The following is a 144,179-nucleotide window of genomic DNA, read 5'->3' as shown; positions in this document are numbered from 1 at the left end:
GTTTCAATTTCTAAAGGCCAATATTTATCTTGAGAATAATTACTATGCAGCCTCGGGCCTTGCTACTATTCTTTTGTTTTTCTTCTTAATTTTTCGGTGTTTCTCAGTTCTCTCAGTTCTTTTTTTTTTTTTTTTTTTTTTTTTTTTTTTTTTAATTTCTTTCTTTCGGTTGTTTCTGGGAACTAAAGTTATCAAATAACAATTAGAAGACATTATACTATCTGATAAAAAAAAAAAAAAAAAGAAGAAGAAGAAGAAGAAGAAGAAGACATTATAGTATGCAATCAAATAATTACAGTTGTCAAATAACTATAGCTTCTCATAAACAAATTTCATTATAGAAAAAATAATCACAAAACTAAATATAAAATAAATTACTTCCCAAAATTATCGCCAAATATATATATATATATATCCGGATCAATATAATTATGATATTATCAATGCTCAATAACTATAGAGAAATAATTTTTGCACATCATTTGTACATCATTTTTTTAAGGGTGCGTTTGGGATTGCGATTTCGTAGACAATAAGTGCGATTTTAAACCAAATCGCAGAACATAAATCGTTTGGGAACTGCGTTTTTAAAAATTGCGATTTGAAAACGCAGAAAATCTGCTTTTTCAAATCGCAGGTAAGATGATACTTTTTTGAAAACGCAGAATTTTAAAGGTTAATTTGAGATTTTAAATGCTAAACTGCGATTTTGCCAAACGCTTAACTGAGTTTTTAAAAATCTCTTTTTTCAAATCGCACATTTTAAAATCGTGATTTTAAATCGCACTTTTTGAAATCGCAAACCCAAACGGACTCTTAAATCAACCATTAGATTTGTAGGATTCACAAGAATTCATTTGTGGATCCTACAAATCCAATGGTTGATTTAAAAAAGTGATGTGCAAAAGATGTACAAGTGATGTGCATATAATATGTTTCATACCCATAATACCATAATCTTTAAATTACAATACATCACTTAATATTAGGAACTAAGCTTAGAAATCGGACCTTGAAAACGATTTTGCATTGTGTGACCGCTTAAGGAAGTAACAACTAAATTTTGAGTCGAAGGATAAACAAGAGGCCGAAATTAGATGATTTTTATTAAACTCCCAAAGTTGAAGGCAGTTGTTCAGTTAATGAACTTTTACTCATATACTTTTGGGAATTACTCCTATAAAACACAGTTAAAAATCAAAGGATTTTCAATAGGAAATAATTAAAATTTGGGTCAGAGAATTTTCGACCTGCGTGACTATTACACCAACCGATTAAATTTTGGCCTAAATACAATGAATTTTACCCTTTTAAGGGACATTCCAAAGAGCTGCTGCACTGCACCCCTACCTACTGTCTCTAATTTAATTTAATTTAATTTAATTTAATTTAATTTAATTTATTGGCCTCCCGATCTTCGTCTCTTCGTCTTTGTTGATCTTTTTTTGGAAGTACATTGTAAGATTGTGTAATAATATTTACATAACTTGTTTACAACAATCTATATAGTTCGTGATTTAAAAAAAGGTGTAATGATATTTGCATAATTTATGTACAACAATATATATGGTTGACGATTTAAAAAAATACTGAAATATTATTAAACATATTGATTGTTGTGCACCTAACACCCATCTAAAAAAAGTATTGAAATATCCCTAATCATATGAATTGTTGTGCCCAAGTTGAATTTCTCGTCCCCTCTGCCATGATGAGCGTACACCCAACATATTTTATATTTTATTTTTTTCAGAAGAAAAAAAGCAAAGAAAAGAAATGTCATGGGTGTATAATGAGTGTATAAAGATTGTAAATAACATAAGATACATTTATAACTTTTGTATAATTTTTATAGACGAAAAGTGTAACAATTTGGGCATTGTCTCAGAGAGAGATTCGGTGAAATAGACATGTCTGTGAAGATGCGGAGGGAAAGGGCAAAAAACGAATTTTTATTTTTTAACAGTTTTGGGAATGGAACCTGACCTAGATAACCAGTTCCAACAATGCACTTTTCTGATCGAGAAAGTGTAATTGCCTGACATTGCATATTAAAATTCATTAAAGCTCGATTCGCATCATTATGCTCAATAAAAGGAATGAGGGAAGCTCCAATAGAAAAATATTGGAAGGTAAAAACATCTAGTATTGGGCATACCTCATACAATAACTGTACTAGCTTTACTGTATCTTTTGTTTCATTTCTTCTGCAATAATTACAAACACTTTTTTGATTATGAATCTACTACCAGAAACTCAATGCACGTGTAATCTCTTATACAACACCAATATATATATATATATATATATATATATATATATATATATATATATATTTTTTTTTTTTAAAAAATAAATTATTAGATATATATGACTCAAATCTGGTAGTTAGTTTTTTTTTTTTTTTTAAAAAAAAAAATCGTACAAAAGTTTTACAAAGATTATATATATACCTATCGTATTAATAAATGACATGGAATAAAATTTCTTGTCCATCTCCCCCACCTTACTCTAGTCTTGCGACATCCCCGGTCATCAGTGTGGTGAGCAGTAACATAATTATTTCTTTTGCCCCAGAAGCCATTTTTGGGATTTGTTAATGAAAGAAGGATGAAGATAGTTGAAGGGCCAATACGGTAATTTAAAGATTGAAGTATGTAGATTGGCTCCGTTTGGTAACTCCCTCCTCTTCCTAGCTTCCCTTTTTCTTTTTCTTTTTCTTTTCTTTTTTTTTTTTTTTTTTTTTTACTTTTTATATAACATTAATCATTTTTTATTATTGTTCAAATAATTAAAAAAAAAAAAAAAACTCACTATCAAACAATTTTTTTTTTTTTTTTTTTTTTTTTTTTTTTTTTTTTTTCACTTTTCGATACAAAAAATTTCAAACTTCTTTTCAATTTATATAACATCAATATTTTTTAACGGGAGAAGTACTTGTTGATTTTCTAAAGTACGCAAGGGGTCACGGAATTGACACGTTAAAATTATGAGTTATACTTAGGGGTGGGCAAAAACCGTGCAAAACCGCACCACCCCGCATGAACCGCACCGCCCCGCCCCGCCCTTATTGGTTTTTAACTTGATATTTGCGGGCACGGTTTGGATTTTTGCCAAACCGTGCGGGGCGGGGCGGGGCGCGGGTTTAGGATTTTTTCAACACCGGATCCCCGCCCCGCCCCGCATCGCACCGCACCAACCTAAAACACCTAAAAATAGAAAACCCTAACTCCCATGTTCGGCGACCTTGGCTGTCCCTCACGAGTCATGCGACACACACCTCACTTCAAATGAAACGATTCACCATTTCTTCATCTTCGTTAGGACTACTAGCCTTGGATTCTTTGGATTTGAGCAGGACTGGAGGAGGATAGCGATTGAGATACATTGAGACAGTGGCTGGGATATGTAAGACGGCGGCTGAAATTAGGGTTGCAATGAAGACGACGCAGAAAAAGGAAAAGAAAGAGACGAATTGTTAAATGAAGGCCTAAAGGGTAAAATAGTAAATGGGGGAAGGCTGGAAGAAGCTAGAAGCCACGTGGAGGATGAAGACGAAATTTTTTTTCAAAGTGTCTTACAGCTGTTAGTCACTCTCCAAACGGTGCGTTTTGTTTGATAAATCACTCATACGGTGCGTTTAGCCTAAAAACGTAAAATCGCAACACTTTGCCCCTAATCTAGAATCTTCTTCTTCTTCTTCCATCTCTAATCTCTCTATAGAGTACAAACTCCTCTCTGTCTTTCTCGCATTCATTCACTCCTCCACTTCTTCTTTGTCTTTTTTCGGTTCTTCTAGCCTTCTAGGGCTTGCGGAACAGTGAGTCGGCGACCATGGAGAGCTCAGAGGTTGATAGGTGTGGGCTGCCGCGTGGCTGTCGTCTGCGTTGAAGATCGAATTGGACCAGCTCCAGTCCAAGATCGAAACCCTTGTTTTCAAACCTTAGTATTAGTGGCTTCTTTTTCAGTTTTTATTTTTGATTTCTACATGTGTATTGTGTTTGCTGTTTGGTTGCTGAGAATCTGAGATGCTCAGAGGATTTCACACGAAAACCCGCCCCACCCCGCTCAACCCGCACCCCCCGCCCCGCATCACCCCGCCCCGCATAACCCCGCACCACACAGATTTTCCAATTTTTGTGCGGTTTGCGGGTGGAAAATCCTCAACCCGCAGGGGTGCGGGGCGGGGGGAAAAATGGCGGAAATCCGCCCCGCCCCGCCCCATGCACACCCCTAGTTATACTACTCTTTATATTTATTTTACACCAATTGATGTGAGTTATTTTAAGTAGGGATGTATATGCGGATACAGTTATTTGCAATATTCGCACCCACATTGGCAAAATGCAAATAGAACTTTTAAATATTCACATTAGCACCATTTTTTGAACTATCGGCATCCGCATGGTTACTTCAGTTATTAAGTGTGGTTATTATCCTTTATCCGCAAATGGGTAATGAACCTATTTTAAAAGCTTTTAAAAATAATTTTGATCAATTTTTAGTTTTTTGGGCTTGTTTTGAAAATATAATGCAACATCGAAAGTATATAGAACCGAAAAAAATGGGATGATGGATACGACCCCAAAATATTCATAATAATCAATGCTCATAAGAAACATTCTTATCTTTTTTGTATCCATGATTCAATGAACATGACAATAAAGCCAGTAAACATAAACATTAAAAAAAAAAAAAAAATTACAAATCCAACATAAAAAAAAAAAAAAAAAACCAAATAAATAATTCATAACATAAAAAATATAAATTGTCTAAATATAACACATTTATAAGTGGATATTGATGTCGTTGTGTTACGTTGAATATATACTTAGCTATAATATATATAAACTATAAAAAATATATGTTATATATAAAGGGTATGCGGGTGCGATTAGTGGTTAACCGCATCTGCATACCATAAAACCGTATCCAAATCTGTACATGCGGATAGTGGTTTTTGCTAACCACATCTACATCTGCATATACAAATAGTGGATAGCGGATAGATGCACTCACATGTACATCCCTAGTTTTAAGTGACTTTTCATGATTATATCAGTCGCTTAAAAAACACAAAAGTGTTAGCCACTTAAAACACACCACATTAGGGTTAACTTAAGGCTTGATGTATTAAGTGGAATAGAATCCTCTTAATGGTAATTGATTGACTTTTCTAGGTGGGAGTTCTAGAGACCGCTTATGAGAGATGATTTACTGCATTTTTTTTTTTTTTTTGCTTAATTGTTGTGTATAATAATTGGGCTTTTTTTTAAAAAAATAAAATAAAAATCTCTATACTATCATAGTAGTATCACCACTGTATATTGCCATTTGGGGGCCTTCTATATATTATTCTATAGTCGGTTGATGACGCGCGTTGGTATATATGTAATGTAGTGATCATAATTGAAGGTGTGGATCAACTTAACATGCCATCTTCTTCTATAAAAACCTCTTCAACTTCCTTGATTGTTACAAAGAGATCAAATCATCTAATAAATTAAATTGAGATGGCAAGCGAAGAAGCTGCAGCAGCTAAAATGGTGGGAGATAAGTACAGGTCTTTCATATATGATGAGGGAGAGAAGAGTACTGAGTGGAGGCATGGCGGCCCTCCTTCATATGATGTCGTCAACAAGCTATTTGAAGAAGGCAGGACTAAGGTACGTGGATGATGGCCTTCAATATATCTTCTTTCTCATTTTTCTCCCTCCATTAATTTACTTGTTACTTGCTTTGCAGGAATGGCCAAAAGGGTCACTGGAAGAAATAGTTCAGAATGCTATCAAGTCATGGGAGATGGAGGTTTCACACAAGATCCGCTTGAAGGACTGCAAGACCTTAAACCCTGACAAGTTCAAGCTCTTCGTTAATGGTAATTGATTAAAACATCCACCACGACCTCTTCTAATCCTTTATCTATTTCATCAAGTTTTAATATTAAATATAACCAAAAAGATAAAAGATGTATAAATTTTCCATAGATGAGGAAACAACGTACTCTATTGTCCACATTTGAATCATGTGATGCAAACTTCTTATGCAAGTTCAATCATATCATTTTGTCGATCTTCATGAGTTATATATATTAGAACAATTTTTAGATGGTCGGACGGGTGATGAATATCTTGCAAAATAGAGAAAGTAGTCATTGGAATCTATCGGTCTTTTAGGGAATCGAAGATACTCTTATGATTAAATTAGTCTAATGCAGTGGCGGAGCCAGATAATTGTGATAAGAAGGGGCCAAATTAAAAATATGATAAACATAATTTAAAGTAATTACCTTTAGAGTAATTTTTTTTTTTTAAAAAAAAAAAAAGTTAATAAAAGTTCATACTTTTGGTATTTGTAACTTTGTTGGATTTGGATTATACACCTAGAAAGAAGAAATTTTGCTAGAGATTTAGATACTTTATACCAGTGGCGAAGGCGAACCTAGGCCAGCGTAGAAATTTTTCCCATTAACTTAAGTCTTGATTCTTGAACTTCTTTATCCTATAAGAACTAAGAAGAATGAGTATAAAGCTTTCCATCTCTAATCTCTATGCATATTCTATTTTACTGTGCACTTATTTTTTTTATTTTTTATTTTTTGATAATGTACTGTGCACTTATTGGTTCTACAAAGTCTATTTCAAACTTTTTATTTTGAGAAATGTTACCTTATACACCACAATTCCACTGCCATCCCACTTGGTCCTAAGTGGCATTTTAATTTTTTCTTTTTTCCTTTGAATTCCAAACGTGTTGGAATTTCCCCTCCCAACGCATTAAGCCTCTTTCCTTCTTCATGTTGTCCTCTTTTCTTCATCTTTTTCTAAAGAAAAAAGAAACCAAAAAAGCTGATTCGGACTGCAACAATAAAGAGCTCTTTTCCTTCTAAAATGTTTTCTTCTTCATTCTCTGCAATCCACAGAGGTGGGTTTTCTCTCTTTTCATTTCTTTTTTTTTTCTTCTTCTACACTGGTTTCCTTTAGATCTGAATTTTGGTTTTTAGGATTTTACTATTTTTTTTAGATTCTCTCTCATTCTCGGAAATTTTAAAGGCCTTCCTTTTGATATGATTTTTTCATGGCCTTCGTCTTCTTCTTTTCAACCTCATTGTCTTCTTTTGGCCTGTCTATGTCAAAATTTCCTCTTCGTCTCCGAGTGAATTGGTTAGCGAAAAATGAGAATTGGTTGTTCTGCAGCAAGAAAAATGGTCGGCAAAAGTTAAAGGGAGAACCGGTTGTTCTCCCTCTCTCTCTCTCGGAGAGAGAGGGAGAGGCAAAACGCGTTGGGAGGGAAAATATTTCCCCTCCCAATGCGTTTGGAATTTAAAAGATAGAAAAAAACAAAAAAACAAAAAAAATTACGATGCTACGTAGGACCGAGTGGTATGGCAATGAGATTGTAGGGAACAGAATCCTCCCCTTCGTATGGACATAGTTATCTTTTTCACATTTTTATGAAATGTAAAAAGATAATTATATCATTAATTTATAACTAAATGGATGCTCTCCATCTCATTTGAAACCGAGAGGATCCAAATTTGAGATTGTAGTGTATATAAGGTAGCATTTCTCTTTTATTTTTCCTTTTATTTTTTCATGCATTTCCTGGCTTTCACCACATGATTGGCACGATTTTTTTTTTTTTTTTTTTTTTTTTTTTTTTCTCCGTCTTCTTGTAAAGCCTCTAATCTACCCCTGACCCTAGTAGTAACTTGAGCCTAGAAGTATGGAGTACTGAAGTTTTATTTTTCTATGTCTGTAAGCAAAGTCAGACTTTTTATCTTACAAGAAGAGAAAAAAAGGAAAAGGTGGTCGGCCATTAGAAAAGACATGAATTCTTACTCAAAATTTCAATTTTTTTTCAACAAAAAAGTGAAACGATTTTAAGAAGTCAGCATTTTCTATGGAGCTATTTTAAAAAGTGGTAGGTGCCATTAGCCATAGTAAGGATGAATGATTAAGAAATAATTTTTCTTCTTTTACTCCAACCGGGGTGTGCTGGCACCCGTCACTAGTTTTATGCCTGAAAGAGAGAAGGTTCAGAGAAAGAGATATTACTTGCCTATTACAACGAAGCTCGGATACTTGAGCCCTATGCTGAGTGGACTGGAGTCCAGCAAGGCTTGCTGGCCCAACAAGTTTTATATATATATATATATATATATATATATATATATATATATATATATATATATATATATATATATATTGATGAATAAGTAGAACAATATTATTAACAAAGAACCAAATGTACAAACTCAGTTCACCAACTATATATTAAAGCTCATTACAAGCAAAACTAACTCAAAAACAAACAACTGAGGACTCCAAAAACCAGCAAAACAGAACATGAACTAAATTAGGATGTTAACATCCAACATTCCAATTCAGACAAGGCCTGATATTTTTCAAGTTCTTCTTAAACCTTCCTTTTCCAGAGAGCTGGCATTGAACCTCCTGGAATATCAACTTCAAAATCTGTTCCTCAGTTCTAGGATGGCTGCCAAATCTGATTTCATTTCTAGCCCTCCAGATTCCATAAACGGCAAAGCTTAAAACTAGTCTGCAAACAACCTCAAACATGGATTTAGTAGTCCATTTGCCGCGTCATTCCTCAATCAGATCTATCCAATTAGTAGGAAAATCCAGGATATTACACCACTGCATACAAGTCTTCCATATCCGTGAGCTAAAACCACACAAGAAGAACAAATGATCTCGGCTTTCAGTGCCATTTCTGTAGAAAACACAGTTTATATCGCCCTTGAAACCCCAAGTCAGCATACGATCTCCAGTAGTGAGTCGATTCTGAATAGCTAACCAAAGAATGAAAGCATGCTTCAGAATAGCATGAGGATGCCAAACTAAAGGCCACCAGTTAACAGTAGCCTTCTTCTTCCGGCTATAATCCCAAGTATCTGCACTAACAAAAGTGACGGATTGAGCAATAGTCCAAATAGGCTTGTCCACTTCACCAATTTGCACTTCAGGGAGTCTACTTCGTATATCTACAAGAACCTCAGATCGAGCTGGCCTCCAACACCAAACTCTATTTTTTAGGACAGAGTTTAGCTTGGCTTCCAAGTTGCTTAGGGAGTCATAAACGATTCTAAAACCAAAATTCTCAGCCAAGGCACTTAGGCACCAAAAAAATGCCAATTATCCATCCACAAATGAATTTGTCCTCCATCTCCGACTTCAAACCGAAGGAAAAATTCCTAGCAAGACCATGAAGCTTCAGAATTTTTTTCCAACACCAGGAACTATTCTTAGGGATGTTTACACTCCAGAAACTTTTCTCCAACAAGTTATATATGCCACATCTTTCACGTGTAATATATATATATATATATATATTCACTAGATTGTATGCTTACGTGTGTGTGTGTGTTTTCTTAGCTAAATTCCTAGGGTTTAAATTAAAGTTTTTATGATGCACCTTTCTTGGTCTGCATGTGGGCATGCCGGCCACCGGCATTGACATTAAAGTAAAAGTTATTAATGTATGACATATTGTGGTACGTACTGCAGGAAGAGAGGGGTTATCCGGGGAAGAAACTATTAGGCTTGGGACCTACAATTCCTTACTGAAGAGTTGTATGCCGAAGGAGTTCCAGTACTACAAAGCAGAAGAAGAGACATTTGAATCGTCTCATGAAATTTTTGGATCGGCTTTTCCTCGAGGGTTTGCATGGGAAGTGCTTCGTGTTTATACTGGACCTCCTGAAATTGTTTTCAAGTTCAGGCACTGGGGTTTCTTTGAGGGACCCTTTAATGGACATGCTCCCACCGGAGAGATGGCTCAATTTTTTGGATTTGCCACTCTCAAGGTACGTAATATATATATATATATATATATATATATATATATATATATATATATATATATATATATATATATATATATATATATATTATTCACACACACATTTATAAATATATATATTCCAATAACCCTAACTGCTTTTTCGAATTTTATTATATAAGTTTTCTATTTGATCAATTTTCTAAGACGTTTCTTTTCTCTCAAATAATAGCAAAAATAGAATGAAGATACTATTAATATACCCTTCTTTTAATTTTTTTTTTAAAAGAAGTGGCCGTCGTGGCCCCGAGACTACCTCAGCTCACGGCCACCCCCTATTAGGGCATGAGTCACCCTTCTAATTTTTTTCCTTTTTAATATATGAAATTCTTTTCTTTCTTTCTTTCTTTTTTATTTAATGAAAATGGTATAATAGTTTTTCACATTAATTTTGTTATTTACTTGAGCAAAAAATTGTTAGAGGTATATTAGATTTAAAATCTTAATAAACTCAAATATCAAATTGGCTCAATACAAAGCGACAAAGTTTTTCTACAAACTAGGCTAAATAAAACAAAAAAATCATGTGCTTTTTACGATATGCATTCCTTGGTAGGTTGATGAATCTCTTAGGGTAGAAGAGGTGGAGATCTACTTCGATCCAGCGGAGCTATTTGGAGGCCTTCTAAAGGGGCCACCCATCTCGGAGTCCCACCCTTCTAATGTAGCTTTTAAGGCTAATTAATAATGGTGAATGTAAGTGTCTAACACCGAACCACATGTAATTTCTTATGTTCTTTTCTCTTTATTGCTTCCGCTTTTGTTCTTGTGTTTTATATTTATACACAAATTTCAAAATAGTATCAAAGTCAAAGGTCCTAAGTTCACCTAAATTTCAATTAAATATTCCACGTGTTGAGCCTCACCTATTAAAATAGAATTTGAGCCCACACGTGAGGGAAAATGTTAAAGTATTGATTAAATGATTAAATTTATCTATTCCTATCAGTTTAAGCTTTTGAAATAAGCAATGATTTAACATAAATACTCACTAATCTCCTCAATTCTCTTCTTTTTGGGGGTTTTGTACTCAAACAAGCTTATATTTTCACTACAAAAAAAAAGGTATTTAGAGCCCTTTTTTTAGAGCCGTTTTAAGCCCTTAAAACGGCTCTAAACAATTTGCACCTTTTTTTTTGAAACGTTTTGAGAACGGGTCAACACATCAAGTATTAAAGACCCAAATTGAGCAATTTTTACCTAAAACGGCTCTAAATTGAGCCGCTTTTATAAAAACGGCTCTAACAGGTTAAAGCCGTTTTTATAAAAGATGCTAAAAACGGTTAGAACCGCTTTTTAAAGCGGCTCAAAACGGTTAGAGCCACTTTTTAAAAGCGGCTCAAAACGGTTAGAGCCACTTTTTAAAAGAGGCTCAAAATAGTTAAAACCGCTTAAGAAAAACGGTTCAAAAATTAGAGCCGTTTTAAGGACCCTAAAACGGCTTTAAATAATTTTTTTTTTTTTTTTAAATATGAGCCGTTTTAGGGACGTTTTAGGGTCCCTAAAACGACTCTAAATTTAAAAAAAAAAAAAAAAAAAGGGGGGGGGGGGGGGGGGGGGGGGCTTGCAAAGCAACGTTTGGTTACCTAGAAAACTAAAATCCACCATTTATTCTTTTCTTTTTCCCATTTTCCGAACAACCAAACAGATTATAACCATTTCTCAAACACAATTCACGGCCTAAAGAAAACAAAAAGAAATAATTCTTTTTTCTTTTTTCTTTTTTTAATGAATGAATATGGTCTGCTGCAGCCATGGCTAAATGAATCACAATCAAGAGAAAAAAAAATATTCTATCACATTACTGCAACAACAAAGCAGTAGACAACACAAAACACCAAAACCTTTACAACAGAAACACCTAATACCGCAACAACAAAGCAACAAAAACAAAAAACTAAACAGAACAGCAAATACCTCATTGATGCTTTCAACAGGCTTCCATCAAATTCAATCACACAATTACCTAGATAGATCCAGCACGATCAGCAGGAGATCCAAGAGTTACCTAGTCAAAAAATGGGAAAATCATAAAAAAATGAGCAACATGCATTTTTTTCAAAATCAAAATTTCAAAACTCAAGAGACCCAGTACTTCCAATATAATCTTATAATATTATCTGGTACTTCCAATTAGTTAGTGGATTTTTTTTTTTTTTTTAAACAAATGATGATCTAAAGGTTGATTGGCAGTGTCATATCAGCAAAGTGTGATAAAAGTGTGGTATATGACATTTCTCTATTTGAAAAAGTAATGCTTATTGTCTGTGGGGTAGTTGTCTCAGATTCAACAGCCCAAATAACTCTCTTTTTTAATAATTTTTTTTATCAACAATTATTGAGCTAAGGTCAAACTCTTTTAATATCAAATAATTATTAATTATGACATTATTGCTCGATTTCTCTCTCCGATCCGTTTCAAATTCAACCAAAAAAAGAAAGAAAGAAGGAAGCTTAAGCATGCTTCCTACTGATCCAAATGCATCTATCCATCACACTTTTATATTTGCTCTTTTCCGGGTCAATGTTGATGATCCTCAATCTTCTTCAAACCCTCCATATCTGTTGTCTCCAACCTGTGTTACAAGAGAAATATTACCAAATTCATGTGGTTCAAATATTACGCACAGCTTGTGCTCAAAAAGAAAAATATATCGCTGGCACCATGCAACTAAACCATTACAATGGTGAACAAAAACTTCCAAATCCCTTGACAGGTTAGATTCTAAGAAACTGAATAATAAAACGTAGAATAAAAATGTTACATATTTATTGCTTCTGTTTATAGTGTGAAAAAGACAAGCAGACCTCCCACCTATGTTGCATACTGGAAAAGTACACTAATTATAATAAGCATAAAAAGAAATCAGGGTGGAGCTATGTTCGGAAACGATATATACAATAATAATGCACTAAAAATGCACTAAAAATGCACTACAAGTGCACAACTCTAAAAACACATTGAGGTGGGGCTCACACATGTGAATCCTCCAAATGTGCCTTGGAGTTGTACACTTGTTGTAATTCTAGCATTTCCCACTCTGTTCTGTTGCTCTTACAACGCAACGCAAACAGGACATTGCCGAACGTGACGCATTATTTCCGGAATGAAAAAGCCTCTTGTACAACAATATTGCACAACTTGTACACAACACAACGGCACCAAAAAATCATAGAACCTCCTGTGTTTCGCCAAAAGCGCCGGGCTGTTTCAGTCATTCCACCAAACATTTCACTGACTTTAAGAGTAATGCTTCATTAGTTAAAGATTGGGGGAACAAGATCCCCTCCATTTCAAATGGGGAGGATTCTCTCCATTTGCTTATAAAGGAGGGGTATATTTGTCTTTTCACATTTTTATAGAATGTAAAAAGACAACAATGTCTCTACTTTATACCTAAATGAAGAGAAATGGAGATGATCCAAATTCTAAAGATTGATGGAGCATGTCACGTAAATGGAATATGCTGAAAGTATCTTAAGAAAATATATACATATGTATATATATATATATATACCTTTAATGACACCCATATGTTTTATGGTCAGGATTCTTACACAAATCCTGATCTAGAGCCACTATATGGGAAAGGTAGCCCAGCAATTAATGGATGAAAAGGAAACAGGCAACAAGAGTATTAAAGAGTCAAGCCATGCTTGCCTGCCCATACAATCAAACAGATAATTATGAGAAATCTTGACTCGGTCTATTTATCCGATCAAGTGTTTCTATTGAAAATCTTTACAAATACTTACTTTTTAATCGAGCAGATAATTATGAGACACTTTCGATGAAATGTACTTGTTCTAATAAATGCTTGGGCAAATAGGCTATATCAAATGCCTCTTGCAATTGCAGAAGATCCCTCTAATTCAGATGGATTCTATCGAAAACCTTTCACAATTGCAAAAGATCCATGCAATTCAAGGAAAAATATTGTAAAAATCCCCAACCCATATGTCATTTAAGAGAGTTAGACAATAATTGAAGCACAGATGAAGTCAGTCGGGGCTCAACTTATTTTCATACAGCCAGCTTGTTTAGACTTATGATCTAAACAGCTTATTGTCTGTAGGGTGGATGTCAAATTCAACAGCCTTAATAACTCTTTTTTGTAATTTTTTCTCTTTATTGCCTCCACTTTTATTCTCGTATTTTAGATTTATATACAAATCTCAACATGGTATCAGAGCGAAAGGTTCTAAGTTCAAACTTTGTCTCAGTCATTTACCCCCATTTCAAATAAATATTCCACGTGTTAAACCTCACCTAGTAAAAAGGAGTTTGAACCCACACATAATTAGTTGTGTTAAAGTATTGATTAAATGATTAAATTTACCTCTTCCTATCAACTTAAACTTTTGAGATAAGCGGTGATTTAACATATATAAATACTCAATAATCTCGTCAATTCTCTTCTTTTCAGGGTTTTGTACTCGGACAAGCTTATGTTTTGTACCTGATATCTATATATATATAATCATAATATCATTATTCTTCTTCTTCTATTTACCAAAGGGGAAAGAAAAACAACAGGCAAAGGCAGGGGTTAAAAACTTGCGTCCATTCTTCCACTACAAAAATCACTTCAAATTGCCACGTACAGTTTGACACGTGTACAGTGTCGTACACGTGTCAAACAGTTTGACACGTTCATTTTGACACGCGTGAGACGCGTGTCAGATGTGCAAGTCATTAACTGCACATTTTGACACGTGTATTGAAATACACGTGTCAGATTTGACACGTGTATTGAAATACACGTGTCAGATTTGACACGTGTATGAAAATACATGTGTCAAACCGTTTTGACACGTGTATTGAGGTACACGTGTCAAACGGTTTGACACGTGTATTCAAATACTCATGTAATCTGACACGTGTATCTAATACTCGTGTCAAAACGGTTTGACACGTGTATCTCAATACACGTGTCAAACCGATTTTTTTTCAATTTAATTTTGTTATTGTTTTTTAAAATTTATTTGGGTTAATAAATTTTTTTTTTTTTTTTTCAAGTTTTATTATTTCCGACCACAAATAACGCAATATTTATTTTACCCAAAAACAGCACAAAATCATATTACACAAACCAATAGTTAATAACATATTCGTTAACTACGCAAATATTTACAAACAAAAAATAATTACACAAAATATCTACAAATCTGAAGGGCGTCCTTGCGAATCACGAGGTACTGTCCCAAGCGTGTTCTCGCCAACCGGCGATTGCTGTGCAAGGAATGGTGTAGCGGGCGAAGTTGTAGCGACAGTGGAGTGCTGGCTCAGCTGTCGTCCAACAGGCGACAACGTACCAACCGTTGTCGAATTACCTGCAAATAATATAGACAATTAAAGTATATAATATTACTTGCAAAATTAAAGGGGTAATGAAAACAAATTGAAATTAATTTTGTCCTATACACAATATAATCATACCTGCAGATGCACTACTAACAGACGACTTACTACCTACGTGTGAAGGTGAAGACTGAATACCAAAACATGGTGCTGATACTTCCATGGAGGACATGAAGACCTCAAACTGTCGCATGCGCTGCTCCATGGCGTCAAACTGTTGCACGCGCTGCTCCATGGCGTCGAACTGTTGCACGCACTGCTCCAACCGGTCATTCCTCACTCGCTCAGCCTGTAGCTCCGCTTGGATCTCTTCCATCTTCCGAGCGTGTTCGGCCCAATCCTGAGACGTGCCTTGAGATGGTCCCCCCTGTGACCGAGGCCTATATGAGAAACATGTCCCCCGAACAGGTGTAACGTTCGGCCCAACCTGCCGAACCCTCCCTACATACTCAGGCCTCCCAACTGCCTGTTCGTAAGCGTCATTCGGTGCCCAACGCACCGTGTCTGCGGAGACGCTTTGCGTGGCGGCTGGATCACTGGATAAACTCTGCGTCATCCTCTCCTGTACGTCATCAACATGAAAAACTCATATATTGAATAATGACATATCACACATAATTTAAAAATATTAGTAAATTAAATCAGTAGCATACGCATAGGACCCGTGTATGTTCGTTCACGTAAGTGCCGTCCTTCCTTGTGTGGGTCTTCACGAACGACGCAGCGCGAGTGGGGGGCGTGCCAGATGTACATATCTGTCGTCATGCTGTTGACATATATAACAAACAGATAGCGATAAAAATAGTATAAAGAAAAAAGAAAAACAATTAGCAACAAATATTAAAAATATAAACATATATTTTTTCATACCTCCTCGTGATTAAATCTGGCATAACTTTTAGATCTCGTACAATGGGGAAGGTCATTCTACTCCCGCAACCTCTTCATCCGTTCAGAGGTTGCCTACGCATTGAACATGAAAATAAAAATGTAAGCATTGACACACTTAATTAAAACTAAAATTAAATGAACTGTTATTAAAAAACCACAACATTTTTTTTCCCTACATACCCTTTTATGCTCAGTGCACCAATCGCTCAGCAGGAACTCTACATCTGCTGCGTCATACTGTGCAAAAAAATTGTCTGGCATTCTCGCACGGATACTCTCGGGCGTGTCACCGTCTCCAATACATAGTTTGGTTTTGAACCTCGACTTCCACGAGCGGTGCTTACGGCCAATATCATTCCACGCCTCCTGTTGTGCCTTGCGCTCGTCTACTGATACAGGTAGATAGAACTCCTCCTGCACATTCAATCAAAGCATTATAGGTTTAAAAACTTCAAGAAAAACATTAATCTCAAGTTTAATTCAAATAAATAATTAAATTATATTCATAAACATACCATCAGCGCGTCCCACATTGCCTGCTTAATCTGCTTATTTACCCTCGCTCATTCGTCACGCATGTGTATGTAGGACCCACTCCTGATCAGCTTGCCCTCAGCCCACCGAAAATGATTGCAGGCTCGTCCTACATGTTGTATAGCAGCATTGTACTGCAATACAACCTTCTTCCCCCTCGGGAGCACCCAGTTTCTCTCTGGGTCCTTAATCACCTCATAATATATGGTTCCGTCTGGGTTGTACCATGATGAAAAAAATATTCAACATTTAATTGGTTAACACTACAAAACATATATATATATATATATATATATATATAAACAAATTGTAATCAAATAGTTATTTTTTTTCCAAACAAAAAATAAAATTTTTGGTAACATAATATGAGTTTTAAGTATGTTTAAATATGTACTTACCCATCAACCGAATATGACCAATCTCTATGTGCTGGGTCGCTGGGTCGCCTGCAACCTCCTCGCCAACCCCTCCGGCTGGTGGAGGCTGCTGATCATCATCTGAATCCATATCCTGGGGGCTACCGGGGGCCAACTGATCGGTACCCAACATCGCAACGTCCTCCTCATGGGTACTCTGGCTCCCCCCAGATCTGGCATCTGACTCTCACCGGAAAGTGGCACCTGGCTCTCACCATATAAAGGCATCTGGCTCTCTACATGCCCCGGGCCCTGACTCGCCCCCGATGCTGGCATCTGTCTCGCCCCCAAAATCTGGCCCTGCATCGCCGCCTGTGCTGGTATCTGTCTCAACCACACAGCCGGCATCTGCATCTCCCCGGTCTGTGACAGTGGAAATCTACCATCCTGCGTCTCACTATCAGGGTTACACGTCAACGATACACTATATGTATACGGAAAGTACGGCGCATAACCCTGTGGCCCCATCCCCTCTCGCACCCACCATCGATAGGCGTTACCTGGTTGGGTGAACCCTATCTGAGATAATGTCGGTAGCTCTGACAATGGAGAGCTGCAAGGTCCAGCTGTGCTGGTCTGCCCGTGATCTGACGTGGGCACGGCCACCGTACTCGGCAACAATGGTCTATAAGCCCCGTCTGGGTGGTGTGGCCACGCCGCAGTATATAATGCCGTCGAATCAGTGGGCGTGGTCATGGGGGGCACGGGTGAGCTAGGTGCCCAATATGCATAAGGAGGGGGTCTCTGGTCCATCAATACCTGCGAACAAATGTAGACAAATTAATTAGAATTTGTATTTTATATATTTTTAATGAATATGCAAATTATACATAGAAATTTATGCAAATAATAAAAATTTGTATTGAGTTCAAGCGAATTGTACAAACAATATATACTCACAACAAATATATCAATAATTGTATCATGGGAGCTTCAATCGGATCAATGTCGGGCCTGTCGTACTCGAATTCATCATTCGTATCGGGTAGGTCATCAGTGGCTAGTACAAGCAGCACGCACTCATGGTAGGTTGTACCATCCTCATTACTCCCTTCCCCCTGGCCAACATCGTACACGTTGCGCGGTTTGGTCTTAACCGTACAAACCCAATTTGGGTTCCTTCCATCTTCGACGTAGAATACTTGATCTACCTGAGATGTAAGCACGTACGGCTCGTCCTGAACCAATTCTCCCCTGTGGACGAGGTGATTGAAGTTGACAAACACTAGGCCATACTTGTCTATTGTGAATCCTCTGTCCATCGTTGGGTCTGCCCAATTGCACTTAAATAGGACATACGTAGTCCCGTCATAGTACTCGACCTCAACCATATCGGTTAACTGCCCGTAGTACATTTCGCCTTCAACGGTTGGAACACATACGCCGCTGTTCTGAGTCCTCCTTTCCACATCATGGGCAAGCGTGCGAAACAATTTCCCATTTACCACGTACCTGTTGTACTTGACCGCTGTCTCATTTAGCCCTCTACAACGCATAACCAAGTTGTGGCCCAATTCCTCCCTACGTTGATCGTACAGGCCATCTACCTATGTTATAATTTCAAATATTAAACATCACATTAGTTAATTATATTAAACCCGCATAAATTTTTCCAATTTCAAAATTACCACTATTTCCTTACATATGCACGGTACCATTCGCAGAACTGCTCATGATGTTGTGCTTCAATAAAAGCCTCCGTAATGCGACCCCTAGTGCATGATCGCCTAAGTGCGTCTTTGTGCATCCTACATTCAGCGTATACAATTATGTAATAATTGTTATTAATACTTTTATTCGAATTCTGTTAAATATATAAACACTACTTACGTCCGCAAATTGTGAAACTCTTCAGAGTTGAAGATAATATAACGATGAATCTGGTGCATCATCAACCGGTTCAAGGTAACACGCGTGCCCGCCCCCTTGGATCTATCAGGATTTCTCTAAGGTCTGTTGTGGAATGTTGGTGCATTTTTCAAATACCTTGAACAGAACGTTACCAGCTCGGTCGCTATGTACCCCTCCGCAATGCACCCCTTAGGAGCCGCTTTATTGCGCACATTAGACTTGAAATTTCCAAGACTCCTGGTGTACACACATACACGACATTTGAATTGCCGTCAATTAGGGTTACCATTAAATCAAAATATATATATATATATATATATATATATATATATACATATTACGCCGAATTTTACATCTCTGCCGGGTACATTCACCTATACTGCACGGGCCCGCCGAGTCTACACTCGCGCACAAGATGCACGACCAAGTGGACCATGCTGGTAAAAAACCTTGGAGGAAAAATCAGTTCTAGCTTGCAAAAAACCCTGGAGGAAAAATCAGTTCTAGCTTGCACAAAGTGATACAGACGTCACCCTGCAGTCGGTCCATATCTTCTTGTGATAGCTTGGTTGAGCATATACCTCTAAAAAATGCTGAAATCTCCACAAGAGGTCTAACAACTTTATCTGGCAATGACTTACGTAATGCAATTGGGAGAAGCTGTTGCATCAGTATGTGGCTATCATGGCTCTTCAACCCGAAAATTGTACGGTCCTTGAGCCGAACACATCGTGAAATGTTCGAGGCGTATCCGTCCGGGACCCTCACATTTCGATGAACCTTCAAGAAATTTTTTTTGTCCTCTCTAGACATGGTGTGACAAGCAGCGGGAAATACGTCTTACCATTTTTGGCCGTGAACGGATGCAACTTAAGTCTCAACCCCATTTCCTGCAAGTCCAGCCGAGCTGCCAAGTTGTCCTTCGTTTTCCCTTTGATATCCAAAATAGTGCCAAGTATATTGTCCATGACATTTTTCTCTATGTGCATAACATCAAGATTGTGCCGAAGGAAATTGTCTTTCCAATACGGCAATCTGAAAAAGATACTTTTCTTCTTCCATATAACATCCAAACTCCCTACACCCTTCTTCCGCTTCTTCCGTTTCTTCTTACCCGCGATCTCATCCCCAAACGCAACTCCGTCCAACTGTTGGAGGACCTCGTCTCCGCATGGCACAATCGGCACGCTGTCAAATTCTTCAGTACCGTCAAATGTTCTCATGTTCAGCCGCCACAGATGTTCAGTTGGCAAGTATCTCCTGTGCCCCATAAAGCAAAATTTACATCCGTTCTTTAAGCATTTAGAACGTGTCGATTGCATACAGAAAGGGCATGCCTTTGCACCCCTGTTAGGCCAACCAGATAAATCTACATACGCTGACAAGTCGTTTATTGTCCACATCAACTGGGATCGCATAATAAAATTTTCCTTCTTTGAAGCATCGAATGTTCGTACCCCTACATTTCACAGTTCCAGCAACTCATCAATCAATGGATGAAGGTAAACATCAATATCCATACTTGGTGAGCTCGATCCAGGGATAACCAGTGACAAGATGAACGACGTCTGTTTCATGCACATCCAAGGTGGCAAATTGTACGGCACAAGCATTACGGGCCATGTGTTGTGGGATGTGCTCATGTTCCCAAATGGATTAAATCCATCTGCTGTCAAACCAAGCCGGACGTTCCTACTCTCTGCCATAAAATCTGGATGTAAAATGTCAAACGATCTCCATGCCTCACCGTCAGCCGGGTGCCTCAATACTCCATCTCTAGTGCGGCCTTCTGCATGCCATCTCCTATGGGGCGCAGTATGCTCAGACATGAATAACCTCTGTAACCGTGGGATGAGTGGAAACCACCTCAAGATCTTCACCGGGCGTTTTTTTCTCGCTGATATGACCTCACCATCCTCATCTATATGTGTATCAGCCATCCACTTAGATTTTCCACATACGGTACATGAATCTAATTCTTTATTATCTTTCTAGAATAACATATAGTCATTACGGCACGCCGGAATCTTCTCATACCCCAGACCCATGACACTTAGAAACTTTTTCGCCTCACACGTATTATCTGGCAATGTCTCATCGCAAGGAGGCAACAGCTGATTAATAAAATCGAGAATGTCTGAAAAAATCTTGTTACTAATACCTCCAACGCACTTCAAATTGTATATGTGTACAGTAGCACTCAATTTACTATGCTTGGTACCAGGGTGAAGGGGCTTCTCGGCGGTCTTTAACAACTCTTGGTACTTCAATGCGTCCCCGCAGGAGGTACCTTCGACAACTTGTTGCGGATCCGTACTGCCGGCTTCAGCAACATCGTGCACGCCGAAGGCGTCACGCAACATGGCATGCATGTCATCATCCTGTTCCACGGCCACACCCTCCTATTCTGTGACTTCACCATGTTCAGTGCTACAGGCAGTGGTATCTGTGCCACTGTGATAACTCGAACACTAACCACGAATAGCGGACCCAGTCGTAGTCTCACCGTGCATATACCACAAATTGTATCCCAGATTCATCCCCTACCTCCAGTCAGGTGGGCAAGAACGTAATCTGGAGTGTGACGCTGGTTATTTCGACAATACTTGCATGGGCAGTAAATTTTGCCATCGACGGCTGTACAGTTACTAACGGCAAATGCCACAAACGCCCTACACCCGTCGTTATACCGTGTCGTACCCCTAGGTGCTGACATCTAAGACTTGTCCATATTTCTCTGTATAGGGTTAAGAGACCGAGACAAATCATACGTCTTACAGTATAAACTTGTAAACAAATTGTGCATGTCACGCAAGATGGCGTGTACGAATTTTTTTTTCTTTTAAAGGGTTTAGGGTTTTAGTTTTTTTTTTAGAAAGTGTAGGAATTTTTTTATTTTTTTTTTAAAGGGTTTAGGGTTAGGGTTTAGGGTTTAGGGTTTGTTAGAGTTTAGGGTTTAGGGTTTTATTTTATTTTTTTTATAAGGGTTTAGGGTTTAGGGTTTGTTAGGGTTTAGGGTTAGGGTTGAGGGTTTGTCAGGGTTTAGGGTTTAGGGTTAGGGTTTTTTTTTTAGAAAGTGTAGGATTTTTTTGGTTTCTTAAGGGTTTAGGGTTAGGGTTTTAGTTGTTTTTTTTTTTTTTTAAAGGGTTTAGGGTTTAGGGTTTGTCAGGGTTTAGGGTTTAGGGTTAGGGTTTGTTAGGGTTTAGGGTTAAGATTTTATTTAAGAAAGTGTAGGACTTTTTTTTTTTTGGTAAAGTGTTTAGGGTTAGGGTTTAAGGTTTTAGTTTTTTTTTAGAAAGTGTAGGATTTTTTTATAAGGGTTTAGGATTAGGGTTTAGGGTTTAGGGTTTTGGTTTTTTTTTTTTTTTTTTTTTTTAGGGTTTAGGGTTTGTTAGGGTTTAGGGTTTTTTAAAAAAAAAGTGTAGGATTTTTTTTTTTTAAGGGTTTAGGGTTTGTTAGGGTTTAGGGTTTAGGGTTTAGGATTAGGGTATTTTTTTTAGAAAGTGTAGGATTTTTTTTTTTTTTTTTTAAGGATCTAGGATTAAGGTTTAGGGTTTAGGGTTTTAGTTTTTTAGGGTTTAGGGTTTAAGGTTAGGGTTTTTGTTTTTAGTGTTAGGGTTTTTTTTTTTAGAAAGTGTAGGATATTTTTTTTTTTTAGGGTTTAGGGTTTAGGGTTTAGGATTTGTTAGGGTTTAGGGTTTAAGGTTTAGGGTTAGGTTTTTTTTTTTAGGGTTTAGGGTAAGGGTTTTTTTTTAGAAAGTGTAGGATTCAGAGTTTATTTAAGGGTTTATTATTGTGTTGGTTTTATGGTTATGATTTTAGGATATAAAGTTTAGGGTTGGAGTTTAGGTATTTCTTTAAAAGTAGACGTTAAATTTTAATTTTTTCCTTTTTTATTCAAACCCATTTTATTTTTTTTTTGATTTATTATTTTCAAAAGTGTCATCGTTGGTTTATAACACTAAACTAATATCGGACATTGTTTGATTTTGTTTCACTAACAAAAAAACTCTGTAATCCATAATAACACATTCAAATATATATATATAAAACCTCTCAAATAAAAAATTAGGACAAAAAAAATTAAAAACAATAAAAACACAACATGGTAAAAAAGTACATGGCTTCCAAAAAAATAAAAATACATATAACCCTAAATGACACAAAAATACAAACGCCTACACAAAAAAAATTATCAAATGTGTACTAACACAAAAATACATGCAGCATTGTTAAAAACAAAAACACAAAATATAGCAAAACTGAAATACCTAGTCCCTAAAAACCAAAAAAAACAAAAAAAACAAAAAACAAAAAACAAAATTATAAGCATACAAATTACACTAATTCAGCTACATTGCAATAAAAAAATAGAACACAGTCCAAAAATTATTACAATTATCAATCAAGAACAAATAAAAATTATTACAATAAAAATTATTACAATATATATATATATAGTTAGTACAAATTTACATGTGGAAGAAAAAATGAAATACAACAAATAAGGGGCAAAATACTCACTGCCAAGCTGCCGGTTTGTGGATTTAGGGTTCCTTATATATATACCTGCATATTCGGACCAATTTGTGAAGAAAAAATAAGTTAGCAAATGTATATATATATGTTATCAACCGGCCACTGAACAAATCGAGAGAGATAAACACTGACCGGAGCAAATCAAGCTGACGGCCGTGCCAAGCTGCCGGAGAGACGTCCCAGTAGAGAGAGAAAGAGAGAGAGAGAGAGAGAGAGAGAGAGAGAGAGAGAGAGAGAGAGAGAGAGAGAGAGAGAGAGAGAGAGAGATCCGGTGTATATACACGTGAGAGAGAGGGAGGGTCGGTTGAGAGAGAGACAGTCGGTGAGAGAGAGAGGTCACAACACCGGAGACAAGGCCGAGAGGCACCGGAACGGGCTGTCGCCGGCCGGCTGAGCGAGAGAGAGAGAGAGAGAGAGAGGAAGCTACCCATTTCTTTTATATAAATATATATTTAATTTAAATAATCTATTTTCTTTGAAAATTATTATATTTTTAAAAAAAAAATCTGTCTCCGTTTGGCCAGGTGGCGCGCGGGAGAACTCCCGCGCAGTACCTGGCCAAACAATTGGACACGTGTACGTAGTACACGTGCCCAATTGGAGACGTGTATGGAAATACACGTCTCCAAATGTTATTTTTTTAATATTATAATTATATATATATATAACATATTATATATATTTTATATAAACCCATGCAACCTTAAGTGTATGTACTGCATGTACACATTGCTAAACCCTAAGCCCTAAAACTAAAACATAAACTATAAATTAAAACTAAATATAAACCCTAAATTTAAACCATAACACTAAGTATAAGTATATATACTATACTACTCCTAACCCTATGTGTATATACTATATATAGCCATAAACCCTAATCTTAAGTGTATGTATATATATATAGCTAAAAACCCTAACCCTAAATGTATATACTATATATATCTATAAACCCTAATCCCCTATACTATATATAGCTATAAACTCTAACTCTACGTGTATATATTATATATTATGTATAGCCATAAACCATAACTCAACGTGTATATACTATATATAGTTATAAACCATAACTCTATGTGTATATATTATATACTATGTATAGCCATAAACCCTAACTCTACGTATATATACTATATATAGCTATAAACCCTAACTTAAACTCATGTTGCAATTTTTTTTTTTGGGTCTACAAATATATAGCAGAAATTTGGTTTAATTATGCATATAGTACAATATGTCAATTTAGTTAGGGTTTATGTACTTATGAGTATACCATATATATATATATATATATATATATATATATATATATATATATATATATATATATATTAACTCATCATATAAACCCTAATCATAAGTGTATGTATTTTATATAGCAAAAAACTATAACCCTAAGTGTATGTACTATATATAACAAAAAACCCTAACTCTAAGTGTATGTACTATATATAGCAAAAAACCCTAACCCTAACCCTAACCCTAACCCTAAGTGTATATGGCTATATATATATCGTTACAATCTAATTATAATCAATCTACGATTTAATGTTATATTTAAAAGTGTACAATAATGACACGTGAAAATATATTGACATCATTATTTATAAAATGTAAAATGAATTAAATTATAACCCATAGCCCTAAGTGTATACATTATATATACCTATAAACCCTAAAACCCCTAACCATAAGTGTGTATACTATATGTAGCGATAAACCCTAATCATAAGTATGTATGTTATATATAGCTATAAACTCTAACCCTAAGTATATATATTATATATCTATATAGCTATAAATCATAACCCTAAGTGTATATACTATATATAGCCATAAACCCTAACCCTAAGTGTATGTACTATATATAGCCATAAACTCTAAATGTATGTATTATATAAGGGACTAAACTATAAGTATTTAATTCATTATGTAGCGCGGAACCCTTAAAATAATTGCATATACTATATATAGCCATAAATAGCAAGGTTACTGTATATAGTTTCTAAACCGTTTACATGCATGCATAACTATATATATAGTATTAATTATAGGTTTTTTAACTTTGTTATGTTTTAAATTTTTTTTTTGTTTCTAAACGTAGATGGGGTACAAAACTAAACCCTAATTTGAACTATTTGGTTTAATTATATATATAGCACCAAATTTGTTTAATTATGCATATAGTACAATATGTAAATTAGGTTAGGGTTTACGTACTTATTAGTATACTATATATATATAAATAAGGAACCTAAAAAGCATAAATTTCAAGTATATAATTTACATATACCATATAGCATATAGCTTTCAAACCTAATTTTATGTGTATAAGCTATGTACACCGTATTTTCACATATTTGTATGGTTAATAAGATAAGGAGTTTTTTTTTTCTTTTTCAAAAAATTAACACAACACAATTTTATTTTTTTTAATATATATTTGGGAAAAAATAACAGTTTGACACGTGTAATAATAAACGTGTCCAATTGGACACGCGTATTAAATACACGCGTCCAATTGGACACGTGTATTTAATACTCGTGTCCAATTGGACATGTGTATTATTACACGTGTCCAATTGGACGCGTGTAATAATACACGTGTCCAATTGGACGCGTGTAATAATACACGTGTCCAATTGGACACGCGTATTAAATACACGCGTCCAATTGTGAAGATGGTACAATTAGACACGTGTCTCATAAGACACGTGTCAAATTGGACGCGTGTCTACAGTAACTGGTACTGTAGACACGCGTCCAATTGTGAGTATTTTTGTAGTGGAACCAGAGTTCCATGATCCAAACAGAGACTAAATAATAATTGGTAAGAACCAGAGTTCCTGTAAGATTAATGGAAATAAACTAAGCAGTCAATTAGTCAAATCGTGCCAAAGGCTAGCTGCAAATTAGCTTTCTTAACAATGATATGTTACAGATCCAAATGGAATTACTTCCCAAAATTTATCTCACAATCAGAAAAAATAAATAAATAACACAAACGAATCAATATCATTTATGATATTATCACTACTCAATAACCATAATCTCTCGATTACAATACTTCGCTTAATATTATGAATTAAGCTTAAAAAACGGACCTAGAAACGATTTTGCATTGTATGACTGCTTAATTAGCGAAGTAACGATTAAGAATCCGTTTGGGTTTGCGATTTAAAATAATGATTTTAAAATGTACGATTTGAAGAAAAAATATGATTTTTAAAAACCCAGTTAAGTGTTTAGCAAAATTCCAGTTTAATCTTTAAAATCGCAAATTAGCCTTTAAAATTCTGCGTTTTCAGAAAAGCACCATCTAATTACCTGCGATTTGAAAAACAAGATTTTCTACTTTTTCAAATTGCAATTTTTAAAAATACAGTTTCCAAACGATTTATATTCTGCGATTTGGTTTAAAATCGCAATTTTTAAAAATGCAGTTCCCAAACGATTTATATTCTGCGATTTGGTTTAAAATCGCATTTATTGTCTACGAAATCGCAATCCCAAATGCACCCTAAAGTTTGGGTTAGAGGGTTTAGATGATTTTTATTGGACTTCCAAAGCTCAAGGCAATTGTTCAGTTAATGAACTTCCACTCATATACCTTTGGGAATGACTCTTATAGAACACAGTTAAAAGTCAGGATTTTTAATGGGTAGGATTAAAGTTTGGGTGAGAGGATTTTCGACCTTTTGAGTGACTGCACCAAACGATTTGCAAATAAGAGGTCCTGGTGCTTCTGTATTGCAAATAAAAGATTTCAAAATTGAGAGTTTCATGTGTGCCTTATCGAGTCAACTGGCCAAGTCTTGTAAGGACATGCTTTTAATGGGGGACTGCTGAGGGACCACACTAATAAATTTTGGACTTAACATGCCGCCACCTTCTTCTATAAAAAACCTCTTCAACTTCCTTGATTGTTACAAAGAGATCGATCAAATCTGCTAATAAAATTGAGATGGCAAGCGTAGAAGATGCAGCAGCTAAAATGGTGGGAGATAAGTACAGGTCTTTCTTATATGATGAGGGAGAGAAGAGTACTGAGTGGAGGCATGGCGGCCCTCTGATGCAGAATGAAACAAGAATAAATTTATCATTCTAGTTTATTTAAATTATTAGTTTTATTTGAATTTAATTATGGGCTTAGCCCAAAGTTTTAAATTATTTGTTGTTTAATAATGGGCTTGACTTTTGGCCCAAAGTGAGTTACATTAAGGTTAAAGTTAGGGTTTAATCTATGGGGTTATTTAAGCATATTGTTCTGTTGAAATAGACAGATTATGATATTATGAAAAACAACTTTGTTTCTTTGAGGTGTGATTCCTCTGTTCTTTTGGTGGTGAGACGTTGCCAAGGCCAATGAGACGCTGGTTTGTTCTTTCATCTTCGATAATTTGGTGAGACTCTGAATTATCGTAGTTTTATTTGAATTTTCTATTTGTTTTAATTCCTGCTGCATCAAAGTGGACGAGACAAGAATAAATATGTCATTTAGTTTAATTAAATTATTAGTTTTTGTTTGTAATTCAATAATGGGATTGACCCACAGTTAGTCATTTAAGTTTAAGTTATTTGTCATTTTTAAAAGTGGGCTTGGCCTTTGGCCCAAAGTCGGTCACATTAGGGTTAGAGTTAGAGTGTTTATTTAAGCATAATATTCTCTTGTAATAAGACAGATTATGATATTATGAAAAACAGTTTTGTTTCTTTGAGGTGTGACTCCTCTCTTCTTTTTTGGTGGTGAGACGCTGCCAAGGCCAGTGAGACGCTGGTTTGTTCTATCATCTTCGTTAATTTAGTGAGACTCTAAATTAACATAGATTTATTTTTATTTTATGTTCTTTTGTTATTCCTGCTGCGTCAATTTGACGCAGCAAGAATTAAAACAAATAGAAAATTCAAATAAAACTACGATATCTACGATATAAAACTAATATATGAATTGCATGTGGTACAGGAAGAGAGGGGCTGCTCGGGGAAGAAACTCTTAGGATTGGGAACTACAATGCCTTGCTGAAGAGCTCTCTGCCAAAGGAGTTCCAGTACTACAAAGCAGAAGAAGAGACCTTTGAATCATCTCACGAAGCTTTTCGATCGGCTTTCCCTCGTGGGTTTGCATGGGAAGTGCTTGGCGTTTATACTGGACCTCCTGAAACTGTTTTCAAGTTCAGGCACTGGGGTTTCTTTGAGGGACCCTTTAATGGACATGCTCCCACTGGAGAGATGGCTCAATTTTTTGGATTGGCCACTCTCAAGGTAATATATATTCACATGCATCACATGCATATATTGGCCAAACGAAAAATAAGGAAAAAGATATTCATAAACCCTCGGTGCTTTTTCGAATTTTATGTTTTACATTTAAGCTTTCAATTTGGTCAATTTAATATTTGAGTTTACAAAAATTTTAAATCTAAGACCTTTACTCATTTTTTTTTTCTCTCAAATAATAACAAAATATATAGCATGAAAAAAGACAATTATACACTTCTTTTAAAAATTAAAAAAGATGTGGCCATCGTGGGGCTGAGACTACCCCAGCTCATGACTTTTAAAAATAAAAAAAATTAATGCTCCGTTTGTTTCGACGTAAAATAGTTTCCGTCGTAAAATATTTTCGACGAAATCAATTTCAAAAGAAATTGTTTTCTCGAAAATATTTTTCGGCGTTTGGTTCGCACGAAAAAATTACGAAAAATGAAAATGCATCTGTCGCCGGAATCCGGCGACGATCGGTCGCCGTCGCTGGAATCCGGCGACCATGTTTGGCCGGATCCTGCTAAAATTGCCGGATTCCGGCAGGATACCTCCGGGCCCCGTCAGTTCCGGCCGGATCTCGGCAGGACCAGTGGCCAGATCCGGTAGGATCAGTAGCCGGATCCTGTCATATCCGGTCATATCCGGCCGGATTCCGGCCATTTTGGCCAGATCCGGCCGGATCAGTGTCCGGATCCGGTCATATCCGGTCATATCCGGCCGGATCCCGGCCATTTTGGCCAGATCCGGCCGGATCAATGTCCGGATCCGGTCAGATCAGGCCGGATCAGTGTCCGGATCCGGTCAAATCAGGTCGGATCCGGTCAAATCAGGCCGGATTCCTGCCGGTTTCTGTCCATGGCCGGATTCCGGCCAAATTCCGCCGGCATTCGGCGCATTTGCCGGATGTCGCCGGATTCCGGCGGCCGGCGATATTCCGGCATCTCGCAGGATTCCGATGCCGGCATTATTCCAGTGACTTGATGATACTAGATTCCGGTGCTGCCTATTTTTGAACGACCGACTATTGTCGAATTCGACCAGTCAAATATCAAACGTGCGTGTAAAGACGAAAAATATAATTTTGGAAAACGATTTACGGTTTTTAAAACCGTAAATCGTTTTCCAAAAATTAAAGAAGGTTTTACGGTCAAACTGAAAATGGTTTTCGTTGACCGTTATTTTCGCCCCTACCAAACACCGTAAAATACCGAAATCATTTTGTGAAAATCATTTTACGCCGAAACAAACGGAATAGGAAAATACAAAATAGCAACTCCAATTTAAATATAGTCGCTTTGTCCGTTTCATTGCACTTCCATTACTTTTCCAAGCAATTTTTTTTTTTTTTTAAGTGAAAAAGGGGGTTTTAAATATATCATTTGCCCCTTGATCCGTGGAGCACCACAAGATATGAAACGATTTGGTAGAGCAAAAGTTAGTGTCTATTAGAAAAGCTTTTTTTTTTTGTTAATCAACTCCAACTACCAAGTTAACATTTTTCTCTATGATTCTACGGTTTCTACCTGCAAATAAGTCAACTATTTTATAAAAACAAGAAAATCGAATATTGTAAAAACACGCCTACTTTCTTAATGAATTAAGTTATATCATAATAACTTTGTGGCTTGCAAGTCTTAAACTAAAATCATGCTGCTCCATATGTACCCCCCTTGGTAGGTTGATGAGTCTCTGAGGGCAGAAGAGGTGGAGGTCTACTACGATCCAGCGGAGCTATTTGGAGGCCTTCTAAAGGGACCACCAATCTCAGGCGCTACTCATGGCTGCCCACTCTCCAAACAATAATTAGTTTAAAAGGATATTGTTCCTTTTACCCAAGTAATTACTCCATAATCTCCCTAATTCTCTTCTTTTTCAGGGTTTTGTACTCGGACAAGCTTATCTTTTATGCTTTCCATATGTATGTATTTATGAATGATTGAATGTAGTGATAATATCATTATGCTTCTATTTACCAAAGGAGGGGCAGGTGTTAAAAACTTGCGTCCATTCTTCCATGATCCAAACAGAGGCTAAATAATATTCAGTAAGAACCAGAGTTACTGTCAGATTAATGGAGACAAACTAAGCAATCAATTAGTCAAATCGTGCCCAAGGCTAGCAGCTGCAAAGAAGCTTTCTTCAACAATGATATGTTACGGGCCTCGATTGATAAATAAACCAAGATGACGGTCGGAATACACGCTGCCTAATCTTTGATACAAATATATCACATTGAAAATTGCAATAGTAATAGTAATAATAATAATAATAAAACCTATTTCGGGCATTATGGTATTAATTACACATTCATTCCACCAAAAGTAGAAAGAATAATATTAGCATCAAAGAAAAACCTCACTTTGTTGAAATTCAATTCTGGGGTCTACACCACGGCGGCATTCTTCTTCAAGAGCTTTAATTAACATGTCAGTGCAGAACTGATCATCGGGTTTCAGCCATAGAGCCTGAATTGGTAGCAAGAACAGAGGGAACAAATTCAAACCAAACAAAAAGTTAATAATAGGCAGACTTTCTGATTCAATCTTTCTTTCATGAAAAGATTATTGTGATATCAAGTAAGTCACCATTTTAGTGAATTTTCTAAAACATTTTGACAGAATTTTAAGGTAGTTATAACCATGATCATCATCCTTGTAGCCATCTTAAATAATTGTATCAGATGACTTCTCATTTTTCTGGCAATGACAAAATCCAATTCTTTATTTCCATTTGTAAGGTGGCTGTCAACTTTTCTTATGAGCCCAGTGAAAACCATAAGCATCAAAATAAACACAATGTAAATCAAAACAATGCTAACAAATTTCAAGGGATGCCCAAGTGCACCCTTAGTAAGTAGTCTGGATAAAAGGAGTTTGATATGCCTTAAATGAAAGTGCACTAAACTAAATCATTCATTACGCACCTTGTGATAGTATGCGATTGCTGCAGTAAAGTTGTCCTGCACATGTGAAAAAGGGAGAGAAACAGAAACATCAACATGAGAATTGCCATTATAATTTTCAGGGTTGTGAAGGCAAACACATACTTGAAATATTTCCAAGCAAGAAATTTATAATCAATTTCACTAGAAAACAAAACAAAACAATGTCAGGCTTTGTCTGACTCGAAAAAAGAAAAAACTTGCTTTATAGTAGCACTCTAAAAAGCAAGAGTTAATTTTGAATAAATGCTAGTCAATACACGATAAGGGAAGGGGAAGGGGGGAGGGAAGGCAGATCGAAAGTGCGAAGACGCACGGCTCCCACTACCACGTGTAAGTGTCGCGATGGCCAAAAAAGCAAGCAATTGCATGAGAGGACGCACCTTATTTTGCACCATCAAAAATGGTCAAACCGGCGACCGGAAAGGCAATCGAGGCGTACATACCATGCAACTCTAAAATAAAACCTCCCCCCAAGACCGGTCAAATAATTAGCTGGCACTTTATGAAAGGCACGCTCTGCCCGGACCCCACCCCACGGGTTTCCTGTCGCATCCACTTCTTTTTTTAAAAATAAAATATATATTCTTGTTCTCTAGTTTCCGAAATTATTTTTCAATTTCACGAGGAAAAAAAAAAAAAAATCCGATTTTGAAGAGCTCATACCTCAGTTAACCCTTTTTTAAGCACTAATTTGAATTGATTTATTTATTTTTATTTTTATTTTTATTTTAAAAAAAAAGAGACGAATAAACACTTAATAGTGTGAATCTCGAGTTTAATTTTTGAAAACATATCACTCAAACAAGGTTAGTATTTTAAGTGCAAATTTTCCTGATTATATATTTAGTATTTTAATTTTTTCCTTGAATCTCAGAGAAAATTTGTTTTTTAAAATTATATTTGAATGGTTTAAAAAAATTTGAGACAAAATTTTAAAAAAAAAATGAATTGAATTTTAATTAAAAAAATCAAAATATATATATTTTTTTAAAAAAAAAAAAAACAAGTGTTACCCAAATATTTAATTTCTTTAAAATTGTGCACTTTAGACTACGCCATTTTGAAAGTCATGTCAAATGACATTTTTTTTTCTTTCAAATTAATGATATTCAATATTGTAAAATGTTATGAAGTTGCACGTGTAACGCCCCAACATTTTTATCTACTTTGTTTTTACTCACCGCTAGATTTCATGCGTGCACAATAGCTGTCAATTCATCAGATTGCCGTGAGTGCTGGGTTTGGCTCTTTTGACTCGTTATGCATTTGAGCCCAAATCCAAAACACATACTTGAAATATTTCCAATTCAGACAAAGCCTGACATTTTTCAAGTTCTTAAACCTTCCTTTTCCAGAGAGTTGGCATTGAACCTCCTGGAATATCAACTTCAAAATCTGTTCCTCAGTTCTAGGATGGCTGCCAAATTTGATTTCATTTCTAGCCCTCCAGATTCCATAAACGGCAAAGCTTAAAACTAGTCTGCAAACAACTTCAAACATGGATTTAGTAGTCCATTTGCCGCGTCATTCCTCAATCAGATTTATCCAATTAGTAGGAAAATCCAGGATATTACACCGCTGCATACAAGTCTTCCATATCCGTGAACTAAAACCACACGAGAAGAACAAATGATCTCGGCTTTCAGTGCCATTTCTGTAGAAAACACAGTTTATAACGCCCTTGAAACCCCAAGTCAACATACGATCTCCAATAGTGAGTCGATTCTGAATAGCTAACCAAAGAATTAAAGCATGTTTCAGAATAGCATGAGGATGCCAAACTAAAGGCCACCAATTAACAGTAGCCTTCTTCTTCTGGCTATAATCCCAAGTATCTACACTAACAAAAGTGCCGGATTGAGCAATAGTCCAAATAGGCTTGTCCAGTTCACCAATTTGCACTTCAGGGAGTCTACTTTGTATATCTACAAGAACCTCAGATCGAGCTGGCCTCCAACACCAAACTCTATTTTTTAGGACAGAGTTTAGCTTGGCTTCCAAGTTGCTTAGGGAGTCATAAACGATTCTAAAACCAAAATTCTCAGCCAAGGCACTTAGGCACCAAAAAAATGCCAATTATCCATCCACAAATGAATTTGTCCTCCATCTCCGACTTCAAACCGAAGGAAAAATTCTTAGCAAGACCATGAAGCTTCAGAATTTTTTTCCAACACCGGGAACTATTCTGAGGGATGTTTACACTCCAGAAACTTTTCTCCAACAAGTTATATATATATGCCACATCTTTCACTTGTAATATATATATTCGATCACTAGACTTGTATGCTTACGTGTGTGTGTTTTCTTAGCTAAATTCCTAGGGTTTAAATTAAAGTTTTTATGATGAACCTTTCTTGGTCTGCATGTGGGCATGCCGGCCACCGGCATTGACATTAAAGTAAAAGTTATTAATGTATGAAATATTGTGGTACGTACTGCAGGAAGAGAGGGGTTATACGGGGAAGAAACTATTAGGCTTGGGACCTACAATGCCTTACTGAAGAGTTGTATGCCGAAGGAGTTCCAGTACTACAAAGCAGAAGAAGAGACATTTGAATCGTCTCATGAAATTTTTGGATCGGCTTTTCCTCGAGGGTTTGCATGGGAAGTGCTTCGTGTTTATACTGGACCTCCTGAAATTGTTTTCAAGTTCAGGCACTGGGGTTTCTTTGAGGGACCCTTTAATGGACATGCTCCCACCGGAGAGATGGCTCAATTTTTTGGATTTGCCACTCTCAAGGTACGTAATATATATATATTATTCACACACACACACATTTATATATATATATATATATATATATATATATATATATATATATATATATATATATATATATATATTCCAATAACCCTAACTGCTTTTTCGAATTTTATTATATAAGTTTTCTATTTGATCAATTTTCTAAGACGTTTATTTTCTCTCAAATAATAGCAAAAATAGAATGAAGATACTATTAATATACCCTTCTTTTAATTTTTTTTTTTAAAAAAAAAAATTAAAAGAAGTGGCCGTCGTGGCCCCGAGACTACCTCAGCTCACGGCCACCCCCTATTAGGGCATGAGTCACCCTTCTAATTTTTTTCCTTTTTAATATATGAAATTCTTTTCTTTCTTTCTTTCTTTTTTATTTAATGAAAATGGTATAATAGTTTTTCACATTAATTTTGTTATTTATTTGAGCAAAAAATTGTTAGAGGTATATTAGATTTAAAATCTTAATAAACTCAAATTAATATCAAATTGGCTCGATACAAAGCGACAAAGTTTTTCTACAAATTAACTAGGCTAAATAAAACAAAAAAAATCATGTGCTTTTTACGATATGCATTCCTTGGTAGGTTGATGAATCTCTTAGGGTAGAAGAGGTGGAGATCTATTTCGATCCAGCGGAGTTATTTGGAGGCCTTCTAAAGGGACCACCCATCTCGGAGTCCCACCATGACGGCGGAGCTACTCATGGCTGCCCACTCTCCAAACAATTAGTGTAAAAAGGACGTTGTTCCTTTTATCCAACTAATTGTTACTCTAAACCTATAAATAAAGACATTTGTATTGTGGATAAATAAGTTAATGACCATAATGTAGCTTTTAAGGCTAATTAATAATGGTGAATGTAAGTGTCTAACACCGAACCACATGTAATTTCTTATGTTCTTTTCTCTTTATTGCTTCTGCTTTTGTTCTCGTGTTTTATATTTATACACAAATTTCAAAATAGTATCAAAGTCAAAGGTTCTAAGTTCACCTAAATTTCAATTAAATATTCCACGTGTTGAGTCTCACCTATTAAAATGGAATTTGAGCCCACACGCGAGGGAAAGTGTTAAAGTATTGATTAAATGATTAAATTTACCTATTCCTATCAGTTTAAGCTTTTGAAATAAGCAGTGATTTAACATAAATACTCACTAATCTCCTCAATTCTCTTCTTTTTGGGGGTTTTGTACTCAAACAAGCTTATATTTTCACTTAAAAAAAAAAAAAAAAAAAAAAAAAGGTATTTAGAGCCCTTTTTTTAGAGCCGTTTTAAGCCCTTAAAACGGCTCTAAACAATTTGCACCCTTTTTTTTGAAACGTTTTGAGAACAGATCAACACATCAAGTATAAAAGACCCATATTGAGCAATTTTTACCTAAAACGGCTTTAAATTGAGCCGCTTTTATAAAAACGGCTCTAACCGGTTAAAGTTGTTTTTATAAAAGATGCTAAAAACGGTTAGAACCGCTTTTTAAAGCGGCTCAAAACGGTTAGAGCCACTTTTTAAAAGCAGCTCAAAATAGTTAAAGTCGCTTAAGAAAAAAGGTTCAAAAATTAGAGCCGTTTTAAGGACCCTAAAACAGCTTTAAATAATTTTTTTAAAAAAAAAAAAAGAGCCGTTTTAGGGTCCCAAAAACGACTCTAAATTAAAAAAATTAAAAAAAGGGGGGGGGGGGGGGGGGGGGGGGGGGGCTTGCATAGCAACGTTTGGTTATCTAGAAAACTAAAATCCACCATTTATTCTTTTATTTTTCCCATTTTCCGAACAACCAAACAGATTATAACCATTTTTCAAACACAATTCACGGCCTAAAGAAAACAAAAAGAAATAATTTTTTTTTTTTTTTTTAATGAATGAATAGGTCTGCTGCAACCATGGCTAAATGAATCACAATCAAGAGAAAAAAAAAAATATTCTATCACATTACTGCAACAACAAAGCAGTAGACAACACAAAACACCAAAACCTTTACAACAAAAACACCTAATTCCGCAACAACAAAGCAATAAAAACAAAAAACTAAACAGAACAGCAAATACCTCATTGATGCTTTCAACAAGCTTCCATCAAATTCAATCACATAATTACCTAGATAGATCCAGCACGATCAGCAGGAAATCCAAGAGTTACCTAGTCAAAAAATGGGAAAACCATAAAAAATGAGTAACATGCATTTTTTTCAAAATCAAAATTTCAGAACTCAAGAGACCCTCTTGAGACCCACAGCTGGGTCTCAAGGGACCCAGTACGTGGGTCGCAAGAGACCCACGGCTGGGTCTCAAGAGACCCAGTACTTCCAATATAATCTTATAATATTATCTAGTACTTCCAATTAGTGTGAATCTTTATTTTTTAAACAAATGATGATTCAAAGGTTGATTGTCAGTATCATATCAGCAAAGTAGAATAAAAGTGTGGTATATAACATTTCTCTATTTGAAAGAGTAATGCTTATTGTCTATGGGGTGGTTGTCTCATATTCAACAGCTCAAATAACTCTTTTTTTTAATAATTTTTTTTATCTACAATTATTTTGCTAAGGTCAAACTCTTTTAATATCAAATAATTATTAATTATGACATTATTGCTCGATTTCTCTCTCCGATCCGTCTCAAATTCAACCAAAAAAAAAAAAAAAAAAAGAAGGAAGCTTAAGCATGCTTCCTACTGATCCAAATGCATCTATCCATCACATTTTTATATTTGCTCTTTTCCGGGTCAATGTTGATGATCCTCAATCTTCTTCAAACCCTCCATATCTGTTGTCTCCAACCTGCGTTACAAGAGAAATATTACCAAATTCATGTGGTTCAAATATTACGCACAGCTTGTGCTCAAAAAGAAAAATATATCGCTGGCACCATGCAACTAAACCATTACAATGGTGAACAAAAACTTCCAAATCCCTTGACAGGTTAGATTCTAAGAAACTGAATAATAAAACGTAGAATAAAAATGTGACATATTTATTGCTTCTGTTTATAGTGTGAAAAAGACAAGCAGACCTCCCACCTATGTTGCATACCGGAAAAGTAAACTAATTATAATAAGCATAAAAAGAAATCAGGGTGGAGCTCTGTTCGGAAACGATATATGCACTACAAATGCACTACAAGTGCACAACTCCAAAAACACATTGAGGTGGGGCTCACACATGTGAATCCCCCAAATGTGCCTTGGAGTTGTACACTTGTAGTGCACTTGTTGTAATTCTAGCATTTTCCACTCTGTTTTGTTGTTCTTACAACGCAACGCAAACAGGACATTGCCGAACGTGACGCATTATTTCCGGAAGGAAAAAGCCTCTTGCACAACAATATTGCATAACTTGTACACAACATAAGATATATGGGGGCGGAACTCATGTGAGTGAAACTCACCACATACAGGTGACACGTGAGCACATTCCACGTGTCTTGTTAGCATAGGAGCACGGCACCAAAAAACCATAGAACCTCCTGTGTTTCACCAAAAGCGCCAGGCTGTTTCAGTCATTCCACCAAACATTTCACTGACTTTAAGAGTAATGCTTCATTAGTTAAAGATTGGGGGAACAAGATCCTCTTCATTCAGGGCCGGCTCGATACATTTTGGGGCCTTAGGCGAAAAGTTTAAATGAGACATTTTTAAAAATAAAAAATAAATATTAATTAATTTAAAAAATAAAATGGTAAAACTTGATTTGTCAAAGGAAAGGCAAATTAGTGTTAGAATGTTTCCTAAAACCGAATAAAAAAAATTAATGCAATTGATTAATTGAGTTTTGGTGATTAATTTTTTTTAATCACTAATCAGATATGGAATGATTTTAAAGACTTGAATGATAAGCTATTGGGAAATAATGAAAATTGTGAAGAGAGAAATTCAAATTCAAATAAGACTTGAATAGGGAAATTGAGATAAAAAATAAAAACTTATAAAGAATAGGATTTAAAATGGAAACTTAGAGACTTTTCATCTTCTTAGCATTTAATTTTTAATTTTTCATTTTATTTTGATTCTTGAACGTTGGACTTAACACCTTCAATTTTTTGAACATTGAACATAAAGCCTTCAATTTTTAATGTGAGTAATTAAGACCTTCAATTTAGAAGCTTTCATATCTCATTAATTCTATTTTGAACGTCAACGTTCAAAGAAATTAAAGGCCTTTAATGCAGAGACTTTTCATATCTCATAAGTCATAAGTCGTTGGTAATTAGATGAGAAGCTTTCATATCTCATTAATTCTATTTTGAACGTCAACGTTCAAAGAAATTGAAGGCCTTTAATGCAGAGACTTTTCATATCTCATAAGTCACAATTCGTTGGTAATTAGACGAGAAGCTTTCATATCTCATTAATTCTATTTTGAACGTCAACATTCAAAGAAATTGAAGGCCTTTAATGCAGAGACTTTTCATATCTCATAAGTCACAAGTCGTTGGTAATTAAACGAGAAGCTTTTATATCTCATTAATTCTATTTTGAACGTCAACGTTCAAAGAAATTGAAAGCCTTTAATGCAGAGACTTTCTATATCTCATAAGTCACAAGTCGTTGGTAATTAGACGAGAAGCTTTCATATCTCATTAATTTTATTTTGAACGTCAACTTCTAAGAAATTGAAGGCCTTTAATGCAGAGACTTTCCATATCTCATAAGTCACAAGTCGTTGGTAATTAGACGAGAAGCTTTCATATCTCATTAATTCTATTTTGAACGTCAACGTTCAAAGAAATTGAAGGCCTCTAATGCAGAGACTTTCATATCTCATAAGTCACAAGTCGTTGGTAATTAGACGTACAAAAAATTAAAGGCCTTTAATTTAGACTTTTCATATCTCACAAATCGTTGGTAATTAATTAAGGCCTGAATTTTTTATTTTTTTTTTAACCTGCAGTTTTTTGACTGGAGAAGGCCCCTAGGCAGCATATTTTAAGGCATTGACTGAGGGCATTACCGAAAACAATGCTTTGATGATTCGTCTTCTTGTAAGCACTTTTTTTCTTAAAATAAATCTTCATTAATTGGGGCCTTATTAAATTGGGCCCTGCATTATATTATTGCCTTTTTTAATTTTATTTTTACCAAGATTTGTGGCCTTATTTAAGTGTATTGATCATATTTAAGGCCTCAATTTTTATTTTTTTTAAAAAAATAAATCTCTATTAATATTTTTAAATTAGGGGCCTTATTAAATTGGGGGCCTTAGGCGGTCGCCTAATCTGCCTAAGGCTCCAGCCGGCCCTGTCTTCATTTCAAATGGGGAGGATTCTCTCCATTTACTTATAAATGAGGGGTATAGTTGTCTTTTCACATTTTCATAGAATGTAAAAAGACAACGATATCTCTACTTTATACCTAAATGAAGAGAAATTGAGAGGATCCAAATTCTAAAGATTGATGGAGCATGTCACGTAAATGGAATATGCTGAAAGTATCTTAAGAAAATATATATATATATATATATATATATATATATATATATATATATATATATATATATATATATATATATACCTTTAATGACACCCATATGTTTTATGGTCAGGATTCTTACACATGCAAATCCTGATCTAGAGCCACTATATGGGAAAGGTAGCCCAGCAATTAATGGATGAAAAGGAAACAGGCAACAAGAGTATTAAAGAGCCAAGCCATGCTTGCCTGCCCATACGATCAAACAGATAATTATGAAAAATCTTGACTCGGTCTATTTATCCGATCAAGTGTTTCTATTGAAAATCTTTACAATTACTTTGTAATCGAGCAGATAATTGTGAGACACTTCCGATGAAATGTACTTGTTCTAATAAATGCTTGGGCAAATAGGCTATATCAAATGCCTCTTGCAATTGCAGAAGATCCGGATTCTATCGAAAGCCTTTCACAATTGCAAAAGATCCATGCAATCCAAGGAAAAATATTGTAGAAATCCCCAACCCATATGTCATTTAAGAGAGTTAGACAATAATTGAAGCACAGATGAAGTCAGTCGGGGCTCAACTTATTTTCATACAGCCAACTTGTTTAGACTTATGATCTAAACAGCTTATTGTACGTCTGTGGGGTGGATGTCAAATTCAACAGCCTAAATAACTCTTTTTTGTAATTTTTTTCTCTTTATTGCCTCCGCTTTTATTCTCGTACTTTAGATTTATACACAAATCTCAACATGGTATCAGAGCGAAAGGTTCTAAGTTCAAACTTTGTTTCAGTCATTTACCCTCATTTCAAATAAATATTCCACGTGTTGAACCTCACCTAGTAAAAAAGAATTTGAACCCACACATAATTGGTTGTGTTAAAGTATTGATTAAATAATTAAATTTACCTCTTCCTATCAACTTAAACTTTTGAGATAAACGGTGATTTAACATATATAAATAGTCAATAATCTCCTCAATTCTCTTCTTTTTCAGGGTTTTGTACTCGGACAAGCTTATGTTTTGTACCTGATATCTATATATATATAATCATAATATCATTATTCTTCTTCTTCTATTTACCAAAGGGGAAAGAAAAACAACAGGCAAAGGCAGGGGTTAAAAACTTGCGTCCATTCTTCCATGATCCAAACAGAGGCTAAATAATAATCAGTAAGAACCAGAGTTCCTGTAAGATTAATGGAAATAAACTAAGCAGTCAATTAGTCAAATCGTGCCAAAGGCTAGCTGCAAATTAGCTTTCTTAACAATGATATGTTACAGATCCAAATGGAATTACTTCCCAAAATTTATCTCACAATCAGAAAAAAAAAATAAATAAATAAATAACACAAACGGATCAATATCATTTATGATATTATCACTACTCAATAACCATAATCTCTCAATTACAATACTTCGCTTAATATTATGAATTAAGCTTAAAAAACGGACTTAGAAACGATTTTGCATTGTATGATTGCTTAATTAGCGAAGTAACGATTAAGGATCCGTTTGGGTTTGCGATTTAAAATAATGATTTTAAAATGTGCGATTTGAAAAAAAAAAAAAAAAAAAAAAAAAAAAAAAAAAAAATTAAAAAACGCAGTTAAGTGTTTAGCAAAATTCTAGTTTAGTCTTTAAAATCGCAAATTAACCTTTAAAATTTTGCGTTTTTAGAAAAGCACCATCTAATTACTTGCGATTTGAAAAACCAAATTTTCTGCGTTTTCAAATCGCAATTTTTAAAAATACATTTCCCAAACGATTTATATTCTGCGGTCTACGAAATCGCAATCCCAAACTCACCCTAAAGTTTGGGTAAGAGGGTTTAGATGATTTTTATTGAACTTCCAAAGCTCAAGGCAATTGTTCAGTTAATGAACTTCCACTCATATACCTTTGGGAATGACTCTTATAGAACACAGTTAAAAGTCAGGATTTTTAATGGGTAGGATTAAAGTTTGGGTGAGTGGATTTTCGACCTTTTGAGTGACTGCACCAAACGATTTGCAAATAAGAGGTCCTGGTGCTTCTGTATTGCAAATAAAAGATTTCAAAATTGAGAGTTTCTTGTGTGCCTTATCGAGTCAACTGGCCAAGCTAGTCTTATAAGGACATGCTTTTAATGGGGGACTGCGGAGGGACCACACTAATAAATTTTGGACTTAACATGCCGCCACCTTCTTCTATAAAAAAACCTCTTCAACTTCCTTGATTGTTACAAAGAGATCGATCAAATCTGCTAATAAAATTGAGATGGCAAGCGTAGAAGCTGCAGCAGCTAAAATGGTGGGAGATAAGTACAGGTCTTTCTTATATGATGAGGGAGAGAAGAGTACTGAGTGGAGGCATGGCGGCCCTCCTTCATATGATGATATCAACAAGCTATTTGAAGAAGGCAGGACTAAGGTGGATGATGGCCTTCAATCTTAATTCCTTCTCATTTTTCTCCCTCCATTAATTAATTAATAGCTTATATTTAATTACTTGTTACTTGCTTTGCAGGAATGGCCAAAAGGGTCACTGGAAGAAACAGTACAGAATGCTATCAAGTCATGGGAGATGGAGCTCTCACACAAGACCCGCTTGAAGGACTTCAAGACCATAAACCCTGACAAGTTCAAGCTCTTCGTTAATGGTAATTAATTAAAACATCCACCACGACCTCTTCTAATCCTTTATCTATTTCATCAAGTTTTAATATTAAAAAGATGTATAAATTTTCCATATATAGATGAGGAAACAACGCACCCTCCATGTGGTGCAAACTTCTTGTGCAAGCTAGTTCGACCATATCATCTTGTGACAAAAGTATGCATGCATAAGTTATGTTAGAAGTTAGAATAGTTTTCGGATGGTTGGACCGGCGAAGAACTTCTTGTAAAATAGAAAAGGCTCGTGCTGGGTGTTACTTCCCTCTTGGAGCCAACCACATGGGCGAAACCCACGATTCAACGCCCCCGATTCTGAGTGGCCATGAGTGAGGGGCTGGGAATTAGTCTGGGAATGTTCATGGACCTTTACACACGAAAAGCTACCACTGTGTGTGAGCCAATTGATCTGTGGTATCATCCAATCCGCAAAAATGAGTACACTGGGATACCCTGATAATAAAAAAAAAAAAAAAAAGGTAGTCACTAGAGTCTGTCGATCACTTAATGGACTAAGGACAATCTGATGATTAAATTAGTCTTATATATGAAAGAGAGAAACCGAATGAAGAGTTTTAGAGAGAGAGAGATTACACGTCTTGCTTTTTGGGGAGAGTGTCCCTTTTATAACGAGACTTAGATACTTGGGCCCTATATATGCTGAGTGGACCGGGTATTTAGGTTGTAGGCCCAGCAAGGCTGCCAGGCCCAACAAGTTATATATATGCCATATCTTTCACATGTTATCTCAATTCGGATTTCTATGGTTTTAAGTTAATCATGCACCTTTCTTTTCTGCATGTGTGCATGCCACCGGCCGTGACTGACATTAAAGTCGTAATATATGAATTGCATGTGGTACAGGAAGAGAGGGGTTGCTCGGGGAAGAAACTCTTAGGATTGGGAGCTACAATGCCTTGCTGAAGAGCTCTCTGCCAAAGGAGTTCCAGTACTACAAAGCAGAAGAAGAGACCTTTGAATCGTCTCACGAAGCTTTCCGATCGGCTTTCCCTCGTGGGTTTGCATGGGAAGTGCTTGGCGTTTATACTGGACCTCCTGAAATTGTTTTCAAGTTCAGGCACTGGGGTTTCTTTGAGGGACCCTTTAATGGACATGCTCCCACTGGAGAGATGGCTCAATTTTTTGGATTGGCCACTCTCAAGGTAATATATATTCACATGCATCACATGCATATATTGGCCAAACGAAAAATAAGGAAAAAGATATTCATAAACCCTCGGTGCTTTTTCGAATTTTATGTTTTACATTTAAGCTTTCAATTTGGTCAATTTAATATTTGAGTTTACAAAAATTTTAAATCTAAGACCTTTACTCATTTTTTTTTCTCTCAAATAATAACAAAATATATAGCATGAAAAAAGACAATTATACACTTCTTTTAAAAATTAAAAAAGATGTGGCCATCGTGGGGCTGAGACTACCCCAGCTCATGACTTTTAAAAATAAAAAAAATTAATGTTCCGTTTGTTTCGACGTAAAATAGTTTCCGTCGTAAAATATTTTCGACGAAATCAATTTCAAAAGAAATTGTTTTCTCGAAAATATTTTTCGGCGTTTGGTTCGCACGAAAAAATTACGAAAAATGAAAATGCATCTGTCGCCGGAATCCGGCGAGCATGTTTGGCCGGATCCTGCTAAAATTGCCGGATTCCAGCAGGATACCTCCGGGCCCCGTCAGTTCCGGCCGGATCTCGGCAGGACCAGTGGCCAGATCCGGTAGGATCAGTAGCCGGATCCTGTCATATCCGGTCATATCCGACCGGATTCCGGCCATTTTGGCCAGATCCGGCCGGATCAGTGTCCGGATCCGGTCAGATCAAGCCGGATTCCGGCCGGTTTCTGTCCATGGCCGGATTCCGGCCAAATTCCGCCGGCATTCGGCGCAGTTGCCGGATGTCACCGGATTCCGGCGGCCGGCGGTATTCCGGCATCCGGCAGGATTCCGATGCCGGCATTATTCCAGTGACTTGATGATACTGGATTCTAGTGCTGCCTATTTTTGAACGACCGACTATTGTCGGATTCGACCAGTCAAATATCAAACGTGCGTGTAAAGACGAAAAATATAATTTTGGAAAACGATTTACGGTTTTTAAAACCGTAAATCGTTTTCCAAAAATTAAAGAAGGTTTTACGGTCAAACTGAAAATGGTTTTCGTTGACCGTTATTTTCGCCCCTACCAAACACCGTAAAATACCGAAATCATTTTGTGAAAATCATTTTACGCCGAAACAAATGGAATAGGAAAATACAAAATAGCAACTCCAATTTAAATATAGTCGCTTTGTCCGTTTCATTGCACTTCCATTACTTTTCCAAGCAATTTTTTTTTTTTTTTAAGTGAAAAAGGGGGTTTTAAATATATCATTTGCCCCTTGATCCGTGGAGCACCACAAGATATGAAACGATTTGGTAGAGCAAAAGTTAGTGTCTATTAGAAAAGCTTTTTTTTTTTGTTAATCAACTCCAACTACCAAGTTAACATTTTTCTCTATGATTCTACGGTTTCTACCTGCAAATAAGTCAACTATTTTATAAAAACAAGAAAATCGAATATTGTAAAAACACGCCTACTTTCTTAATGAATTAAGTTATATCATAATAACTTTGTGGCTTGCAAGTCTTAAACTAAAATCATGCTGCTCCATATGTACCCCCCTTGGTAGGTTGATGAGTCTCTGAGGGCAGAAGAGGTGGAGGTCTACTACGATCCAGCGGAGCTATTTGGAGGCCTTCTAAAGGGACCACCAATCTCAGGCGCTACTCATGGCTGCCCACTCTCCAAACAATAATTAGTTTAAAAGGATATTGTTCCTTTTACCCAAGTAATTACTCCATAATCTCCCTAATTCTCTTCTTTTTCAGGGTTTTGTACTCGGACAAGCTTATCTTTTATGCTTTCCATATGTATGTATTTATGAATGATTGAATGTAGTGATAATATCATTATGCTTCTATTTACCAAAGGAGGGGCAGGTGTTAAAAACTTGCGTCCATTCTTCCATGATCCAAACAGAGGCTAAATAATATTCAGTAAGAACCAGAGTTACTGTCAGATTAATGGAGACAAACTAAGCAATCAATTAGTCAAATCGTGCCCAAGGCTAGCAGCTGCAAAGAAGCTTTCTTCAACAATGATATGTTACGGGCCTCGATTGATAAATAAACCAAGATGACGGTCGGAATACACGCTGCCTAATCTTTGATACAAATATATCACATTGAAAATTGCAATAGTAATAGTAATAATAATAATAATAAAACCTATTTCGGGCATTATGGTATTAATTACACATTCATTCCACCAAAAGTAGAAAGAATAATATTAGCATCAAAGAAAAACCTCACTTTGTTGAAATTCAATTCTGGGGTCTACACCACGGCGGCATTCTTCTTCAAGAGCTTTAATTAACATGTCAGTGCAGAACTGATCATCGGGTTTCAGCCATAGAGCCTGAATTGGTAGCAAGAACAGAGGGAACAAATTCAAACCAAACAAAAAGTTAATAATAGGCAGACTTTCTGATTCAATCTTTCTTTCATGAAAAGATTATTGTGATATCAAGTAAGTCACCATTTTAGTGAATTTTCTAAAACATTTTGACAGAATTTTAAGGTAGTTATAACCATGATCATCATCCTTGTAGCCATCTTAAATAATTGTATCAGATGACTTCTCATTTTTCTGGCAATGACAAAATCCAATTCTTTATTTCCATTTGTAAGGTGGCTGTCAACTTTTCTTATGAGCCCAGTGAAAACCATAAGCATCAAAATAAACACAATGTAAATCAAAACAATGCTAACAAATTTCAAGGGATGCCCAAGTGCACCCTTAGTAAGTAGTGTGGATAAAAGGAGTTTGATATGCCTTAAATGAAAGTGCACTAAACTAAATCATTCATTACGCACCTTGTGATAGTATGCGATTGCTGCAGTAAAGTTGTCCTGCACATGTGAAAAAGGGAGAGAAACAGAAACATCAACATGAGAATTGCCATTATAATTTTCAGGGTTGAGAAGGCACACATACTTGAAATATTTCCAAGCAAGAAAACGTGAATTTAATCATTGCATATTAAATTCTAAGTTATCAACATCTCCCATGAATGCCTGGCATGTAAATTATTGTCTAGATATTCATACCCATTTCCAAGACAAAAGGAAACAACAACAACAAAAGTAGATAAAGATAAGGTCAAAAGAGTACCAGAGAAATTATGTCTTTTACCAGATAAAAATATTTCAAAAATTCAAGTTTCTGTAGGTACTGCTTACTTATTAAGTTGCAAGAATCATTATAGCATACACAAGTTTACAAGAAATAGGGAACACAATGTCTGCAAACCATTCTTTTGAAAATCAGCTTGTTCAACAGAATGCATCACAGGAGTCAATCGTTCAGCTTTTATTTTCTTTTGAAAGATCAGTCTCAAAATCACAGTTTAACTGACTTTATAACAAATTAGCTCCTTGGCAAGGGCTAGTGTATGTTGATAGAAATTCCATCATGGAAAACTAAAATATAAGGTTTAGAGTATTCAATATACGAGAAAAGCATTTCCATCATAACTGTTTTATATACTTCTCCCATGTACAAGAATTGCTTGTCAACAAATTTGCTCATATCTAGGTCGAGGATAAATACTAATTTATCAGGTTGCTTGTGTTGAAACAGTAACACAAGCAACCTGATAAATTAGTATTTATCGCAAAAATTTAAAAGAATGCTGAATTTAATCACTTAACTATTATTAACACTCACTTACGTATTGGGCCTAGACACTCCCTCAATAAGTGTGGCCCAACACGTAAAATATTTAACTCTAATGTGAAGTCAAGATTCAAGTTCAAAAAACTTGCTTTGATACCACAATAAATTAACATTTTTCCCAAAAGCCTAAGTTGATGAAAAATGGTAAATTTTAATCACTTAACCATTATTTAACACAGCCAAGCAAGAGTTATTAAGTACATTCAAGCTTAGTTTACACTGAAAAAATGGAAATCCTAGTTCAAAATATGAAACAAGTTTGCACCAAGAGAATCAGTTAAGGGATCAATAGTTTTCCTTCAATAAAGGCCCATCTAGGATCTCTTTGAATTATTAAAATCCCTTCAAGGCAGGGTCACTTCGTATATCCACTCATGTCAAGTAAACTTCGGATTCGTGTAAAACGCCATCTCCACACAGATCAGGTAATACTCCGACTTCGCCGGCGGGCTGGCCCCAAAAAATTGTTTGCACCAAAGGGGATTCAAATCTTAGACCTCATAGGACTACCACAAAGACCAATGCCCTTACCACTTGAGCCAGCCCCTTTCGGGGGTTTTTTTTTTTTTTTTTGGCCATAACAATCAATTTTGCTTTCCTATCAAGTACCATATTTTGAAGATCATGATCAACCATATAATGTAATCCAACGTAAGAGTACTCGAAGCTCTAAAAATTTGTTCAAAATTGTTTTACCTACATGCTCAAAATCATTGCAACTCAACGTAGAAACTCAAAAATACATAACACGTACGCAAGCATGTGGGCACGCACACCAACACAATAATCTCATAGCAGTTTAACAAGTAGTTGCTCCCCTAAACTGTGCACAAACACAGGCTCCACAACTACTGATCAATCTACTAAGCACTTACTTCTAGAGGTAAGCATTAAAAGACATTCTAAAAAGGCAAGAAGTCGGGTATTTGTTCTCATTAAAGTTATGATGATAATTAAGAAAAAATAAAAGAGCATAGGAAAATTTTTGATACCTGCAAATGATAAGTGTATGCAAGACCTGCATAAGTGCTCGCACTTCTTGTTGTTAATGTGAGTGCTTTTTCATAATGTGAAATTGCTTCACAGTACATCCTGAGACATAGTACGTATCTATGATTAGTGCGAGCAAAATAATATTGGCCCCTATTTCTATAACTCACATCACAAAAAGAAGACTTTTTGCCCCCTTAATGAGGCATGAAACCTAAGATCAGTGGGAGGACAAGGATGCAGCATAGAGGATGTGAACTTCACCAGGATACATAAAATTAGGTTTGTATTCGAACTAAGTCGAGTATTGAATGTTCAAACTCATTTAATTTTACTTCAAACATGAGTTGAGCTCGAGCTTATCACTGAGATAAATATTCTATTCAAGATTGGCTCATTTATTTTTCGAAAGAATTCAAAATTGTTTACAAGCTGCTCAATTAACTTATTTATTTTTTATATAAAGTAAATATCATGATTGTCTATATTTTTGTAAATCCATACACTAATCATTAGTTAATTAATTATTGTTAAAATTTTATCATTTGAGTTAATTAAATAAATTAACTTGAATCCTAAATAATCCAATCTCAATTTTTTATATGTATGTTTTATAATAGGTACATAAATTTATTATGCACATATAAACAAGTGCACAAACACACATATCTATACATACTCACAAACATACTCTTGTACATACAAATCTCTAAAACAAAACTCATAGCAGCAATAATTCAAGTTATATCTATCATATTAGGAAGAGAATTCCCTTTTACTTGAGAAGTTCTTATTACAAAATTAAAATGATACTAAAAAGTTTTGTAAAAATAAAGTTATAAGAGTTTATCCAAGTCGAGCGGAATTTATACGAGTATATCTCATTTAATATTCAAACATATTATTGTGTTCATGAGTTTATCTCATTTATTATTCAAACCAAGACCAAATCGAGTTTAACACAAACGAGTTCACGAGCGGCGGGGCCCATCTTACAACCCTACATAAAATTCAATGTAACAAAAACACAAAAGCTATTGCCACTAGAGAAAATACCATGATTTGCCAGGAAACCCCCTCTACTAGTTAAAATCCTCTGTAAGTAAAAATTTTCCAGTGATCTCCAAGTTATTTACACTACAAAACCTATTTACAGACCAGTTGGATTGCTTGACACTTTAAGAGGCAGACCTTTTCCAGCCTAAACCTAGACTCCCATATCAACATACCAACCAGAAAAAGAAAAAAAAAATAAAGAAAATAAAAGACAACCTTGTTCAAAGACAACCCAGCTGCTGTGCAACGACATTACTGCTAACCACCTGACCACTGCCACCTTGGAAACAGAACACTATAACAGGACTATCACCATCTAAGACCCTGCCTCAAATTGCCATTGCTGGCTTTGCAACTAGTGCATCAGCAACTCTCACTGCAGCCACCCCTCTAACTCACCAAGCAAAATAACAATTTACAAAACCACATGAGCACCTGCCACCACAATGACCACTCTTATGTGCAAAACCAACAACACATCAAGCATCTTCATCTCATGCCCCATTCAAAATGAACAACATGAGCTAGCATAAGCACTAAACAGCACAAAATATTAAATTTTGTTTTTAAATGGAAATTTAAAAAGAGATAATCCTTTTTTATTATATAATGTAACTAAGGATCATGAATACTTTAAGCATATTTTAGTTCCTTCCATAAGTTCAAGGTAATATATTGCTGACACTGTTCAAAACGCTATCCTAAGTTACATCAGCAATATGTGCAATGCAAAAAAGATACACCTTTGTTAACATAATAAATGTTTTTGATATGAAATGACATGATTACTAATGAAAAGGTAAAAATATAACAATATTCCTAAAATATCCTTTACTTTATATTAGAAGTGACAGCCGTCAACAAGAATATTGTCTACTTATTTTTTCGGAAAAAGGTGAGTATAAAATACAAGAAAATGAAGTACAAACCTCCATTTATAGAAAATGAATATATATTTTGGGATGTCCCAAAAGAGAAAATAAACATGAATATTAGGACAGAGGGAGTAGTTAACTTACAGTTCTAGATATAATTACAATGCCACTCATTGCTCAAAAAGCAAAAGGAACTCGACATTTCAATCCAATAGGAAAAAAGTTCCTCTATAGAAGTAAGCCTACAAGTGCTCACTACTTTTCTCTTGCTGTCCAAAAATCTGGGTCTATAACAAGTAGCAGTAGCAACAAAAAAAAAGTGAAAGAGAAATAAAATGCTTTTGTTTCTTATTCACAAAAACTTCACTAAACATGCCAATAAAAAATATTTGACCCAAAAAAACTAAAATTACATAAGCATTTCAAATGGTCCCCAATATTTTCATTTTAAAACCCAAGTAAATTTTTCAAAGTTAGCCTCAGGTTCCAAAAAGATGATAAATAAAAGAAAACTTCAGGAAGTAAAAAAGCCCTAAGAATCCATTTCAATGACATACTTTAACTTTCGGTATGCATGGGCAAGATTAACCACGGTCGGCTCCCATAATTCACTTAAAGGGGATGGAATGTGAGCCAAAGTCTCCTCGAACCACCACACAGCTTTATTATACCTGATCAAAATACAAAACTATGGTCGTCAAAATCAGCCAAAAATGTATGAATAACAAGATGTACAGGTTAAGAGGGGGATATATGATCCATTCTCCAGAAGCATTCATCTGTTAAGCTCAAATTTGCTGGATCAGGCTTAATCAATGAATATTCAGAAGTTGCTTCAAAGATAAAAGTACTAGAATATTTAAGATTAGTACTGGAGCTAATAAAGCATCAATTTATTGATAGTTTTGACGCTTGAACAGATTGGAAGAACTTTTTATATATTTTTTATTTCAGGATTAAGAGGTGACCTACATTGTGGTTTTGGTTTGCATCAGTGCCAATCGCCTTCTAAAGTAGGAACTAGGTTACATGTACTAAGTGGAAGACTGTTTCATTATCATGGCGTCTTTATTTGATGTCCTTGTGTGGTGTTATTTAGAGGAGTTTAAATTGTGCATCTGTATGGTGCTTGACCTTATCTATTAATAGCAAAGACTCTCATGTTCAGGCTTCATATTCTGGTAGTCCTCTTTGGTGTAGTTCTCGTAGATCTATTCTTCTTCCAATATATTTCCTTCAATTTCTCAATGAAAGAACACGAGAGTGAAGTGCCCCGTGTACAGGAAGATATCCTCAAACTAAGAAGATGAGAGTTATTATTAAGGATACTACCTAGGAAATCAACTTCTATTCAAACTCTAGTGTTAAGCTAGATAAGATTCAGTTATATTAGAATTCAAATTCTATGATAAATAGATAAGAGATAAGATAGCTAAGAATTCTAATCCTATTATATAGGAATGAGATACAGTCATGTATTGTAATTCAAACTCTCTTGTATCCTCCTATATACATCAATGAAAACTCAATAGATGAGTACGGTTTCAAGAGCTAAAATATTCTTGTTCTATCATGGTATCAGAGCCCTCTCACCGACCAACGTCGTGATCCATGGCCGATTCTGACGCTGAGTCCTCTGCTTCGGCAACCTCCAATGCTTCCCAGCCTCCCCCGCCACCTCCGCCACCTACCCAACCCACAGTTGTCTTCACCGTCCCAAATATGAACCACAACCTTAGCATTAAACTCTCCAAAGGCAATTTCAATGCCTGGAAAACTCAAATTCTCGCCTATATCAAGGGCCAAGATGCCTATGGCTTTCTTGATGGCTCCTCGTTACCTCCTGCACAAACTATTCCCAATCCCAACTCCACTGCCGGTGCTCCTGCCACCATAGTCAACCCTGACTTCCTTGCCTGGACTCAGCGTGATCAGATGATCCTGAGCATCCTAATTTCTACACTGTCCGAGCCATACGTCGTCCATGCTGTTGGATGCGTCTCGTCTGCTGCTCTCTGGAACACGCTTCTCACCATGTTTGCTTCTCAAGCTCGTGCGCGTGTCATGCAGATTTATTTTCAACTCGCCACTGTCAAGAAGGGCTCCAACTCAATCACTGAGTACTTTCAGACTATCAAGACATTAAGCGACACTCTAGCCGCTGCCGGTCAGCCTCTCAATGATTTTGAGAGCGTCTCTTTTCTTCTCAAGGGTCTCGGGTCAGAATATGATCCCTTTGTGACGTCTGTCACAACCCGAGTCGATCCCCTGTCCATTGATGAACTCTACGGTCATCTTCTCGCCCATGAAATGCGACTGGATCAGCAACTTCCAGCTGTTGATAATCTTTCCCCTGCTGCAAACTTCTCCACCCGTGGTTCCTCTTCTCGGGGACGTGGTTTTCGCGGACGTGGTAGTCGTCCTTACAACAGAGGCCGTGGGTCTTCCTCCAGTAACCGCGGACGCGGTTCCTACTTCTCTCAGGATGCGGCTTCTTCCTCCCGGCCTTCCTGTCAGATCTGTGGCAAACCTGGTCACTCTGCTATTCGCTGCTACCATCGACAGGATATGTCCTACTCTGAACAGTCTCAGCCCCCACAACAGCAACTCTCTCCACAGGCCTACTATACATCTCCGGCTCTACCAGCTGAGGAATCTTGGTACCCGGACACTGGGGCTACTCATCATATGACAAATACGCTGCAGAACCTCAATATCTCTCATGAGGACTATCATGGACAGGATCAAATCCGTGTGGGTGATGGATCAGGTTTGCCTATCTCTCATATTGGTTCAGCTTCTTTATCTCTTTCTCGTCGTACTTTTGTTCTAAATCAACTCCTTCGGGTTCCCTCCATCTGTAAAAATCTTCTTTCGGTTAGACAATTTGCACTTGATAATTCTGTCTTTTTTGAATTTCATTCATCTTTCTTTGTCATTAAGGACTCTCAAACCGGGATCATCCTCCATCAAGGGCGCACTAAAGATGGTCTCTATCACCTTCTTCCCTCATCGAGTTCTCCACCAATAAATCAAGCACTTGTTGGTGCTCGTACATCATCTACTTCTTGGCACAAGCGCTTAGGTCACCCAGCATTTCGAACAGTCCACCGTGTTCTTTCTCAGTTTCAGCTTCCGGTTCATTCCAATAAGGCAGTCACACCTTGCAAGATCTGCCCACAAGCTAAGGGTCATCAATTGCCGTTTTCTTCTTCTACTTCCAGCATTTGTAAACCTTTAGAATTAGTTTATTCAGATGTATGGGGACCTTCCCCAACTCTTTCAATTAATGGAAATCGCTTTTATGTGTCCTTTATTGATGCTTATAGTCGTTACACTTGGGTTTATCCAATTCAAGCTAAATCTGATGTTATGCCAACCTTTCTTCAATTTCAAGCCATGGCTGAACGTTTACTCAATTCCAAAATAATAAGCGTTCAATCTGACTGGGGTGGTGAATATCGCACACTTCACTCTTATTTTCAAACTCATGGCATAACTCATCGTATCTCTTGTCCTCATACACACCAACAACAAGGATGTGTCGAAAGAAAACATAGGCACCTCATTGACACTACTCTAGCTCTCTTGGCTGAAAGTCATCTCCCTCAAAAATTTTGGGATGAGGCTTGTCTCACTTCCTGTTACCTTATCAATCGCTTGCCAACACCTTTGTTACACAATAAATCACCTTTTGAGACACTGTTTAAACAAATTCCAGATTATAAGTTTCTTAAGGTGTTCGGCTGTGCTTGCTTTCCCAACTTAAGACCCTATAATTCTCATAAGTTTTCCCCCCGATCCAAAGAATGTCTCTTTCTTGGGTACAGTCCGCATCACAAAGGCTATAAATGCCTCCACCTTGAGTCTGGTCGGGTATACATCTCCCGCGATGTCATCTTCCATGAAGATCAATTTCCTTTTGCTGCTGTCCCTACTGTTTCTCCTTCCCCTTCTCCAGTTCTGGCACCGGTTCTACCTCCTTTACTTCCAACACCTCCTATCACATCTCAGCTACATATTCCAGCAGTTGTCTCCTCTTCTAATTCTCCCTCCAGTTCTCCTTCTCCTACCTCTGCTGAGATTAGTCAACCTAATTCCATCTCCCACACAGCTAGTCCTCCTGTTCGGGTACATCCCATGCGTACAAGGTCAATGAATAACATTTTTCAGCAGAGGCAACTTACAGATGTCACCATCCGATACCCTGTTCCACAGGGTTTAGTGGCAGAAACACATTCAGCCCTTGTTGAACCCACTTGCTTCTCCAATGCAGTCAAAGTTCCGGAATGGAGACAGGCTATGCAGGTTGAATTTAATGCCCTTCTTCAAAACCAGACCTGGTCTCTTGTTGCTAAGCAGCCTTCTCAGAATCTTGTAGGCTGTAAGTGGGTATTCAAGCTTAAGCGGAAAGCTGATGGGTCTATTGAACGTCATAAAGCACGTCTAGTTGCTAAGGGGTTTCATCAACAGGCCGGTGTTGATTTTGGAGAGACCTATAGTCCTGTTGTCAAGCCTACAACCATTCGGACAGTTATTTCTATTGCCTTTTCAGCAGGCTGGTCCATCAAGCAGATTGATATTCAGAATGCATTCTTGCATGGTTTTCTATCCGAGGATGTATACATGGTACAACCACCTGGTTTTATTCATCCCAGCTTTCCTAATCATGTGTGCAAGCTTCAAAAGGCGATTTATGGCTTAAAACAAGCTCCCCGAGCTTGGTTTTCTCGTCTCAGCAATAAGTTACTTCAGATTGGTTTTGTGGGTTCTAAGGCTGACACCTCTCTATTCATTTATCGCACCAAGACAGTAACTATTTTTCTTTTAATTTATGTCGATGACATAATCATTACAGCCTCAGATCCAGGTGCAATTACAGAACTTTTGAAGCTTCTAAGTGTTGATTTTGCAGTAAAAGAATTGGGTGATCTTCACTATTTTTTAGGTGTTGAAGTCAATAGAGTGGAAGCGGGTCTTCTTCTCTCACAGAAACGATATATTTTGGATCTCTTGAAGAAAACAAATATGCATGAAGCCAAGCCTATATCTTCTCCTATGGCGTCTTCTTCAACTCTCTCTGCTTTCACTGGTGATCCAATGGAAGATCCAACCCTATACCGGAGTACTGTAGGGTCATTACAGTATCTCTCTCTCACAAGACCAGATTTAGGGTTTGCAGTAAATAGAGTGTGCCAGTTTATGCACCGCCCACTTCAACCTCATTGGCAAGCTGTGAAACGAATTCTTCGGTACTTGAAACACACAATTTCTCATGGACTTCTTATTAGCCGTACTTCTTCTCTTCAGTTGCAAGCATACTCGGATGCTGACTGGGCTGGATGTCCCGATGATCGCCGCTCCACGGGTGCATATTGTGTGTTTCTTGGTTCTAACTTGGTGTCTTGGAGCTCCCGCAAACAACCTACAGTCTCTAGGTCCTCAACAGAAGCAGAGTATAAAGCCGTTGCAAACACTACTGCCGAACTCCTATGGATTCGTGCTTTACTTCAAGAACTTGGAATCAGTTTACGTTCTCCACCTACTCTATGGTGTGATAATATTGGGGCTACATACATGTCGGTTAATCCGGTTTTTCATGCTCGTACAAAGCATGTGGAGATCGATTTTCACTTTGTTCGTGATCGGGTAGCTGATAAATCCTTGGAAATCCGGTTCATTCCTAGTTCGGATCAACTTGCGGATGTACTTACTAAACCTCTAGTCTCCCAACGTTTTCAACACCTATGTCACAAGCTCAACGTGCGATCTTCCCCGTTGATCTTGCGGGAGGGTATTAAGGATACTACCTAGGAAATCAACTTCTATTCAAACTCTAGTGTTAAGCTAGATAAGATTCAGTTATATTAGAATTCAAATTCTATGATAAATAGATAAGAGATAAGATAGCTAAGAATTCTAATCCTATTATATAGGAATGAGATACAGTCATGTATTGTAATTCAAACTCTCTTGTATCCTCCTATTTACATCAATGAAAACTCAATAGATGAGTACGGTTTCAAGAGCTAAAATATTCTTGTTCTATCAGTTATGATAAGCAATCACAAGCAAAATACAATTTGAATGTGCATAAATAGTCACAAGAAATTTTTGATAAGCAATTTTATTTTCATTAATTAAGCGCAAAGAAGCGTAACCCTACTACACAAGAAGTATACAAGAAAACCCCTAATCTAAAGAAAAATAAGAACAAAAAATAAAAAAATCTGCCAAACTAGAAACAAGCAAACTATGATGGGCAGATATCCAAGTATATAAAGTGATGATCACAATCTTCCGTAACTCTGTCACCGAAATTTCTAAATCTTCAAAGCTCCGAGCATTCCTCTCACCAAAGACATCGCATTAAACACAAGAGTCAGCCTCCAAACTTCCATAACTATACCACGTCCAATATCCTCCTCAACAAACCAACAAATCAATCATCTATCTAGGCATAACCCACTCTACACCATACAGATTAAGAATGGAACTCCATAATTCTCTTGTTACTTCACAATGAATCAGTAAATAATCAATAGGCTCCCCACTCTTCTTACACATGTAACACCACTCAACCACCACAAAATTCCTCTTTCTCGAATTATCGAGCGTCAATATTTTCCCTAATGCTGTTATTCACACAAAAAACGCCACCCACGAAGGAACTTTGACTCTCCATATACTCTTCCATGGAAAAGAGGATCCATTCTAGCTAGTTAACACTTAATAAAACGACTTCACTTCAAACTTGCTCCTTTTGGAAGGACTCCATCCTATTCTATCCTCCTCTCCTTGTCTTAGTTGGAAAGAATACAACCTCTCAAAGAAAGATACTACCACCTCCTCCCAATCCTGAAATGATCTAGTAAAAATTACATTCCATTGAATAATCCTTTCTCGAATTTCACAAGATTCTACAATCCACTTCTCACGTAACCAAATTTCACCAAAGCTAAAACTTAAATGGCAAGATTATACATCATGTCTTTTAAATTTAATGAAGAGTAGAAATTTCACAAGTACAAATTGTTTCATTCAGGTGACCAAGTTTAGTTACCAGTCCAACTTCCAAAATTTTCAAATTTACCATCTTCTCTATTAAACATGAGGAATATAGACTTTAATGAAAATATACACTTCACAAGAATATTATGCAACGAAATCGAGGACATATTCATGAGGGGCAAACATCCTTACTCTTTCATATTATAAGCGACAACACCAAGTTCGTTATATACAAGAGGATCTGAGGGGCATATCGTCTTGGCTTGCGCAAGAAACTGAAGAGAAATAGATCTATCAATAATAAAACAATAAACATGAAGAGATGTGGATAGAGAAACCACCAATGCTGCTTAAAAAAAATAAGAAAAGCAATAGAGTGAGATGGTCAAAATACTAGATCCAAGGAACTAATATGGCTAGTTTATGTTCCTGAACAATCCACTGATGTCTTTGCTTTATAACCAGATTGTAGGTTTCAGTATTCCGGATTGATTTAATCAAGAAGGATATAAATCTTTTCACTTCCAAGCAAGTTAAAAACACATCAACTTCACACACTTCTAATCCTACAAATGCAATTTTTTCTGATGAATAAATAAATGAAGTAACAAATCCTACACATGCAATAGACCCAAAAGACGGTTATCATTCAGGATTATGAGACTGAAAGTATTCTCAAATATAAGGGAGAATGGCGCCATGGATTTTTTTTTTTTTTTTTTTATAAGTATATTTCAAAAAGCGCAGAAGGGCGCAACCCATAGTACACAGGATGTATACATGATACCCCTAATTCAAAGAGAAAACAGAGCACATATCTAGAAAATCAAAATAAGAACACTCGGACATAGATTGTATCTTCACTCTCCACATAAACAAGGTTTGTATCACCAACTTTTTCAGGTTAATCAAACCAGTCTCACAATCTTCAAAGATAACTCCCCACACCACACATCATGCCAAAATAAGACTTTTGAACCATCCCCTCATAACTCACATGGCGCCGTGGATGTTAACCAGAAATGTACTTAGAGGAGGTTTATTCAGGACATTCCAGTTGTTAGGAATATGAAACTTGGGTATTTTTGCAATTGGATATCTATTTTTTTGATAAGTAATAAAACTTTTATTAAAACAAAGCATAAGGCCCTCTAAGTACACATGGACCACCAAACCAACCCAAAAAAATAAAAAAGAAACCCACAAATCCACTAGACCCTAAAACCTCAAGACCCACAAAAGGCACACAACACTACGTCATTTGAGCCTTGCCATTCCAACACCTAGAGGGTGCGCTTGTATCGCCGTAGTTAATGAAGCTTTTCAAGTTCAACAGCTCCCTCCTACCTTTGATCTTTTGGCGCGCTATCATTTTTTCCCGATGAAACTCCTCTTCAATGGCATCCAGGATTGCCAATGACGGATCCTCGCCATGAACATCATCCATCGCCCAATCCAAGGGCATGTTAGGATGTAAAATACCCAAAGGGAAAGGGGATTCTCCATCCTCCCCATTCCAAATCTTTTTACCATGATCCCACACTACGATCTCACCATCCAGCAATTGGAAATCCTAATGATCAAGATTGTCTAAATTCTATCATAGAAATCAGTTGTTTATGGGATCTGTTAACTCATATCCTTGTTGGATATTTTTTTTTTTTTTTTGATAAGTAAGAAGAACTTTATTAAAGAAAGCGTAAGGCGCCCCTAAGTACACATGAAGTATACACAGGAACAACCAAAGCTAACCCAAAAAAAAACCCGCAACACCAAGGCCCTAGAACACAAAAGAACCAAAACAAGCTAAAAAAGAACCCAACTAAGAACAGAACTACCCACTACCCTTCAAGGCACAACAAACCTACAACATGTGTGCCTTGCCTTTCCTACGCCTAGAGGGATAGTTCGCATCACCATAGTTAATGGAACTATGCAAATTTAGAAGCTCCCTTTTCCCTTGTTGGATATTAGAATCTAGAAGTAGTCAACCAAGAAAAAATTATTTTAAAGCATTTGCAATTTTCTTGCAAATTTCAGTTTTCTAAAATTGTCTATGTTTTCGTTCAAATCAGCTGGGAGTTTTATCTCAGGTTGCAAACCAGTCAAAAGGATTTTTTTAATATATATATATATATATATAAACTTCTGTATTATATAAAGAGACACTACCGTATAATGAATTTTGCAGAGATAGGGATGTTAAGATGGATTTCTGGCAAACTAGGAAAGTTAATATAAGATGGGGCTGTCACTAATTGAAGATAAAATGAATGGGGATCGTTTATGATGGTCTTGGCATGTGCAACACAGGCCTATAAATGCAGCAGTCCAAAAAAGTGATATGTTGGAACAAAATGGCCAAAAGGCAGGCCAAAAAATGACTTGGATAGAAATTTTAAGAAAAGACTTGATTGCTAGATCGGTAACTAAGGACATGGCCCTAGATAGGACCAGGCTATGTGAAAGGATCAACATAACCAATCCAACCTAGTTAGTATTAAGGCTTAGTTGAGGTGAGTTATATGTTTGAAAAGAGATAAATAAAATATTATAAATAACAATCTATCTTCTTTTGGTTACTTTCATTTTTATAAAGGTTCTTAAACTATTTGCAAAAGTCTTCTAGTAACTCTTTTCCAGAGGTGTCGTCTAAATATAGCTTTAAAAACTATATTGTTATATTCAAGAAAGTAAATATTGCTTTTTATTTGTGTTTTAATATAAGCAGTTGAATCCTACAAGCAGACAACCAGAAGGCAAAGGATCTCTAATTCAAGAAAAATCCTTTCTTGTATATTCTTCTAAAAGGGTCATTGTTTAGTGTAATGATAAATGTTTTGGGCTGTAAATCGTAACTCCATAAGGTCGATACTTCAGAATGGCCACTTCATTCAAAAAGTAATCAAAGTAAAGGCCACTTCATACAAAAGTATTCATGCAGCAGTCCCCAGTTTGGTGGGATGAACATTTGGTAATGGACCTCTTAACCTTATGCATACGAAGTCCTTCAAGACCACATCAATGGAGTGAAATATTTGTCTTCTTTGCCGTATGGGTTTCATATCTTTCTTTTTCTAGAATATGAAGTTTTTAATACAAGAATTGGAACATGTATAATAGAAACCACCTGTGTACTTAGGGGCGCCTTATGCTTTTTTTAAATATATTTTTATTACTTATAAAAAAAACATTTATAATAGAAACTTGGTTCAAGTGAACACAGGAAGTCTGATTAAAAAAAAAATCTCAAGTCATATAGTTCACACCAAATTTTGTATCATCAACACCCAATAACCTTTACTATTTCATAAACCATGACTGCTTTTCTATCAAAATCAATAAACAAAAAATCACAAACAAATGATTCAATTTTAGCTTCTGAAATCTAAGCATGATATAGTTAACATCACACTTTTATTTTATTAGGATAGATTTTATATAACTCTACAGATCTTACTATGGGTATCTGACGTTGCAATAAATAATTCAATGGCTCTTGGAGAACTCAATACTGTGTGACACATTCGACTCTATATTGGTACTTTGTAAAGAAGTTTACCAAAATCATTTTGGAAAAGAAGTATAATTAGCCGGATGCTCTGAATTGGCTGAGGTTCAGGAGGATACTCGGGGTCTTGAAGGAGCTGGAAGTAGGAAGGAATTGAGTATTGCTGAAGAGGGGGCAGGAGCGTTGACTGTAGCAGAGGAGGTGGGAGGAGCTGCTGATTTGGGTACACTGCCTCCTCTTTATTCATATTCTCCAACATCAAGGGGTTTTTCGGGGTATTCTGACTGGGTCATTCAGTGTGCAAATGAAATTTATCCCATTGTGGGAATTTCATTTGAAGGTCATAAGCTACAATTGTTGGCACTCTTAACATTTCTTGAGGGGGAACGACGTTCAGAAGCGCTGGGTGAGCGTTATAGTATTGCGGAGAAAGGCAAGAAGGAGGTCAAGAATCTGAAGAGTGCAGTCAATTACGATGCTAGAGGCGCTTCTTCCAGCCGCAGGAATAGGAAGGCAAGGGGGGACCCAGTTGTGTTATGAAGCCAAGAATCTGTTAAGGATACAACCCTAGTCGCCGAACCCTCTACAGAAACCCTAGCCGCTACTACAGCTCACAAACAAACCCTAGAGCCGTTAGGAAGATTTCCTAAATTAGACAACCAATTATCTCCTCCATATCTCTCATTAACTCCACCTTAGCCAACGGCTATATTGCCTATGAGGACATGATACTTATTCCTTATTTAAACCCTTGTAATTATAGAATAGAATAACTACTGTATAATATGCCATATATACATGGCAGCCTGTAACTCTATATATACTGCATCAATATCAATAAACATCATTCAGCGCCTAAAGCTTTTACCCTAATTCAGTATTTAGTTTACATGGTATCAGAGCTGTAGTAGCGGCTAGGGTTTCTGTAGAGGGTTCGGCGACTAGGGTTGTATCCTTAACACCCCCCCGCAAACTGATGGGAGGAACGACCGAATATCTCAATCAAGCCAAGTCGTGGGCTGATGAACTTTCCGCTGTCGGTAAACCCGTCGACGATGATGATCTTATTTCCTACATTATTAACGGTATCAACCCTACTTTTAACCCTTTTGTTACTGCCTTCTCCCTACGTTTCTCCCATCCTCCATTCTCCCCTCGACACAATCCTCCCTTTTCTCCCAGATATCAACCCCCTCCTCCTCCACCTCGTCCTACTACTGAGAATCCTATTCCCGTATCCTCTTCCTCTCCACGCCAATACTCCCCCTGCCAGATATGTGGAAGAACAAGCCACCGTGCGTTGGACTGCTACCATCGCATGGATTATGCATACCAAGGGCGCCATCCCCCAATGCAGCTCGCTGCCATGACAGCACAAGCCAATGAAGAATTTGTCACTCAAGACTGGCTAGCCGACTCTGGAGCCAACACGCACGTCACTGCAAAATCCTCCAATCTCACCAATGCTCAGCCCTTTGATGGATCCGACACTGTTGGTGTAGGAAATGGCGCAGGTTTGCATATTCAAAACATTGGTTCTTCCTTAGTTAATTCCCCTACATCTACTTCTCACAATTTTCTCCTTAAAAATATCTTACACTGCCCTACTGCTTCAGCCAACTTACTATCTATTAATAAATTTTGCAAAGATAATAAATGCTGGTTTGCTCTTACTGATGTTGACTTTACTGTGAAGGACAACTTGACAGGAACAATTCTACTCCACGGTCCCAGTGAAAATGGGCTCTACCCCATTCCTTTGAATCATCACTCCTCCAATAAATGCAGTGGGTTCACTGCCTTCCTTGGTGTCAAAACCAATGACATGGTTTGGCACCAACGGTTGGGCCATCCCTCTACTTCAGTTTTTCAGTATCTCCTTCGTCATCATCATCTTCCTCTCCTTGGTCCAGTCAGTACCCCCTCAGTGTGCGAGTCCTGCCAACTTGGCAAGTCCAAGCAGTTACCTTATTCAGCAGCCACCAGGGGGTCTACTCAGCCTTTAGAAGTCATTCACTCGGATGTTTGGACCTCCCCAGTTCCTTCTTTGAGTGGATGCAAGTTTTACGTCATTTTTGTTGATGAATTCAGTCGTTTTTCATGGTTGTACCCCTTACTTAATAAAAGTGATGTTCTTACTTGTTTTATCAAATTCAAATTGCTTGTTGAAAATTTATTTGACACCAAAATTAAATATTTTCAATCCGATAATGGTGGAGAATACACCTCCACTGCCTTCAAACAATTTCTAAGTAACAATGGCATTTTTCATCACCTCACATGCCCCCACACATCTCAACAGAATGGCGTTGCTGAGAGAAAGCACCGCCACATCGTCGAAACTGGTTTAACTCTCCTTGCCCAGTCCGGTCTCCCTGCCAAGTACTGGGTCGATTCTTTCCTCACTTCAGTCTTCCTTATTAACAGACTACCCACCACAGTCCTTCAAAACCAGTCTCCCTTCTCCACTCTTTTCAAGAAGGAACCCGATTACACACTTCTCCGAAGCTTTGGATGCCTATGTTATCCACTCCTTCGCCCGTATGCCTCCCACAAACTTACTTATCGAAGCAAACCTTGCATCTTCCTTGGCTATGGAGCCAACCAACGCGGCTACCGTTGCCTTGAACCCCAATCCCAAAAAGTATACCTCTCCCGCAATGTTGTGTTCGATGAATCAAAATTCCCCTCTAAGAGTTCAACTCTCCCATCCGGTTCCTGCACAATCACTACACCTCCAGCAACTCCGATCCTCTTTCAACCTGCCCAACTATCCACCCACCTGCCCTCAACTCCTTCCTCACAACCACCCATTTCCCCCTCCACTCATTCCCCAACTCTTGACTCCACTCCATCATCCCCCATCTCTCCCCCTATCCCTCCTTCCCTACCCGCCCCTCCCAACCCTCTCTCCCCTATTCAACCCGGCCCTGTCTCCATTCCCTCTCCTAACCCTGCTCCCCTTCTCGTTCCAAGTAACCGCCCAGTCACTCGTTCCCTTACTGGCTCCTCCAAACCCAGATCATTCCCTGGCTTCACCTCCTTCCTCAGCAGACACCCCTTCGTTACACTCACATCTGTCATTCTTCCACCCGCACCATCTTCATATAAGCAGGCAGCCTCTAAACCCGAATGGGTTACTGCTATGACTACTGAATTTCAAGCTCTCTTACACAATGACACTTGGTCCTTATGTCCTCGTCCTTTGCACCAAAATGTTGTTCGCAACAAATGGGTGTTTAAAATTAAACAGAATCCGGACGGCACTGTCGAACGCTACAAAGCTCGCCTCGTCGCCAAAGGCTTTGACCAACTTTGCGGTATTGATTATCATGACACCTTCAGTCCCGTCATTAAACCCGCCACCATTCGTCTACTCTTAGTCTTAGCCATTACCTTCAACTGGACCCTCAAACAGCTCGATGTCTCCAACGCCTTCCTCCATGGATTACTTGATGAAGATGTGTACATGGAGCAACCACAAGGTTTTGTGGACCCTGCCTTCCCCCATCATGTGTGCAAATTGCGCAAGGCTTTATATGGCCTTAAACAGGCTCCTCGGGCCTGGTTTACCCGTCTCTCTCAAACTTTACTCGATCTTGGTTTCTCTAGCTCACAAGTCGATCCTTCCCTATTTTTATATCACTCTAACAGTTCTCACATTTTCCTTTTAGTGTATGTGGATGATATTATTATTACAGGTAACAATCCGGTCACCATTCAGTCCATCATCACCAAGCTCAAAGCTGCCTTTGCTATCAAAGATCTCGGCTCCCTCTCCTACTTCCTTGGAATCCAGACTACCCGCGACTCCTCTGGGTTACACCTACGGCAATCCAAATACATCCAGGACGTTCTCATCCGTGCCAGCATGCTTGACTCCAAGCCTTATCGCACCCCCTGCACATCCGGCTCCAAAATGTCCAAGTTTGATGGAGACGCCCTTCCCAATCCTTCTGAATATCGCCAAATCGTTGGAGCTCTCCAATATGCCACCCTCACTCGTCCAGACATCGCCTACTCTGTCAACCAACTGTGCCAGCATATGCACAGCCCCACATCCACTCACTGGACTGCAGCTAAAAGGGTGCTTCGGTATCTCAAAGGCACCATTGATTTCGGCCTTCACTACACCCCAGGCCCCCTCCACCTAACCGGATTTTGTGACTCTGACTGGGCTGGTAACCCTGACGACCGCCGCTCCACCACTGGCTTTGGCATCTTCCTCGGCTCCAACCTCATCTCATGGTCCGCCAAAAAGCAACACATCGTCTCCCGATCCAGCACAGAGGCCGAATACCGTGCAATGGCCCTTGCCACCTCAGACCTTTACTGGCTCCGTATGCTATTCCGAGAACTGCAGGTTTCACTTCCGTCTCCACCAACTCTTTGGTGTGACAATTCCGGAGCACTATCCTTAGCCTCCAATCCGGTTTCCCACGCCCGCACCAAACATATTGAAGTTGACATCCATTTCATACGGGAAAAAGTAACCAACCGAGACATCCAACTTCGATACATCCCCACACTCGATCAAGTAGCTGACATCTTCACCAAAGGCCTCAATGCTGATCGGTTCTGCTGCTTGCGTACCAAACTTCCGGTCGTTCCTCCCATCAGTTTGCGGGGGGGTGTTAAGGATACAACCCTAGTCGCCGAACCCTCTACAGAAACCCTAGCCGCTACTACAGCTCACAAACAAACCCTAGAGCCGTTAGGAAGATTTCCTAAATTAGACAACCAATTATCTCCTCCATATCTCTCATTAACTCCACCTTAGCCAACGGCTATATTGCCTATGAGGACATGATACTTATTCCTTATTTAAACCCTTGTAATTATAGAATAGAATAACTACTGTATAATATGCCATATATACATGGCAGCCTGTAACTCTATATATACTGCATCAATATCAATAAACATCATTCAGCGCCTAAAGCTTTTACCCTAATTCAGTATTTAGTTTACAGAATCCTTTCTTGGAATGTGAGGGGGCTGAACAAGAGGAGAAAACGACTAAGGATTAGTAACTTGCTCAGAGATTGGAAGGCGGATGTTATCTGTTTTCAAGAAACTAAGCTTAAAAGTCTCTCTCGTAGTGTTTTGCGCAGCTTATGGAGATGCAACCATTTTGACTGGTGTTCTTTAGACTCCAGTGGGGCCTCTGGGGGCATTCTCATTATGTGGGACACAAGGGTGGTGGAGATGGTCGAGAAGTGTGTGGGGGAGTTCACTCTCGCAGTCTCCTTCAAGAACGTTGCGGATAATTTTGTCTGGGCCTTTGCAGGGGTTTATGGCTCGAATTCTGGGTTCGATCGAAGACGTCTTTGGGATGAGTTGGCTGGTTTGTGTAGTTGGTGGAGTCTGCCGTGGTGTATAGGGGGAGACTTCAATGTTACACGCTTTCCGAGTGAAAGATCTGGTGATGTTCGTCTTTGCTCAGCTATGATTGAGTTTTCGGATTTTATTGCTGACCAAAGCCTCTTAGATCTCCCCCTAGCTGGAGGCTCCTCTACTTGGTCGATTGCTCAAGATCCTCCCATGTGGTCAAGGATTGACCGCTTTCTAGTGTCACATGATTGGGAAGCCCGGTTTCCTTTGGTTTCGCAAAAGAGGCTTTCTCGCCCTATTTCGGACCATTTTCCGATACTCCTGGATTGCGGCGATGTTTCTAGAGGGAGAAGGCCTTTTAAGTTTGAAAACATGTGGCTCAAGGAAGAAGGGTTCATGGGTTTGGTAAAACAGTGGTGGGATTCTTACTCGTTCCAAGGTTCATCTAGCTTTGTTCTAGTGTGTAAGCTGAAGGCTTTGAAGCAGGATTTGAAGAAATGGAACGATGAGGTGTTTGGCAACATAGAGCAAAACAAGAGGAAGCTGACTGAAGGTATTCAAGCTTTCGATGTTATTGAAGAAAGAAGGGCCTTAGGGGAAGAGGAGATCTTAAGAAAGGCTGAGACTGTCAAAGAGTTAGAGAAGTGTTCTCTTTTGGAGGAGGTGAGTTGGAGGCAGAAATCTAGGATGCTGTGGTTAAAGGAAGGGGATAAGTGCACTAAATTCTTCCATTCTATAGCCAATTCCAATAGAAGGTACAATTCTTTGAACTCCTTGGTGATAGGGGACTCTCTATCCTCTGATCAGTCAAAAATTGGCGTGCACATCGTCAAGTTCTACAAGAAGCTGTTTACGGAGCAGTGCAGGTGGAGGCCTTCGGTTGAGGGTATCTCCTTTGATTCTATTCTAGAGTCTAAGGCAAGTTGGATGGAGAGAGCTTTTGAGGAGGAGGAGGTCAGGAATGTAGTTTCAGCAATGGATGGAGATAAGGCGCCAGGTCCTGATGGCTTTTCTATGGCCTTCTTCAAAGAGTATTGAGATGTTTTGAGGGGGGACATTATGGAGGTGTTTCGGGAGTTTTTATCGGGGGTTCTTTCGAAAAAAGTCTCAATGCTTCGTTCATTTCTCTTATCCCGAAGATTCCAGGTGCTAACGATTTAAAAGACTTTCGGCCTATTAGTCTTGTGGGTAGAGTTTACAAGATCATTGCCAAAGTTCTAGCAAATAGACTTAAGACGGTTTTGGAAAAGGTTATTTCTAAATCTCAAAGCGCCTTTGTCAAGGGGAGACAAATTTTGGACCCAATACTTATTGCTAATGAATGTCTGTATAGTAGATTAAGATCTGGGGAGCCTGAAGTCATGTGCAAAATGGATCTGGAAAAAGCTTATGATCATGTTAATTGGAATTTTCTCTTGTTTGTGTTGAGAAGATGTGGATTTGGGGAAAAATGGTGCTCTTGGATAAAACATTGTATATCCTCTGTGAGATTCTCAGTGATGGTTAATGGCTCTCCTAATGGATTCTTCAGCAGTTCTCGTGGGTTGAGACAAGGGGATCCTCTCTCACTCTTGTTGTTTGTTTTTGTGATGGAGGCATTGAGCCGAATGATTTCAGTTGCGGTAGGAGGGGGCTTACTCGAAGGGTTTAGTGTTGGTAATGTTTCCTTCTCACACTTGTTATTTGCAGATGATACTTTGATTTTCTGCAATGCTCGCCATGCTCAGTTGCGTTATCTTAGAAGCCTCTTTCTTCTGTTTGAAGCTGCTTCGAGCTTGAAGGTTAATTTGGCCAAGTCAGCTTTAATTCCTGTGGGCGACGTAGTTCAAGCGGAAGGTCTTGCCGATATTTTAGGGTGTGGGGTTGCCAATCTACCGGTCTAGGCCTTCCGTTGGGGGCTTCCTACAAATCTATTCATATCTGGGATGGTGTTATTGAGAAGGTTGAACGTCGGTTGGCCAGCTGGAAAAGGTTATACCTTTCCAAGGGAGGTAGAGTTACCCTCATCAAGAGTACTCTTGCCAACTTGCCCACGTATTTTTTGTCTCTTTTTCCTATCCCGGCAAGTGTAGGTGCTCGAATTGAGAAGCTACAACGAGATTTCCTTTGGGGAGGAATTGGTGATGAGTTCAAGTATCATTTGGTGAAATGGTCTAAAGTGTGCACTCCAGTTTCAGAAGGCGGGTTGGGTATTAGAAATCTGGTGGTGTTTAACAAGGCTCTATTAGGCAAATGGTTGTGGCGTTATGGGATTGAGAGGGAAGCTTGGTGGAGAATAGCGGTGGATTCCAAGTTTGGAAGTTTATGGGGAGGTTGGTGCTCCCTAGAGCCTACAAGTACTTTTGGGGTGGGGTTGTGGAAGAACATCAGGAAAGGGTGGAAGAAATTTGTAGGATTCTCTAGATTTGAGGTGGGAGGTGGGGCTAGAACAAAATTTTGGCATGATTTGTGGTGTGGGAACTCAACTCTTAAGGAAGCTTTTCCTGTTTTATTTGGAATTGCTCGTGCGAAGGATGCTTCAGTTGCAGATAATGTGGAGCCTGTGGGTGGCTTCAATCAGTGGAACGTGTGCTTTTTTAGAGAAGCGCATGATTGGGAAGTGGATACCTTTGCTACTTTTTTCCAGGTATTGCACTCGGTCAATTTTAATAGAGGTAGTGAAGACAAATTGTGGTGGATCTCCTCCAAAAAATGTTTGTTCAAGGTCGGGTCTTTCTTTAGCTCTCTGGCTTGCGATGTGAGAAGTCACTTTCCTTGGAAGAGTGTATGGCGGACTCAGGCTCCTCCGCGGGCGGCTTTTTTCGCGTGGTCTGCGGCTCTAGGCAAGATCCTAACGGTGGATAATCTCAGGAAAAGGCATGTCATTGTGATGGATAGATGTTGCATGTGCAAGAGAAGCGGGGAATCAGTGGATCATCTTCTCCTTCACTGCGATGTTGCATACGCTATGTGGAGTGCTATTTTTTCTCATTTTGGTCTGTCTTGGGTTATGCCTCTGAGAGTCCTTGACTTGTTTGCGTGTTGGTGGACGACTGGTAGGCCGAGGAGTGCTGTTATTTGAAAGATGGTGCCGACATGCATTCTTTGGTGTGTTTGGAAGGAAAGAAATGATAGGTGTTTTGAGGATTTGGAGAGGTCCTCGGAGGATATTTTAGCTTCATTTTTTCATACGTTGTATCTTTGGACGGTGGCTTTTGTGTCACCGTTGTCGTTTACCTTTGATGAATTTCTTGTTCGTTTTTTACTTTCTAGCTAGGTGCGTTCTCTTGTATACTGCCGGTGTATTTAGGGGCGCCTTACGCTTTTAATAAGACCAACTTATTACTTATCAAAAAAAAATCTGCGAGACAAGTTCACAAAATAGTCTTTGGGTGCTACAAGATGGAAAGACTTCACATTTCTTGCAAGAATCAAAACCACAAACAAATGTCAATTTGCCAATAACATAAAGTTAAGTAACCTGTGCGGCAAGCTTGTAGCTGTGAGTTCGCAGATACTCCATCCCAATGTACAAAGATGCTAAATGGCACCTGCAAGATGCGAATATCAAGAGTTAACCCATAAAGGAACAATTTACAACTAAAAGATGCAGACTACTACTTAAGTAAAATGAACTAGACACTTATCTGTAACCATGACATTCTGTTACACAGTTTTGTCTAAGACAGAGAAATCAACTTTACCCAGGGATCAAAATGCCAGGATTCTTGAGCTACAGAGAATGGTCCATAGGAACAAAAATTATAGGAGATTTAATGTCCAATTCCATTGGAAAGCATTTTGGAAATCTAAAGGTGAAAATGGAAGCCATCTTTCAAATAACGGATACTATGAAGCTATAGTTACATTTATATATGGAAAAGTTCATATAATTAAACAATTACAGACTAATGGCAAAAATTACAGAAATTCCTTCTGATTGAAATTTCTGAATGGTTCATTTTACTGCTTTTGAACTCTCAGAACCTAAATTCCTGATTCAGTGACCAGCTTAATATATTCTGCTAAGAGTATGCAGCCAGAAGAGGCAGTCCAGAAGTCATTTATCAAAATGATCAAGTAGGTCAAAACAAAATGTTTATATAAGCAAGAGTCCAAGATATTCTGTCAGTATTTATGCACTAAATGACTATCAGTTTTGTGATATTTTCTAGGCGCTTAGAATTAGGAATCTGAATTCCAGAGTGGTAAGAAATTCTATGTCTTTTGGTTAGGGAGACTGCAAATAACGTCTGTTTTCAAATACTTCTTGTAAAGGAGTAAAGAAGGGCCATTTACTGGGATACTTTGGAGTGCAATTCTCTTTTCTCCGTTCTCTTAGTTTATCTCAAGCTTTTGGTTGATAAATACTTTCAGGTCTGTTGCTTTACTGAGATATTTAAATATAGTTAGATATTGAAAAAAAAATCCTAATGATATTCCTCATAACTTAGTATACTTAATGGAAACAACTTGCCATAATTTCATAATTGCTACTTCAAAACCCAGTTTATTATATTGTTGTAAATTACAATTTTATCAGGCTAATACCTTAATGTAACTCAATACAAATTATAGTTATCGAAAAAGAAGCTGCGGGCCTATGAATTTTAACCTAAGAAAGTATTGGATACAACTCTCTGAATTCTTTAACATAGAAAAAAGAGGTACATGTTATTAATCCTTCACCATAGAAAATTAATCATTCACTCTCTTTGCTTGCTGAGCTTGCAGATAAAGGACACATCAAACTTCTTTTAATATCATAACTTCAACCCAAAAAAATGACCTGGTTGACAAATTCTGGAAGTGGCTATGTAAGGCTACCTATGCACATGCACAGTAACCTTCTTCAATTAACCAAGAATAAGAGAGATGTTCGGAACAGAGTAAGTTTTTAATAATTATAGTCAAATATAACTAAACAAAATAACCAATTGAGTTTAAAAAAAAAAAAAAAAAAAAGGTTATAAGTATATTAAACACAAAATCAAGAAAGGTCAACTAGAATTTCTAATACAAAGATATTTTCTTCATTAATTATGTTTCACTTAAAAGAAGAGCAATCGAACAATAGAATACCCTGGAAATAAACGAGCAGCAGTGCGATATGCCGACATTGCTTGATCACCCTCCTCTTTAGCAGCATGTGCATTTCCATAGCCTATCCAAGCAGGCGGAAATGTTCCATCTAGAGTCGCAGCCTTGCTGTAGAGTAGAACAAAGCAGATATGAAATGAGTTTTGATTATACAACCATGAAAACTTTTTTTTTTTTTTTGATAAGTTACAATCATATAAACTTATAAAATTAATTAACAGACATGGCGGATAAGATAGGTTTAAATAATGACTTAGAAATGCATAATTGGCTTACAATTGTATTATCAGAAACCAAACAAGCAATAAAAATGTTATACATTTTATTTGCAACAAGTAGATCAGGAAACAAAGCATTTGACCCTTTTTTTTTTCTTTTGATAAGTATTAAAACTTTTATTAGGAAAACATGAAAGGGCACAGCCCAAGTTTGCAAGATGTATACAATAGAGACACCAAATAATCAAAGATCTAATGCTACAATTATCGGGAAAAAAAAAAAAAAAAAAGAGAATGGCTAGGAATCCCCAAAGCACTTTTTTCTTCTCTAATAATTTCAAATGAGGGCTGGTTGATGTTAAATTATGCTACATGTTAGAGAATATACTCTCCATATATTAGGGATTTGATTTGAGCAATTTATTGTAATTATAATCAATCAAATCTGATCGATTTGTTTGTAATCAGATTTGATGGTAATCAAATCACATTGATTAATTACCATACTTATCTACCCAAACCCTACTATAAATAGGAGTCTATTGTATTGTGAAAAGATCAAGCAATAAGAGCATAATATAGCCCTTTGGGCTTTATCTTGTAGACATAAGTCATAGACCGAACCACGTAAACTTATCTTGTCTCTATTTTATTATTTTCGCTATTTATCTTTAGCTTTCCATTCTATTATGTTTTCTTTCATGGTATCAGAGCTATAGGCTAACGCCAGTGTTCGATTCAATGGTCCTATGAAATTTTTCGTTTTCTTGTATTTCATTTTTTTCTTGATAGTGAATATTTTGCAGATCTCCGCACCATTGATCTTGCATAGTATCTGATACACACAAGCACAAAAAAAAAAAAAAAAAAAAAAAAAAAAAAAAAAAACCCAAAAATCCCACTTCCCCGCAGATGTCTCCTCTTTTGTATTGTTGTTCTTTTTTTTTTTGGTTTGTTTCTTTTTTGTCAAACAAGTGGTGTGCGTGACCTGTGTCTTCTTTGGAAACAAGACAAACCAAAATTTCAAGATGGTTTTCTCATGACCTATGTCCACAAAATAAAGCCCAAAGGGCTACATTATGCTCTTATTGCTTGATCTTTTCACTATACAATAGACTCCTATTTATAGGAGGGTTGGGGTATATAAGTATGGTAATCAATCAATGTGATTTGATTACCATCAAATCTAATTACAAACAAATCAATCAGATTTGATTGATTATAATTACAATAAATTGCTCAAATCAAATCCCTAATATATGGAGAGTATATTCTCTAACACTACAATGTCCTTTGTTCCCTACGGTAACGCTCATTTCTTTTGCGTGAGGATTTGGTGGAATAAGGCTCTCTTAAGAGTGGTTTTCTTTGCTTGATCAGCTGCCTTAGGGAAGATTTCAACCATGGAAAATCTTAGAAAGTGATTGTGGTTGATTGGTATTGTATGTATAAGAGTGGAGAATCAATGGACCACCTTTTACTACATTGTGAAATGGCTAATGCCCCATGGAATGCCATCTTCAGCCTTGTAGGGTTGTCGTGGGTTATACCTCGTCAAGTGGTAGATCTTTTTACTTGTTGGAACGGGTTTTTCTTGTAGAAGTTGGAACGGTATGATATGAAATATGGTTCCATCTTGCCTTATGCGGTGTCTTTAGAGCAAGATAAATGATCAGAGCTTTGAAGACTGTGAAGGACCGGTCTTAAGGATTTTTTCTTTAAGACTTTCTATCACTAGACAACTATTGTTGACTAAAATATTTCTAGCTTTCATATTTTTCTTGATCTTTTTTCTTCTACTAGCTAAGTGTTTCTCTTGTATACTTCCTATGTACTTGAGTTGCGCCTTTTGCGCTTTTTAATAAGTTGCGTTTACTTATAGAAAAAAATAATTTCAAATGTCTCATACATTTGCATAGATGACTGCCTGCAAGGCCATAAGTCTAATAAAAGACCAGGCAACATATCGTGTTTGGGCAGGACCAAACACCAACTTTTGGCAGTCTAAAGAATCTGAACTATAAAAAAATATCCACTAAATGCATTGGACATGCCCAAGCAATCAAGCCCATTACAAAGAAAATAAATCCATATATATTTGGAGAAAAATAACATACATGAATATCTTTAAAGGACCACTACTGTTGCAATTGAAGAATGGTCACAGCCTATTTGCTCGGGTGGAGAGGATAACGATATACAAACTATAATGTAATAAACTAAGAATACCACACTACTAAAGTAAGACAATTTTAATTGTGCCTCCGTTAATAACATTTGAGGTTTACCTGAAATAACGGCGTGATTGATCATACTTCTTGATACAATAGTAGTAGCAACCAACAGCAAACCATGATAAAGCCCTAAAAAGATAAAAGTTCTGATAAGTAATCAACTTAAGGCACTAAAAGCATCCAATTCCAAGGAAAACCTAAAACCTATTTTCCACAAGATTTTAAGCTTTTTCTTTGTGGTTGTGGTGGGATGGGGAGAATATATAGCAAAAGATATTCTTCAGTTCTTCATTATACATTCTCATTCTTCCTGCACAAACTAAACCTTGATGATAAATGAAACATTTCATGCTGAGTCACGGTTGATGGCTATGTCAAAATAATATCAACCAAAAGCATATGGAATTTCAACCCAAAAGAATAATCTCTAAACATACCAAGACAACTAAAATAATATAAAAACGAAATCCGCTCTTACTTTAGAGGATAGTCCTTCACTAAATTGCATGCCATAACATAGAGCTCATTTGATTGTCCAAGCTCCATAGCAGCTGCTAAATGCACCAAGGTACTTTTCAGATGGAAAGGGTCTTTCTCAAGCAGTCTGTAACACAAATGCTAAAGCTCAGGTCAAATAAAGAGATCTTAGGAATACATTGTAGCTGTAAATCCAAATCAGTTGCCAACTTACGCAGAAGTTAGTTCAAAACATTTTTGATACTCCCCACATTGATGGTAGTATTCAGCTTTGCATGCCAAAAGATCAGTGTTGTTTTTTAGAGTACGTTTGATGGACGAATCAGAAGGGTCACTAATACAACTTTCTTTTTCAAGTTCTCTGAATTTGGCTTCAACAACACTTTCTTTGTCATACTGGTTAAGACAAAATAGAACTGATGATTACACACAAGTACACAGCAACAGAAAATCCTCAATCAATGAAATTATAGGAAATCAAAAAGTGCACTAGTTAGAGATCTTTGACATGTTTTACATTATGACCAGTAAGTACTACACTTGCATCTTTGTTTACCTTCTTTATTAAACATGAATAGAATGATAGGAGCCATCCATCTTCAGGACCAAATTGCAATGATGTGAGTAAACTTGTTTCTGAAATTCAGCAGCAACTAGAAAAGTTAAAGAAATGGACCATCTCAACCAAATTAGATAGTTGTTTGAAAGAATGCAGATGCAACTACTACCGTGGATGATGAATCACATGCCAGAACAAATGACACTAAAATAAATCTTACCAATTATATCAAAAACTAATTAGACAAAGATGAACTAGAAAATGGAAATCTGGTTAATCTTCAACAGCCTGCATAATTAACACAAAGAAAAATATAGTTTGAAGACCTCTTACCTTCCACACACGTCAGCATGTGATTTTCAATAAGACGCTCAAAAGCCTGAGATAGATATGACCATGAGAAATTTACAAAAAAAAAAATACCATTAAATTGATTTAAACAGCTAAGGTAAAAGCGACCAAAATAAGTCTTAAAAAACATATCTTCAGAAAAGCAAGTGACAAAAAGATACGGAGCTATTAAAATCTCTAATTAGGCAAAAACAGGTTATCGAGTTGCTAATTGCTCTACACCATCTGCAGCAGACTTACCTAAGTCAACAGAGAAGCTATTTGCACTTGACAAATAATCACATACACAAGAAAAGGAAAAAGTAAAAAGATTAAAATGTACCTCATAACATAAAGGATCAGCTTTGACAGCAGCTATGTACCTTAATAGATCACAAATGGAGTAAATTAAACCAACATCTTCATGGAGCTCTTCAACCAACATCTTAATTCTTTTCAACCAAAATCATGCATAAAATTGTTCACTCTCGGAAGGGTACTTAATAACAATTCTAAAGCTACTAGAAGCAAACACCAATAAAGTGTCATTTTATGTTTACAAGAAAAAAAAAAAAAGCTTACAACTATCTCATGGTTGAGTCAAATGGCAGGAGAAACTAACCACTGTCGAGCCTGGGCACGGTTGTCCGATGCTTCGTATGCCTTACCTCTTAGAAAGCATATTGCTGAAGATATCTGTCAAAAGAATAGCAAACCTCATTATATGCTCAAAAATCTATAGAAAAAATAATACTGTTAAGCGTTCAGGGGAGTGGAGAAAAAGCCACCAGACACCACCAGATATCTGTCTACACTTAAATCACATAATTTTATTTTTTTTTTCTTTCTTTTTTGCATAAAAAAATTTCTAACCAAAATTATGCATTAGTTTCAACTCAAAAAAAAAAAAAAAAAAAAAAAGAAAAAAAAAAAAGAGCCTTTAATCCAAACTACTCCGAGACGGACACTCTTGTTGCCCCAGTCTACAAGAAAATCTAACCATAAGCATATCAAAACAGTTTTAAAGATCAAAGAAAACAAAGAGCTGCATTTCACAGTGTAATTGCTTCTTGATCAAGCACATTAGTGTCTAAAGTACAGAAATTTCACAATGACATAAATCTACTTAGTTAACAACCTACACTGTAGCCATGATTAGGCATAACATCGTCAAGCAAAAAACAAAAGGAAGAAGTGTTTACATTGATTTCACGATCTTCCCCATCCTTATCGAGATACATGGCATTGCAGTCCTTTGTGTCGAACACGTTTCCGTGTTCATCCACTTTCGCCTCTCCGAGCATCACTAGGCATTGGTCCCAATCCTTGAGCTCCTCCTAATCACCACAACACACATATAAACTAAAACGACAACCAAGCAGGACATGCGACAGTTAAAAGCAAATAGGATCGTACGAGGCATTTGGCGGCGAGGTAGCGGAAGCGGAGGTCGCGGAGGACGATCTGGGAGGCGTTGAGGAGGTGGAAGGCGCGGCGGAAGTGGCGGCCGAGGAATAGGGCCTGGGCCTGCATGTAGATGTCGGCCGGGTCGTTGGTGAAGGCGGCCACTTTGTCGGCGAAGAAGATGGCCGACGAGTACAAGTGCTTGCTCACGCAGTCCCTCACCACTCCGCGGAGCTTCTCAATTTCTTCCTCCATCATGTTTCGAGTGCAAGTGAGTGAGAGAGAAACGTTTCGATAAGTAGTGGAGGATTGTGCTGTGTTGGGAGGAAGGGGAGAGATGATTGATTTAGGGGTTTTATACAAAAGAGTGAAAATGAGCGGGAGGTTCAGGTTTGTGATGGGCGTTTGGATCTTTTTTAAGTCCTTCAAAGTTCAACCCATTTTTTTCCTCTCTCTCATTTCAATTTTCGGGATCCTAATTTAAGAAATTAAATCACTTTTTATTTTCCTATTTAATTGTACTTCATAATAACTCTTTTGCCATTTCTTTATACCATTTAAATATTATTTAAATTAAATAGAAAGAAAAAAAAATGAAAGAAAAATCATTTAAATATTATTTCAAATAAATGCTAAAGCAATAAGAGATATATGATAAAAAAAATTTATATTAAAATAATGTTAAGAAAATCACTTTTGATTTCCTAAATATAGGATATAAACTTTGAGGAGTGATTGGTACACAACAGTTGTGCAGCTGTTGTGCATCACTCTAAAAATATGGAATGGGTTCACGTGGGACCTATGTGGTGGAACCTACCACATGAAATCCACCCCATATTTCTAAAACCTTGCACAACAGTTGCACAACTGTTGTGCAAAAGTCATTTTCCATAGAGAATAACTTCAATTCGGTCTAGGCAGAAACTAGGTCTTTTCTGCCTGCCAATGAAAAGTGGACACATAAGCTAGGAACAAGAAAATGAAATAGATACAAAACACCCTATTTCTTTGCAGTCAAATGAACAGATCGAGGGAGAGAGGCGGGCGTCTTCACGCCGGAAACCCAGCCCCGACCACCGACCCCAACAGCTTACGATGTAGTCTCTGTACTGGTTCTTTAATTCTTTTGTTATGGAACAGAATTTTGAACTTTGATTTGCATTTTGAGTGGGGATGTGATTATGAACGCTTTTCGTTTTGGGAACTTGTTGCGTTTCTAGGGTTTTGGTGGGAGTTTGTGGTTAATTAGTGGTTGATTTGTTTGATTTTGTGGTTGAAGCAGAAAGTGAAGTGTGTTTTTGGTTAATTTTGGTCTTCTGGTTCGATTAATTGTTAAATTTTGTTGTTGTTGCTGACGGGAAGGAGTGTTTATGCCCATTAATTGTCGCCGCCGGGAAGGGCTGGCCAAGCAAGTCAATCGCCTCGCCCAGATGCTCCTCTCCACGGTTCGACTCGATCTTCGACTCCGACGGCACCGACCTCTCCCTACCCCCCATCGACAGCAACGACCCCATCCTCACCATCGCCTGGTCCTACATCGCCACTGTCCAGATGGGCCAGCCCAAGGACCAAAAACCACCAGAGGGGTGAGAGGGGAGAATGGCCGGCGAGAGGGAGAGATCTCGGGAGAGGACGAGGCTCAGGCTGGACCTCTGTGGCTGGAGGACCGGACGGCCGGTGACGGGGAAGAGGCGGTGCGGCTGACGGCGAGTCTGACGGGTTGGGGAGCAGAAACTTCAGTTTTTTTTTTTTTTCATAAATTTGGTGTGATCGGGTGTTTTCAGCTTATAGTGTTTTGATGTGTTATGGTGTATTAAATTGACGTGACATGTTATTATTGGAGGGCAAAAACTAGCTCCTTTATGCCCAGACCTGATAGAAGTTGCACTCTTTTTCATAAACTTTTGGTTCTCTTGGTGTTTCCTTAATTAGGAAACAACTAGGGAATGGAGAATCTGATTCGAAAAAAAATTTAAGAGTTTTCCTTTACATGTAGAGAAGAGAACAGAATTTAAAAAAGCTGCTACTAGAACTCTAATAAAAGTAATCAGACCTATTAACAAACAATCATAAAAACAATTTTCACCGTGTCCCATCCTAATTCTTTTTCAAACCAAAAACAAATCGCTCCAAAAATACATTAACAAACATTCAAAGCTTCCTCTAAGAAAATGTAAAAGTTTTGGGGGGTCTTAAATGTTCTCTTCCTAGTTTCCGTTGGCGGAAGCCAAGAAAAAACAAAAAAAAATAAAAAATAAAAACCCACTTCCGGCACTTACATGTACCACAAAATAGTAGTAAAAAGAAGTAAACAAAGCAACCGCATTTGCAAATTCCTCTAAAAAAATAAAAGCTCTTTCTCATAGATTAAAAGAAAATGTAGAACAGGAAAGCCAAGCTATTTATGCGCCTATTCTGCTTCTACATCTCATGTATCATGGTGTTTAACAAATTGAGTTCAATATCCCGAGAGAATTCCTTTTACTGGTTGTTACTACTTTGTATACCAGTACAACAAGAACGAATCCAGCCGATAAAGTTCTGTTTTTCCTCATTTCTAACTTAGCAGCAACCAAGTTTCGTCAAACCAGACTTGTCATCTTTGATATTTATTTTCTCTCCTTTGGTTGGAACGGATGCAGCATCTCCATTTTCTCCTCCTTCCATTTGCTTCTTGCTTACAGCGTGGTAGATTTGAGTCAGTACTTCAGCAAAAGCATTTTCCACATTTACTGCCTCCAATGCTGAAGTTTCCATGAAGTAAAGGGACTCCTTTTCAGCATAGGACTTCCCTTCTTCGGTTGGGACAGCTACTAGGTGGCGAAGATCAGATTTGTTCCCAACAAGCATCACGACGATGTTTGAATCTGTGTGCCCTCTTAATTCTTTCAGCCATCTGTCAGCATTCTCAAATGTTGCATGACGAGTGATGTCATACACAAGGAGCGCACCGACCGCTCCACGATAGTACGCACTGGTGATGGCACGGTACCTAAAAAGCCAACAAGTAAATGAAAATATAACATCTAGTCTATGGGAGCAATAATCAGAGTTTGGCCGGCTCAACAAAATTGTTGTTGACAACATCAACAGTTGCTAGTTAAATCTGATAAAAAAGAATATCTTTGAAGTCTTTTAGCAACAAGGCATGATTGTTCACTAAATGGTTGCATGGAGAACACAGAAAGGAGATTACTATTGAGATAGAGTCAACAAAAACATACGAAGAATAAGACTGAAGATTGTACTTAGAGAAAATATGAATAGAAACAATCACAGAAAAGTGCACATCTACGGATTACTTTAAGCAAGTATAACCAGCAAGTTGCATCATCTCCTCAAACTCTTTCAGTTTTATCTTTTACAACAGCTTACTTTAAAATGCTGTTATTGAATCACAATAGTTAAGATGCTATCTTTCTTTAATTAATATTTGCCCGATCTAGCTACAAAAGAAACATTGTTTCGTGTTATGCAGCTCTCTCTTTTATTCTTTTTGGCATTTACTTGAGGTAAAATCTTAAGGCCCAAGGAGCTTTCACACTGTTACGGGTTTTTATTTTCTATTTTTCCCCTGGGTTGACCAAGGGTAAAAAGAGACATATTCGTGTATGTTGACATTGGAAAAGTATTAGAACAGGTTGCAAAAGTTTTGCAGGTTGTCCTTAGTTTCATGGTTTGGATACAGTAAAACGGTGCATTTTTGGCATATGATGTATGGTGTGGGGATCATACTTTGAAAGAGTTATTACTAAATTTTTATTTACTTGTAGAGGACAAAAATGCTTACATGAAATCTTATTTGAGACCCAGGAATGATGGGGGAACTTTTTTTGATAAGTAGGAATGATGGGGGAACTAGCTCATGAATCTTTGGTTTATACAAGCTTTCCAATATTGGGAGTTTGGAGTGATTCTATGTTTTATTCTAATACTCCAATAAGCAAAAGTCATGTTTGTTTGGTTGGTTGAGGAGGACATTTAACCATGGTTGGATATCTGATGTTTGTTCTTTTAATGAGTCTTAAGAGGTTCCAATGCAGTGCAGTTTCCTTGGAGGGGAATTTGGTGTAGCAGGGGTCTCAAGAAAGTTGCCTTTTTGTTTTTTGGTATGTGTGTGTGTACAATAGCCTTAGGAAAGACTCTAACAGTAAACAATCTCATTAAAGGAAATATTGTTCACTGTATAGTGGTGAGCAAGTGTTAATCATTTGTTGATTCATTGTATAGTGGTGAGCAAGCTGCAGTCTGTTATCTTCTCAGTTTTTGGAATCTAATTGGTGATGACTAAGAAGGTGATTAATCCTCTTTGGATAGAAAGGTTGGTTTGGGAAGTATAGAACTTTTCTCATTTTTGATAGGCCCCCCCTTGCTTAATGTTGACAGTCTAGAAGAAAATAAATAATCGTATGTTTAGTGTGTGCAGTTATCTATTGTTGAGTTGAAATCAATGCTTTTGATATTGTTGTTCAAGTGGTCTGGTGCACTTGGATCACTTCTATGATTCCTTTTGTAGGTTTCATTGATTCTTTTTATTTTAGAAGAGCTTTGTGTACATAAGTTTTCTCCCTTTCTTTCTTACTTTCTTTTCTTTTTTTTCTTTTTTTTCCTTTTTATAAAATGATTATTACATCATAAAGGAAAAAACAACGAAAAATAAGAAAAAAAAGAGGAGCGCAGGCCTTAAACATCAATCTAGTGCTATGTAGGGTATAAAAGCGTACACAACAATAACAAAACCAGGTTTAAGACTACAATTCCAAAACTGTATATCAGGTAATGAGGAAGCATTAAAAGGAACGATTCATAAAGGTAAAGTCTGCAGAAGAGCATAAAAATCAAGAAAGCCTTATCCCAAGTTCCCAACTATTTCAGTCAGCAATACAGCCTCCATCACCACCACTCAGCAGGAAATTTTTAAGTTGGTCTTACTTCAATCATTCTGAAGTGATTTTCAGAACTTTGACCATTTTATAACAAGTATCCTCCATCATCGCTAATCTAGTTTCTACATTTAGTTATGCAATGACAACATGCTTAAGCATATTTTTTGACAACTTCTATAAACCCTAAGAATTTCCTTCTTTCCAAATCTAATTGGACATCAATGTGAACAAAGTCTGCAGGGGAGTGCAGACCCTTTACTCTCTTCACCTTGCAAGAACAATTCAACCATGTTGATTTTGCCAACATGATAGTTCCCCTTTATTCAACCATGTTGATTTTTCATTAATTTAAAACTGCCTTAGTCCCAAACCATTCCATTCAACCATTATAGAATAGCTAAGGTGCTAGCCATTGATTCATCCTAGCAAAGACTATCCAAAAAATCTCTCCCATCACCACCTTCCTTGTCCTCCTTAAATTTGTGAACAATTATTTTCAACTCTAGTAATCAATTTATAGCAAAGATCCATGGATTCGTGATTGGCACCATTAAGTACCTTTCAGATATCCTTTATTTTATCATTTATATCAAACTAGTTTTTGCTTTTCTCTATTAAGTTCTCAATCTTAAAAGTATCATTTCTAATGGTTTTCTAGAATTCGACAGTTAACCAAACCAATGAGTTTTAGCTCAAATGGAGCTTTCTTCTATTGCAGCAAGGTGGAGGGTGAGGTCGTGGGTTCAAGTCCCACGTGCGTGTAACTTACCAATAAAAAAAAACTTCTTTATTGATAGATTTTGGGTTTTGGTTTTGCCTGATTTGATTTAGTGTTGCAGTCTTATTTTTCCATCCCTTAAAACACAATGAGTTCAATCATCTCCCATTTCTCTGTCTCTCCCTTTCTCTCTATGTCTCATAACCAACAGAAAAAAGTTCTTCTATACTTTTCATTCTTCTATTAATGTATCTCCGCAAAACAACTATCATTAGTTGTCACAACCTAATGATTTGCTAACTACATATGCATAATGCTACTAAAGGACTAGTCTTAATTAGGGTTCCCTGCAGTTGCTTTATAGCCCAAAAATTGACCCAATACGCACCTGATGTGCGACTTATACACCTGTCCAATGCTTTCATAGCTCAACTTGTGATATTTCCAAATTCATGAGTTTCTCCAAGGATTTGACAGAAACCAGGTTTCAAGTAAAATAAAATACGGCAAAAAAAAAAAATAGCATGGACCCATCTTGTCAATCTCTAAGACAAAGGATACTCTAGCTTCAATATCTGTCCAAGGTTATTACTGCGACCATAATATAGACTTCTTGAATGTATTTTTTTTTTTTTATAAGTTTTCAGTGGAACAATTCAAAAGATCATATGAAAGTTCAACATAATACCAATGAAGTTCACAAAAGTTCTGATAACATAACAAAATTTTATGATCAGACCTCAAAAGAATTGATAACAGCATCTTTTTTTTGTAATGCATTAAGTCTTCAACATTTGAAATGGAATGTTGGAAAGAAAATTAGGTCATCCTAAGCAGTGATGCGAATATAGAATGTTTTTAGGTTCATCGGTGTTATAAGCATGCACACAAGGAAAAATGCACTTCTAGGTACATGCAATAAGCTGAGCTCCTGAAGTGCCAAACCAATCAACCCCCTGCAGCAACACTAATAGAGAAGACAATGGATTGAATGAATTTCCTTGCAACATTTGACAACTACTGAAAGCAATTCATTTGTTTATGCTTTTACTGCTATACTAACTTAAAATCAAAGTATTTTAATCCACAGAGTAAGTAATATTTGCATTTTGTAAAAAGGGTAATCCTTCGAACTTTTTTCAACTTGTAAACTAATATTATCATTACTGTATAACTGACCACTGGCCTTGACAAGTGGCATCCATTTTTAAGGTTGGCTTTGCCAATTGGCCTCCCTTTGGGAATCACGAAATTAATGGATAAACAGCATAATGCTCATCCCTAAATCAATCCATCAGCCCATCTTCCAAAAAAAAAAAACAACAAATCTGACGGGTCCAAATCAAAAAGGAAAAAGGAAAAAGGAACAGCTTAAGACAATTTTCACCAGAAAGGCCTAAAATTCTTTTTTATTTTTAATAAGTAAACCAGAAAGGCCTAAAATTCTGACAGGCGGTTTTTGTCCATTAGCTTAACATTGTTAATTCAGGCATTTAGTCGTGGCAGATGCTGTTGCCTCATTAAACTATTAACTAAACACATCCTTGGATACAAACATGATAAGTCAAAAGAATTCAAACAAAGTAGTTCAAACAACAGATCTGAGCTCAATTCACCTGAAAATGAGAAAAATTTGAGTGGGCAGAAGTTCCTCAAACAGCCCAATGATATACATAGACTTAAGTTCGTAACAGCATCTATTTACAGATCTAGACAAGGAGAAACAGTATTCACTCAAGACAAAGGAAATCAATGTTTTATTTCTCTCAAGATTACTAGCACATCTTAAATTAAAAATCACCAAATATGAGAAAAGACAAAAACTCATTACCCAGATTTGAAAAATTCGAAGTAGATGAAGTCTAAATCTCTTCAAGAATATTACACAGTACATTAAATCGAATCTCACTCTCAAACCCATAAATTATCTCCATCCAACAAAATAAAGAACAAGCAAATCTACACGATCCCAAGAGAACACCCAAAGCTTCACAAGCACACAAATTCCTAAGGTATTTCTAAGAGAAAGATGACGTTCATTGAACAAATCCGATGGCAGAGACTAAAGATTTAAATCTATATGTAAAATTTGGTAACAAGCACACATGATCTCCATCACAGGTAAGCAAAGAAGAAGAAAATTCACCCAATACAACCAAGAGCAACCAACCAAGATGGCATCAAAAGCTTTACAAATCCAACATACCAAACAATCAAGAAGCCAAAATAAGAGAAACCCAGATGGGGAAAGACAAAGTTGAAGAAAAAAAAACCTTTCTTGGCCAGCAGTGTCCCAAATCTGAGCCTTGATGACCTTGCCATCGACTTTCAAGGTCCGAGTGGCGAACTCGACGCCAATGGTGGACTTGGACTCGAGGTTAAACTCGTTCTTGGTGAACCTGGAGAGCAGATTCGACTTGCCGACGCCCGAGTCCCCGATCAGGACCACCTTGAAGAGGTAATCGTAGTCGTCGTCTGCTCTGTACCCCGCCATTGTTAGCTATCGTAACAGCTTTCCTCAACAAAATGGAAGAGAGAGAAAGAGAGAGAGATTTTTGCAGGCAAATGGAGCTTTCGGTGGGAGGACATTGTGGGAAGCGTGAAAGTGTTTTAAAAAAGCGCCAGAAATGATGCGAGAGTAAAAGGGTACAAAGCGAAAAAGCCCCCATCTCCTTTTTACTATGGTCTTCTACCGTCTATAAAAGGTAATCCAATAGGCTAAGGATCACACCTCATGAAACGGAGATCATTAGTTCGAATCTCCCATTTCCTCTCTTATATGAATATGTTAAAAAAATAAAAATACCATAGTCTTTTACCACACACTTGGCATATTGAATTTTCCCGTGGACCGCCTCTTTGAGTGAAAGATTTGGCATACCAATATATGGATTTAAGGGGTAATATTACATGTTCAAGCTTTTACTAAATTTGGAAGTAAGTTTATCAATAGGAAAGGGTCAATATTAAATGACCGAAATCGAGAAGATTATTTTATAGTTAAGATTTAATTTTATTGTATCTAACGTATACGTGAGTGCATGTGCATTTTATTAACAAAAATTTGAATTTGTGTGGTCTTTCGGGTTGGGATCTTACATGTTTTAGGTGATATTATTGCTGAGACTGAGTGCCTAAGTTGAATCTCCAAAATTGTTGACAGAAGCATACTCCCTTCAATTTTTTTGAGACCAAACATGCTGTAAGATGCTTTTGTCCAATTGAATTTTGATTTCTAGTTGCAAAACAATTTCATAATTGAATAGATGTTATTCTTTTAGATAGATGTTGCATATAATGTCCTTATCCCCACTTTCTGTTTCTAATAGAAACGAAGGTGCGTTCTGATTATCTTTAGAGAATTTGTACTATATGTGGTTTTGAATGGCTGTTTACGGTGGATCCTGTGGGAAAAAGTGGGGGATTAGCTTTATTCTGGAAGGAAAGTAGAGAGCTATAAATTCAAAATTTTCCCTATAGACATATCAATGTCATTGTTAGTCTTGCAGGTTCGGCATTTTCATGGAAACTTATGTGTTTTTACAGGCATCCTGATCAAGGGCAGCGTGACTCTTCATGGCAATATATTGCTTTCCTTTTTACGCTCCTTTCATCCACAAGCCTGGCTCTGTATAAGCCATTTCAACAAGATCGTCGACAATTCTGAGAAAGTAGGGGGTTCTCCTCTGGTGGAAAAGCATATGTCAAATTTCATAAATACTCTTAACAGATGTGACTTGGACGATTTGGGTTATAAGGAATCAAAGTTTACGTGGAGTAATAAAAGGGAAATAGTTGTTTTTGTGAAATAACGGTTGGATAGAGCCGTAGCATCACCTGAATGGTGTGGAAGTTACCCAGATGCTGTGGTGGAGGTGCTGTATAACGCCCCAGATTTTAAGATATAAAATATAATATCTTAAAATTGAATTTAAGACCTAGAAATAAAGATAAAATAAATATGAATATTTATTAGATAAATATTCGTCAATTCTAATATAAATATTTATTAGAGGTATATTTCTAAGTCTAAATTATTAAATGGTTTAATAAAATAAAATAAAAACATGGTGGAACAGTGGACGCGCGAAGTCGATCGATCCACTTGTCGATCGATCGACACAATTAGTCGATCGATCAACCTTTTTCAACAGATAGCAGTAGCGTCGCCCGAACATCTGTCTTTTGATATTTTTCTCAAAATATCCAATCTTAAACCTACCTCAACCATTAGATGCGATCATTTTAGGCTAATCCTGGCTGTCCAAAATCCTATAAAACAAACCCATCCCCCTTCGATCAACGCATCACTCTCTTCTTCATTTTATCCATTTTCTCTCTTGGTTTCTCTTCTCCCTTCTCTCTGTTTTTCTGTTTTACAGGAGCTCTCTCATCTTTCTTTCTCTGCATATCTCTCTATAGGTTCAATAGCAAGAAGGAAACTAGAAGCTCAAAACTCTCACCTCTCCCTTTTGTTTATAGGTTTAGTTTAGTAAAAAGAAAAGAGAAGAAGAAAACCAGCAACTTCTCCTCTTCTCTTCTCTACCACTTAATTTTGTCTCTCTCTCGATTTGGGTCCAGCAATAGGGAAGAACAAGGAAGAAGAAGACTAGAAGAAGGTAGTCTCTCTCTCTCTCTCTCTCTCCCTCTTTCAGTCTCTCTCACTCTCTCAGGTTCCTGCATAAAAGGAAAAAAATAAACAAAGAAGAAAAGAAAAGAGGATACAAAAAAGGAAAAGAAAAAGAAAGGAAAATGATATTTAGTTTTTAAATAAAGTTTTGTTTTAGTTTTGTGATTTTATGAGTAATCTGACATTTTAAGTTGTGTTTTTAAACAGGGTTTTCAAAACGGAGTATTTAATTAATAAATACGTCATTGTGATGCCCGAGTAAAAATGAAATATTTTATAAAAGCACTATTGCGTCGCCCAAATATTTAAAGTAATATTAGGCATTATTAATATTAATGCCGTTACTCTGCTCAATTTTATAAATGAATAAAATTGAAATTATTGATAACTATGACAATCAATTATGTTAATTATTATATCTATTTTTATAAAAATAGGATATTATACTACTGTGATATTTATGTGATTTAATAATGTATAACTGTTATATAAATATATAGCCGTTACGATTAAAAGTGTTGTTAAACAATCCTTATGTAAATAAGTATTTTAAATGTAAAAGGGTATTTTGGTCATTATTTATAAATGATGTTATAATGCCCACATGAAATATGTGGCATTATAATTAATCTATTTTATATGCCGTTATTATGTCTAAACGATGATAGGTAATTAAGTTAAGCGTTTAGAGATGGCAAAAAACAAAAAAAAAGTTTAAGTGTTTAGAAATCAGAAATGAGAATAATGTTAGAATGCATTGTTAGTGAATTATATTAATTTACTATTGTTTATATTAAATTATTGCAATGAATATTTATCTGTAAACAGTTTCTAAGACGGGAAATAACTATGAGTATTCTACTCACTGAGAATGATACTTAGTTCTTTAATGTGATGATATATAGGTTTAGTTAATGATATGCAATTGTTTAGGTTTAGGTATATGTATAAGTGAGTATTCTATTCACTGAGAATGATACTGAGTTCTTTAATGTGGTGATATATAGGTTTATTTAATGATATGCAATTGTTTAGGTTTAGGTATATGTGTAAGTGAGTATTCTACTTACTGAGAATGATATTGAGTTCTTTAATGTGGTGAAGTATAGGTTTATTTAATGATATGCAATTGTTTAGGTTTAGGTATATGTGTAAGTGAGTATTCTACTAACTGAGAATGATACTGAGTTATTTAATGTAGTGATATATAGGTTTATTTAATGATATAAATTGTTTAGGTATGTGTATAAGTGAGTATTACAAGAATACTTACTGAGTGTGGTTTGTTTGATTATGTGGTGATATTGGTTTGTTTGATTATATGTTGATATTGATTACTATGATGTTGTGATCTTGCTATATTTAATGGTATACGATATAAATGGCATTGCATATTAGATTGTCATGAGATATAAATCTGTTAATAAGAAAGACTGAGGATTAATGTTCCAAGGCAAAAATTGAGGGTTAATGTTCCGAGGCAAAGACAAAAGGTTTAAGTCTCATGACAAGACCGGTTTGGTTAGAGACCCACAACACTGATGAGGAAAAAATGGTAGTTAAAGTCCATGGTATCGGTACATGATAAGACCGAAGATGGTAAAAGACCCATGACATCTAATTGATAAGACCGTATCATGTGTTAGAGTCTCACGACATCTATTCATCCACCTATCTATGGTAAGACTAGAGATGGTAAAGGACCCACGATAATGATAAGACCGTATCATGTGTTAAAGTCTCACGATATCTATTCATCCATCTATCTATGGTAAGACCAGAAATGGTAAAGGACCCACATCAATCATAAGACCGTATCATGTGTTAAAGTCTCACGATATTTATCTATCCATCTACATTAAATTAATGGAACTGTGCATATAGAATTATTAATAAGATTGTGCATATTAATCCACCATACATCATGTTGTAGTTTTGTGTATTGTTGAATAAATCATTATGTCATTATATTATTGGATGCTGTTGACTCACTGTTTTCACAGTATGGGATTGTGGTGATAACCACAATCATATGCAAGTTTATGCATGATGGAAAGAAGATCAGGACTACTGAAATAGTTCTATTAATATGTGTTATTTAAATATGTTGGTTTATATTAGGATAAAACTATGGTTAAGTATTATTAAGTGCCACATGCGGCATATATCTTAAATGCTTGTGTGTAATTATTAAATGAGAACGCTCAATTATATTATTAATATATCGAGGTAATTCAGTCAACTCTGAAGTGTTATGTTCCTATATTTTAAAGAAAAATATATTTCCGCTGCCAATTATTAACTCTGATAATGTCGTAATGTCACGTGAAAATCGAAATTTTTACTTACGCTTTTTTGTAAAAGGCGGGGCATTACATGCTGCCAGTAAGCTGTTTTGATCACAATCCTTTGTGGATGTAGTTTTCTCCTTCTTATTTTTCTGCCTCGAGACTCGTCAGATTTGAGGCCAGTTGGGATGTTTCTCCTGAGTGTGTAGAGGTGGTGAAAAATGCTTGAGGTCAGGGGGTGGGAGGGTTGAATTCTATGGAGGCAACTCAGGAAAAACTTCATCATTGTCAAAATGAAACACAACTTCAATCCATCCAAAAGTCATAAACACTGCTCACTTTAACAATAGGCACAACCTAAACCCTAATTTTCAAAATAATGGAAATTTGCGACAAATACTTCCATTATTATTATTCCTATGCCTTGCTTTTATTCTAAAGAACTTGGGTAGCACAATGGCGTGTTTACTTGTATAACCATATCGCATGCATACCCTTTTTTACGTGGTTTTCATGGAAATAATACTTAAATATTCTCTTATCACACTAAGTATATTAATATAGCCTCCCAAGTAGTTATTACAATTTTGGCATTACAACGGTCTATTGTTTATTGCAAAAGTATTTATAAAGCTACTCAAGCATTATAATGGCTATGTAGCTTTTTCACATATATTTATACGAACATTACTACGATATTAGTATAGTATTTGACTATTTTCTTAGAAATATTTTGCCATTACAACAGTGCTATTATAATATTACCTAAAATTATTTAGGCATTACAACAACGCTATTATTATATTTAACCATTATTCTAAAAACAATTGTGCTACTCGAATCACTTCCAAATGGCCAAATTTTTCTTTTTTGAGGGGGTGGTTGAACTACCTCCAATGGCCATGGGGGTAGCTAGTTCGGTCACCCCCAGATGGGCCAGATATAGCCAAATGGAGTGGTTCGGTCACCTCCAAATTTTTTTAGGTGTGTTTTTCTTTTTAGTTTTAATTTTTTTTCTTTAGTTTACCTTTTTATTAAGAGTACTTTTATCATTAAGGGAACATTGATAGTTTTTGATAGCTTGGGAAGAACATATATTATAAATTAGGTGGTAATAATTTGAGGGTGGTACGTGGATTTTTCACTAAATATATAAGTGGGCCGAGTAATTGAACTCATCCAAGACTCACTGGCCAGTGGCTACCAGGAGAGGAAGATAGATGGTTTGTTTGGCAACTGGAAAAGAATATTGATTCTTTTATATATATTTTTTTAAAAAACAAATCATATTTTATTTAACTTTTTCAAATTTTATCTTACAAAGTCAAATATCAAAATTCGCACAATAAATTAGAATTAAATTCTTATTTCAAAAAATTCAACACCTAAAAATTCAAATTAGAAACCTTCGCTCCACCCTCTTTAAGATGTGAACTTTAGCGTGGTATTATTGCATAACTCTCGTAACCCATGCATAGGGGCGGAGCTACTCCTGGCCCCCCCAAGCCAAAGGGTTTCCCCCAAAAAAAAAAAAAATTAAATTAAATTTTACCCCTTATTTTTTTTATTTTTTTAATTTTGGCCTCTTCAAAGTTTTTTTTCTTAATTTGACCCTCCAAATGTTTAAAACCTAACTCCGCCCTTGCCATGCATAAAACTGTTAACGATACTGTCTATATATTATAGCCTGCAACTTTAATTACAGTACAAAGTAGCAGAAAGTTGTAATGATAATTAATGTCTTTTGCTACAAATATATTCTTGAACATTATATGTGCGATTTCCGATAAATGAAGATCGAATCACGTCCTTTTTGTCTGACTGAGGATGTCAGGTTCTATGGAAACCGACCCATGGACTTCATGTCCACCAACTGACACTTTAATCAATTCAAAATTCAAATAGCTCAAATTTTCCTAACGGTAGTAAAAGAATATAAACCACACCTTTGTTATTTTATATTCTTTAGGAAAAAAGAAAAGAAAAGAATATATGGATCACCTTAACTTCATCAGTTAGGGCCTTGATTTGATTGACCTAACCCTTTAGTACTGCTTTACTGCTACAAATAACAAAGGCATTTCAAACATATTTATGAATGCTCAAACACCAAATAAGAACCTTCTGAACTTTTCTCTTTCTCTCTCTCTCTCTCTCTCAATGTCCATTATTTCTGGAGGGTCCTCTCCAGCTTCATCCCTGCAGGAAAGTTTCTCCACAAGCAGTCCGAGTATTCAAATGGTTTCGAAATCAGTGTCGGAAAGGCTGCTGGGGAAGTTCTTTGATGCATCACAGTATGACTTCGACTATCAGCAGAGTGGCTTGTGGTCTCCTCCGATACAGCGTAAGGCGTTTATGGACTCTCCGGGTAATATCTGCTCAGAAGATGTGATTTTCTCAAGACTTAAGAACGCAAACAAGGCATGGAGGAGACGCATATTTTGCTTCAGTTTTGTAAGTGCTTGAATTTCCTTTTTATTTTATGCTAATTAATAAGGGTGTACATGCGGATGCGGATGCAGTTATTTGCATTCGCAACCACATTCGTAAAATGCGGATATCATCTTTAGATATCTGCATCCGCATCGTATTTTTACTAATCACATTCGCTTGGTTATTGTGGATATTAAATGCTGTTATTATCCACTATATGCATAGCAGGTTATGTGCATCCTTTTAGGTCTTTATTAGAGTCTATTTTAAACGATTTTGAAAATAATTTAGGTCTGTTTTTAGAGTTTTGGACTTGTTTTAATTTTTTTTTAAGCCCTATTTTTTTAAAAAAATATATTGATTTCACATTACTTTTGTCTTTTTATCCAAGTTAATTTGTTTTGGTGTTTAATACTAAAATGAAATTGTTTTGGATTAGGATTAGGTATAGGTTGTGTTTATGTTGGTTTGGTTGGTTATGTTACTCTCTCTATATATATAATAAATATATTACACATAAAGGGTATACGGATGCGGTTAATAACAGCATCCGCATACCTTAAAGCTGTTATCTATATCCGCATGCCTACATGAATAGTGATTTTGTTATCCACATACATCCGCATGTGCGGATAGTAAATAATAAATAGTTGCAAATAATAAATACGGACGGTCAGTATTTGTCCGCATGTACTCTCCTACTGATTAATATTGTCTTTGTGTGAGTTTCCATTGTTTTATCTTTTTCTTTTTATTTTTCGTTTAGAGATAATAATGTCTCGCTTATTTTTGGACTCTACTTTCAAAATAACGCCATGTTGGATGCTTTTCTTTTCTTTTGAAGGCCTTTTGGCGCTCTTGATTCCTTGAAGACAACGTTGGTGCCACCCTCACAAAGTCACATATATTGAATACATACATACATAAAGCCATGTTTTGTCCATGTCTGTAATTGTAATCCCCACATTGCCACCAAAAAAGAAACCTGAAAAAAGAAGAAAAATTACTGAATCAAAATAGATCACTTCGATCTGAACGTGTGCGATTTTCTATAGCTTCGTACGTATTTATATATATATGTAGTAGGTATTTTATTTAATTAGTGGATGGATTTATATATATATGTACTCATAGATCTTGTACTGATCTCATCCTAATATATATAATATATGTAATGTACCTTTGTGTGCTTACGTTTGAGTGTTTTAAATAATCCGCTAATTATGAATAATACAATAAATTTAATTACCTGTCTGCCAGACAAGCTTGAATGCTACGGGTGCAAAAGGGAATTTTCAGTTCTGGCTTTGCTAGCTTTTGGGTCATATAAGAACACTGCAAACAACGGTTTCTTATTCTCTTTGTTTTTTTTTTTTTTTTTTTTTTTGTCTGTCGTGAACTTGAATTAGATTCCCTCCCCTACTTTTGGATACGTAATTCAGCCTTTAGAGAGGGACAGATCAGCTAATATGACTGGTAGATGCTTTTAAAAGCAATTCTCTGCAGGCTATTTCTTTGCTCTGTCATTTTCTTCTTCTTCTTCTTTTTATTGCTTAATTTATTTTATTTATTGATTCCTTTGGGATTCTTATATTTCTTATTTTTCGATAGCTTGTTACTCTTCCAATGTTATGGTCAATTTGTTTTGGAGTAGTTTTCAATTTTAAGAGAGTTATTTTTCAGAAAAATATTTTTTGGTGTTCGACACGTACAAAAAATCACAAATATTTTTTATATTTTCATTCAATCATATTAACTTATAAAAATCAATTTTTATTCACAATCTAGAAATATTAATGTAAAATAATATAAAAATCATCGGTGACGAGATTCCGTCACTGATTGGCAGGATTCCAGTCACTTTCACTGTATTCTGGTTACTATTGCCGGATTCCAGCGATAAAGATCGGAATTTGGAGAGTTTCATCGAAATCTGGATTGGCCAAATTCCGGCGAAGGTGGTTGGAAGCCAACCGTTTTGGCCGGAATCTAGTCGTTTTGGCAAGATCCCGACCAGATGGCCGGAATTTGGCCGTTTTGGTTGCAGGAATCTGGGCAGACCGGATTCCGGCGACAATGACCGAACGTTGTCGGATTCCGGCATCGGCTAGATTTCGATGGTGGTCAACTACTTGAATGTGAAGGTAGACTGCATCGTTTAAAAAATGGTCGAATGCGTCTGCCATCGAGGAAAAATGAAAAGCGTAAATCATTTTTTGAAATTTATTAAGTATTTTTGGTCAAACGGAAATCATTTTCCGACAGATTATTATTTTTGCCCTCACCAAATATCAAAAAATACTAAAATTATTTTTCAGAAATTATTTTATGCCGAAACAAATAGAGGATTAAAGGAAAAACAGTTCATTTAATTAATAAGACATAAAGATAAAGATTGTCTTTGTTTTTATAAACTTGAATTAAATTCTATCCCTTACTTCTAAGTAAACTAAAAGCCTGTGTACGTGCAAAGTAGTTGAGGCACTGCAAAACTGGATCAGGGTCCCCTCAAATTCTTTACCCGAATTTGATACAATTCGGGCAGGTTGTTGTGAGTAAGCATTTATAAGATTCACCTGACCGGATAAGCAGTTGGGCAGCCCAACTTTTATTTGGTCAGGTGGGTCTCATAAATGCTCACTCACAACTACCTACCCGAATTCTATCAAATTCGGGCAAAGAATTTGAGGGGATCTTAATTCTGCAAAATTGCTTTGCATGTAAACTTGTTTTTGACCGACGTCAGAATGATAATCATTAGACGTAAAACACAGCTCTTGTGCGAATAACAATTTATTCAATGATCTAGGCCATTCATTCAAAATGAACGGCTTGGATTGAGCCATCCATGGACCACACCTCACCCAAGATCGAGGTTGTGCGACCACCCTTCTAAGATTGGAAACTTGAAGCCGTCTCCAAAAGGAGAAATGATAGCGGAACGTAGACCGATCCTCTTCCACTCTTTTTATTAAAAAATAATTTATTAAAATTTATTTTTTAATAAAAAGAAGAGATGGTCAAATATTCTCTCCGTATCATTTCTCTTAAAAAAAAAAAAAAAAAAAATTTACAGGAAAAAGAGATTTTTATTAAAAGAAAAGAAAAGAAAAGAAAAGAAAAAAAACCCAAAAAAATCGATCTAGTATCCCATCATTTCTCATATATATTAATCCTCATCTGATCGATCGATCTAGAAAGTGCGACTAGGGGAAGAATAATGACGTGTTTGACCAGCCTTCAATAGATATTTATTCTCAACACTCTTACGTACACTCATATATATCTCTCTCAGAACACTACTGAAGATATCATCTTCTGGATTTAGGATAGCAACGAAAATTTATTGCAAGTGTTAATTGGCCCGCATTGATGTAGTCCCTATCAGTGATCGATCTCAACCCTCCGGTACGTACGTATATACTTTCCTTCTTCTTTGTGTTATTTTCTTGTTTTTTGTTTTTGGCTGTTGGAGGGGATGTATATAAACCATTGCCATAAGCCCACTTAAGAAAGCTTTACATATATCGAAGATAATCAAGCAATTGTAGTTGGCCACGTGGTATATATGAATTCAGGGTACGTAATCTATAGCTCACCATGAGATCATGACATAATCGCCCTCACAAAGAAACTTACTCAACAGCTGTAACGCCTAGGAATTAAAACATGTCCTCAAAAAATTAAGAACTTAATCTATATAAAATAAAAATAAAAATTAAGAACTTAAAGAAATAAATAAAACTACATCAAGAATCACGATAATATATGATGGCGTCAACAACTGTAGGGTTTATTTTGTGTTCAATAAGGGATTTTCCCAGTTTGGCAAGTATCTGGTTATTAGGCAAGTATCTGTTATTTTTATGTCAAATTCAATAAGGGGGGGCTGTAAGCATAATATATAAATAAAATGCTATAAAATAAATAAGCAGCGGAATTATAAATACCTCCAGCCATATTTGTTCAAGCTTGATGAAGAACGAAGAACGAAGAAGTTTTCTACAACACCAAAAAATCTGTAAAAACAAAATTCAGAGAGTTCTTCTGGCCTATGCCTATGAGTGTGCCAATAGATGGATACACATGGCTCTATATATAGGTAGGCTAGGGACCCTCATCATCAATAGATAGCTGATTATTCTCCTCCCATCAAGGAGAATAAATCAGAAAATTTAATATAAAAACCGTTATTTTCATGAACCATAATGTGGAATATAAAAACCGTTTAAATCATATTGAATACATTTATTATAATTACCGTTACAGTAATTAAAAGCCGTAACCGTTACATCAAATTAAATATGACATAAGGGACATTTATGTAATTTCTTACATTCTCCCACTTGGCCCTTATGACACATATAATTCCTTATGATGTTCGGTTCTTCAATATGACAATTACTTTATTTATTCCAATAATTCATGAAATCCTCCCACTCACATAAAGTATACTACACATGAATCATGGCGGTAAAACTTTATATAATAAGTCGTCCCTTCCATGTATTACATATAAAATATTCCTTAAATGAGTACTATATGGGCAATCAAACTTTATGAACAAACTTCCTATAAGTTATTCGGGTCCAACTTTAATTTTATCCCCATGGATAATGTAACAAATGCGCACAAACTTTATTAATAATAACTTGATGTCTATAGACAAATTAGAAAGAACTAAGTACAAAATGAATCAATGAGTCCCATATGCTCCACATGACTTTTAAACAGCTTTACCGGTAAACCTTTAGTCATAGGATCCGCAATCATCAATTCAGTACTAATATGCTCAATGAGCACTTCATTTCTTTTGATGTTCTCTCTCACACGAAGATACTTGATGTCGATATGCTTACTTCTGCTTCCACTTTTATTATTCTTAGAAAAGAATATGGCAGCACGATTATCGCAGAAGATCTTGATTGGTCTTGCTATAGAATCGACAATTTTGAGACCATCAACAAAATTTCTTAACCATAGCGCCTGTGTAGTGGCTTCATAGCATGCAATAAATTCTGCTTCCATTGTAGATGTAGCAACTATAGTTTGCTTGTTACTTCTCCAGGATATAGCCCCTCCAGCCAAGAGAAAGATATACCCTGAAGTAGATTTTCTACTATCTACACATCCAGCAAAATCTGAATCTGAATACCCAACCACCTCCAAATGGTCAGTGTGTCTGAATGTTAAACCGTAGTCCTTTGTTCCTTGCAAATACCGCATGACTTTCTTTGCAGCTTTCCAATGTTCCATCCCTGGGTTGCTTTGATATCGACCCAACATTCCAACTGCCATCGCAATGTCAGGTCTAGTGCAAACTTGTGCATACAATAGACTGCCAATTGCAGATGCATATGGAATGTTCTTCATCTGCTCCTGTTCCAATGCATTTCGGGGACACTGATCATTACTGAATTTGTCTCCTTTAATGATAGGTGCTACAGAAGCCGAACAGTTCTTCATTCTGAATCTTTCCAAAACTTTTTCAATGTAGGCCTTTTGAGACAGTTTTAATATTTTATGTTTTCTGTCTCTGTGAATCTCTATGCCAATGACATAAGAGGCTTCACCCAAATCCTTCATTTCAAAATTTTGAGAAAGAAACTGTTTGGTTTCATGTAGCAAACCTAAATCATTACTTGCAAGTAAAATATCATCTACATATAGGACTAAAAATATGACTTTACTCCCACTGACCTTAAGGTATATACATTGATCAACAAAGTTCTCAATAAAACCAAATGAGGTAATAACTTTGTGAAATTTAATATACCATTGACGGGAGGCTTGTTTTAGTCCATAAATAGATTTATTTAGTTTGCAAGCTTTCTGAGTGTTATCATCAAAACCTTCAGGTTGTTTCATGTAAACCTCTTCTTCAAGATCCCCATTCAAAAAGGCTGTTTTCACATCCATTTGATGTAGCTCTAGATCAAAATGAGCTACTAATGCCATGATTATCCTAAATGAATCCTTCTTGGATACTGGAGAGAAGGTTTCATGATAATCAATACCTTCCTTTTGTGTGAAACCCTTGGCCACAAGTCTAGCTTTATATCGTTCAACATTACCAGAAGCATCCCTTTTGGTTTTGTAAACCCATTTGCAGCCTATGGCTACAGCTTTCTCTGGTAAGTCAACAAGATCCCAGACTTGATTTTTAGCCATGGATTCCATTTCTTCCTTCATGGCATTTAACCATAATGTGGAGTGTTCCCCACTCATGGCTTGTGAAAATGAATTTGGATCATCTTTAGGCCCAACATCAAAATCGGACTCTTGGAGGTATACAATATAATCACTAGAGATTGCTGGTCTAATTATTCTAGAAGATCTTCTTAATCCTATCTCCTCCTCATTTTGAGGGGGTTGAGTAGGTTCAATATGAACTTGTTCCTCATGAGTTGACTGTTCTGAAATTGATTGTGGTTCAAGGCAATCTGTTTGGATTTCCTTAAACATAATCAAACGTCCTTTAGATAAGGGAGCATCAGTCAACTCTTGTGCTTCCTCTAATTCAATCCTTTGAGGATAAGCACTCCCACTATGTTCAAGATCTTCTAAGAATTTTGCATTCATAGACTCAACAATTCTAGTATTATTAGAAGGACAATAGAACCTAAATCCTTTGGAGTTGACTGCATAGCCGATAAAATGACCGCTGGTTGTCCTTGGGTCTAATTTCTTTATATTTGGATTATAAATCCTCACTTCAGCAGGACAACCCCATATGTGTAAGTGATTTAAACTTGGTTTCCATCCATTCCATAATTCAAAAGGTGTCTTAGGGACAGCCTTGGATGGTACCCGGTTTAATACATACACAGCAGTTTTTAAGGCTTCACTCCATAGAAATAAAGGTAACTCAGAATTACTGAGCATGCTCCTTACCATGTCCATAAGTGTGCGATTTCTTCTTTCTGCAACACCATTTTGTTGTGGTGTGCCAGGCATTGTGTATTGAGCAACAATGCCTTATTCTTCAAGAAATTGCGCAAATGGACCTATCATTTGTCCCTTTTCTGTGTACCTTCCATAGTACTCTCCGCCTCTATCAGATCTCACGATCTTGATTTTCTTGTCCTTTTGTTTCTCTACTTCTACCTTATAGGTCTTGAAAGCATTGAGTGCTTCAGCCTTATCATTTAGAAAGTAGAGATACATGTACCGTGTATGGTCATCAATAAAAGATATAAAATATCTTTGACCATTTAGGCAGGGAGTAGGAAAAGGTCCACAGATATCTGTATGTATGATTTCAAGAATCTTAGAACTCCTTCTGGCACCTTTAGTGGTCTTGTTGGTTTGCTTTCCCTTTATGCAATCCACACAAGTACCAAAATCAGTAAAATCAAGAGTTTTTAAGACTCCATCATTTACTAATCTTTTGATTCTCTCTATGGAGATATGTCCCAATCTCCTGTGCCATAACAAAGCGGAGTTTTCATTCACAAGGCTCCTCTTTATGCCAACACTAGAATGCAATGATAAATGATTGTTTTCAAAGTCGGGATCTAGATCAATTTTGAATAAACCATCAATTTTGGTTCCACCACCAATAAAATTTTCACCTTTAAAAATACTAAAGGTAGAGTTTATAAACCAAAAACTAAAACCAATAACATCAAGTTTAGAAACCGAAATTAAGTTTCTAGAGAAACATGGAATAAAAAATACATTTTCCAAATCTAAAATATAACCAGTTTTCAAAATTAATCTAAATGTCCCGACCGCTTCCACATGAGAAAACAACTTATTTCCGGAATAGACCCGTTGCTCATTGCTTGCCGGTTTCCTTGTGTTGAGAAAACCCTGCATTGTATTAACAATATGGATTGTAGAACCAGAATCAATCCACCATGTATTACAAGGAGCCTCAACAAAAAAAGATTCATGACATACTAGAGATATGATATTACCTTTCTTTTCAAGCCATCTTTTGTACTTTTGGCAATCCTTCTTCATATGCCCCCCTTTCTTGCAGAAGAAACAAGTATCCTTATTGTCATTTTTCTTGATTGACAACTTGTTATCTTTCTTGAGATGCGGGGCAGTTTTGCCTCTTTTACTCTTTCCCTTATCATGAGTAGCCACAAAATGAACACTCTGTGGTTTCTCCTGCTTTAGCCTTTCCTCCTCTTGAACACACATGGTCAGAAGTTCATTTACTGACCATTTATCCTTATGTGTGTTATAGGATATCTTAAAAGGAGAGTACTCAGTCGGGAGTGAGTTCAAGATGAAATGAACTAAGAAGGAATCAGAAATATCAACCTCTAGGGACTTCAGTTGAGCTGCCATGTCCCTCATTTCCATAATGTGCTCTCGCACACTTCTGGATCTGTCAAAGGTTTTGCTTGAGAGTTTCTTCATTAGGGTGCTTGCCAATGCCTTATCAGAACTTACAAATTGTTCCTCAACAGCCCGCATGAACTCTGTTGCCTTTTTGCATTCAGGGATAGAACCCCTAATGCCCTTAGTTACGTGAGACTTCATAAACATGAGACTTAGGCGATTAGATCGCTCCCACCTCTCATGCTTCGTAACTTCTAATGGCGTACTAGTATCCGTGAGGGCAGGTGGTTCGTCCTCACGGAGCGCCAAATCAAGTTCTAAGCACCCCAAATAGAAAAGTAAATTTTCTTTCCACTCAGAAAAATTGTTCCCATTAAGCATTGGAACAGTACTTTCTAGAATAGCAGTAGTAGAAATAGCTGCAATAATCAAGGAAAAATATTTTAATGCTATGAAACTTTATTTTAAATTAACCAATGCTAATTTAATAGTAAATAGTAAATTTCAACCTACCTGTGGGCAAAGGTTGCATCACGCATGAAATTTACCCTTTATTAATAAGACTAATAAATTTAAATATTAATAAATAAAATTCTCCGTACCTGTGGGCCTAAGAGAAATTTTATTTTTAACATTAAATTTATTATCTTATTCTAATTAAGTCATAAAAATAAAAACTTCCCTGTGGGGATTAGCAATTAAATTTATGAATTAATTACATAATCGATGTTAATTTTTCTATATGAAGTTCATGTGTATAACCTTGATGTAATTATTATTCTAAAATTGGGATGCTGTGGCCCTCCCAAAAATATTATAATAATTACTACTTCATTAACATCTGTTAACTGTATAGATGCTCACAAAAGTCCCAAGAATATAACAAACCAACACCTAAATGGGGTAAACAGTAATTTTCCAAGGTGCAACCAGGTGAGTTCCCAGGAAAGTGAGGGGGTCACAACGGACACACTTAAATCCCAAGACTTTCCTTAGCCAGAACTTTTCTAGACATTGCATTCTTGGATATTACTGTAAACACTCCAGCATGTATGGTATTGTTAATTATTCTTAGGTCTAGGCATCAAACCAATTATATTTAAACAATATAATTAAAAATTAATTCTATTCCTAAGTTCAAGTATTAAATAAGCAATAATTAAATAATATTGAATAATGGAAATATAAGACAAATAAAATTGCAATATAAAAAATTAATAAAACTTATGACCCAATGGTCTTAGTAGTTTTAGACCCTTTAGAGAGCCCAAGATCTAACCCCACACCACATAAGCACAATTTTTTTTTTTTTTTTTAATCTGGATGGGCGGGCTATTAGAAATGGGCTAGTTTTTTTTTTTTTTTTTAAACTGCATTTTGGGCTGACCCATTCGGGTCAAACCATATCCAAACCACATTAAAAGTACCAGCCCGACCCGAATTCACTAAATGAATCAAAAAAAACCCACCCGGATTACTAAACCCATTAACCCGACTCCTCTGCACCTCCTTCTTCTTCCTCAGATTTTCCTTTTTTTTTTTTTTTTTTAAATCCGGACGCCGCCCGTCGGCTTGCTGCCGCCTTATGCAGCAGCCACAATGGGCTGCTGCTTGGCAGCAACGGCGACCCACAGGGGTCGCCGTTGGCACTTGCTGCCGCCTTATGCAGCAGCCACAATGGGCTGCTGCTTGGCAGCAACGGTGACCCAGAGGGGTCACCATTTGTGCAGGAAATAGGCGGCCCTTACGGGCCGATGCCTTCTACATGCTGCGACAACCCGCTCAGCCTTATGCGGGTTTTTCGCCAGCGAATGGCTACTAAGGATCGGCCGGTGATTGAGAAAGGGCTATGGATCCGAACAGTGGAGGCAGTGGGTTTAGGCAAAATTTTGTGAGTGAAGAAGCAAAATTTTTCTTTACTGCTACTTTACAAATAGGCTTATGAAACATGTTTTACTGCTGTTCATGTAAGGGCTTGAATTTATCTTTTACTTCCAAAATTATTCAGAATATATAGTGTGTAATTATTCAAATAATTTCACGACAAAACATGTTTCTGTGCATAAATAGTTTTACATGCTTTACAGATTTCATGCTTTACAAAAACATTTTAGGCACATATGTAAAACAGTAAATGGACATAACTTCTTACATAATCTAAAACTATAAGCTGAACAAATTGGCATAGAGGCTAGCTCTGATACCACATGTAAGCATAATATATAAATAAAATGCTATAAAATAAATAAGCAGCGGAATTATAAATACCTCCAGCCATATTTGTTCAAGCTTGATGAAGAACGAAGAACGAAGAAGTTTTCTACAACACCAAAAAATCTGTAAAAACAAAATTCAGAGAGTTCTTCTGGCCTATGCCTATGAGTGTGCCAATAGATGGATACACAGGGCTCTATATATAGGTAGGCTAGGGACCCTCATCATCAATAGATAGCTGATTATTCTCCTCCCATCAAGGAGAATAAATCAGAAAATTTAATATAAAAACCGTTATTTTCATGAACCATAATGTGGAATATAAAAACCGTTTAAATCATATTGAATACATTTATTATAATTACCGTTACAGTAATTAAAAGCCGTAACCGTTACATCAAATTAAATATGACATAAGGGACATTTATGTAATTTCTTACAGGGGCGGCTAATAGTAAAATGTGTGGGCAACAAGTAAGTCCACTAGGGTAGGATGAGGGTTTTATTCTAATCCTATTTAATTCCCTTGTTGTATTCGGTTGAGGACAGATTATGATGGAATAAAAAATATGTTTGTGTTTCTTGAGGTGTGACTCATTTATCTTTTGGTGGTGAGACGCTGCCAAAGCCGGTGAGATGCTGGTTTCTTCTTCCGTATTGCTAGTTTGGTGAGACTCCAGGTTAGCAAGGTTTATCTTTATAATTTTCTATTTATTTTAATTCTTGCTGCGTCAATTTTGGTATCAGAGCACAAAATCAATTGTTTTCTCAAACAATTGATGATCTGCCGCAAAGAAATAAAGAAAAAAAATCCAATCGAGATGTCCTTAGTCTGCGTTTCCCACATGAGGATTCAAGAAGGTTCTATTTTGTTTGGCTTATGGTGAAGGAAAAAAGATGAGCTTTCTTGTGTGTGGTTCAAAACGAGAAGAAACTAGAGCTTGTTTCCTATGTCTAGTTCATCAAAAAAAAAAAAAAAAAAAAAAAGACTGAAAAAGGAAAAAGAAAAAAAATATATGTTTCTAGTATGTTTTGCTAACTTTCTTAGTTTTTTTTGTGTCTCGCAATTGAGCCCTATGAGTACGCGAAGTAGCCGAGTATCAAGAGTAACAGATTTGAAGTATGACAACCTACAATGGTGAGATTCTGTTGTTGTCACAATAGAAAAATCGTGAGATTCGATTTATCTATTGTGTTTGTGAGTCTTCTTTGGTTTGAAACTCTTTTGCTTGTATTTCACTTTCCTATGAGCATGCGAAGCAGCCGAGTATCAAGAGTAGTAGATCTGAAGCATGACAACCTACAATGGTGAGACTCTGTTGTGGTCACAATAGGAAGATCATGAGACTCGATTTATCTATTGTGTTTGTGCGTCTTCTTTGGTTTGAAAATCTTCAGCTTGTGTTTCACCTTCTAAACTCGAGGACGAGTTCTTTTCGAAGAAGGGGAGAATTGATGGCGTCAACAACTGTAGGGTTTATTTTGTGTTCAATAAGGGATTTTCCCAGTTTGGCAAGTATCTGGTTATTAGGCAAGTATCTGTTATTTTTATGTCAAATTCAATAAGGGGGGGCGGCTAATAGTAAAATGTGTGGGCAACAAGTAAGTCCACTAGGGTAGGATGAGGGTTTTATTCTAATCCTATTTAATTCCCTTGTTGTATTCGGTTGAGGACAGATTATGATGGAATAAAAAATATGTTTGTGTTTCTTGAGGTGTGACTCATTTATCTTTTGGTGGTGAGACGCTGCCAAAGCCGGTGAGATGCTGGTTTCTTCTTCCGTATTGCTAGTTTGGTGAGACTCCAGGTTAGCAAGGTTTATCTTTATAATTTTCTATTTATTTTAATTCTTGCTGCGTCAATATAAAGTCCATAAAGACCCGAGAAAAAGGACCATGTGTGAAGCCACTCTGATTTTTATAGCATTACTCCCGTTTCCTTTTTAATTAGAAAGACAAGAACTTTTTCTTTTGTCTTTAAATATTTTTAATTAGAACCCTTTCTAATTAATAGTATCATTTTTAATATTATAAGAATACCAATATTCAAAAAATATAGCCAAGCTAAATTTTTCAAGCCACGTACATTGGGTCATGTGACGTTGGCATGCATATAATAAGAGATCACATGCCCTTCAAAAAAAAAAAAAATATTAATAAGAGATCACATGCATGACATGCATGCGATCGCATAAAATGGGTGCATGATTCAATATTTGTGAGAGTCACATGAACATCGAGTGGCACGAATATATTGGCATGTATTGATATAAATTTTGGGTATAAACTCCCGTTTGAAAACTAGCTTGTAAATGTATACATAATTAATTAAGATTTTATTTAATTAAGGCATATAAAATACTTAAAATCGTAACATAACACCACGTTCCGTAGTTGACAGTCACGTTGGCCCATTCTATTTTATAAGTAGTTTGCTTTGAGACTCAAACTCGATACATGGTGCTTGATTTTAATACCAAGCGATACAAACTTTGAATAGAACTCACCATTAAAAACTAGTTTGTAAGGAGAGGATGTCTAAAAACTTATATACATATGATTAAAATTGTACTTAAGCCATATAAAACACTTATCATCATAACATGAATTTGCCTCGAAAGTATCTCTTTTGTAAGATTTTATCTTCTATATATGACCTATATATCACATGTATATATGATTTATTATATTTAATAATAAATTGTATATACGGTGTACGGTATGGTAATTTAATATTAATTCTAATGGAATCAAATCAAATTAATTGTCATTGGCATTAATTTGTAAATTGATATCAAATCAATTTAATTAATTAATTATTTCTTGATGGTAAGAACAATTACGATGTATACTAATTTTGAGGGTCTCTGACATAACCTATAAATAAAGAGCATGTGTACTTCAATTTATCAGTATGATATTCGGTAGGCATAAGTCAGAAGATACATTTTATTAGTTTATTTTTAAAATTTTTTGAAACACTTGAATAAATATAGCAAAAAATAACCCTAAATTATTTCTTTTATTTTCTGGTGCGGCGTATTTATTTAACATAAGAAGTTTGTTTATGCTAATCTTTATCATATTTGACACAATTTCAACTACTTGTCCCTTATCTAAAAAAAAAAAAAAAAAACCGTCCCTCTCCGGATAAAAAAACAATAACATTATTATTGGTTGAACTCCTAACATTTACTTTATCTAATTGTGATTTTTCACTTGATCAGTGTTATACAATACACGTGTTACTTCAAGCTACCACAAGCACATAATATCTTCATGCATTCAGAGGTTACGTCACATATCTTCTTGTTTGATAAAACCAGGACATCTGAACCAAATCGATTGCTTTCCGGCGATTTTCTCTGATTTCTCTCTATTTATCCTCGTCTTTTGAATTAATTTATCTATCTGTGTATCTTTCTTCTTCTTCTTCCTTCTCTCTCTCCTCTTTTTTTTTTTTTCTTTTTTTCTTTAATATGATTTGTAGGATAACTTCATAAAATGATATCGAACTATACACTGTTTTGAGATAAGAGCACTGAGCTATCAAATATTTCAAACTAGTATATTCAAGTTTTCAAACGTCTTATTTAAATGTACTCCGTTAGGATTTGCTGTTAAATCTTGTTAAAATTCTCAAAATACTATTATTATTATTTTTTATTTTTTTAATTTAGAAAAAAAAAAAAATTCTAGGATTTTGATGTTGGTCAAAATTTAACGGAATTTATAAAAATACTGATGCCTGAATTTTTGAAAATTTATATATATATATATATATATATATATATATATATATATATATATATATATATATATATATATATATATATATATATATATTTTTTTTTTTAAAAAAAAAATTATAAACACGAAGATATTTTAAGAATTTTGGTAGGATTTAACAACAAATCCTAATGGAGTACCCTGAAGTGAGACGTTTGAAAACTTTAATACACTAGATTGAAACGTTTGATAATTCAATACCCTTATCTCAAAACGATATATAATTTGATACCCTTTTGTGAAGTTATTTCATGATTTTTTGAAAAGAGTAATGGTTCACCACTACTTAACATATCACTTTTTATCACGTTGTCTATGTGGCAAGGTGGTTCCCTACTCTCTTTTGAATATTTTTTTTTTTTAAGTAGACGACTACTTTGTTACATAGACAAGGTGGTGAAAAGTAGTATTTTTGGATAGTGAATAATTACTCTTTTGAAAATGTCATGAGAAATAAAATTCATCAGGAGGTGTGTCATGTGTGACTAAGCCCACGTGGCGCTAACATGAAACGTACCCAAGTAGACCGGATTGTCCAACATGGACTTGGCTCCTCTCCAGTTGAAACTCAACTGGAGAAGAGCCGGTTAGTTATAGGTAAAAGTATTTTGATAATTTTACACAATATAATGGTATTTTGGTAATTTTATATAATTATAAAATTACCAAAATACCCTTACCTATTATAAACCGGCTTCCCCCGGTTGAAACTCAATCGGAGAGGATCCTACTGCGTCCAACATACGCCCCTGATTGAGTTAAAAACCTTTTGAGTACAACCGTGAAGTTAGGAAAAACTAAGTAATTAAGGCGGTGAAGAAATCCTTTAGCAATGAGTAAACGCCCAATCTTCCTATAAATCGTTGAGAGAACATTCACCTCTCAATCCCCATATTCGTAATATTGTTCATTCCAATTACGATATATATCCATGGATCTCCTTCAATTTCATGTGTTTCGCGCCTTTGAATCGCTGAGTTTGCACGAAGGAAGTACTGTGAAGATGGTTTGCGGAGCGTTCTACTTACCCAAAGACAATCCGTTCAGCCCTCGAGGCGAGGACGCTTACTTTGTTTGTGAGGAGAAGCGGGTCATTGGCGTGGCCGATGGTGTCGGTGGTTGGGCTAAGAAGGGTGTGGACGCCGGCGAGTATGCGCGACAACTCATGTATAATGCTTTTTTGGCGGTCATTAATCAACAGCCCGTCGACGGAGTTGGGGATCTAAAAAGCGTTTTAAACGAAGCTTTCTTGAATACCAAGGCCAAAGGTTCATCCACAGCTTGCATTGCAATGCTCAGTTCTAAGGACAACATCTTGTATTCTATCAATGTCGGAGACAGTGGGTTTATGGTTTTCAGGGCCAATAGGCTTGCGTATCAGTCGCCGATTCAACAATATAGCTTCAATTTTCCGTTCCAGTTGGGAAACAGCGAGACATGTGATCGGCCAAGTATAGCTGCAGAGACAAGCGTGCCGGTTGTCCCAGGAGACATCGTAGTTCTCGGCACTGACGGCCTTTTGGACAATGTATTCCCAGAAGAAATCGAGGATGTTCTAAATCGGCAAACTTTGCAAGGTGTATACGTAAACCCAAGCGAGTTAGCTTTGAGTATCACAAACTTGGCGTGGAAGAACTCGCTGGACAGAAATAGAGAAAGCCCGTTCGCAATAGCGGCTCAGTCTGCAGGGCTCAAACATGTCGGGGGAAAGAAGGATGACATTTCGGTTGTCGTTGCGCACATTGTACCACAAAAATTAGTGTAGCTTGTCTGTTTCATCTCAAATTTCTTGTACGTGTAAAAAAAGAAAATTAATAAAATGCACAAGAAACTCAGAAATTGAGGATTTTTTTTTTTTTTTTTTATTAGGGTATTTCGGCCTCCTATAGGCTGCAATGTACCTTATTCGCAGAACGACTGTCCTACCAAGGTGATAGTCGAACCTTTCGAGCACAGTAACTGCCTTGTCAGGAAACCAATGATTAATCCCTAACCCAATGCTCGATACCACTCTAAGCATTAAACCTTAAATCATAAGCAGATTGTTAGAGGCTCACAAGGACCCCACCACAACTCAGGTGGCTGGCCCCAAGAGGGAGGTAGCACCCAGGAGCTTGAGATCGAATGGGAGAAAAGCCCTATTGTCTCGGGTTCTAACCAACTGAGCCACCCCCTTATGGTTAAGTTGAGGATGTTTTTCGTATTTTTTTTTTTCTTTTCCTTTTTTCCTCCTTACTTTTGCAATAACTTGATTGAGCTGTGCGCATGACCATGAAGGATTCATTTGAGTTTGCGATTTCAAAAAGTGCAATTAAAAATAGCAAAAAATGGATCGTGCCATCATCAAAACTTACCAAGAAATAAAATTATAAAATACAGATTTAAATTCCATATATACAAATTTTCAACGTGTTCACTAGTACCATATTCTTTCAAAGCATTCTGCAAATCAAAACAATCAAAAAAGGTAAATTCATAGAAGTAACTCACCTCACCTATATTAATCAACAACTATATATCCTAATGAACATTTCAAGACTCTTTATCAATTGCATCACCATTATCATGACCACTGTTCGCCAACAAGTAGAGCTCATAAGGTTGGTTGAGTATGCGCACAAGGATGATCAAGTAGAGCTCGTGTAAATTATTTGTGTTGCTTGTGTGCAACAGGAGGTCCAGAGAAGGCTTGTCTCTTGCTGGAGTGCATTGTAATTCGTTGCGTTTTTTGAATGAAAATCTTGTCATCCCCACCCCCCCCCCCCCAAAAAAAAAAAAAAAAAAAAAAAAAACAGAATCATCCTTATAATCATCATCATTTTCCTCGGGCTCTGCAATTCTCACAAGACCACCCAAATCATACAAAACTCAAAAATTCTTGTAGTTGGGGTCATATTGATGATCTTAGCCCTTATTGATTGGTACACTGAGATAGATCATACTTGGAGCCAAAGAGTTCAAATTATACTCTTGATTGTCTTCTCGAAAGGGGGGTGTAAAATGCTTTGAGAAATGTTAGACTTTTCAAAATTTTCTTTCACAATTTAGTTCTCAAATAATGTGTTAGAATCCTATGAGATAGTGACACATTTTCTAAAATAGTAGATCACATAGCTTTTGTACTATGCTTTTGATGTGATATATACCATGGCTATGTGGTTGGTTTTTGTAGATTTCTTTGGAAGTATATCTTTATATTACAGTTTGTAAGCATTGATATATATATGAGTTTCTTTGTCACTTTCTTCTGTATATTAGACACTAATTCGAAAAGTGTAATGAAACTATTCTTTGAACTCCTGTTCAATTGCGTATAAGCCTATTAATGAAAAATGACTTGTTCTGAAACTTGAGTATTATGGATGTTGCCAATAATAGTGTCGAGCCAAAATTTATTTTAAAAAGAAATATCAAAGTTATCAGAGTTGATAATTACTTATTTATCAGTGACGATGACCAGTTGATAACGCATCATTAGCAACGATATAGGAATCATCATTGATAACGTATCATTTAGGAGGGTAATTTTGGACCCGTTATAACCGTCCGGGAAACCGGCTCTGGATAACCGGAAAATCGGGAAAGGTAACTGAATACCCGGAACCGGAGCTGGAGTTAGGTATTAATTTTCTAGATGTCCGGTTATAATCGGGTAACTGGTTCCGGGTGCATTAAATGACGAATAACCTCATTTTAAACTTTTTTTTTTTTGGATGAATAACCTTAGTTTAATTTGATGATGGCATCTGTCTTTAATGATGCTAAAGAATCATTGCTTCCAGATATGAAGGATCGTTCTCATCTCAACGAAAAGAATGCCCTCCAGAGAAGAAGATCAGTAAATGCATGGAATGAAATCTCCTTTACCTCTTGAATCTATATCTGTGAAACAGCAATTTAGCATCAAGCATGTGGTCTTTTTGTTGGCTGCCTACCTAGGTGGGGGCACCCTTTGTTTCTTCCTCATCAGAAATCAGATCAAGGGTCAAAAAACAAATGGGATTCTTGATTCCATTTACTTCTGTGTTGTTACAATGACCACAGTAGGATATGGGGACCTTGTCCCAGATAGCATACTGGCAAAACTACTTGCATGCATTTATGTATTCACAGGCATGGCTCTTGTGGGGCTATTTCTCAGTCAAGCAACGGATTACGTGGTAGAAAAGCAGGAAATCCTTGTAGTTAGAGACATTTCCATGAGTGGAAAAGTCAGTCCAAATGAGATTCTTAAAGAGCTTGAAACCAACAAAGTTAAGTACAAATTTATTATGGTAAGGGTTCTTCTTCTGGGTGCTTATTGTTGTAGGAATTGTCTTCTTGTTTTTAGTTGAAGAATTGAACTTTATGGACGCATTTTATTGTGTTTGTTCAACCATCGCCCTAAAATAGGTTCAAAAAAAAAAATATATATATTTTTAAAACAAATTTCACTACCCGATCCGAATAATTGGTTTCACCCGGGTAACTGGGTAACCCTTGGTTAATCGGGATACCCAACTCCAGAGCCAGTTATTGAAATTCAATAAGTAGGGACTTTAAAGCCGATTCTCGATTTTTGGCCAATAACCAAAAATCGGTTCCGAATTTACACCCCTAGACTATCATTAGCGTGACTCTTACATTATTTACTACGAAAACTAAAGTAGTTGTTGCAGATAATGATATATTGTTATCGTGTCGTTGCTGATAATCATTATTGACTAAGCAACTGCTGCGACAAATCGTCCTTAAAAGCTATTACCTACGACTATTGAATTTTTAGCGACAAGCACCAACTTTTTGTGGTTGCTAAATACTAAAATTCTTATATTGAACCTAAACAAACAAAAAGAAGATAGAGAGTTAGATCACCTATAACTCACTAGTTGTGCAAATAATCACATCATCAGCCACACTTGAAAGCCAAAAGCAATGGGAAAATTGTCATGTCTCGCATTTTCTACGAAGCCAAACAAAACGTATATAACAGCGAGTAAAGGAACGCCTTTTCTGATGGTTTTGATGTCTGGCGTCGGTTAGGCGAGCAGCATTGACAGCTTTCTCTCGTCCTTCTTTGCGGCGGCGTTCGGTGCCTTCTTATATATCACCACCGGTCCCCACACAGGATCCGTCCCAAAATATATGACCGTTGACATCTTTTTTCACTCTTCTGATCAGAATCCTCCTTTGAAACTATCTCACGATCACCATTCACAGACTCTATCAACTCCCACACAAAACTCTCTCTCTCTCTCTCTCTCTGACGTTCCAACCCAAAAGCCCAAAGAAATGAAACCTCCAAAACCCATCTCTCCCTTCAGGCTCTCCTCCCTCCTCCGCCTCGAAAAGGACCCCACCCTCGCTCTCCAACTCTTCCGAAACCCTAACCCTAACTCTAATCCCAAGAAGCCCTTCCGCTACTCCCTCCTTTCCTACGACCTCATCGTCACCAAGCTCGGCCGCGCTAAGATGTTCGACGAAATGGAGCAAATCCTCCACCAACTAAAACAGGAAACCCGCTTTGCTCCCGGCGAAATTATCTTCTGCAATGTCATCTCCTTCTACGGCCGCGCCAAACTCCCCGACAATGCTGTACAGACATTTGATCGAATGCCTGGTTTCCGTTGCAAGCGGACCGTGAAGTCGATGAATTCACTGTTGGATGCGCTCTCCAAATGTGGAGAATTTGAGAAAATGAGGGAACTTCTTCTGGGTATTGATAAATATGGAACCCCAGATGCGTGTACGTATAATATATTGATTAGTTCTTGTTGTAGGAGTGGGAATTTGGACGATGCATGGACTGTGTTTGATGAAATGCAAAGAAGGGGTGCTTCTCCAAATTTTGTGACATTCGGGACTTTGATTTATCAGCTTTGCTTGGATTCTAGGTTGAAAGATGCTTTTAAGTTGAAAGAGGATATGGTGAGAGTTTATGGTGTTAAGCCTAATTCGTTTGTGTATTCATCATTGGTTAGAGGGCTTTGTGGGATTGGTGAGGTGAATTTGGCCTTTAGGCTTAAGGAGGAGATGTTGAGAAGTAAGTTGAAAATGGATTCGGCGGTGTATTCTACTTTAATTAGTGCGCTTTTTAAGGTTGGGAGGAAGGAAGAAGCTTTTGGGGTTTTGGAGGAAATGAAAGAGATTGGGTGCAAGCCTGATACTGTGACTTACAATGCGATTATTAATGGGTTTTGCAATGAGAAGGACTTTGAAGCTGCATTTAGAATTTTGGATGAGATGGTGGAGAAGGGGCATAAGCCGGATGTTATTAGTTACAATGTAATAATTGGTGGGCTGTGTAAGGGAGGGAAGTGGAGTGAAGCGAGAGATTTGTTTGAAGATTTGCCAAGACGTGGGTGTCCTCCTGATGTGGTGTCATATCGGACACTTTTTGATGGGCTTACTAATTTGATGCAGTTTAAGGAAGCAGCATTTATTTTAGATGAGATGATCTTCAAAGGTTTTGCGCCTTGTCCCGCAAGTATAAATAAACTTGTTGACAGGTTATGTCACGAAGGTAATTTAGAGTTGTTATCGGTTGTTCTGAATAGTCTGGGAAAAGGAAGTGTTATTGATGCAGATGTATGGAGGATGGTGGTTTTCATGGTGTGCAAAAAAGACGAGCTGTTAAATTCCTCCATTGTTGTTGACACTTTGATGATGCCAAAAATTTAGATTGTGCCGATGATTGGTTAGGTGTGGATTTTTTGTTCAATCAAAGGCATGCTTCCCGATTTCCTTATATCTTCTCGTGGATAAAATTTACTGGGTTTGATCAAGAGTGAAATGAAACATGCTTACCAATGTCCCTGAGCTCCTGAACGAAGGGAATCCAAAAGGGGTCTGATCCTTGCACAACAGGTTGTGCACCAAGCTTTTTCCAATCCGGGGTTTGCAATCCAAAAAGGTCAAGATTCTGCAGAAGCTGCAACTTTTCTGATTGCAAAAGTTATAGGTCTCTACCACAACTACCCCTACTGTTATTGCAAAAGTTATAGGTCTCAAAGTTGGCCTGGACAAACAAACAAATCTCACTGTTCAACATGATGGCAAAGGAAGAGTTATTTTGTCAGGACCAATTCCAAAAGATTTGCAGAAACTTCCATTCTTACTACATATAAATCTTTCTTTCAATACTTTGGAGGGTGAGGTACCAGAGGAAGGAGTTTTCCGAAATACAAGCAAGATGTCAGTGATCGGATATAGTATGCTTTGTGGGGGTTTCCCACAACTGCAGCTACCAGCATGCTCCACTGAAGAAAAGAAACGCGAAATGTCCCTTGCTTTTAAGCTAAAATAACAATCCCTGGTGTGGTTCTGTGTTTCTTTTTAATGTCATCCTTTGTTATTCTTCATTGGATGCGAAAATTGAACAAGAAATCATCTTCTGCACTCTCAACAATTGACTTCTTTTCAAAGATTTCATACAAGATGTGACGTCCCACATCGCCTGGGAATGAGAATGTGCTTATATGTATAAATGCATCATTTATGACACAATGCGTTTTAAAGCCGTGATGTCGATGAACTTATCAGAACTCCGCAGTTAAGTTTGCTTCTGCGAGAACAATCCCAGGATGGGTGACTTCCTGGGAAGTCTGGTTTAGGGAGCTAAAAGCGGACAATATTGTGTCATTGAGGGTGGGTCGTTACAAAATGGTATCAGAGCCATTGCCCAATCTGAGATGGTGGGAGCGTGCACAAACCCAATGAGGGATGCCAGTTGGGACGCTGGGTCCAAAGAGGGGGTGATTGTGACGTCCCACATTGCCTGGGAATGAGAATGTGCTTATATGTATAAATGCACCATTTATGACACAACGCGTTTTAAAGCTGTGATGTCAATGAACCTATCAGAACTCCGCAGTTAAGCGTGTTTCTGCGAGAGCAATCGCAGGATGGGTGACCGTTTGGGAAGTCTTGTTTAGGGAGTCAAAAGCGGACAATATTATGTCATTGGGGGTGGGTCGTTACACAAGACCCTCTTTCAAGCTACTGAAGGATTCTCTCCTAGCAATTTAATTGGATCCGGTAGTTTCGGTTCTGTATATAAAGGAACTCTTCACCAGGAAGAAAAAGTAGTTGCCATAAAGGTCCTCAACCTTCAACGGAAAGGAGCTTCCAAGAGCTTGATGGCTGAATGCAATGCGTGTTAAAATGCATGTGATAATATTCTTAATTTTTATGTGCATTTTTAATAGAGTATGTGATTCTTACATGCATTTATAAAACTACATGGAAACACATGTATTTTGAACACATGCATGTTAGTTTAATAGACTTAATTAAAATTGTCAAAAAAAAGAAGAAGACTTAATTAAAAGAATTTTCCAATATTCTCTAGCTGACAGACTCAAAAAATAAGTGGCCAATCGGTTATAATAGTAAAAGACTTCTTTCTTGAATGATTCGTTATTATAGGCATTTCGAAGATGCCCAAGTCCAAATATGACTTTTAAGTTTAGTTCCGAGTTAGTGAATGCTGCCAAAGAGAGTGGTGATACCATAATTGGCTACACATAAAACAAGTTAACATGCCTTTTTTGGAACTCTTAAACATTATCTTAATGAGTTACATCTCCCTTATTACAAGCAAAACCAAAAGACACCCGTACAATCGTCAAAGGTCGTCAAAGGTTTATTGAGGCTTATTGAACATTAAGAAATTCAATGCATTAAAAAAAAACTCTTAAATATTAAACACCGTAATGGAGTATGAGTAGTCTAGCTTAGATTATTTATTTATTATTATTATTATTTTTAGAGAAGTCTAGCTCAGATTTTTAACACTATCAAAACATTTTACTATGTATTCCCGGCCCGTTCTACACGTAGCATGTAAGTATAAAAATTGCCTTCTATAATGTCATTACAAGAAAGAATTACTCTATAAGAATATGCAGTTTCCACAAACTTTTCATGCATAATAATAATAATAAAAATGCAAGCATCTCTGTCCCGTTAAGTTAAAAAACAAATAGTAACCTTTATGTAGATATGAAATCAAAATGCCTTGTAGTTCAGGAGAGCTGGTAAAAAACTTCATTATTTGTGACTGTAACAGGGGGAGTTAATTACGTGATATGCAGAGTATGGAATGGGTGGTGAGGCGTCAATACAGGGTGATGTGTATAGCTATGGGATTCTTGTTTTGGAGATGTTCACAGGAAGTTGACTCACGGATGAAATGTTCAAAGATGGTCCTAATCTCCATAACTTTGTGAAGATGGCATTGCTAGAAAGACTAGACCAAATTGTTGATCCAATCCTTCTCCCCAGAGAAGTCGAAAAAACGGCAATAGCAACCGCAGCAGCAGAAAACCTAGGAGAGAGCAGAAAAAACTCTCTCTCTCAACACAAGCTAAGGGAAAGAGTGGTTCAGTAACAATATGTTCATATTTGGAAAGCTTTGAAAAATAGAAAAGTTTCTCTCTCTCACACACACAAAAAAGAGGAAAAGTTGTCTCTAAAGTGTAGCTTAATCGGCTGGGGACTACGCCGCCTCATGAAGTAGATGTCATTATTTCGAATCCCCCCTCTCTCCTCTTGGGTGGACATGTCAAAAAAAAAAAAAGAAAAGAAAAGAAAGAGGAAAAGTTTTAAAGAGGCTCAAGTACACGCACAACATGCGTACTTGCATTTCTTTATTTATTGAACATTGACAAAACCCAATAGCTTGGACTTCTATCCTTAAGAACTAAGAAGGCTATACATTTTCAAACCCAGAAGAAGCTTTTAACAGATGATTGCATGTTTGAGTTGCAATAGTATCTTTTCAGTATGTATGAAGTTTTAGACAGTATGAACAAAGTTATACAGTTATGTGAATATATATATATATATTAACGAGGTTTTAAATTAGTTTTTTTGGCATTATTCTAACAATTCTGTTGGTATTTTTAAAGTTAAGTCAGTGTTTGGATACGAAATTTTGGAAACAAAATATAATTCTGATTCTCATTTTTTCAAAAATAAATTATATTTTATTTAACTTTTACTAAAAAATCAAACATTGAAATTCGCAAATAGAATAACAATTCAATTTTGATTTCTAAAATTCAACACCCAATTATCATGAAAGTTCCCCACCTTTTTTTTCATTTTATGTTCCTACACTTTCTCTGCAACTAAACACCGATCCATAAAATATACAGAACATTAAAAATAATTTCTCAAGAAAAAATCAATCAACTAGATTTGCTTCTGAAAATTGCTGAATCTCAAACACCAATCCAAAAAACCAAGAACTGCCGACGTTGATGTTTTCTTTTTATAATGCTTGTTAATTAGCTGCTTTCCATTTTTTGATGATGTGGCTATTTATAGCCTTAGATCTTTTTAAAGAAATTCTAATCATTAAACGGCTATTCTCCATTTTGGGAATAAGATCCTCTCAATTTCAAATGAAATAGATAGAATCCTTCTTCTTGTTAGAATTTAAAGTTAATGCTTTTAACGATGTACATGGTGTTAATGTTGTCACGTTTTTTAAAAAGTTTAAATACTATAACATTATATAGATCTTTAGATATACCAATTTTAAATCTTGACTATACAATGAATATTATCAATTTCAAATGATATATTTCAAATCAGGCTCGTTAAGTTTAACATTTTTCATGCTAGTTAACTTCCTCTTTTAATTTTTGATGATGTGGCAATTTTTAGGCCTTGGATGTTTTTAAACAAATCCTAATTATCAACTGGTTCATCTCAATTTTACTTTAAATGGGACGATCCTTATTCATAGGTTTCACTCATCATCAGCTTGGTTCACTCAAGTTAGGGTTATATTGTTGTGCAGTAAACTTAATTAGCTTTCCTTCTCTTATGCGTAAGAGCTTTTACATTGAGCTAGCCAAAAGGTTATTTTGGCTAGCCCTGCAGCAAATATTAACAAACAAAGAGCCCCTTCGAGCTAGTCACTTTAGCTAAGGAATAGTTAACTGCTACAGTGCTCAACAAATTTGCTTAGTGCTATAGTTCAACGATGCATAAAAGAACTAATAAAAAATACATATGATTCTCTCCTGTGAAACTTTTTGAACTCTTCTCTACATGAATTAGCTGGTCCTTTCTTACTGTTGTCTTATAATAATATTTGGTTGGATATGGAAGTCTTAGCCTTGGATGAGTTGTACAGGCAATCAAAATCGAAGGATTATGAAGTGAAAGGCAACTAGCTGGCCATTTTATCTGAGTGTTGGGATTATTATGGTGTGGTAGAGAAAACGTTGAAGGAAGTTGGGAGGATGAAGAACCTGCAGTACTCGCTCTATACTACTCCTGTACAAGGGAATGGAAAGGAAGATGAGAAGAATTTTGGAGAAAGAATGTGATTGTTAAAGAAATAATATGATTGTTGGCGAAAGAATATTTAAATAGAAACCCAAGGGGTTGGTTCAAGTGGTGAGGGTATTGGTTTTGGTGGTAGTCTCATGAAGTTTAAGGTTCGGATTCCCTTAGATGTAAATAATTCTTTAGGGCCAGCCCGCCGGTGAAGCTAAAGTATTACTTGATCTGTATGGATGGAACGCTTTACACGAATCTGAGGTTTATTTGAGAGGAATGAGTATACGAAGTGGCCTTTCTTTGAAGGGTTCTTCGTCATCAAAAAAACAGAAAAAAAATAAAATTTAAATAAAATAATAAAAGTTGATAACTAAAATACCGAGTCAAATATAAATGTTTTAAAAAAGTGAGTAACTACAATAAAAAAAGAGAGAAAGTATTTAATTAAACATTTTCTTAGCCGGATGTGAATGCTTTGAGCTCCTTCAAGGCTTCAATTAGTGACGTGATATATAAAAAGAAATCAATACGTTTAATTTCCTGAAAATAATCGCGTGAAAAAAAATTCAGAAAGTAATTCTTTAGGGCCGAGCGTGGGCCTGGGCCGATCGAAATCCGTTGAAGATCAAAACGGCAGCCCAACTTAGTCACTATCGGAAGAAAAAAAAAAAAAGAAAAAAAGAAGAAGAAAGAGTCTCTATCGTCTCCCCCTCGCCCTCTGTATTCTCCCGTCTCCGCCTTAGACCAAACCGAAAAGTTCCCGATCTCTCTATTTTCAGGTCAGTCCGTACAACCCCCCTCCTCTCTCTCTCTCTCTGGTTGCTATTTTACATTTATTAATTTCGTTGCCATTTTTTGTTTTTCAATTTCTCTTGATCTCTTTATAAATTTACAGGATGTTAGTGCTTTTGGTCGTGATTTGGATCGGTGATGTTTTACCGATATCCAATATCCGATATCCGATATCCGATTTTCTTTTTCTTTTTCTAATTTTCTGTCTTGAATTACTATTTTAGAATGATTGATCTTGAAGAATGCAACCTTGTTATTTTCAATTCAATTACACAAAATCAACAATCATACGGGGCCATCTTCATGAGTTTTAAGATTTAGCTTGAGTACCTGGTAGCCTGATTTGGTATACGAGAATTTCTGTACAAACTTGTCCTCAAATCCACAACTGAAAAGGGGATCGACTGCTTCTAATAATGCCAGATAGTGCTTGGCTGATTTGGTGAAATAAGCATTGCTAGTGACGTTATTAGTTCCTTCCCTATCACTGAACTCAGTATAATGTTTAGCACTTGCTGGTAATGGTAATGTCGTTGCCGTTTACAACATGGAGCTGGGCCCATTGCACAGCAACGATTCCTTGTGGCATTGGCTCTCCTAGATCGTGGCATTGGAACATGATTACAGCCTGTGTGGCACTAGACCTTTTAAGTTGTGGTGAGCAGAAATTTTTGAGCATGAGAGTGTTGTTAAAAAGCACAAAGCCCCAGGGAAAAGCGCTGCTTAATCCTGAAGTGAAGCACATTTGATGAAGCACACTAAAATTGCAACAGGCGCGTGCTTTTTTATTTTTAGTTATAGATATGAAAATAATGAAAAACCATTAATTGAAAACCAATCAAGATGGATGGTTGATTATTGATACTCACTCTATTGTTACAGGCGTTTTGGGGATATTTTTGTCAAAGCAAATACCATTTGCTTGAATTTTATCATTGCAAAGTATGATTGGGTATATTTTGTAATGCATTGGAAACCAAAATTTTTAGGTAGAAGAGAATAAAGTGTAATGATATGTCTACATTTCATATGATTTGATGGTTGCTAATTCTCTGCTGTCCACTGGTACATTCATTATGTAGAATTTCAAGAAATTAAACAGCCTATGTAAGATTTGGAATTTTAAACCTACAGCCCTTCTTCCAATTGCAGATGGGTACCATTTAAGCTTACAACCTGTATTTTGATTCTTTTTTTCAATTTTTTTTTTCTTGCATATTATGAATCTTTCTCTTGGAAATAATTTGACATTTCATTTAAAAAAGCATGTGCTTCAATTTGATCAAGTGCGTGCTTGCTCTCTTGCTTTGCACCTAGGCCTCATGAGGTTTTTGTGCTCAAGTGTTGTTGAGCCTTTAACAACACCGAACAGTCCCTAGTCTTGACTAGCACAAGCCCCTCTGGGTTTGTTGACGAACAAGTTTTATTCATTAATGCAATTTTCTCAAAAAGGCGATTTCCATCCCCCTTCCATTTGATTCATAGAGCTCCTCTTTCTCTTCATTAACTCATGGGTTTCTTTGTATATCCTATACAATGGTACTCAGAGATAGTGCACCTTTCTACGATCTTAGTCAATAAAGAATAAGTGCAAATTAATTGGTTTTAGAATCCCTTGAAAATTTCTCTGATTTAAATTCAGTTTACTCTTCCCTCGTTGAAATTTTGTGTTATTTTATATTTAGCTATTTGTTTTACTTAATGGTGTAGAACCATTAAAGGTGGTTAATTCTAAATTATTCATATGCATGTAGGTGATCTAATCTTGCTAATGGAGGATTGTTTCTGGATGTTTGTAGGTTAAATTACTATCGTAAGTTACGAGATGCCATCTGCTCAAGATCCATTTTATGTAGTGAAAGAAGAGATTCAAGAATCCGTAAGTTTTTTTTTTTTTTTTTGGTTGGAAATTACTTATGGTCTGTAGCAGCTCTTAGTAAAGAAAACTTATATTGCGAGCAAATAGAAGTTAGGCATACATGATTGAACAAGTGTGGTCACTTGGTATTTTTTCAGTTTTATAACTATTTTTATATGTTTTATGCCATATGAGATTTAATTTTATCTGCATCCTATTACTTTCTAGTTTGGCGTTTCTGATATATTTCTTGTGGCCCCAATTCCACTCCACTTTTGATGCATCTGCTACATATTGTGAATTACTAGAATTGGCGCGATACTATGGGGAGGATAAATGGGGTGCTCAATTTACATTGTTACTGTTATGGTTTTATTCATTGGTTGCTCTAATTAGAATTTCCATTGCATCGATATTCATTTCTATGATCAGTGATGTGATAGATAGCTGCTATTCCTAATACAATTTGCAACTGGTATTCACTTTTGGATCAAGGAATGTATGGGGGGGACACTTACGGTTATTCATCTCTACAAGTGTGGAGCATTTATGAGTTCTTGTTGTATTAGCCAAGATTTTGGTGCAGACTTTGCTCTGTGACTCATTTCAGTAGGCTGATGAAGCCAATATGCTTGAGTGGTTAGATATATTTGATTGAATTAGAAAGTTTTATGGCTTGATTGGAAATCACATGTTACTCTGAAGTGTCTAAGTTATAAGGTAAATTCTGTGATTTATGATCTAACAATATATATTTGTAAATTAGAGGTCATACAGGCTACAAAAGGAGCAAGCTTATATATGATAACATTTCAAGAGGTGGTCTAATTTTGATAATGGGGCCAAATCAACACCTTCCATTTGCTAATCCAGTCATTAACGTCTTGTTTTGTTATTTATTTTGGTCAAATAGTTGCTGGTTTAGTTCCAATTGACTTTTATTAATTTTTTTTGTCAGGCAATCTGGTAATTTCTAGGATCTGCTGGAATGGGCTTTTTAGACGCTCAACTGTAGGAAAGATTGAAAATAGCCTATATAGACATCTATATAATATTCTATAGAGCGATCGAGTTCAATAAAATTGCAGCAGCTCTTCTCAAAACTTTGAGGGTGTGATTGCCATCTACATACTAGGTTTAATTGCTTAGGAAACCTAGGTGTCTGATTGCTTGTGCTTTTTTCTTCTTCTTCTTTTCAATTCTTACTTCAAAAACCTGCTGCCAGGAAATTCAACCTTGATTCCTAATTTCAGTGGTAATAAATCCATGAAGTATTTATTTATTTATTTATTTATTTTTTTCATACCTTGGTAAACCGCCTCCTCTTAGGCCCTCGACTGATTCTACCATAGAGTCCAACGATAGACAATATAAATAACCTTGAAACCCTTCAGATCAAATCTCAATCAAGATAACACTAAGAAACCAACTCCAGTGCTGAATTCCAAAAGATCCTGCATCAGATTTGGCATTCAAGGCCACTAAGGTTTCCTATCCTGCATCAAGAGGTTACTTCCAACCTATTAAATATCAAATTTTTTTATTAGTAAGTTGCACATGCACCCTGTGTGACTTGAACCCACGACCTCATCTTCCACCTTGCCACAAAGAGAGGAAGTACCATTTGAGCTAAAGCTCATTGGCCACATGCTCATGGAAATGGAGGAAACTTTTGGTAGCAGATACAAGTGGAAGAAATAACAAATTGGGAAGTGGGAATCTACTCTTCTTGAATTGTCAATTTCTTTAACGGTCACAATGTTATAGAAGAGTCCTATTGCTTTTACACTTTTATTGATAAGTAATAAAATATATCAAACAAGCTCAAAAAAAGGTGCATCGCTTTTAGTAAATGAGGAGGATACAAGAGTAACACAATAAATCATCTTAGGCTAACATTTTAAATTTAGTAGATCGGTAATGTTCAACAAATCTGTCACTTCTTTATATGTATGGATTGTAGCTCAACAATTCAATGGTTTGCACAGTTGTGGTATTTTTAAGAAAAATCTGATTGTTTAATCTATAGAACTTATTACTTCTTATGTTCCAATTTAACTTTCTTGTTTTTGTTTTTTGGGAAGCCAGAAAATACCTGTCCACTTTCTAAAAGTGGAAGTTCTTACTTTTCAATTTCTTATTTTGCACTTACCTTTTTTAAAATATAAATAAGATTCTTATTAAAAATGATGTAATCTCTAATATAAAGTAAAGGGCATTTAAGGATGTCCTAGATGTTTATCCTTTTGTTTACTAACCGTGCCAATTTAATTATATATTGAAGGTTACTTAGAATCTTGCTAAGTAACTTTCCAGTTTGGTTTGGCTTTGAGTAATGTAGTGGCTTACTGTAATGCAAAACATAAAGAGAAAAGAAGTTGAAAGGTGCAGCCTTTTTCTTTTTGGCTACTTTGTCTCTGATGAAGCTGGAGTCCTAATTTGTGATGATTTTGTGTTAGGTTCTGTGAGGAGATGGCATAAATTCTGCTCCTACATATATGACCTTAATATAAGAAGACTATACCATAACTACTTTGGCCCAGACAATTACCAAGGACTCTTAACTACGGACCAAATCAGCTTCTGAAGTAAATTGGGGCTGTTTACTGGTAGAATGTCAAACCCTTATTCCTGGGCTTCCTAACAGGGTGGATCCAGGCTATGGCTGCTGCTGTATCTGGAGATTGTGGGATTGAGACTAACCAGGGTGCTGGTGTTTTGATTTTTGGGCTGCTTTTGTTGTATGGTTGAGGATGATGTGCAGTTAATTAAAAGACTGTTTAGCTTTGGTTTATTAAAAGAGTGATGAGCTTTCTCAATTATCTTCTTTATTCCCTTGCAAATGATTTAATTATATCAACAACCTTTAGCCATTTGCTAGCTAAATTATTGGTCAGGGCTTCGTTGGGCTGATATAATTGTACCATAATTGTTTCAGGCTAATTGAAATTGTTGGGAATCTGGGGCACTTTTAGAGAAGAGAAAAACATGTGTTGCAATATGAAATCTCTCTCTCTCTCTCTCTCTCTCTATCTCACACACACACACACACACACAAAAACATGTGTTGCAATATGAAATCTCTCTCTCTCTCTCTCTCTCTCTCTCACACACACACACACACACACAAAAACATGTGTTGCAATATGAAATCTCTCTCTCTCTCACACGCGCACGCGCGCACACACACACACACACACCACTTCTTTTACAAAAAGCTTTTGGTTTTTGTTTTTGGTTTGGACTCTTCTGATGGTGGCATTAGGAGTTACGTAATATAACACATGCATACACGAAGTAGTTTTGCATTCCTGCTCATTGACATGACATCCATGACTTCTTTTACAAAAGCTTTTGGTTTGGACTATGCTGATGGTGGCATTAGGAGTTACGTAATATATTTGAGTGTCTGACCATCTGATTATCTTCTTGTTTAGATTGATAAGTTGCAATATACTTTTCACCAATGGGAGCGTATTCCTTCTGATACTGGAGAGCAAGTACATCTCACAAAGGAACTGCTTTCTGGTTGTGAGAGCATTGACTGGCAGGTACATTTGGAAATGCCATGCTTAACTTAAAACTAATTTTACCTCTCATAATATATATTATGGGAAAGATTAACCATAGGTTTCTATCATGCGAGTTAAAGTTAAATACTTTCTTTCTTTTTTTCTTTTTTTCTTTTTTTTTTTCTGAGTCTACTAACAATGAAGCTTGCTAGATGAGTTTTTGGACGTAGTTTGATGAATTAACCTCTGTATACAACTACTGAAAGCCTGCTTTCTTGATAGGAAGGTGGATGAATTGGACAAAGCAATTTCTGTAGCAGCTAGAGATCCAGCTTTGTATGGCATTGATGAAGTGGAACTTGAAAAACGAAGAAGATGGACCAGCACTGCTCGTACTCAGGTTGATTTAACTTATAAATATTGAGTTTATTTTACATTGTGTGCCTTACCACTTTGTTGTTGTTTTTTTATTTTTTTAAAAAAACCACAAGTATAGTTTGAATTATACTCTGTATTACATTACAAGCTTTTGGCATTGGCGTGTATGTGCGTGGTGGCTAAATGACTGGATTAATAGGTGGGTGCTGTGAAGAGAGCAGTGGAAGCTGGAAAGGCGTTGAACAGGACTGGCACTACTAGTTTGAGTGGAATGCGCCGAGAACTAATGAGGATGCCGGGTACTCACCAGACAGATAGATCTAACCACTACCCTGCCCAAGACAATGATGACCTCATAACATCAGAGTCAGATAGACAGCTGCTTCTGATAAAGTAGGTCTATTGTTTCTTTTTTTGTCCTTCCACACAGAGATACATGCAACATATTTAGCTTAATATCTATGTCTCCTATCCTTTGGAATGTGTGGATTTTATCTGCTGAACTCATTATCTATGTTGTTGGGCTGTTCATTTATCAGCTACAAATGAATCTGCATGTTATGTGTTTTTATTTTTTTAAAATACATAAAAAATTCCATAAGTATTATCTTGTATTATAATTTGACTAGGTAGACAAAGAAATCTCCGACTTCCCTCAGGATTTTTGAAATATAAGGAACCGTTTTGCAAACTTCAACCTTTCTCTTCTGATTTTTGGGCTTGGATTTTTTCATAATGTTGTCCTCATTGGAATAAAAATATGCAAATGGCATCTCCTCCACCCATAAGAACAAGGTGGATAGTGACGGCTTGGTTTCAAGACCCATTGTGGGTATGTGCAAAGTATAACTAGGAAAAATATTGGAACAAGTTTAAGTTTTATAGTTGAATTGAATACCGATGTTAATCGAAATAATTAGTTTGTGACATTTAATTGTGATGACTACTATACTCCTTTCACACTTTAATGAAAATAACTCTCTACCAATAAAATTGCTGGTGTGTGTCAATTACCAATAAAAATAAATGTTGGAATGAAATTAAGTTTTGTAACAAATTACTAATGTTAACTGAAATAGTTAGCATGTAACATTTTGTTGTGATGACTACTGTTATCCTTACTACTGACAAGGATGATGCTACCACATTGAGCCAATTGCTAGAGAAGAAAATCAACATATTGCTTATGTAGCTTACACCTTAGATGTTCTTAAAGAAGGTTATGTTTCTAACATTTTTACTTTCATTGTAGGCGATGTATTTGGTTTTGCAATGCTATATTTATTGTTTACTATTTTAATGATTTTGAACTTTTTTACTATATATTTATTTCTTTTAAATTAACGATTAATAATAATTTTAACTGTGGTTTCAAAACTTGCTTAGCCCCCGTGATACATAGTAGATGAGGTGTACTCCATGTTAATCAGAAACCTCTTGTTTTGTTTTTTTTCTTGTTTTTTGTTTTTGTGAGAAACATGCTATTTATTATGCATCTTGTTTGTTCTTTATTTTGTATGCTCGTCAATTGGTGATTGTAGGCAGCAGGATGAGGAGTTGGATGAACTTAGTGCCAGCGTAGAGAGAATGGGGGGTGTTGGGCTTACTATACATGAAGAGCTCCTTGCACAGGTAAGGTTTTTTAATGTTCTTGATAATACATCTACCACAATTCTAAAGAAGATAACAGTGGCAGTGCTTTAAGCATTTTGATGCATGAGTGACACTTGTATGATTGTATCTGCAAGTCAACTTTTTTTTGTCAAACTTCATTGTTGGGTCGTTTTTGCTGATTTGTTAGACTGTAATGTAATCTTTGGGTGCCCAGGAGAAAATTATAGATGAATTGGGTTTGGAAATGGACAGTACATCAAACCGTCTCGATTTTGTTCAGGTGAGCCTCTTCAATAAGTTATTTCCGATCTTTGTCGAGTAGGGGCTTCTTACCAGTGATCTGAAATTCAGGAGTTGAGCTACTCAACGTCCAGCAAAAACAATTTCAAATGAAATTCGTTACTTAAATTACTAATATGTAGCGAGAGGTGAAAATGTCAATTTTAATCTTTCCTTGCAGAAAAAGGTGGGTATGGTCATGAAGAAGGCTGGTGTGAAGGGCCAGATTATGATGATATTGTTTTTGGTGGTTCTGTTTATCGTCTTATTTGTGCTCGTCTTCTTCACTTAGGCTGTAGAATGAAACATGTTAGTAATGTTTATACATGGGAGACTTTGAAAGAGCTTTGGGAATCTCTCTGGGGGGGGGGGGGGAAGAGACGGAGAGACAGAAAGAGAGGAGCTAGGGGATCACCTTATCCAGAATAGATAGGAGCGAAAGGATTTGATTGATACTCCGGTTTGTTGAGTAAAAAAGATTTGGAACCAAAATGAAGAATCTGGTTTTTTGTTCGTTGCATTGTATTATTCTTATAATGTAAAACAGCATTGCATTATTCTTATCTCATTTATTCCTCCATACCTCGTTGACAAGATATTAGAAGGTCCATACTTATGGTTTCTTGCTTTTCCGAGCAAGTTTTCAATTTATTAACAATAAAGCACAAATGTTCCATAAATCTGTCTCTGATTGCAATTGAAGGGAACGTACTAACCCTAAAACTGCTATGCAATTGTGGAACTGAAACCAAAACAAATTTTGTTTGAGATTAGAGGTGGGGTTGGTAATGGAATTTCATTTCTGAGCCGAACTGAATGCCGGCTTGAGCTATAAAGTCCCAGAAAAGAGAAGCTTGGCATTTGCTTGGCCTTTGCTTGGCCTCGATCTGTTCGCCTCGAAAGAGGTCGTTAGACAGTTAAGAGTTGACCTAAAGCTTTAGAAGATGTCATCTGGGAGGAGATCAGAGAGCTTAGGCGACAAGAGAGGCCAAGCCGCAGAGAGTTGTTGATAATGTTCTGCCAGAGAGGAGAGAGAAGATAACCGATACATTTGAAAAATGAAGAAAAGTAGGGTTTTTTTTTTTTTTTTTTTTTTTTTTTTTAAAGAAAAAAAATGGGGTATATATATATATATATATATATATATATTAAAACATCAGTTTAGGCAAGGTTTAATGTTGGTACAGTTGACAGCACCCTAATAGTCCAGTCAAGAATATCTACTAGTACAAGAAACAGAAATGGGTGACTGGTTGGAGGTACCGGCAAAGGACACTCCAATGCCTAAGTTAGTAGGATACATTTTTTTTTTTTTTTTAAAGAATAAGTAGATCTATATATTGTCAAAAGAATAAATTGTACAAACAAAGCGAAACAACCCCAAGCAGAACACCTTACAACCATAGAGTCTCTAGGCAAACAACCAAACAAAACTACAAAAGAACAACTGAGCAGCTAACTACACTAATGCAGTATAGTGACATCAATATTCCACCTATGGCAGAGGGAGACATTCTTCACTCCCTAGGAAATTTTCCTTTTCCAGAAATTTTACATTGAACCTCCCAAAAAATTTGTTTCAGGAGCTACTCTTCCATTTGAGGATGACCTCCAAATTTATTCTCATTCAGGGCTCGCCATATATTATAAATTGTAGAGCTCAATAAGAGTATGCATATAGTACCCATCAGGTTCTTAGTTTTTCAGTGATTACACCCCTCAGCAATAACATCATTCCAGCTAGTAGAAGGGCTCAAAATGCCACATCGCTGCAAACATGCTCTCCAAATCCGGGAGCTAAAACCACATAGAAAAAACAAATGGTTTCAGCTCTCAATTTCAACCCTACAGAAAGTACAATTGGTATTCCCTTGAAAACCCCAAGCAGTCAAGTGATCTCCAGTGGTGAGTTTGTTGAAGACAGTCAGCCAAAGGGTGAAGGCTTGTTTAGGAATGGAAAAAGAATGCCAAACCAAAGGCCACCACTAACTCACCTCATCTTTCTTCTTCCAAAGACGGTTCCAGGTATCCTAACAAACATAAGTTAGTGGGATATTTCTAAGAGGACATGAAACAAAAAAAATGAGAGAGTGAGCATACCCTAGACTAGGGTTTGTCACCATTACTTATATGATAGTTGTGGGTAAGGCAAGTAGGTCTGATATGGCAATCGACGGAGGTCAAGGCTCAAGGGTCCAGTGTGGAAGGTAGTAAATTCTCATGAATGACTTTCCTTTTGGAGATGTCCAGACGAATCATTTCCTTATAGATGTCTGTCGGTAGGGATTCTGTCGGTTTGGGATCCACCTGAGCCTACGCTGATAGGGCATTTTGTACATCTTGAAGGTGGATAGGCCTTTATGGGCTTGTAGGATAACATGCCTTATTCGGCCCCTAGGTGATAGGGCATAGTTCCCCCGCTCAGTTAATGTTCCTAACTGAGTGATTGAGTGATTTCACTTATGTTCTTGGTGGTCTTTTATTTAGGGTCCGTTTGGATTTGCGATTTTAAAAAGTGCGATTTAAAAATAACGATTTTAAAATGTGCGATTTAAAAAATTGATTTTTAAAAACGCAGTTAAGTGTTTGGCAAAATCGCAGTTTGACCTTTAAAATCGTAGGTCAGCCTTTTAAAATACTGCGTTTTCAAAAAAGCACCACATTGCCTGCGATTTGAATAAGCACTTTTCTACTTTTTCAAATCGCAATTTTTTAAAAATCCAGTTTTCAAACAGTTCATTTTCTGCAATTTGGTTTAAAATCGCATTTTTTATCTACGAAATCGCAATCCCAAACGCACTCTTATCCCTGATGAGCCATCAAGCTTCAAGGAAACATTGTTTTGTCGGATGAGCACGGGTCTCCATCATTTGATAGGCCACTAGAACGTCACCACTATTGGGAATATTGCATAAAAGACAAATTAACATCGAAAAATAAAATTTCCTAAACCAAGATCGAACTGTACGAAGAATGTGTAAAGAATTATGCTATTTTAATATGAACAACAAGAACATGATTTCTTACTTGTTGTACGATCCATTTCTTGGCGATAGGGCAAACAAATTTTCTTCTTGGAAAAAATATAAAAAAGTTTACTGAACTAACATCCAATTTTAGAATAGTCCCATGAATTTTAAAGTGTACTAATGTGACCTATCAAACTATCAAAGTGTGCCAAAACGGCAACTTTTGTCAAAATATTCTTATAATACTCATATTCTCTTAAAAACTAAAAAAAAAAAGGAATAAAAAATAATCCAAAGGTCTTCAAAGTAGGCAAAAAAAATAACAATTTAGTCATTGCAGTCTAATTCCGTAAAAATAATTGACGGATTCTGTTAGTGTCAACGTCAACACTAATAAAATGATGACATGTGTTAATTTTACTATAAAAAAAATGTCTATATTAAAAATATACATTTATAAAACTAAATCACTCTCTGCAGTCAAATTTTCATCAAAACACTTGACAGATTTCGTTAGTGTGCCACGTTAGCATCAATAAAATGAAGACACGTGTTACTCTTAATAAAAGGCTGCCAAGCCACCCATTTTTCTTTGATTTTTTAAGTTTTTAATTTATTTAACTTTTTAGTTTTATATTAACAGTTTTTTTTAAAAAAATTCTTTTTTTTTTTTTAAAAGGTTTTTTATTATTATTATTATTTATTTTAATTTTTAAGAGAATAAGGGTATTATATGAATATTTCGGCAAAAATATCTTTTTTGGCACACTTTTGCAGTTTGATGTGTCACATTAGTACACTTAAAAGTTTATAGGTCTATTATAAAATCAGCTGTTACTTCATATGGCATTTTTTTTTTTTTTTTGAATGAGAATTGCATTAAACAAGCAAACAATGCAAAACACCCGCTAGCTAAACTTAGCTAGAAAACTCCAGAAAACTAACAAATCTTCGAGAACACACCACAAACCAGTAAAGGGAAACAATCTTTACAAAACACAAACCAAATCCAACTACAAATAACTAAAAAAAAAAATACCATAACAACCAAACTGCAGTACATAATAGCCTACTCCACTACAAGCGAACCAAAGAACCAAAATTGGAAAAGGGACAACCCAATAAACAGAGAAGCTCCTTCACTCCGCAACATAAAACCCTCCTTCACTTGTCACCGAAAATACTCTCTAACAGGTTCCAACTTCTTCAAAGCTCTTCATTTTCCTTTACCTTTGGACATAATTCTTTTTTTAACATCCCAACAAATTTGACGGAGGATTTGCTCTTCAGTATGTAACTGATTTCCATGCCTCATATTATTCATTTCCTTCCAGATGTTATAAACAGAAGCACTCAATACTAGACGAAATAAAACAGCTTGCAAACCTTTTCCCTTCCAATTCTAGACTCCCCTCAGTAACATCCCATTCATAATGAAGATCAGCAATCAGAAACTTTCTCAGGTTTTCCAACCAGATTCTTTTGCAGAGACTACATTTGAAGAACAAAAGATTTTTCCATCAATTCCTCTCCTACAAAAGATACAAAGCACACCATCTTTAAATAGGGCTTGCAATTTTTGATAAGATTTGCGAATTCGACACGAAGTTATAGGGTTTAGTTTTAGGTTAATCGGGTTCGGGTCATAAATGGGTCAACCCATTTATAATCGTGTCAAACGAGTCAACCCATTTTATTTTATTTTTATATTAAAAAAAAAAAACATCATTTTTACACCTACTAAGTCCTAACCCTGTAGTGGCGCCGTCCAAGGCTCCAACTCCAAGTCCAACTCGTCTCCTTAGAACCTCATGACACTCCTTTCGAACTAAAGAAAAAACTTCATCTGAGTATAAAGCATCTATATCTGGAAGAAGATCTGTAAGCACCTTATGCATGTCAAGAATGCGAGACAACTTCTCGTCTTCTCTGGGTGGTGAGGGCCTATAGATATGGCTTCAACAAAATTCAGAAGCTAAAACATTGAAGCCTTAGATGCCTCAACAAAAAAACCTAGATTAACTGGTCCAAGCTAGCTCCCCAAAAATTTGATCATTGAGCCATTTCTCGTTAGCAAGAAAGAACCGCACAAAAATCTTCATTGTTTGAATCCATCGGTTGATCTTGGAATTCAAGGTAACCCACTCCTTCATTTCAAGAATGAAGAGGCACTCGTCCAAGGCATGCATTCATCATCATTGCCTTTCCATTGCCTTTTGAACAATATTGTAAGCCCTTTGTAACAGCATATATTTTTCATCATCATCTTTATTCAGAGACATAGACTTTCTAATATTTTAGTCAACTTTTGGGCTTCACCTGCCGCATTCAGGTACTCAGAGCTAGGCTTCTTCTTGTCCGGTTCCATTTACTAGATGAAACTGGCCGGACTTTAGAGCACCAGTAGCAGACACACAACAATTTTTATTTATTTATTTATTTATTATTTTTTAAATTTAGAGAATTAAACTACTTTTTGCTTTCTTATCCAAATACACTCCACAATAATTTTCTTCATTTTTCCTTATTTTATTTAAATATTATTTATTTACTTTTTCTTTATTCTTAATTTTTTTTAATTATTTCTTTATTATCTCCCAAACCACTTTCTCACTCTCACTCTCAAATCTCTAACCTGGCTCATTCGCTGTACTGGTCAGATCCATGGAGGAACCCATATCTCGAATAATCGCAGAGCTCAATACTATGGCTTAGTGCAAAGACATCCCATACTATGTGTTAAAGATATAGCCCACATCTTACATGGTATCAGAGCCTTCTAAGGTACCACTGTCGTTTTTCTTCGATCCTCTATTTTGTTTTCTTCTCAATGGCAATCCCACCATCTTCTACAATTTTGTCCTCTTCGTTAACCATTAATGGGTTCACATAGTCAAATTCTTCCTCTATGGTATCTACTCATTGATAAACACTTCTTCTTTACTATCCCTATTTTCAGTAGAATGACACAGCAATAATGCAGTGTTCAACATCCTCAATGCCCGTTTTGATTAATGCCTATTGATGCTATTTTAGCCATCAAATCATCAATTCCTCTTATGGCTTCACCAAGGTTCTTTTGTATCAAATCTTTATCTCACCAAATTTTCTACGCGACTTTCTATTGCATTGTTTCTCTTATGGTTACCCTCTTAGTTTCACAAATCAAAACCCATTCTTTCCCATACCTTGACTGTAACGAGGCCAAACTTCACTCTCTCCCTTATCTGTCTCCCAAATATGCAACACTATTTTCAGCATAAATTAACTCATGACAATTATTTAGTGTGGTGTGTTCAATATGTTGAAAATAACGGACCTTTCCATATTAGGTCCTCCTTGGTTGCGTTTTATTCTCTGATTTTATTCTAATTGTGTTGTCTATTTTCTTTCCATATTAGTTCGTAGGGTTTCTCTATTTAAATGATGTAATCGCATGAGGTTATTAAGCAATAAGAATTATTCTTCCTCTATGTTTCAATATGGTATCAGAGCCAACCTAGGGTTTCGTTCGTTTCTATGTGCTTGGGTTCTCCATTTGTTTCATATTCTTCTCTACTGGACCACTGTTTTGCTGCGCCTACCCTTTGGGATTGTGCAACTAGATGTGGCTCACCATAATCTAGGTCGCACAACCTATAGAAGCTATTAACGGCATTCTTTGGGCCGTTCCTCCGATGAACGACGGCGTTTTTTGGTGAATACCGATCCATCCTGAACACTACTCAGTGTGTTTGATGGATCGATTGTAAACAAGGTGGCCTTCCTTGTTCTGTTCGGCGTGTTCTGGTTCAACCTGGAGTTTTTGAAGCCTACCGGCAGACGTGAAAGGCGGCGCGTGGAGCTCCGGCAACGGCTAGACGGTTCTGCCTCTACTTTACTAAATGACACGTCGTTTATAACAAAGCGACATGTCGTTCAGAAGGGGTTCCAGGTTTGTCGTTCACCCTGCTAAACGACTTGTGGTTTAGCCCAAAAAAAAAAAAAAAAAATATGATTGCAGAATGAATAATCTATTTTTATGGTTTAGTTTCTAGTTTTCTTTTTCCTTCTAATTTTTTGGGGGTAATTACCTTTTCCCCTCATGAACTACCAGCCAATGTCATTTTGCCCCCACGAACTACCAATTCGATCAAAAGAGAGCATCAAACTACCATTTTTATACACTTTGCCCCCTTCCGTCAGGAATTCCGTTAATTTTGGATGGAATATGCCATTTTTTATCGTTAATTTTGACTTAAAGACAAAAATACCCTCTACAGTAATTATTAAAAAATATTAAAATTAATATATTTAAAAAAAAAAAAAAACCAAAAACCTGAAGGAACCGCCACCCCTTTAGGTGGCCGGGTGGACTGCGAGCCACCCCCAGAGGTGGCTCCGGCCACCTCTGGGGTGGCTCGCGGCCCACCCCGGCCTAAGGGGTGGCCGCACGGCCTCCCCAGAACCTGGGGGGGCCTCGTGGCCACCCTAGGTCATTTCTAGGGTGGCTCGCGGCCCACCTCGACCTAAGGGGTGGCCGCACGGCCTCCCCAGAACCTGGGGGGGCCGCGCGGCCACCCTAGGTCATTTCTAGGGTGGCCGCGCGGCCACCCAGCTTCCGGGGTGGCTGCGAGCCACCCGGACACCTCAGGGGTGGCGGCAGCCACCCCTTTCATTCAGTCTTTCTTTTTTTTTTTTTTTTAAATGAGGGTATTTCTGTCATTTTTAAAATTGAGTTAGGGCATTTACGTCTTTGCATGAATTAGACTGACATAAGGGGGCAAAGTGTGTAAAAATGGTAGTTTGATACTCTCTTTTGGTCGAAGTGGTAGTTCGTGGGGGCAAAATGACACTGGCCGGTAGTTCATGAGGGGAAAAGGTAATTACCCCAATTTTTTGAGTCCACGGGTTGTGTTGGAGCACTATAGTTGATAGGATGTCTGATTGAAAAATGTCGGAGACAAATCAGACGAAATGGGTTGAGCGTCAGGTGGTGACCTCCCTTGGTGAAAATCCAACTCTTCAAATCACAACTGTCAAATTGGATGGGCTCAATTATCTTGCTTGGTCACAATCAACTCTTTTATCTGTTAAGAGCAGAGGGAAGATGGGATAGTTGAATGGCGGAATTCAAGAATCACAGCCCAATGATCCCGCTTAAGATAAGTGGGAAGCAGAAAATTGCACAGTTATGTCCTGGTTACTGTAATTAATGCAACTAGAAATCAGTCAGGGGTACTTATTCCTTAATACGACTAAAGAAGTTTGGGATGCTACTGCTCAGACATATTCCAAAGTGGGGAATGCTGCACTGAAGTATGACTTGAAGCGCTGAATCCATGGCCTCACGCAAGGTGATTCTCTAGTAGCCACTTATTTTCATAAACTTCGTATTTTGTGGCAGGAGTTAGATCATTATAAGAATTTGTAGCATATATGCGCTGTTGATGCCACTCAAATTAAGAAGATGATTGAAGAAGAACGCATTTATGAGTTCTTAGGTGGATTGAATTCAAAGTACGATCTTGTGTGGGTTTAGATTTTTGGGAAGGAGCCTCTTCCATCACTACAAGAGGTGTTTTCCTACATTCAAAATGAGGAGAGTCATTGTAGCACTATGCTTCATTCCAGTTCACAGTCCCAATCCGCTCTTGTGGGTGCATCTCAACGCACTTCGAGCTACAGTCCCAGATTTCGAGATAGGGACAAAATAGTAGATACGACTTCGGATGACAAAGATAAATTATTTTGTGACCACTGTAATAGGTCACGACATACTTGGGAGACTTGTTGGAAGCTTCAGGGCCGTCCTACCCGAGGTCGTGGGGGTCACACAGGTGGAGGATTCAGACCTTGAGCCCATCATACTTCCACAGTTGAGATGGCCAATCCCACACTTGATACTTCTTCCTCTACTACAGATATAAGGGTACTAAGTAAAGAGGAGGTAGAAGCACTCTGTCGACTTATGTCTCGATTGGACACACTTGCTACTACAGCATCATCCTCCGCTCTTACAGGTAATTTGGCCACTTCTCTGAATGCATCTGCTACTCCACCTAATGATTTGTGGATCATTGACTTCAGTGCCTCTGATCATATGACTGGTATGTCTCCTTTATTTTCGTCATATAATCCTTGTTCAGGCAGAGACAAAGTTAGAATAGCTGACGGGTCTCTATTGCCAGTATCGAGTAAATGATCTGTTTCTGTGATCCCTTCTATGAACTTGGCCTCTATTCTTTATGTCCCTAACCTTGCCGCTAATCTTTTATCCATTTCACGTATTACCATTGAGCTGAATTGTCGTGTAATCTTTTACTCTTACTATTGCTTCTTTTAAGACCTAGCCACGGGGAAGATGATTGACAGTGGTAGCTTGAAGGATGGCCTGTACTATCTGGACTCTCAGCCCGACACACATGGTCAGCTCATACAAGCTTATCATATAGTTCGGGCGGATGACTCAACAGCTAGAATCTGGCTCTGGCATCAACGTTTAGAGCATCCTTCGTTTTTAATTTTGCAACGGATGTTTCCTGCGTTATTGTTGCATAATAATGTTTCTAAGTTTCAATGTGAACTTTCAAAACACCATCGTGTGTCTTTTTTCTCCTAGTATAAATAAAAGTGATGCACCTTTTGTTCTTATTCATACTAATGTGTGGGGTCCTTCACGAGTGGTTTCTTTATCTGGTTATCGGTGGTTTGTGTCTTTTATTGATGGTTTTCCCGGACCACATGGGTCTACTTGTTAAAGGACAAAAGTAATGTGTTTTCTATGTTTCATATGTTTTATAAGATGGTTCAGACTCAGTTCAATGCCATGATTAAAATTTTTCGCTCTGACAATGGGGGCGAATATATATCTGGTAATCTCGAGGCCTATTTTTGTGAACAAGGCATTATCCACCAAACCACGTGTGTTTATACTTCTTGGCAACATGGTGTGGCTGAATGGAAAAATCGGCACCTGTTAGAGGTAGCTCGTTCCTTTATGGTTGACACGCATGTTCCCAAATCTTATTGGGGGGACGCCTTACTCACTGCTATATATCTCATCAATAGGACGCCTTCTCGGGTTCTAGATTTCAAAACATCCCTTGAGGTGTTGTCCCACCTCTCTCTACTGAAAAAGGTGTTTCTCCAAAAGTTTTTGTTTGTGTTTGCTTTGTCTATATTCATGGTCCTACTAGGAGTAAGTTAGATCCCTGATCACTCAAATGTGTCTTTGTTGGCTACTTTCCCACTCAAAAGGGGTACAAATGTTATCACCCTCCATCCAGAAAATACTGTCTCTATGGATGTCACTTTCTTTGAGCGACAATCCTACTTCTCGTCCGACCCTACTCCTCTTCAGGGGGAGAGTCAGATTAAAGAGGATTTTTTTGACTCCATTACCTTTCCCTACTCCTAGGCTAGAGCCGGAGCAACAATAGGTTACTAATGAGTATCCAACTGAACCTACTAATTAGCCATCTGCACTACCTGTGTAAGAGTTGAGAGTTTACTCCAGATGCCAGATAGCTAAGACCATTCCTGATTCTACATGCCAAACATCTGATTCGGGCTCAGGTACTACTCCTTCTGGTACTACTCCGTCTACTTTTGATATGAATTCTATAATACCTGTTGTTAATGATACAAGTCTACCCATTGCACAATGCAAAGGAGTTGGGTCATGTACACACCATCCATTTTCTGATTTTGTTTCTTATCAGCATCTCCCTTCACCATATCGTTCCTTTATATCTAAAATGTCTTCTGTGTTTGTTCCTAGAAATCTACAGGAGGCACTTAGTGATCCAAAATGGAGGACAGCGATGCATGAAGAGATGGAAGCTCTTCACAAGAACAAGACTTGGGATTTGGTCAAATTACCTAATGGAAAGAAGGTTGTTGGCTGCAAGTGGGTGTTCACTATCAAACATAAGGCTGGTGGTTATGTGGAACGATACAAAGCTAGACTTGTTGCAAAAGGCTTTACCCAGACCTATGGGATTGATTATGAGGAAACATTTGCACCTGTATCAAAGATGAACTCAATTAGGGTTCTATTATCTATAGCTGCAAACTTGGATTGGCCTCTACATCAATTTGATGTGAAAAATGTATTTCTGCATAGAGACCTAGAAGAAGAAGTATACATGGAAATTCCCCTTGGATTGGAAGATTCTCCTCAGCGGGAAAAGTGTGCAAACTAAAGAAGGCTTTGTATGGTCTGAAACAATCTCCAAGAGCATGGTTTGAGCAGTTTTCCCGGGCTATGCAGAAATTTGGTTACAAGCAGAGTCAGGCTGATCATACACTTTTCATCAAGCATTCATTTCAAGGAAAGGTAACAGTTTAATTGTGTATGTTGATAATATTGTCTTTACAGGTAATGATGATGGGGAGATGCAGAACTTAAAACATCTCCTTGCAAATGAGTTTGAAATAAAAGACTTGGGGACTCTGAAGTACTTTCTGGGCATTGAGGTAGCAAGGTCAAAGCATGGTATATTTATCTCCCACCGAAAATGCATACTCGATCTTCTTAAGGAAACATGAATGCTTGGGTGTAAAGCTACTGACAATCTAGTAGAGGTAAATGTTAAACTGAGAGAATGTGGCAAAAGCCCCATGGTGGATAAGGGTAGATATCAGCGATTGGTTGGGCGATTGATTTATTTATCCCATTGATGAGTGTCAAATATTGAATATTTAAGCCCTTTAATTTACATTAGTTAATTCTTTAGTTGTATCTTAATCTAATGTTTTGTATTAGATTTATGTTTTTAGTGTTTTGTAGGTTACTAAATAAAAACGGCAGCTTTAAGGTGAAAAATGCAAAGTTTAAAAGAAAGCACACTTTGAGAAGACCTAGATAATGTGATTATGTTTAACCAAGTCAAGGAGATGACTAAATTAGAATTTCTCTAATTGGAGTCAAAATCGGATAAGAATTTAGATTTTGCACATGTCATAGTATTTTGGTTATCCACTCAAGTATCGGATTAAGGTGAAATTAACGGAGTTAGAAAGCTAACTCAAACTACTACAAATTATTGTGAAATAGTATTTTCCTAATTCGGACGTCTGACATGCCAAAAGTGCCCCGTAATAAAAGATCGCAAATCTGGATGAATTTGGAATCCTTTTCCTTCTTGGATTGAGTTTTGAGTCTCCTATTCAAACTACAAGACTAACCTCCGATTTTTGTAGAATATCTAGAGCTTCTAGGGCTTGTTTTGCCCCTATAAATAGACCTCTAAACCTCAAAAAGAAAGGGGGGAAGGAAGAGAGCAGAGACCAAAATTCATATTTTTCTCTTTTTAGTTTAGTTTTTCTTTAGTTTAGGATTTATTTTTTATAGTCATGTGTAGCTAATTTTTCAACTAAGGTTGAGGATGAAGCATCATCAATGAAGAACAACAATACTTCCATATAAGTTTTTATTATCTGATTTTATTTGGTTTAATTTTTCTAATGTTTTACTTCTTTTCAATGTGTGGAGTGATTCTGAGATATCTTTTGTGATTCAAGGATACATTATTGATTTGAGATAATTTCACATAATTGATTGCTTGATTTTTATTTACAAAACAATTGGATATCCCTTGTGATTTATTGTATGGATACATTTTATGATTTGGTTTAAACCGGATATCTTTTGTGATTTGTGTAAAGAATGGATACATGGGATGTTTTGATTAACTGTTTGAAGTATAGTAAAACATACCTAAGATTTTAATTGTGAGAACTTCGGATTAATATTGATGAACATGGAGTATGTTGTTATGATTCGGTAGGGGTGGATTCCAAAACCTTAGAACCTTTTCTTTTGTTTTATTTTACTTTATTTAGTTTATGTTTTCTTTTTATCGAAAATCAAACCTTTTTTTGGAACTAAGTTAAGATTTAATTAGTTTAGACATAAATTTTATTTTCAAAACAGAAGTCCCTATGGGATCGACCTCGCACTTGCAATCCATTAACTGGAAACGATTCGTGCACTTGCAAGTACAATTAAAATTCACAACACCCTTACCCGTCCAAACATTGCATATGCTGTTAATGTGGTGAATCAATTCATGCATTCTCCGAGAGAGCCTCACATGGAAGCTGTTTATCGCATTCTTCGCTACTTAAAATCCTCACCGAGTAAGGGACTATTGTTTTCTCAACATGATCATTTGAAAATAGAAGCCTATACAGATGCAGATTGGGCTGGCTCGATTATAGATTGAAGGTGTACATTAGGTTATTGCACATTTGTGGGAGGTAATTTGGTTACATGGCGGAGCAAGAAACAGTCCATAGTTGCCAGATCTAGTGCGCACGGAGGCGAAATTTAGAGTTATGGCTCAAAGAGTGTGTGAAACATTATGGTTGAAAATACTCTTGACAGAGCTTGGGTTTGACTCCAAGGACTCAATGCAATTGTATTGTGACAGCAAGGCAGCCATCAGTATTGCTCATAATCCAGTCCATCATGATCGAACCAAACATGTTGAGATTCATCGACACTTCATTAAAGAAAAACTCAGAGGAGGTATCATCTGCACACCATATGTGAAGACTGGAGAACAATTGACGGATATGTTGACAAAGGGTATTTCTAGTGATACTCTTCATTCAGCCTTATCCAACCTGGGCATGTGAGACATCTATGCTTCAGCTTGAGGGGGAGTGTTGAAAATAATGGACATTTCCATATTGGGTCCTCCTTGGTTGAGTTTTATTCTGATTGTATTGTCTATTTTCTTTCCATATTAGTTCGTAGGGTTTCTCTTTTTAAACGATGTAATCGCATGAGGTTATTAAGCAATAAGACTTGTTCTTCTTCCTCTACGTTTCAACACAATTTCTTCCCTACCTCAAAGCTCATCGTCTCCTTGGTTATGTTGATGGCATTATCCTATTACCCGAACCCATGTCTTAAGAGGATTTATATGCCTATTTATTAACGCATGAAATGTGTTTGGAGCATCTCTCTACTTCTCCAGATCTCTTGGCCTCCTCTGCCAATGCAAACCCTTTCTCGCTCTCTCTTTGTTTCTCTCACTGATTATCTTAGCTCACTTTCCTTAACCTCTAAATTAGGTTAATGGCTTTGTTTGGGGTCTCTCTGTTTTTCCTTGGGTCCACACTGCTATGCATCCATGCCTCAATTTTTCTGTTGACCCCTACATCTTTCTACCTTTTTGTCTCTTACATAAATGCCTCCCTTCTCGGCATTCCTCAACAGACCTCCTAACGATCTGGCTTGGAATTCAAATGCAGTGAAATTCATGGCAAGAAGGTCTTCTTGGCACAAATTGTCCAATTCATCCAAAAAGGAATTGGACTTATTTTTCAACTCAATGGTCAAATGGGATATTTTTCTACTTTCCCTCTCTCAATTTCAGAGAGTCTCTGGTGGCTTTGGTAGTTTCATTATTAATAATTGGGATATAATTGCAATTCCTTTTGCAGACTCAAATGGCGTCCCTCACTCTTCACTCCAAACTCAACGTTTGTCCCTTACTGTTGAGTTTGTGGGGGCGTGTTAAAGATACAGCTCACATTAATAATGACAGGCATTTCAATGAAGACAATGAAAAGTCATTCATAGTTGAAGATAACAATAATTAGATAGATGAAGAGTTCTCTGATACAATAAATACAAAACGTTAGAAGATGTATAGTGAGATAGGAGGTGAATAGTTGTAGCCATTCATAATTGTAGTAGAAGTTGAATGGTTGTGTAGTTACTATAAATATGAATATAATGATCCCATACTATTCATGGGGAGAAATATGTAGTTATCAAATCTTACATGCTATCAGAGCTTTGTGTTCTAACACTATGCTCTCCATTCCTTCTGAAAGTCTGTATTCTTATAGGCAAATAGGCAACGGCTCAGTGCATAGACAAAAGAAATCCATGGGTGGGTTTAAGTTTTTCATATATATTCAAACATTTTGCCCAATGGATGAGTTTCTTTGCCCATTTTGCCTATTTCACCCATTTTGCCCAATTGCTGAAGAAGAAACTCATCCCATTTTGTGGTTTTTCTCTCAACGGATAAGAATGGCTCAGGGCAAATACGTCGTACAAATGCTAATGCAAAATCCCAGCTTGAATAGAAGGGGAATTAGGGTGAATTTGCTTTAACAAAAAAGAAGGAATAGGGGTGCGTGTATAGAAAGGCGTGCAAGAAGAGAGATACTTTTTTATGATTATAATAATGCATTGAGTAGCTACAGTTAAGTAGTACTTTAACTACCCAATGATTTAGAGGTGATAGGGTAGATGTGGCTAGCACTTTTCTCTAAGTTGTTACATACGTTCTCCAATTCCCACCTTATACGAAATAAGTTTCCCTCCAACTCCACGAGCAACCTTGAGGAATCTTAACTTGTCAAAAGGGTTTTCCTCGTTTATCTTTAGCCTCGTATGATTATCCATCATTAGCTTTAAATGGTGGTTGGTTACGATCATTGACATCTTCAATGGTATTAGTGAACTATAATGGAGGCCACGGTTTGAAGAAGTTCTATCTAACTTGTTCGGGTGCGGGAAGGTTGAATATTCCTGGTATGCAATTTTACTCGTTCATCTAAATTGTTGGCACAATTTTCAGACAATAAGATGCGACTGTCGACGCATCAAAGACTCCATGGAATTCAGTCCAGGAAGATTAATAGATGGGTTCTCGAATTGTGAAGTCTCAGATGCAACCAACAAAAAAAAATGGCACCACTAAGGAGCACTGTTTACTGTCATAATCAGGGCTAGCTCAATTCCTTTCCACTGCTTTATATATAAAAGCCATTAAACGGGGAAGAGCCTTACTCCAACAAGTGAAAGCAACAGGTATATACAGTAGCAGCATGCAAGAATATGAAAAATGGTCTTTTACCTAAGTTGAGTGCTTGATTAATGTACATGCAAGAAGGACTTGTTCTCCATTGTATTTGGAGTTATGGAGTGATGACAATAATGAAACAAATGCCGCCGGCTTAGTTCTTACGCACCTAACACAACTGGATCATCCACTGGTCATTTGAAAAATACAGCTGCGCAATTGGCCGACTAACTTTACCCGGACGCTTCTCTCTCTCTTTCTCTCACAGAACGTAGCATGTTTATAAATAGGCTACATCCCACAAGTTTGCTATACAAGAGCACCTTCCCCTGGCTACCTTAGCATTAATATTCCATGAACCATTAATTTCTATATTATGGCTCGTTTAAGCTCTATTTTGTTCATAATCCTCTTTGCTTTTGCCTTCCATTTCACATCCCTGGATGCTAGGAACAATATTTTGCGTTTATCAATGACAGAGGTGCCTTCTTTGGAGTCAAGACCTGGTCTTCCTTCTTCATCAGGTGAAAAAGTTGATGCAATGGCTATCAACGAAAGCATAATCTTTTCTCATCTTGCCAAGATGGATCGTATCTTGCAGCAGTCAATTCCGAGCCCCGGAGCCGGCCACTAGAGACCTTTCGTCTCCGGCCAGTTATACCTCGTTTGTCTAGCTTGGGGAATTCTAGAAGTACAAGTATAATTGGCCTTTGTCTTACAAATATGTAATAGTTTTTATTTACCTTCTATATATATATTTGGTAATAATGGCTGTTACTTGCTTAAAAATCTCTCACCCTTTTAAGTACAAAGTCGAAATTGACTTCAACAAAAAACCACTTTAGTAAAATGACTGCATAAAAGATTTTATGGTTAGCCGCACCTGGCAAGCGGATGTTGTAGGCAGATGTTTGAAGATTTTTTTTTTGAATGACCTCATGTTTGGATCAATTGTACTTTTGTTTCGACTTAAAATCTTTTTCGACGTAAAATATTTTCAATGAAATTAATTTTTAGAAAAATTATTTTTTAATGTTTGGTCCATACAAAAAATTTACCAATGGTATAAAACAGAATCCAACAACTGTCGCCGTCGTCGGATTCCGGCATAAATTTTCAGATTTTGATTGTATTGATCAGATTCTGACCAGTTTGGTTGGAATCCGGCAGGACTAGCGGATTCGGTAATCGGATACCAAAATTCGAGAATCTTCGGCGGTAGAGACAGGCTACCAACAAATTCCAATGTCCCACGATGGTGAATTCTCATAAACGTACGTGCAATGTGAAGTGTTTAAATCCAGAAAACGATTTACAGTCTTCAAAATTGTAAATCGTTTTCTAAAAATTAAAGAGGTTTTTACGATCAAACTGAAAATGATTTCCGTTGACCATTATTTTCGCCCCTAACAAATACCGAAAAATGCCGAAACAAACGGATAATAAGTACTTGTGGTTTACTTATCATGTCTTTATGTTTACATAATAAGTAATCTTAGAAATTATATTTTTATTTTACAATTATCTAACAACATTATTGTCGTGGAATTTTAATTAAACATTGGATCAGGTTTAAAAAATTAAAAGAAATCAAAATCAAAAGTGAATTACTTCAAAATTGACACGACAATATTATAAAATAATTAAGAAATAAAAACATAATTTTATAGCATTACTATTATATAAATCCCATCTCCTATGCCATTATAAAAATGACTAAACGACATTAGCAGGTATAGAGCAAATCAATTGACGTGTGGAGTTAGATAAGACAATCAATAACCCCAAAAAGAAAAAAAGAAAGGAAAGAAATGATGGAGTTGACAAAGCATACGGCCATTCTTCATTCAATAATGACTCAAATAAATTAAAAGAAAGATGGGCAAGTCAACTATAATGATGATGTTTAATTAACCATTTTTTTTTGTGTGCTCATAATTGCTTGATCCACCAAGACCACCACCGCAGAAATTGTTCGTTTGACTTCTGATGTTAGCTAGTGCAATGGATTAAACTTTAGTCCGGTTACTTACAATTAGCGACATGGCCGGGACAAATTAATTAATGTAGTAAGAAATTATATTATAATTGATCTTGCTCAAGACCATCAATTTTAAAGGAACATAAACAAAGAAAATATCAATAGTCTAGGATTTCAAAAGGCAATTCTCGTTTATTATATGCCAAAAATGATTTTTGTCAAATAAATGGTCCAACAATCTCTTTTTGGTTTAAATTATTATACATCTCAATTTTCACCAAGGCCCCTGCCCAAAAATTACTTTTTGAATGCCAAAAAATGGAAGAAAACAAAATACTACTAAGGGTGAGTTCTAATCCAAAATTATCACTATATAGTTTGAGATCAATAAATGTTGAAATAAAAAGGAGATACGATCTTTTGCTACTATAAGATATAACTCTTAACCACCCTGCCTATGTGGTAAGGTGGTCTCCTAACTAGCTTTAAGGTTTTTTTTTCTTCTAAAAAAAAAAAAGTAAAAAAAAAAGTTGCCACGTGGATAAAGGTGGTCAATAATTGTGTTTTGGGGCGGTAATATATCATTTCTCAATCAAAAAATTATTAGGTTCACCCTACTATATAAATTACAAAGATGTTTCGGATAATGCGATAAGACATTTAAGAAAGCATATGACTAGATAAGATGAATATTTACAAGGAGTATTTGTGTTTGTGACTAGAGAGAGAAAGACATCTGGGCTCCTATCTCAAGTTTCGTTCTTTAATATTTGACATCAACCAATTTTGACTTTAATATTTTCTTTCTTTACCTATTCTTTGCAATATAGAGTACAATATTCATATAACTGATATTAAGACATAAATTATACAATTTCTTTACGAATGAAAAAGTTAAGCTTATATATTACTTCAAAAAAAAGAAAAATAAGAAAGAAAGAAAAGAAATAATAGTTAAAGTTATACATTAAGCATAGCTACAAAGAGAGGTGGAAATTTTTCTAAAAATAAAAATAAAAAATGGGGGTTTAATGTTGTCTATGGCCCAAAAAACGACACTATTCAATTAGTGTCGTTT

At 36.6% G+C, this 144,179-nt stretch overlaps 8 protein-coding genes, 1 long non-coding RNA gene and 1 pseudogene across 10 annotated transcripts; 7 read left to right on the top strand and 3 right to left on the bottom strand.

Moving 5' to 3' along the window:
• Positions 1–5,409: 5,409 nt before the first annotated feature.
• LOC133876203 (pathogen-related protein-like) lies at positions 5,410–10,549 on the top strand. Its single transcript, XM_062314488.1, has 4 exons — positions 5,410–5,666; positions 5,746–5,878; positions 9,531–9,829; positions 10,421–10,549. The coding sequence occupies exons 1-4, from the start codon at positions 5,514–5,516 to the stop codon at positions 10,547–10,549; spliced, it is 714 nt and encodes a 237-aa protein (XP_062170472.1). The 5' UTR covers positions 5,410–5,513.
• A 16,860-nt stretch (positions 10,550–27,409) lies between these two features.
• Positions 27,410–35,345, top strand: LOC133876202 (pathogen-related protein-like). The gene is made up of 4 exons (XM_062314487.1): positions 27,410–27,524; positions 28,424–28,722; positions 34,092–34,409; positions 35,012–35,345. Exons 1-4 carry the CDS (start codon positions 27,425–27,427, stop codon positions 35,159–35,161), a joined length of 867 nt encoding a protein of 288 aa, XP_062170471.1. The 5' UTR covers positions 27,410–27,424; the 3' UTR covers positions 35,162–35,345.
• LOC133875533 (uncharacterized) lies at positions 30,860–31,759 on the bottom strand. The gene is made up of 2 exons (XR_009901461.1): positions 31,649–31,759; positions 30,860–31,190 (listed from the first exon to the last, which is right to left on the bottom strand). It is a non-coding gene; the product is annotated as an uncharacterized LOC133875533 (long non-coding RNA).
• Positions 35,346–42,051: 6,706 nt separating the features above from the next.
• On the top strand, positions 42,052–45,470 carry LOC133875678 (pathogen-related protein). The gene is made up of 4 exons (XM_062313880.1): positions 42,052–42,251; positions 42,348–42,480; positions 43,358–43,656; positions 45,182–45,470. Exons 1-4 carry the CDS (start codon positions 42,099–42,101, stop codon positions 45,305–45,307), a joined length of 711 nt encoding a protein of 236 aa, XP_062169864.1. The 5' UTR covers positions 42,052–42,098; the 3' UTR covers positions 45,308–45,470.
• A 168-nt stretch (positions 45,471–45,638) lies between these two features.
• On the bottom strand, positions 45,639–76,777 carry LOC133875677 (anaphase-promoting complex subunit 6). 2 transcript variants are annotated; one of them, XM_062313878.1, is made up of 16 exons: positions 76,380–76,776; positions 76,166–76,300; positions 75,586–75,659; positions 75,307–75,346; positions 74,967–75,012; positions 74,631–74,710; positions 74,289–74,470; positions 74,076–74,201; positions 73,652–73,726; positions 71,128–71,253; positions 69,527–69,596; positions 57,414–57,496; positions 50,768–50,881; positions 48,282–48,381; positions 46,428–46,463; positions 45,639–45,969 (listed from the first exon to the last, which is right to left on the bottom strand). In XM_062313878.1, exons 1-16 carry the CDS (start codon positions 76,623–76,625, stop codon positions 45,847–45,849), a joined length of 1,656 nt encoding a protein of 551 aa, XP_062169862.1. In that variant the 5' UTR covers positions 76,626–76,776; the 3' UTR covers positions 45,639–45,846. The 2 variants fall into 2 exon arrangements, with proteins under 2 accessions (XP_062169862.1, XP_062169863.1); XM_062313879.1 differs by lacking the exon at positions 48,282–48,381 and having other exon boundaries at positions 76,380–76,777.
• Positions 76,778–78,709: 1,932 nt separating this feature from the next.
• On the bottom strand, positions 78,710–84,578 carry LOC133875213 (ras-related protein RABA1b). Its single transcript, XM_062313257.1, has 2 exons — positions 84,248–84,578; positions 78,710–79,362 (listed from the first exon to the last, which is right to left on the bottom strand). The coding sequence occupies exons 1-2, from the start codon at positions 84,466–84,468 to the stop codon at positions 78,933–78,935; spliced, it is 651 nt and encodes a 216-aa protein (XP_062169241.1). The 5' UTR covers positions 84,469–84,578; the 3' UTR covers positions 78,710–78,932.
• Positions 84,579–106,557: 21,979 nt separating this feature from the next.
• LOC133876201 (probable protein phosphatase 2C 80) lies at positions 106,558–107,391 on the top strand. The gene has a single exon (XM_062314486.1). The coding sequence runs from the start codon at positions 106,558–106,560 to the stop codon at positions 107,389–107,391; it is 834 nt and encodes a 277-aa protein (XP_062170470.1).
• A 2,077-nt stretch (positions 107,392–109,468) lies between these two features.
• On the top strand, positions 109,469–110,018 carry LOC133876200 (two-pore potassium channel 1-like; annotated as a pseudogene).
• Positions 110,019–110,468: 450 nt separating this feature from the next.
• Positions 110,469–113,037, top strand: LOC133875707 (putative pentatricopeptide repeat-containing protein At1g53330). Its single transcript, XM_062313914.1, has one exon. It carries the CDS (start codon positions 110,751–110,753, stop codon positions 112,284–112,286), a length of 1,536 nt encoding a protein of 511 aa, XP_062169898.1. The 5' UTR covers positions 110,469–110,750; the 3' UTR covers positions 112,287–113,037.
• Positions 113,038–117,545: 4,508 nt separating this feature from the next.
• LOC133874536 (syntaxin-61) lies at positions 117,546–125,916 on the top strand. Its single transcript, XM_062312382.1, has 8 exons — positions 117,546–117,682; positions 119,495–119,574; positions 122,991–123,104; positions 123,352–123,465; positions 123,643–123,836; positions 124,985–125,075; positions 125,272–125,337; positions 125,518–125,916. Exons 2-8 carry the CDS (start codon positions 119,521–119,523, stop codon positions 125,626–125,628), a joined length of 744 nt encoding a protein of 247 aa, XP_062168366.1. The 5' UTR covers positions 117,546–117,682; positions 119,495–119,520; the 3' UTR covers positions 125,629–125,916.
• The last annotated feature ends 18,263 nt before the right edge of the window (positions 125,917–144,179 follow it).

The sequence above is a fragment of the Alnus glutinosa genome, chromosome 8, assembly GCF_958979055.1.
Source record: "Alnus glutinosa chromosome 8, dhAlnGlut1.1, whole genome shotgun sequence".
Taxonomy (NCBI): Eukaryota; Viridiplantae; Streptophyta; class Magnoliopsida; order Fagales; family Betulaceae; genus Alnus; species Alnus glutinosa.
This window is presented reverse-complemented; position numbering and strand designations above follow the sequence as displayed.

Excerpts from the sequence above, each read along its gene's own strand:
- LOC133875678 (XM_062313880.1), top strand. The coding sequence starts at position 42,099 with ATGGCAAGCGTAGAAGCTGCAGCAGCTAAAATGGTGGGAGATAAGTAC. Across the intron at positions 42,252-42,347 it reads TTGAAGAAGGCAGGACTAAG|GAATGGCCAAAAGGGTCACT; the intron begins GTGGATGATGGC and ends CTTGCTTTGCAG. Across the intron at positions 43,657-45,181 it reads TTGGATTGGCCACTCTCAAG|GTTGATGAGTCTCTGAGGGC; the intron begins GTAATATATATT and ends CCCCCTTGGTAG.
- LOC133876203 (XM_062314488.1), top strand. The coding sequence starts at position 5,514 with ATGGCAAGCGAAGAAGCTGCAGCAGCTAAAATGGTGGGAGATAAGTAC. Across the intron at positions 5,667-5,745 it reads TTGAAGAAGGCAGGACTAAG|GAATGGCCAAAAGGGTCACT; the intron begins GTACGTGGATGA and ends CTTGCTTTGCAG. Across the intron at positions 9,830-10,420 it reads TTGGATTTGCCACTCTCAAG|GTTGATGAATCTCTTAGGGT; the intron begins GTACGTAATATA and ends ATTCCTTGGTAG.
- LOC133876201 (XM_062314486.1), top strand. The coding sequence starts at position 106,558 with ATGGATCTCCTTCAATTTCATGTGTTTCGCGCCTTTGAATCGCTGAGT.
- LOC133875677 (XM_062313878.1), bottom strand. The coding sequence starts at position 76,625 with ATGATGGAGGAAGAAATTGAGAAGCTCCGCGGAGTGGTGAGGGACTGC. Across the intron at positions 73,727-74,075 it reads GTGAAGGACTATCCTCTAAA|GGCTTTATCATGGTTTGCTG; the intron begins GTAAGAGCGGAT and ends TTATCTTTTTAG. Across the intron at positions 48,382-50,767 it reads CATGCATACCGAAAGTTAAA|GATGTACTGTGAAGCAATTT; the intron begins GTATGTCATTGA and ends ACTATGTCTCAG.
- LOC133874536 (XM_062312382.1), top strand. The coding sequence starts at position 119,521 with ATGCCATCTGCTCAAGATCCATTTTATGTAGTGAAAGAAGAGATTCAA. Across the intron at positions 123,837-124,984 it reads AGACAGCTGCTTCTGATAAA|GCAGCAGGATGAGGAGTTGG; the intron begins GTAGGTCTATTG and ends TGGTGATTGTAG. Across the intron at positions 125,338-125,517 it reads ACCGTCTCGATTTTGTTCAG|AAAAAGGTGGGTATGGTCAT; the intron begins GTGAGCCTCTTC and ends CTTTCCTTGCAG.
- LOC133875707 (XM_062313914.1), top strand. The coding sequence starts at position 110,751 with ATGACCGTTGACATCTTTTTTCACTCTTCTGATCAGAATCCTCCTTTG.
- LOC133876202 (XM_062314487.1), top strand. The coding sequence starts at position 27,425 with ATGGCAAGCGTAGAAGATGCAGCAGCTAAAATGGTGGGAGATAAGTAC. Across the intron at positions 27,525-28,423 it reads TACTGAGTGGAGGCATGGCG|GAAGAGAGGGGCTGCTCGGG; the intron begins GCCCTCTGATGC and ends CATGTGGTACAG. Across the intron at positions 28,723-34,091 it reads TTGGATTGGCCACTCTCAAG|ATTGTGGTACGTACTGCAGG; the intron begins GTAATATATATT and ends AATGTATGAAAT.
- LOC133875213 (XM_062313257.1), bottom strand. The coding sequence starts at position 84,468 with ATGGCGGGGTACAGAGCAGACGACGACTACGATTACCTCTTCAAGGTG. Across the intron at positions 79,363-84,247 it reads GACACTGCTGGCCAAGAAAG|GTACCGTGCCATCACCAGTG; the intron begins GTTTTTTTTTCT and ends TTGGCTTTTTAG.